This window comes from Saccostrea echinata, unplaced genomic scaffold (assembly GCF_033153115.1).
Source record: "Saccostrea echinata isolate AGI-Se365-2 ecotype Australia unplaced genomic scaffold, CSIRO_AGI_Sech_v1 ptg000020l, whole genome shotgun sequence".
Lineage (NCBI taxonomy): Eukaryota > Metazoa > Mollusca > Bivalvia > Ostreida > Ostreidae > Saccostrea > Saccostrea echinata.
The window spans coordinates 7,939,440-8,083,618 of NW_026889769.1; the positions used below are offsets into that span (position 1 = coordinate 7,939,440).

At 33.4% G+C, this 144,179-nt stretch overlaps 2 protein-coding genes and 1 long non-coding RNA gene across 3 annotated transcripts; all 3 read left to right on the top strand.

Moving 5' to 3' along the window:
- Window positions 1-22,631: 22,631 nt before the first annotated feature.
- On the top strand, window positions 22,632-25,458 carry LOC133189868 (MAM and LDL-receptor class A domain-containing protein 1-like). Its single transcript, XM_061325263.1, has 5 exons — window positions 22,632-22,701; window positions 23,487-23,723; window positions 23,834-23,935; window positions 24,857-25,032; window positions 25,435-25,458. Exons 1-5 carry the CDS (start codon window positions 22,632-22,634, stop codon window positions 25,456-25,458), a joined length of 609 nt encoding a protein of 202 aa, XP_061181247.1.
- A 19,543-nt stretch (window positions 25,459-45,001) lies between these two features.
- Window positions 45,002-119,765, top strand: LOC133189869 (MAM and LDL-receptor class A domain-containing protein 2-like). The gene is made up of 26 exons (XM_061325264.1): window positions 45,002-45,017; window positions 45,382-45,479; window positions 46,162-46,291; window positions 46,388-46,560; window positions 50,050-50,112; window positions 50,207-50,447; window positions 50,771-51,115; window positions 51,524-51,661; window positions 51,742-51,780; window positions 55,719-55,867; window positions 102,153-102,357; window positions 102,733-102,885; window positions 103,283-103,450; window positions 104,475-104,711; window positions 104,908-105,069; window positions 105,527-105,880; window positions 106,290-106,382; window positions 109,249-109,396; window positions 110,120-110,310; window positions 111,724-111,834; window positions 113,991-114,116; window positions 115,782-116,126; window positions 116,687-116,797; window positions 117,115-117,225; window positions 119,528-119,666; window positions 119,753-119,765. The coding sequence occupies exons 1-26, from the start codon at window positions 45,002-45,004 to the stop codon at window positions 119,763-119,765; spliced, it is 4,059 nt and encodes a 1,352-aa protein (XP_061181248.1).
- A 4,593-nt stretch (window positions 119,766-124,358) lies between these two features.
- On the top strand, window positions 124,359-131,401 carry LOC133190026 (uncharacterized). The gene is made up of 3 exons (XR_009721551.1): window positions 124,359-124,400; window positions 128,154-128,329; window positions 131,361-131,401. It is a non-coding gene; the product is annotated as an uncharacterized LOC133190026 (long non-coding RNA).
- The last annotated feature ends 12,778 nt before the right edge of the window (window positions 131,402-144,179 follow it).

Genomic DNA, 144,179 nt, shown 5'->3' on the forward strand with positions numbered 1-144,179 from the left:
TAGTAATTGATTAAAAGATGAAACACTAATTTAATTTTTATTTGGAGTCAGTGTCAAAGTTAAACGAAATATGAAAAAGCAAAAACAGCCTCAATGTTAATATGATGACTATTATTGGACAAATACTTACAGAACTGCGTTCAATGATCATGTTTGGAATAGTCAATGCTATGTACAACACTGTAAAATTTTGTTTTCATGTAACGAATGCGTAGTATGATGTCCGTATTACAAAGAATAAATAATATACATGGAATAACGATGTACATATTTTGCTTTACTCAGTTTAATGAAATATTCATCTAAATTACGAAAAAATATCGTCGTTTTATAAAAACCACATGTAAAAGGTTAGCACTGCATGAAAATCAGTACATCCGGTAAAACTAATTGTAAAACTTGTCAACAAACCTGAAAAATTCTGGATTCTTGAAAACTCGAACTCTTGATCTCTCGAAGTTTTTCCTCAGTCCCGCGGACTTTGAGGTATCAAGAGTTACCTGTATATATATATATATATATATATATATATATATATATATATTAAGGGTGTCAATCTTATTTGGACAGCTTAGTCAAATAGTCGGAAGCTTTATAGTCAAACAATAGTTGAATATTTGTTGAAATTTAAATTAATTTTGCATGTCATTTTCTCTATTTGTCTTTTACAGACTACTTGCACAATATTAAATCTATGCTATCACCATTACACAACAAATGATTTACCCAGTATAATAAATACATGTATATGTATTTAATGTATTTGATTTCAAATATAATATTTACTGCACATTACATCTAAATGCAGGTCATTTGTCTTTTCTTTTCATAATATTAGTACATGTACCCGTTATTGATCCATTACCTGAAATGATTTGAATGTGTCTTGTCAGTGACCCATGACTGGTTAACAGTTAAAGCATATCTCTTATAAAAACAGAGAGAGCTTGCAATAAATTTTGCATATGGGGTGTATATCTCTCAGTTGATTCGATACGCAAGAGCATGCTTTATGTATGAACAATTTCTAAAACGAGGTAAGTTATTGACAAACAAGTTGATGAAACAAGAATATCAACGGTCTCGTTTAAAGTCATCATTTCTTAAGTTCTATGGTCGATACAATAGCTTTGTCAGCAAATACAATCTATCATTAAGTCATATGCTGACTGACATTTTTCATCCTAATTGTTAGGCCATTATATACACACTGAATTGTCGATGGATATTTATGTTATTTACCAGTCATGAAAAGGAGCACATGGCGGGTGTGACAGGTCGACAGGGGATGTTCACTCCTCCATGGCAACTGATCCCACTTCTGATGTTTTTGGAGGTCCGTGTTTGCTCTGCTCCCGATTTGTATTGTTTTAATGAACTTTGAGCTGAAATATTGTTATCTCCATATTTCATATATCAAACAATCAATATAAGCATAAAATGACTACTTAAGGAATCACTGTCTAGTTAGTAGAATATGCCAGGGACATCAACAATAGTTGGAAACGTGGGATAATTTGCATAACAGGCGAAGCCTGAAATTGAAGTTCTGAAATTGAGAGTGTTACTTAATAAATACGTAAAATACTTTGAAAAGGTCACACATATTTCAGTTTGAGCCCAATTACTTGAAATTTAAACTGATAAAATGTGAATTCTATTTAAACCATAATTGGACACCAGATTGTCTATGTTTAGTAACTAATTAAAATAACTTTATTTTTATTTTAGGTATTCTGGTGGAATACCAGCTGGAACTGTAATCTACTCCACTGCTGAATCCGTTGTAATAAGCTTTTTCTCAGATAGCATTATTTCTTCTCGAGGATTTCACCTTCAGTTTGAAGCTTTGGCACGTCCAAAAATACGTAAGATACTTAAAATAATATTTCTTAAGACAATTGATGTATTGTACTGTAAGGCCAATTTTCAGCCCTTTTCATGGACAAGAGTTTTTCTTTTTCCTTAACATTTCCAATGTTTTACTGAGTATAAAAATAAGATGTTTGACTGATCATCGAGATATTGGACTCTCAGTGAGATGCTGAAAGCTCAAGTGAGCTTTTCTTGCCACATTTTATCCAGCGTCCATCTGTCTTTTCATCTGTAAACTTTTCACATTTTCGACTTCTCCTCAAGAACCAATGGTCCACTTTCAACGAAACTTGACACAAAGCATCCTTGGGAAAAAGGGATTTAAATTTGTGCAAATAAAGGGCCACATACCTACAAGGAGATAATTAAGAATTATTGAAAATTTATTGGCATCTTTTAAAAATATTCTTCTCAAGAACCACTGAGCCAGAAAAGTTTCAACGTAATATGAAAGCTTCCTTATATAGTGTAGATTCAAGTGTGTTCAAATCATAACCTCCAAGGGTATGGTAGGGCCACGATAGGCAATCAGAGTTTTACATTGGAATATATAGGAAAAAATCTTTAAAAATCTTCTTCTCAAGAACCATTAGGCAAGAAGTGAAATTTATATAAAAGTTTTATTACGTAGTGAAGATTCGAAATTATTCAGATCATGACTCCTCACGGGTAGGGTGGAGCCACAATAGGCATATCAAAGTTCTACCTAGGAATATATAAGAAAAAGTCATTTAAATCTTCCTCTCAAGAACCACTGGGCAAGAAAAGATAAAACTTATATGAAAACTTCTTTACATATTGTAGATTCAGTTTGTTTATATTATGACCCCTGGGGGTAAGTGGGGTCACAATGAGTGATCAAATTTTACATAGGATTATATAGGAAAAAATCTTTAAAAATCTTTTCAACAAGAACAGCAAAGGCATGATAATTAGTCATATTGATATGGAAGCATTCTCAGATAGTGATGATGAATGGATGAATGGGGGGGATCTTCTTTGTAAGAGCCATCTGGCCATAAGTGTTGAAGCTTAAGTGAATGCCTTATTACATAGTGTAGATTCAGAATTTGTTCAAATCACGACTCGGAGGGTAGAGTGGAGAAATCAAAATTTTACATAAGGAATATATAAGAAAAAAATCTTTAAAAATCTTCCTCTAAAGAACAGCAAAGGTATGAACAGTTATATTTATATGAAAGCATGGGAATGTAGTGTAGATTCAATTTTGTTCAAGTCATGACCCCTGGGGGATAGGGTGGGGTCACATTAGGCAAACAGATTTACATAGAATATATAGGGGGAAATCTGGTGATGAAGAACAGTAGGGTCACAGTGACTCATGTGAGCATTGTGGCCCATGGAGTTCTTTTTTTTTTAATTATGGAAATATAAGTCTAATGAACAGCAGGGTTTAAGTTACTCAGGTGAGCATTGTGGTCTATGGGCCTCTTGTTTAAAATTCATGAATTTATATGGATTTAAGAGAGAATCTAGGAGTAGGAGAACATGATTTTTTAGCATACATAGTTTGGGGAGCTTAGACTATATTTTCTGTGAGGCATTGGCACCCCTAGTTCAGGTTTTTGGAGCAGATTTACTTCCAAGTAACTTATGCCCTGATCAGAAATGCATGCATGTAGCGTGTTTAATTGTACCAGTCAGGTTTCAGATGCAGCTTTTTTATCCAAAATTTTCAAGGGAAAAAAAAAGCCAAATTATTGTTTTTGCAGCAGATTAAAGTTTTTGAGGCATGTCAAAGTTGAAGGAGAGGGCTCATTCCCTAACTAAACAAGAATGCATGTGATGCCTGCTTTATAGCATCATTAAAAATGTCAATAGATTTAAGAGTGCTCAACTATTTGCTATTATAGCTATATTTATATTATAGCTATTGTATTATTGTCCATGCATTTGCCTGGAAAGAAAACATCCACAGATAGAAAGACTTCTAGAGAATATGGCAATTATCAATCATATAAAATGTGACAAATAAAAATATGATTCTAAATATTATAAAATGATTAATGAAATTGAAATTACATGTATTAGAAATAATTATTTATCATTTTATTCATACATGTTTAATCTAAAAATCTCCCAGATTTGTGACAGGAGATTTTAGTCTATCTTTACTGTAGTTTCAAGTGCAATCCATTTTAGTTTACCTATCCCTTGGTCGCCTGCATGGTGCAGTGGTTAGAGCGTTTGCTCTAGAGTCGCGATCCTTATGTTGAGGATTCAAATCCCACTTTGGGATGTGGAGACTAATCATTTGGATGAGACCATATAAACTGAGGCCCCGTGTTGCAATAGGTGCTGGCACAAAAAAGATTCCTCACTGCTCAATGTTCACGAGTGCCATTTTCAGTCCTCCACAAACAATGTACATACTAAATAGCACAGACTTACCTTCTACTGTCAAGAATATTGCTCTATGAACTATTTTGAAAGTAGTTCAAAGGTCATGAGATAGGTAAACCTTAGTTTTTACAAACGCCATTGTCCCAAGCTATATGTGCAAAATCCATACCTCATACAATTCTCAAGATACAAGTGTGACAGACAGACAAACAAGTGCCAGACAAAGTGATCCCTAAGTGTGGTTCTGCTGTGCATGAAACAAAAACTTTAAGCCCTATAGTGACATAACTTGCATAGAAGATGCATCCAGGGATGAACACTACCAGACTTGCTTCAGATGCTAAATCTGACTTTGGGTTAAAATTTTTGGAATACATCCATTCCTATGTAACTATACACCCTACCTGGATCAAGTTTGTATGAAAAATGAATGCACACTACCAGACTTGAATCAAATACTAGTTCTTACCTTGAAGTTCATTTTCTGAATGAGTGATCAGAAAAGCCAAAATCAGGGGTCATTTACATTGTGCATATACACAGGAGATAAAAAAAAATCTTTAAAAATTATCCTATCCAGAACTACAGGCCTGTGTTAGTCATGATGGTATTGAAGCATCCACATATTGTTTTGTGAACTCAAGTTCATTCATTGGGGCTAGGATGGGGCCAAATAGTAGAGTTGGGTATTGTGGGTGAAAACCATATTGCGATATATTGCAATATTTTACTTTGAATATTGCAATACATGTATATTGCGATATATTGTAAATTAATTATCATTAATAAATTTGAGCAGAAACTTTGAAATGCTATCAAGTTGAAAGACTATTTGAATTATCTTTAACAGTGTTTAAGTCTTAAGAAGGAAAATAACACTTTACTTTTAATCAAATAACAGGTAAAATAATGAAACAAAAATGAACTCGAGTCTCTCTTGGAGTATTTTCACATTGAAATAAAAATGAAGTACATGTACATATACATGTAGGTTTTAACATTTTATCTCAGTCTTCTTTTTTTTTTATTTTTTGGGGAAGGGGGGGGGGGGGGGGGTTGTAGTTGTGAAGTAGCATAAAATGTCACTTAAAAATTAAAACAATGCATATTATATGAAATTTTTATCATGGTCACAGAATAAAATTAAAGAAAAAGGTTGTACGGTGTGACCTATTTTCGTGCGTTTTGGTATATTAGTCTAACCCGACCTCATTTCATATAAAGACTGTCCTTTATCTACTGTTTTAATATAAATGTTCCTGGTATAGCATGAAGGTGTTTAAAATGGCATGAAAGTTATTAAATAATAATTACTGCAACACTGCATCAAGTGAAAACATCGATGGCCATTTACTTGTAATATGTACACATATTGAACTTAATATTTCATCACGACGTCGATCGTGTGGAATCCACGTGAGATTTTGAGAACCACGGTAAACATGGTATATACCCAGTAAAAAATGGGTTTTTATATATTTTCCTTCTTATTAATTTTATTTTAAAGTCTTATTAATTTTATTTTAAAGTAAGATAATGAAAATTACAACAGTGAAAGAAAAGCTCTCTCTCTCTCTCCTCTCTCTCAAAGCTGACGAAGTATTAAGCCCAGTCACCACTGCATTGGTCAGTGATTTTTTTTGTTCACATTGGTTCTTTAACGAAATTGAAAATGCCTGATGAAATTACAAGTATTATTTCAGCAGTTTGTACAATGAAGGAAGTTTTTTATATATTTTTATAAACATCGTGAAATACCGGTATTTGATTTTCATATCGCGATATATTATCGTGGTGGGTAATACCGCAATATACCGATATACCGGTAATATTCTACACCCCTACCAAACAGTGGGTCAAATTTTTTTCATAGGATTTTCTGGAAATCTATTTGTTTGAATGTTAGTACACTTATCAAAATTTGTAGGGGTTATATTTAAATTTTTCAGCATGCACGTACTATCAGATTCCCTGTCCAGCTGATGGACGTTGCATCTATAGGTATCAGCTGTGTGATGGCCGATTGAATTGTCCCAGTGGATTTGACGAGCAGTACTGCTCTTCAGGTTGGTCTGAAATCTATCTTGTCATGTTTGACCATTGTATTATAACTACAAATGAGTAATAATATTTACATCCATTGAATGTTTTTTTCCTGTATTTCTTATGAAAACTGCTGTATATCTAATGGATTAAAAACAAATTACTTGTTAACTAGTTAACTGTTATACACCTGTGAAAGAAGTTTAGGGGTAATCTGGAATGGTCATGTGGGTTAATCCATGTCTGTAGGCATTTTTTGTTCAAAGATGATCTCTGAAAGACTGAAACTACTTGCTTTTATTTTTTTTAACTTTTTAGAACTAATACATACCATTTGAAATAGTACACATAGTATTTTCAGATGAATTGATTTGTCAGAAGTTAAAAAAGTTATGACTCTTGTAAGATTTCATTTTACTGTAATATGCATATGAGTCAAACCTTTGGGAATTAAATTTTCCTCCTACACTTGATGCCCAACTAATAAGCTAGTCTTGAAAATACTTTTTTATGCCCCACCGTGAATATGGCCGGGGCATATAGAATTTGTTATGTCTGTCTTCTGTCCTTCCGTCTGTCCTTCCACTGCGCTTTGCATTTAGCTCAGTTTCAAAGAAACTATTCATGATATTTTTATCAAACTTCATATGCTGATAGATATTCATGAGAGCTATTCATTTACATCAACATTTTTTGACCTTGACCTTTCCTTTGACCTCACTTTTCTTTAATTAGTGTTTATCTCAGTTTTAAAGATACCATTCAAGATAGTGTAATCAAACTTCATGTGCTGATACATACTGATGTTAGCTTTTCAACTGCATCAACATTTTATGACCTCGACCTTACCTTTGACCTTGACGTCACTTTTTTAAAATTAGTGTTTAGCTCAGTTTTAAATAAACCATTCAAGTTATTTTTATCAAACTCAATATGCTGATATATATCAGTCAGAGCTATTCTACTGCATCAAAAACTTTTGACCTTGCACTTTCCTGTGACCTTGACCTCACTTTTCTTTAATTTGCATTTTACTTAGTTTTAAAGAAATCATTTAAGATATTTTTATGTAGGCTTATGCACTTATACATGGTTTGGTGAGATTTTTATCATCTATATCCAAATTTTTAGATTTCAATTTCAATTAGAAACAAAATAAAGCAATAAACAGGCAAAGAGAGCATTTTATTATTCAATAAAAACATCCCAACCTAATTTTCTTCAAGTTAACATTTGAGAAATTTTACTTTGAATATCTTAAGTATTGCATTTTACTGTATGTGTACTTAAAAAAGCAGGTTTCATACTTAAGCGGCTTTGGCACAGACATCGATGTGCTAATTCATGAATACCGCTAAAAAAATCATTTGAATATACAATACACGGCACGGACATGTGTAGCGCTAATTCATGATTACGCCAGCAACTCGATACCTAGTGATTGTGCTTAATTTTGAGTATGCCAATTTATGTTCATGCACGTACTGTATTTTACATTCTTCTACAGTATAGAAGAAGTTACCCAAGAACTTTTCTTGCTCTATTTATGTGAAAAAAAAAAAATCTTTAATTTTCTTTAAGTTTTCACCTGTAATAATTATCTCAGTATCCAGATAGTGTTTGGTTAATAGTTCTTGTTTAAACATTGTTCTAAATGATCAAAAATTTAACCAAAACAATTTGGGATGGTGACTTTATAACAAAATGACAAAAAACCCTGAAGTCTACTTGTTTGTTTTTTGTAATGAGTACTGAACAATTTCTTTTTCAATCCTTGAATGAGTTACTCTTACTATGTAACAGGAAGTACAATGGAACCCTACAATACTACAATGTCATCACCGTGGAACATTACAACATGGCAACCATACAACAACTTAACAACAGCTAGTCCACCATACAATAACTTAACAACAACTAGTTCAGTGAACTTCACGTTCCCCACTTCTCCTCCTCGAGTTAACATCTCTGACATAGGTAAGTATGTTGTTATACTAGAGTAAGTGAATTGTATTCTAATTTCCTGTCTCTGATGTGAGTTATGTGGAGTATGAGAGGGGTCTATACATCAACCTGATTCCAAAAGCCAATGTTCAAATGACCCTTGGATTTTTTTCACTCATAATTTTCTTCATAATCTATTAATGGCTATTTACCTGACAGTGATTTCTTTGAGTGACTGACATAAACCCTCTATTCTAGACATGAACTGCATGAAAAATGACTGGTTATCTTCCAATAAGGCTGAAATAAGAGGCTACATCAAAGCCTGTGTCAGACTGGATTAAAATTCAAAAGACATTTTCAAAAATTTATGTGATTTGTATGGTAACAATTGGCAAGCCTCATGAATACATACCAGTTCATGGGATAAAGCAAATATAAAATTACATACATGTGATAAGTCAAAGACCACAAAACTGTACAGGAGCCATAAAAAAACTGGAATTTGGGTGAAAAAACTGTACACTGCGTATCAAAAAACTGTACAAAAAAAAGGTATAAAATATCGCTTAAGAGGCAGTCCACCAAAAAACCAGGCAATGGGTGGCACATCGCATGTCATGGATTTTAATTATTTTTTGCATGTAGACTTATTAAAGCAAATGTTTACACATGGCAACATCAAAATTTTTTTAGTGTTCCTCTAGTCCTATTTTTGGTAAGTGCTTAATTTTAAGTGCAAAAAGGTCAACATGTTGGTTTAAAATTTACTACGTTTTTGTTTTGTTTTATTTGAAACAGATACTCAAAAACTGGATATGTCAATTAATATTATTTATAGTATAAACCCTTATCTTTTACAATATCAATGAATAAGACACCAATTTATATTTCTTTAGAAAAAATAAGGTGGTCTAAACTTGAGTAAAGCAAGTGACTTAATGAATTCACTATCCAATTTTCATTACGTTCTAAAATCCAATACATTTAAATGTCAAAACTTTCTCCTCGTGTAATTATGAATACAAAGTACTAATTGTTGAATCAATTTAAAAAATTGGTGGGAACAGGTATATTGAGAGAAATAAGAGGCGTCAAATTATCTACTTTTTATAAATTTATCCAATTTAAACCGATCCCGACCGGAATTATATAAAGAAGAAAGCTACTGTGATTTCATCATGAAATTTGGTTGTTTTGCTTAAATATGGTTTACAAATTACTTAGTTTATTTTTAAACATGTTTTCTAGGTGGTAGTTACCATTAATTTGATTACATAATCATTTTGCATTAATTTCGATCGGGATCGGTTTTATTTCAATTGGGATTGGTTTCTATATTAAAAATTAAAAATATTTTCTAAAATCGGCTCTTCGTTGTATCTTATCACAAGAATATGTCTGTATTTTATTTCTTTTCTGTGAGTTACATGTTTTTTGATGATTTTATCCATAGATTACATATATCTTACTAACTAAATGTTTTTCAGGTCATGAAGATCTTTTTAATTACTTGTAAAACATCTGATTGATTTCTTGATACACACCTATTTAATAAGATATTTATTTCATATAACAATTAAAAGCAAACTTTAAGCTTTATAAAATATCTCATTTCCAAGAAAAATATTTGTTTAAATTATTTGAAATAAAAAGAAAATCTAAAAAAAATATATATATAGTCCTGCAGTGGCGAAATTATACATGCACGTACTTTAATCCAGCAAGTATTTTTTATGTGTACGTCCTCGGCTTCAATCCAATTTTTTTCATCCATTCATCATATTAAGGAATATTTTCCTGCTCTAAGAATTTAATTTGAAATAAATAAGAAAAAAATCCTGTACACTTACATACATATAATCATGATCATAGAGCCCAGAAATGATCGCACGAAAAAAAAAAAAACGGGGGGGGGGGGGGGGGGGGGGGGGGGAGTCGTCTGGGCGGCATCCATTTTGTAACTGGTTTGATAATAATAAGATATTTTGGAAAAATTACCAACCTACTGACTTATTTTAACTCCATATAAAGTATAAGGGTATGTGGAGCAATTGTCAAATTTTAAAAACGAAAATAAAAAAATATATGTTCCGCTGAATCATCTGCCGTTTTAGTGTCAGCTTGAAGTGGGGCATCCAGCAGTAGTATTGGCAACATTTTCCTCATTAAGGAGTAAATTTATAGATTTCTATAACTTTTTTTCTATATCAGTTTTTACATTTTTAAAAAAATTAAAGTCTAAACAGAATCTGAACCACCGACACTAACAGTAAACAACCATTGCTAATTAGTGAAGTGGGATGTGACGAGTACTTCCGTTCTTACAACTGTTAAAACTTACTCTGTCCGACAGTCGATCGTGAGCAATCGTATAATGCTGACTGCATATTTGATATTACTAATGAGTTAACATATTCAAGTATTAACAACACTTCATGAAGTGCACATCTCGACTTCGCTGAATTTAATGTTGCGTAAGTCTGGAATATTCATCATTACTGAATAATAAGAAATAATTCTTAATCTTTTCACATCCCAGTTTTATCAGAAATGTTCATAATAAATTACACTAGAAAAATTATTTTTAGGAATTTTAAAATACCAGTATATGCATGTGCTATTACCTCATTTAAAAAAAATAAAACAATTTAATCTTATTATGATTACTGTAAAGACGTTTTGTACATGTATAAAATTAAAACATCTTTAGCTGAGGCACCGCCCGTGAATAAAATATATTCTGGATCACAATATTATTTAAATTAATGCACTCGGAAAAGTAATTGGACAGAAAAGATAAATTATTTAACTTAACTTTTTAAAAATCTTTTTCTTTGCACGTTTACATAAATTTACCAACTTCCGTGGAATATTTGCAACTAATTGTGATGCAATATTAGATAGGTATTTGATGTCACTGATACATCAATGGAAACGTGGATTCAACCTGAATAATAAAGCAAATTTTAAACTAAATATTATGTTTGGAGGTGAAAATTTATTCCCTTTTTGAAAATAAACCAATTAATTTTGGTTGAATGATATTCTTCAGCGTATCAGTTCTAAATATCTCACAGGGGTTCTGATAGTAAGATGTTTAGCCGATTTCCCGATGCTACGGGAGATAACTCTTGCATCACAGAATTTCATAAAAATGACTGTCTATTTTGCAAGAAAACTACTATTGAAAATATTTTTCCCACTGATTTTATTTTTTAAATTGAAAGATGAAATATTTCTTGATTTAGTTTGGAGTGTCTTATAGATCTGTTGAAAATGTATTAGAATTTACAGTTCTTTGTTTCCGACCTACATTCAATGGATTATATAGGGGATTCAAAAACACAAAACAAAACGATATTTTAGTAAATAAGCTATTTTCAAACAAATCTTTATTTACATTATTCCATATGGACTACATTAATATCATTTTCAATAAAATATCAAATATTCGTCACATTCAATGTGCCGCCTATTAAGAGCCATTCTCTGTAACGACTTGAACTTTTATATAGGAGCTGTGGCACGCATAGTCTCAGAATTTCTCCAAACTATCTACGATAAAAGTCTTTGATACCGTAAACTCAAATCAGGCAGAAATTGGTTGCTACGTGTCATGGTTACCATGGCAACATGTCTTAAAGTTTGAAAAATGGCATTTTTCAACATGTTCAGAGTCCCCCAGTTAACGTTTGCAGCAAAGCAAACAAGTGGCAATGATTGTTTCTGAAAGTTGAAGGCCTGATGTCTTAAATGCATGATAAACATGTTTGGTAAATCAACTATTAAATACGTTACTATGGAAACAAAGTATTCAAAAGTAATAATTTTTCTCATCTAAGTTTATATAATCATACACTTAAGAATAAAAAAAAATTTAGGTTGAAATGCAAGCAAATAATAGACAAAAGATCCTTGTAACATATACCAAGGAAGAAATATGATATTTCTTATAGGTTGGCAATGGTTGCATGGTTTTAATACCAAGAGGAGATTTTACATTTACTCTCTTAGTGTATAAATCTAATCCTATCTTTTTAAAAAGCATATTTCTATATAACTAATAATCAATTTTTAAAGATGTTCATATGACCCTAATTTTCACATTTCAAAAAATTCAAATTCAATTCTTTAAATAGAGCGTTGCTATGGAAATAAGCCGAAAAAATATGCATAAAAATCTGAAAAATATTCTGTTTCCTTGGATACGTACCCTTGTATGTAGATTCCCAAAACTTTTATGACTGATAATTATGAACAACTAACCTGACTTTCAATTTTGACTACCACCCAATCTCTAACTGGATGCAAAAAGCTGGCACATAGGGTTTAATATTGGTATAAAATTAACAAAATCTAACATTATCCCTTCTTGGTTACCATAGCAACAGTGTTGTATTTTTCAACAAACTTGATCAATATATGATATTCAACTTTAGTTCTACCAGATAAGTACTATTTAAGGTGCGTCAAATAATATGTTTCTTGAATAAAAGGTAAGTAAATTTCTAAGGCAGCAAAAAAATATCACTTTAAACAACTGGTACATTGTTTCCATGGTTACACTGCAAAGTAACAATTAATCCCAATTTTTCTTATGTTGTTGGTGTTGCAAGGTCCTAAGGATGTATATGTGCCAGTCATGAAATTTATTGTTTTTCCTGACGATAGTAGCATTAACCCAATCTTAGCAACACATTTTGCATGGTAACACTGTGTTACCATGGCAACCATGAAAATTATTTTTAGAATAATATTGCCAATACCTAATTACTTAAGGTCAAATATTTATATTGTTTTTTTTTAGGTTGTTGATTGAGTTTGATCATTTAACATCTATCATTAGTGAATATTGAGCATTTTTCTGCATTTTTCAGCATCTAAAATGTATTCCAAATGTACCCATGGTTACCACTTACTTAGAGATAAATTCTAGATAGTTCCTTTATAGCATAAGTGGCAACAAGGTGTCAGGTTTTTGTGAGAATTGTTTGTTTGTTATTCTTAGTCTTTATTAAGGCTTAATAAAGATTCAAAGTAGCTGAAAATCTCAATTTTTCAAACTTTTCTGGCTGTTACCATGGCAATCAAGACACATAGCAACGAAATTTTATTTGATATATGTTTTTGGTGTCAAGTTGTAATAATGGGCAAAGTTTCATCAAAATCGGTGACCATGCGTGGCAAAGAAGTTTAAGTGGTTACAGAGAATCGCTATTAATACAATACTGCCTGGTTTTCTGGTGGACTGCCTCTTAAATTCTTCTGATAAGGCACCTTATCACTGAGACTCAGATTCTTGAGTTTCTATGTACTATTATTATACTTTCATGTTAAATACTAAAATCTGATTGGTTTAGACGCATTTAACAAGCCGTAATGTTACCCTCAGCGTTAGCAACACACTTGACAATGGGTAACATTACAAAAATATCACATGCGTTCAAATCATGTGCGTACGGTTCACCGTAGAATTCGCAAAGTGTTGGTTGTGCATTTGAAAGAAGCCGAATAAACGACGTCAATAAAAGCTTGCGTCCGATATAGCTTACTTGAAAACAACAAATGACAGATGAAACATCCTTGCGAGTGCAAACTTTAGATGATAAAGGACTTTTTGAGTAGCAAACAAACAATTAAGAGGTTGGTAAATCTTTTCCGAAGCTTTCTTATTGAGAAAAATAGAAGCGGAAAGTTTGAAAGCTTTCTAAGCGTGAACTTAACGATGATCTCCGAATTTTTTTATGACACCCGAAATCAATAAGACATTCAGTATAATAAAATAAATAGTGCACGTTTTTGAGGGTAACAGTTGAAATTGACACCCCTCGGAAAACCATTGTCAACCTCCGCTCACGCGTCGGTTGACAATGGTTTTCCTTTGGGTGTCAATTTCAACTGTTACCCTCAAAAACGTGCACTATTTATATGTGTAACAAGTCAAGTTGTTTCTGAGTTCCTATGATATAAGTGAATGTGTTGTTAATTATTCAATATCATAAAGAACATACATCGATCAACATACATAATTTTACAGCATATAACTGAAGATTCATTAAAGGAACATTTAACATTTTATCCATATTTACATATGATATTTTGTGAACAATTCTTAAACAATCTTTGTTTGACCAATTATAACTTGCTTCACTGTATCCTCAAGTTCAAAGGCATACTGAAACATTTATATTGAATGATATATTTACTTGCAGAAGTCCGCCTTGTTAATGGTGCTAACTGTTATGAGGGTAGGCTTGAGGTTAAAGTGAACGGAGTTTGGGGAACTGTGTGTTCCAATGGCTGGGGAACTTCTGATGCCAGAGTTGTGTGTAGAATGATGGTTCCAAAGTAAGAGATGAAACTAGAAAATGGGACTAAAAAATTAATAGCAGATATTAATATATAAAATGTTGATTTTAGTTTGATTAGAAATTATAGTGTTAATGTAAAGTTTCATGTAGAAATTGTTGGAATGTGGTTGCGGTTCTTTAGATTTAGATTTACAATTTCTGGACTCTTATAAATTTAAAAACAAAAAATAGACAGAGTACAAAATTCATCTAAAAGATTGAATTGACCTGCAGAAATGTGCATTCTCTCTATTTTTTGTGGAACCTAACAGTAATTCCTTGTAAAATTTAATATATTAATATCCTTTAAAAGAAACTTTCTCTTGAGAATATAATTGTATGAAAGTGGAAACTTTCTACAGAGAATTATTTTTCAGGAACAACCAGAAATATTTTTGAGTCACTCAGGTGACCTATTGCTATCTGTTTTCGTCTGTCGTCGTTCGTCGTCAATCGGTCGTATACTTTTGAACATTTTAAGCTTCTTCTGTGGAGCCACTGAACCAATTTCAACCAATTTTGGCATATAGCATCTATATAGCATCTCCTCTGCTCCTGGGTATTATGCCCATGATCTAATTACATAGTTATGATAAGCAATGGTGCTTCTTCAAGAATTGTGAATTTTATGGGCCCCTGGGTCAGGGTTTCTGGTGTTAGGGTGGGGCTCTAATGATTATATAGTGAAAATGCATTAATTCTTTGAAAATCTTCCCCTCTGCTCCTGGGTATTAAACCAGTGAGCCATGTACATAATTATGATAAGGAAGGGTGCCTCTTCCAAAATTGTGAATTTTATGGGTTTTTCTTTGAAAGTCTTCTCCTCTGCTCCTGGTTATTATGCTGTTGATCTAAGTACATACAGGTAACTCTCGATACCTCGAAGTCCGCGGGACCGAGGAAAAACTTCGAGAGATCAAGAGTTCGAGTTTTCAAGAGTCCGGAATTTTCCGGGTTTGTTGACAGGTTTTGAAATTAGTCTTACCGGATGTAATGATTTTACTAACCTTTTACATGTGGTTTTTATAACAGCGATATTTTTTCGTAATTTAGATGAATATTTCATTAAAATAAGTAAAGCAAAAAATGTATATCTTGATTTTATATATATTTATTTATTCTTTGTAATACGGACATCATACTACGCAATCGTTACATGAAAATGAGTTTAAACGACATTTTACAGCGTCGCACATATCACTGACTATTTCAAACATGATCATTGAACGCAGTTCTTTAAGTTTTTGTCAAATAAAAGTCGTCGACATTGAGGCTGTTTCTGCTTTTTCATATTTCGTTTAACTTTGACACTGACTCGAAATAAAAATTAAATTAGTATTTCGTCTTTTAACCATCTACTACTTTTCACTGACACTGCGTCTCTAAATTACCGTAAGACAGTCAATGATAATTATTTTAATAGCATATATAGGCGAAATATGATTAATTATAAATCAACTACCACCTTGCAGCAGAAGTGTCACCTGAATAAACATCACGTTCCTCGAGACCCGCGTCTTCTGCCTGGGGCTATTTAAATGTCCAGGTAAAGGTGCTAATTATATAACCTTGTATACACATAGCCATTTCAAGGTATCGAGGGTAAATTCTAATCGAATATTCATAGCGGGACCGCAATTTGACTTCGAGGGATCAAGGGTTTCGAGAGATCAAGAGTTCGAGAAATCAAGAGTAAATTTGCTAAGTTGTATAGGGGAAAAATTCGGGACCGAAGACTCACTTCGAGCGATCAAGAACTTCGAGAGATCGAAGTTCGAGCCATCAAGAGTTACCTGTAGTTACGGTGCCTGAAACGTTCTACTTTCCCATTTTTCCATTCGCTCACCGTTCGTTCAGTGTGCATTCACCGTTTGTTCACCGTGCGTTCACCGTTCGCTCTCCGTTCACAGTTTTGCGTTGACCATGCACTCGCATTCAGCGTTCACAAAGCGTTCAGCGTTTGCTCTTCATTCTTTTCACTTTGCGTTCACCTTGCGTTCAGCGATCACCTATCGTTCAGTTTTCATTGCCATTTGGAACTCCGAAGTGAAAGGACTTATCTTTTTGTAGGGAAGGAGTTTCAGGTTTTTTAATTTAATAAATAACATATCGTGTTTGAAGAATCATTATTTCATGTTGAAAAATATCTACGATATATATTTTTATTATTCTAACTTAGCTGTAAGGTTATTTATTAAATTACTCTGGAAAATAAATGTTGTTATAAGCACATTCTGTACCTAGTATGTAGAACGATGCTGAAATATTAAATTTAACTAAGGGCAATGTGCAAATACTTCATGCACTAGCTGCAACATTTTGTTGCTTTGTTAAAGACGACAAATCGTTAATGGTGATATAATTATCCAAGTCAAATAATTACGCAGCAAAATTACGAAAATATTTATTTCTAACACTTTTTTTTTTCCAGTTACTACAGAAAATATGATAGCACGAGTTCTGAGAGTTATACATAGTACTGTGGATATCCTGTTAATTTATTGTCTTTGGAGCGAATTAAATTGATAGTGTGGTTAAAGGAAATAGTTATTTGAAATGTACTGTACTATAGAATTTTCTCTACTATAATGTGTAAAGTCTAAAGTTACAGAGAAAAAAAAATTCTTTCTTCACCGTAACTTTATATGTTTGCCATTCGATATGATTAATACCCCCCCCCCCCCCCCCCCCCCCTAGATTGGTTACTTAGTCAGTACTGTATTTCCAGAATATTTTAATTAACATTTTTTATAAAAAAAGTTAAGGTCTTTTTTAGAACAAAAATTTCAGTCTCAAAACAAACATGCATCTAAAAAAGTCACTAAACAATAGTAGTTCAAAATGTACACATGTCGGCGGTGGTATTTGAAATTGGCAGAGAGTATGTTTCAAATTCAAGTGTTAATGCCCAGTGTATTTTCTTCCTTTATTATTCAAATGTTGGGATCAAATCTAGAAATGCTAAAAATAAATGTTATAACTTGTTGAAAATACTCGCACTTCGTCTTTGATGTGACGAAACTTTCACACCTGCAGTGTCGAATGATTTTGATTGACAGGACAAGCACGTGGACTTCGTGTGAACTTGAAGCAGGAAAATAAAAACGAGTATGACTGTCAAACAAATGAATATGATTTGTTGATAAAAAAAATAAAAGTTACTTTCACTGTCTGATATATTTAGAAAAAAATATCAGAGTTTTTGTTTGATATAGGTACAAACATTTAGTGAAGCCTGAAAGGAGGGGGGGGGGGGGCTAAAACGGAATATTTCTCTCTCTCTATGTCTCTCTCTCTCATTTGTCTGTTTAATAAAAACTATAACAGCATATTACTTAAAAATTAAGTTCTGAAAATTGAATTTATAACAAATAATATGAATATGTATCTTTGTATTATCTTGTCCGAGTATAACCACGGCCATCTACATATACATGTAGAAGTCTGCTCAATAAATCATGATCATGAAAAATAGAAATGACACATAATATATTATTGTATTAAAATTTAAAATACGAGCGTATAAATGCAAAACGTCCACTGACCTTTGTAATTATTTTTTTTTTCATTTCTTTACACGAAATCGTCCTGACATGGAGATATATGAATGGATGTTACAACCGCTTTAATTCATTCTATAAGTCAGAAGTTTTCTCTGATTTGTTCATACTTCAGTGGCAACAATTGAAATGTTTTAATGCGATAAAAATCGTGTGATTAAAAACTTAATGTGTATGCATCGTCTTTCTTAGGACAATTTTGGAGAATTTATTTTATTGACTTATTTATTCATTCATTTATTGGTTTACTTATTTATTATTTATTTATTTATTTTTTTGGCACCTGACATTATAATACAATAAAATAGTTTCAATGCATGGAAAAGATCAGAGCATTCCGAATATATCGTTCATCTTGCGTTCACCGTTTGTTCACCGTTCACTTTGCGTTCGTGTTTGCGCTCTGTTCACGTTCTGCGTTTGCTCACCGTTCACACATCGTTCACCAAGTTGCGTTCAGCGTTCATACACCGTTCACTCACGTTCGCTCTGCGTTTGTTCAGCATTCACACACCGTTCAAGTGGGAAAGTAGAACGTTTCAGGGACTGTATGATGAGGAAGGGTGCCTCTTCCAGAATTGTGAATTTCATGGCCCGTGGGTCAGGGGTACCATTGGGGGGGGGGGGGCTAATGATTATTTACTGAAATTGAATTAATGCTTTGAAATCTGCTCTTTGGTATTAATCAAAGATTTATGATGAGCAAGGGTACCTTTTCCAAAATTGTTAAATGTGTGTCCCCAGGGTCAGGGGTTCCTGTTGGATGGGGCACTACTGATTATATAGGGGAAATGCATTTTTTCTTTGTTTTTCTGCTCTACCTCTGGGTATTAAGTAATCAAAATAAGCATGCTAAGTGTATAGTTATGATGAGCAATGGTGCCTCTTTAAAAACTGTGAATTTCATGGCCTCTGGTTTAAAACATGAACCAAATTCAATTGTTGGACAGTTGTTGCATGATACTCAGATGAGCTATAAGGCCCGTGGCCTCTTGTTTTATAACCTTTTCATTGGTGTTAAAGTAAAGGTGGGAGGCATTTTTAATCTGAAATAATGATACTTCTTTTATTCGTGAATTTACTACAGTTTAACTTCGGTATCATGAACACCAGTATGTCCCAACCACTTACTCTTTTAGTATTTTACCCTTTGTATCTTGACTCCTTGCATATCTCTAAAGTTTTTTCTTAGTCTTATCAAGATTGAGATAATGAGGTTGGACAGTATTCTGTGTATAGGGTTATATTCCCCTTTCACACTTGAAAACAAATTTATCACGATAATATCGTGGTATTTTTACACGGAATTTTTTATTACAATTTCTAATGAATTTCTATAATTTTTCTTACAAATAGGCTGCAAACATAACTTCAATTTTCTTCATTTTAATTTATATAATATAAATCATGTTTGGATGCCGTACTTTAACTTTTTTCAACATTTTTTAGACTTCCTGTATTTTTTATTTAATAGTTCAAAGATATAAATGAATAATTTCTGGAATTTTTAATTATGTACCAAATACCGGTATTTTAGTCTCCGTATCACGATACGTATCATGCAATAAAAGATCACGATATACCGGTATACCGATAAAATCGCGCATCCCTAGTAAAAATATCCCTGAGGGTGTCTGTGAATTGAGTTTGATCCCTTTGATCGGCAATGGTTGTATTTGAGATGGTAAGGTAGTTGCCTACTCAGACTTGGATTTCTTTGGGTACTGTTTCCTCCTGCAGAGATGACCCCCTCCTGCCAATACTTCAAAATATAATGATCCAACAAAGTGACCAAGGTATCTTGTTACACCACTGGCTTGAAAAGTGGATGTATATAGTGATGGGGGCATCTATGTATCTTCAGTTCCTCCTATGCCACTGAGTAAAATTTAATGAGACTTTCACAGAATCCTTATTACATAGTGCCATTTGCAAATTCTATTTTAATTTTGATTGGAGAGATATTTGGGGTTCCCAGTTGCAAAGCATGGACATTGTTTTTCTTTCTTTAATATGGGGGCTACCCATCTCTTATCCACAATTCCTTCTATATTAATACACAAGTACTACTGAATAAAATTTAATGCAACTTTCACAGAACCTTTATCTCATAGTGCCATTATGCACTTCCTATTTTACATTTTAATCAAGCCAGCAAGTGAGATTTTTGGGTTTCCCATTGCAAAACATGTTCACTGGCATTCTTTCTTTAATACTGGGGGTAACCATCTCTTATCCATAAATGCTCCTATACCACTCACAGAATAAAATTCAGTGAGACTTCACAGAATCGTTATGCCATTGTGTACCTCCTATTTTATGTTCTAATTAGACAGATTTTTGGGAATTCCTTAAGCAATAAATTGACTTTGCCATTATACTCAAACAGGAGCAGGGGACATCATTTTGTGAGCTCATTGCTCACAATACCTCTAGTTTAATTTTTCTTGGTATCAAATTGGGATTCAAACTCAAATTTTAAAATTCAAATATCTTATGGCTTTCTAAAGACTACGTATTCCAAGATATTGAAGTTCAAATGTATTTTTGAGACTTTACGGAGAAGCAGTGCAATACATGTTCATTCCTTCATTTTGCTCAAGTTACCATATAAGAGGAATTCTTGGCCAGATGCAAATTTAGCGATATTTAATTTTAGCAAGAAGTAAATTGAGCAAAATGTGATGTATAGAAAGATAAGGATAATCTCTGATGTGGATTGAATTGTTAGCAATATTAAATTTTAGTGATCTCAACAACCTTGCTAAAAATGCCAAAATTGAATCCTCTCCAAAATTTCTGCTTATATTGTAATAATTTTGGTTTAAATTCAATTGGGTCTGCAGTTGATGGCTTTTTGTCTAAACAGTTTAGCCAGATTCCCAGTTTTACCTCTGAGGACAGCTTAATTGGCTTGGACTGTACTTTATTTAGTATATGATAACCTTATCAAAGACAATTCTTTCTAGTTTTGATTCTTAGTACTTTATGACATGTAGGTTTACATCAGCTTATGTGATGCCATCGGGATACTATGGAAATGCTGCTGATGATGTACCTATTCTATTAGATCATATGAACTGTGGAGGCAATGAGTTGTCTTTAAATGACTGCCAATTTACCTTGGGACATTCTACCTGTACGGGACACCAGCAAGATGCTGCAGTGAGGTGTACTGGGGTGGAGCCTGTTGCTATCCCTGAAGGTAGTTACAATGGAGAGAACTACAGCATTATTAACTATTACATGGAAAGCTAGAGAATTCTACTGCTTTCATAGTTTTGGTTCTTAGAACCTAGTATAAGTGTATAGAAAGTAATAGATAAGGAACTTGTAAAATGATTTAATTCCAAAAGTGTAGGTCACTAAGAGAAGCCTCATCTCTAAATCTGATCAAATTTATTTTAAGAATTTGAATATCATTGTAATTCAATGATGAAAAATTGTACGGATGTTTTAACCTTTGATTTTTTTATATCACAGATGAAAGTATCTACGATTTTTATTTGATAAGCTGTGACTTTGAATCATCATCCTGGACCAGCAATTCATATTGCGGACTCTCTCAGTCCACCAGTGATCGGTTTGATTGGACCCGTAGGACGGGGTCCACACCGAGTTCCCCTACAGGTCCATCCAGTGCTGCTGCAGGCTCGTATTATCTGTATATTGAGACATCATTACCCCGGATGAGCCAAGACAATGCTGTTTTATACTCAAAGTACATAGATACAGGTACGTATAAACTACAGGTATTAGCAAACATATTCTGTTTTCTTGTAAGTATGACCAGGGTTCAAACTGGGCCTCCTGCATCTCCAGTCAAGGGCTTTACCAACAGAGCCATCTGACCACTGGCAATAGAATCTGTCTGACTACATCCTTCAAGGTCTTTGCCCAGAAGACACCAACTCAGGCTCTTCCCTGACAGGTCTTTCACCGTCTCTTCCAGGGCATGGCAGGGCACCATATGTAACAGGAAGGGAGAAAATGTATGGCTGGACTAGACAGGGATAAAAACCCAGGCCTCCTGAATCTCCATTGAAGTGCTCTACCAACTGAGCTATCTGGCCACTGGCAGTCAAACCAGTCTGTCCACCACATAGGAAATGATTCAAGATATTGTGTAAAATGTAACTGTTGTCTGTATTTGTAGGTGATGGTGCATGTCTTTACTTTAAGTACCACATGTATGGTGCCACGATTAACACACTCAACATCAACATTTCCACTAATGGCTTTGACAATCAGAGAATTTGGTGGCGGTACGGAAACCAAGGAAATCTGTGGCACCAAGCCGCCGTGGACTTGCCCAGAAGTTCCTCCTTAAGGGTTTGTTTCGTTCTTAATTTCATTTCTTAACATTTGATAAGATACTTTGTGTTCTCTCCACTTGACTCACCGCTAGATGACACTATGAATAGCCATATAAAAAGTCTCCTTACAGAAATTTACTCATTATTTGATTTGATTTCAGATATTCATAGAAGCGATGTCAGGTACTAGTTACACAGGTGATATAGCCATCGACCAAGTGAATGTAACCAAAGGACCATGTAATGGTAATTATCAAAGTAATAAAATATAAAAGCTTAAAAGTTTTTTGACCCAAAAAATATGGATACACACTTTACACAGGACAAAAAAAAAATATTTTTAAAAAAAATTTAGATTCAAGACTGCCAGTAAATATTGAATGAGAGTCTCATTATTAAGTGTAGAATCACCATGGCTATCATGGGGTAACGTTAATGGGGTCAAAGGCTTGCATAGAATATGAAAGAAAAAAATCTTTTAAAATATTTTTCACAAGAATACTGTACTGAACTGTATTTAGTCAAAGTAAAATGCAAGCTTTCCCATGTAGTGCAGATTCAAGTCTGGGCAATTAATTCCTGTGGAGCTGATATGTGTAACAAATTTTTTTTTACAGATTGCAATTTGTAAAGTGACATCAACCCTTGATATTCTTTAAATCAAAATTGATGGAATTGTGAACTTCATGATCACAATGTGGGATTATATTTATCTATGTATATTTATTTGTCAGGAAGAAAAAGGTGTGGTGTACTAGCTCACATTATATTATGGTTTTTCTCAGAAATCTCAGATACATAGGACATTAGAATTATTACAACTTTGAATGTGCTCCTTGTAAATAAAATATGCTGGAGCAACTAAGGGGATGACTATTCTGCAACAATACTCTCAGTGTTCATTTCATATTAATATTCACAAGGTAAAATAATTTAACTGTGACTGGGTTAATTGACAAAAAACATGAAAACAAAAAGAACAACAGTTGTCAATTACATCATTTAACCTTTGAAATTTTGTTTCTGTACAGCTGTGTTAAATTCAGTAAACTGTGACTTTGAATCTTCAACCTGGACCATTGATTTAAATTGTGGACTCTCTCAGTCCACCAGTGATCGATTTGATTGGACTCGTTATTCTGGAGCAACAGGAAGTTCTAATACAGGTCCATCAAGTGCTGCTGAAGGGTCGTATTATCTATATATTGAGACATCATCCCAAACATCCAAAGCCAATGCTGTTTTAAACTCAAAGTACCTAAATACAGGTATGTTTAAAACTGAAAGGAGCACATGGCTCAGTGGTTATAGGTGCTTGGCTAGTTATCCAAAGGTTGCTGGTTCAAATGTTGGTGCTTGATGTTGTGTCCTTGGACAGGTCATTTTATCAGCATTGCATCATTCTACCAGCTGCAATGGGTACCAGCTTATGCTGGGAGCAGGGTTGGCCGGGAAATAGTAGTAGTGGGAATTACCAGTGGTAAATACCAGTATTTCCCGTCCCGGGAAATACTAAAAATTTTCTCTAAACTGGGAAATACTACATTATTAAACTTTGTATTTCTTTAATTTATTCAATTTCATACAAAATTCATGAATAAAATAAATATAGAAATGCATGATGAATAATATTGAATATATAATTTCTCAAACTGCAATTTAACATAATTATTCAGGATCCAGGTCCCCCACCCACAAGCATTCTGAAGCTGTATATTTCCTTGACTGAAGTTTTCCAATTCAAGTTTCTTTTCAGTTTTTAAAATTATTAAGTTTATTAATCAGGTTTAATTATAAATCCAAGAACAAAACACACTTGTTTTAATCCTTCTATAAACATTGTAGTTATTATAATCAATGATTATCATGTTGTTTTAACAAATTGCTCTGGACAGTTTTTGTGCTCCTGTTTTGAGATATAATTACCTTGAGAAGAATTGAATGGCCTCTGCCAAGGTTTGATATTTACACCATGCTCTACATTTAACTTATCTTAGATCCTTCTTTGGTTACATAAAAACCCAATAGGGATCTTTGGGTTCATTTCATGGAAGTTCATAGACTACATATGACTCAAACATGAAACAAATGTCGCTCATGACTGGTATATGAATGTATTTCCCGGTTTTTGCCAACCCTGGCTGGGAGTTAACCTACAGTGGACTTATATGTCCAATTCAAGGGGAGTCAAATGACTCATCTGCTTAGCTCCACAGATACCAGGTATAGACACCTATGCTATGAGCTTCATGGCTTGGAAAAGGATTTAACTTTAATATATATACAATATATATATACATTTGTAAGTGACAATCATCCAAAACTCCTCTGTTTTCTTGTAAGATGTAGACTTAATGCAAATGATTCAAGATATTGTATAAAATGTTGTCTGTATTTGTAGGTGATGGTGCATGTCTTTATTTTAAGTACCACATGTATGGTGTCACGATTAACACACTAAACATCAACGTTTCCACTAATGGCTTTAACAATCAGAGAATTTGGTGGCGGTACGGAGACCAAGGAAATCGGTGGCACCAAGCTGCCATGACATTGCCCAGAAGCTCTTCCTTAAGGGTTTGTTTTGTACTGAATACTTGGAAGTGCTTTTTCATGATATACTTTACAGCAATCTATAACAAATTTAATGTTTCTTTTGTGTCAATAATAAAAGAAATTCCAATTGTCCCTGGATGTAATTATCAAGCAGGTTCTTGTTTCAAGGAGAATTTTGATAGCAGACAAATTGCATGTCAAATTAGAGATTAATTAATGAGTTTGGTGTAAGGAGATTACTGGTAGACAATCTCTGATCAAGCAGGTATTATCTATATTTCTTTGGAATTGGGCAAAGGAATCTGGACTCTTAATTGCAACTAATATGGTATCTGTCAAATTAAAAAGTTGTAGGCTAGCTTTTACTTTCAGAATAAATTTGGTGTAAAGTATTTAAAACTAATTTGATATTGTATACTGTAGAAGCACAAATTTTCATGGGGATAAGATTTCGTTGATTTGTCCTCTAAAAAGGTTTTATGGGCATTAAATTTCGTTGTTTCGAAAGTAACTTTATTCAATGTATAATCATATAAAAATTTTATGTGGGATTTATTAATTTGGTTAAAATTGTTAACAACGAAATAAACGAAATTAAATCCCCAACGAATATTTTACAGTAATATATTTTTTTTTAAATTTTTATATCTCAACAACAAAGTGCAGAGTGTCATGTCTCACCAAGATGACAACTTTACAGTGTGTTAAAGAATAAACATTATGATTAGTGTTTTGATGTTTTATTAGGCTGTAGCATTGTTCATCATTCATAAAAAATAAAATGAACAAAGCTTCAGGTGGGCATTTGTAAAACCCTAACACAACCAGTTGAGAAATATATGATGTATTAATTGTTCATATAACTACACCACAGGAAATGCACATCAAGCAGTAGGAATGGAAAAATCATTAAAATCTTTGTATCAAGGTTGACAGGATTTTCTTCCTTGCACTTTAAACTGTTTATGATAACTGAATATTTGATGGGTGTATTATACGCTGTGGCGTTGCATTTTATTTGCTTATGCAGTATGCCTGACCTCACAGTATTTTTTATCAGCTTCCTGGGTTGATACAACTCCAGGGCTGATATGGATCTGAAGGGCTGATGCAAAGGTTTATCACACTCTTTGTAGATTTATTCTTAAAAATAGTACTGGTGATAATAAACCTACTTTTTCATTCACATTCTCTCTATAAACTTCTGTATTGAATTTTAAATTAATTTTATTTGATACAATAAGCTAGTCGGTGACTATTTACAAGTAAATGTGTGCTGTATGTTTTTTACTTAGTATGTAATAAACATAATGATACATGCCCCTTTCCATATTCCATACTGTATCAACCCTTGGGCCTTAGCCCCGTTGGCTTATATTGGTGTCTCGGGCTGATACGGAATGTGATATGGAAAAGAGTATGTATTCTATATAAAACATGCTTGTACATAAGTTATGTTTTTCATATGCCAGAAGAATTTGACCAGTGATATTTTAATGCACCAACTATAAAAAGAGCATTTTAGACCCCTGTTGTCTGCAGTCTTTGTGTCCATCTGTAAACTTTACATATTTCAACTTATTATCAAAGACCCCTTGGCCAAATTTCAAATAAACACAGCTTAGAGAATCATTGGGTAAAGAGAATTCATTGCTCAAATAAAGAGTCATGTCCCCTTTCCAAGGGGAGATAATCATAAAAAGGAAGGATAGGATAATTAAAAATGTGTAACCATAATAACACAATGAAGATTCTAAATCGTAAAAATCAGGGCCCTTGGAGATGAGATGGGCCACAGGGGTTTGTGAAGACAGGCCACAGTGTCAGAGTGGGGCTATAGTAGGTACAAAGTTTTCCACATTCATATAGGGATACACAAAAGCCTGAAACATTCTGAAAATGTATTGGAAGTTTTAAAAGAAAAAAAAAAGATGCCCAAAGGTCGCAATGCTAACCAGACCAATTCTACTTTTCCTGAAAAATGAATATTACATAAATAAAATCTTTATTGTGTCCCTTGTTTTGAACAACTTGCAGTTCCTAAAAGAAGTAGTTCAGTCCACACTTTAAATTTTTTCTTTCATTGTATAAGTAGCCACATCCAGGGGTAAACAAAATACAAGATGCAAACAGTTTTTTTTATGTCAAATTACAAAGTTACAAGTCAGGAAGCTATAAAGGCTACTGTTAGAATTCGATGTTTCTTTTTTTAGCTCACCTGAGCAAAAGGCTTAATTGAGCTTTTCTGATCGAAATTTGTCTGTTGTTTGTCATTGTCATATAAACTTTTCACATTTTCATCTTCTTCTTGAGAACCACCTGGCAAATTTCAACCAAACTTGCCACAAAACATTCTTAGGTGAAGGGGATTCAAGTTTGATCAAATGAATGGCCCCATCCTCTTTCAAGGGGAGATAATTAAGAAATAGTGAAAATTTAGTGGCGTCTTTTAAAAATCTTCTAAAAATACCACTCGGCCAAAAAATTTCAGACTTACAGAAAACCTTCTTTACATAGTATAGATTCAAGTTTGTTCAAATGATGACCCCCTGGGTGTAGGGTGGGGCCATAATGGGGGATCAAAGTTTTACATAGGAATATATAGGAAATCTTTTAAAATCGTCTTCTCAAGAACAGCAAAGCCATGTTTAGTCATATTGATATGGAAGTAACGCTTTCGTTTCCGCACGATTTGTGATTTTTCTTAGCCATTGTGCTCAGTTGAGCGATGTGGCCCAGGGGCCTTTTATTCCCCTAAGGATGGTGGACAAGCGACACAACTTTTGAAAAGTATTGATTCCACTTTAGTACCTAGTCCCTTGTTCAAATATCGTTTTATGGTGCACAAAGCATTGTAAACTGTGTTTAAAGAGAACACTCTGTAAAATATAACAAAGTAATGACTATAGAAGGTTGTCTCTAAGACCCAGGGGCTGGGGAATTTCCCCTCCTATAATGATGTTATCCCCCAGTTACTCAGGTGTACCCTTCAACCCCTTGTTAGGGGAGGAACCCCCAAACCCCCCTCTATTTTTAGCTCACCTGAGGCGAAGGCTGAAGTGAGCTTTTCTGATCACAATTTGTCCGTCGTCTGTCTGTATTTCTTTCTGTCTGTAATGCTTTCGTTTCCGCACGATATCTTGAGAACCCTTTGAGCTTTCGCAATGAAATTTTGCATAGCAACTCCCTATGACTTAAAGAAGAACTCTATTGATTTTGAGGTCCAAAGGTCAAGGTCATAAATTCTGTCTGTTTTAACACTTTCGTTTCCACACGATATCTTGAGAATCCTTTGAGCTTTTGCAATGAAATTTTACATAACAACTCCCTGTGGCCTAAGGAAGACCTCTATTGATTTTGAGGTCAAAAGGTCAGAGTTCAAGGTCGTAAATTTATACATTCCGTCTGTGTGTAACACTTTTGTTTCCGGGCGATATCTCAAGAAGCCTTTGAGCTTTTGCAATGAAATTTTATACCATAACTCCCTAGGGCCTCTCTCGCCCCTCTCAAAGTGTCCCGCCCCATTTTTTAATTATTATTTACATGTATTAAAAGTCACGTGGCACTATTTTTAGCACAGGGGCTTGTGGAGAGTTATTACATATAATACAGGTTGTCGGTGGAATTATATTCTTATTACATCTATTAGAACTGTTTAGTAAAGGCTAAAGAGCTAGGTTCACTTTATGCATAAAATGGCCCTGTAGATAAACCAATTTATCCACTAACACACTATGGCCCTTTCTCAACATCAATATAAAGTAGAGACTTGGCGCTTTCATTTGGTATATAAAAGTTTCCTCTAAAGAGTTCAGGTACTGGAAAACAGGTTGTGTGAAATTGCAATGTTCTTCAATTTTGCAGAAAACAGGTGAATTTGAGAACATTCAACAAAGAATTAAAATATGAGCACACCCCTCGATCCAAAAATTAAAATATGTTTTATAATCTTTAAAAGCAGTTCTTTCATAATATATTTGCAGATTTTGGATCGGAGGTTGTGCTGTATACGAAATATTGAAAAATAGCATCATATTTTGACCATTTTTGAAGGAATATTCGGGAAATGCGAATAATGACGCAATTCTTGACGTCATAATGCATTAACTAGCAAGAAAATTACGTCATTTTTAGTAGAAATTCAGTCACCAAGTATTCTAGTGGTATTTATTGCCTTGTCGACTAAAAGTATGCAGTTTTCATTTTTCAGAAATTTACAGGGCCAAAAAAGGCCCTAAGTGGCCCGTGCTCTTAGACACCATGTATTGATTAAAATTTTGACAATATCAAACATCAATATAAACATTATATGTGAGTTAATGTTTGAATTTAATCTGCTGTATAATCAAGTGCCTCTGTGGTCTAATGGTATGTTGCTCGCCTAGCAAACAAGAGGTCCGGGTTACTACTGTGTGATAAATTAAATATTCTGTATATTAAAAATAATCTTCTATACACATATTAAAGAATAAGCAATGAAATCTTTATATCCATATTGGCATTTTTTTTAAAATTTGCTTCAATATACATGTATACATTTAATAATTCTACAAATACAGGTGGCAGTGTAACAACCCCCCAGAACTTTGCATGCTCTTCTTTTTTCCCTAAGTGGGGGACACAAATTCTCTGAATTAGCTTGTTAATTTTAATATTCTAGACATGATTCAGCTTCAATGATTCTATGATAAAGAGATAACTTTTGAAGAAGACATGTACATAAATTGATGTATTCAAAATTTAGGACAATCACTGGGTATTGAGTGGTTGGCGTCATCATGAATTAGCACTACACACCAGGGATGGGGTAATCGTAATCGAGTAATCGTAATCGATTGTAATGATTACTTTTTTTCAAGTAATCGACAGTAATCTGTAATCGAAGAGATTTTCGATTACTTGTGATCGTAATTTAATCGATTACAGCTAAAATTTTCAATGTAATTATAATTACTTTTTCAATTACTTTCGATTATTTTATAATAAATAGATGTTATTTTGGAGAATTATTTCCAGTCACTCACACATAAATATCAAATATAAACCACCTAGTGTAATTTTTAGATTTCCTAACTTTTATTATCATAAGTTTAATAATATTCTCAATAAAATTTGCATTATAGACCTACTGGTCTAGTATTAAATAATTCAGAAGTGTATTTCAACCATTTATTAATAAAATATACAGATTTTTCGTTTGCATTTTACATTTGATCCACTGTCCTCTTGCTGCATGTCCTTTTTGAAAAACTTTGTCTTGTAATAGAAAATTATAAATTGCAAAAACAGATTTAAGTGCTGTATTAAATATAAATAATTTGGCAAATAAACTACATTGTACTCGAAAAAAGAAGAAGGTGGAAATACTTATTCATATCTGAAAATGTTTAAACAACTTCGAACTTGTGTTTTAGTAACTTTAAAATTTGCAAAATCATTCTCATGTTTTCATTCAAAATTCTAAGGTTGCTTTTAAATCAGTGAGAGGTTATATTAAGTGTCTGTAAGAGAGGGAGTGTGTCACTCTGTTTGCTTATCTTAATATTGGCTAATTAATTGACTGGGACATCCCTGATTTTCAGATAATGAGGTGTAAACTGTGAACTACCTAGTGTTCAACTTTCATTCCACTGAAGACAAACAATATTATTAAAACAATTAATAGCTCTCAAAACACTTATTTCAATACAGAATGAAATTGTGCTATTAGTTTAATTACTTAAAAACACATTTAATTTACATGTTTAATACTGAGAGTTCTAATTTACTTATTTTTTTAAAAAAGAAAAAAAAAAACCAAATACTTCTAATGAAGTAATTCACAAAAAAATATTAAATAATTTTTGCAACAAGTCAATAGATATGGAGGTTCAGACCAAGGTTGAAAGGAATAATTAATTCCTTGGCATATTTTATTGTAGGAATCGTACATGTCTCCACTTTCCATGGTAGAGTCTCCCTTATTTGGGCATTTAGTGAGAATGAATAAAATAATAAATAATATACCAAATTCAGAATAAAACCTTGAAAGAATCTGCACTGAAACTGCAGGAACACATTCAAACTTCAGTGGATAACATCAACATTTACCATTTAGATATTGCTTTGATATTTGAAGGGATAAAAACTTGGAAGTAATCGATTATTAATCGATAACATTTTCCATAGTAATCGATTACAATCAATTACAGGACCAAAATGAGTGTAATCGATTAATAATCGATTACACAAAATTCCTATAAGTAATCGATTATTAATCAATTACATTTTTCAGTAATCGTGCCCATCCCTGCTGCACACGCCAGCATGGTGTATTGTATTTATCAATGATTTATTAACGGTATTCATGAATTAGGGCATAATTTTCTGAGCAAAAGCCATTAAAATATGAAGCCTGGTTTTTTAAGTACACAAACAGTACATAATCTAAAAAACCTTTTTCCATATAAATTTAATGCCTTTTTGTTGTTGATGAAAATCAAATCAATGTTGGGAATTTTTATTAGCTCACCTGAGCCGAAGGCTCAAGTGAGCTTTTCTGATCGAAATTTGTCCATTGTCTGTCGTCATTGTTGTTAACTTTTCACATTTTCATCTTCTTCTCAAGAACCACTGGGCCAATTTCAACCAAACTTGGGTATCCTTGGGTAAAGGGGATTCAAGTCATTCAAATGAAAGGCCATGCCTTCTTTCAAGGGGAGATAATTATGAATTCGTGAAGAATTAATGGCATAATTTAAAAATCTTCTTCTCAAGAACCACTGAGCTTGAAAATATGAAACTTATATGGAAGCATCCTCAGGTAGTGTAGATTCAAGTTTGTTCAAATCATGACCCCCGGGGATAGGATGGGGCCACAATGGGCTATCAAAGTTTTACGTAGGATCTTTAAAAATCTTCTTCTCAAGAACAGTAAAGCCATGATTGGTTATATTTATATAGAAGCATCTTCAGGTAGTGTAGATTCAAGTTTGTTCAAATCATGACCCCTGGGGGTCAGGTGGGGCAGCAATGGGCGATCAAAGTTTAACATAGGAATACAGAGGAAAAATCTGTAAATATCTTCTTCTCAAGAACAGCAAAGCCATGATTAGATGTATTTATATGGAAGCATCATCAGGTAGTGTAGATTCAAGTTTGTTCTAATCATGACCCCCTTGGGTAGGGTGGGGCTACAATGGGCTATCAAAGTTTTACATAGGATTATACAAGGAAAATCTTTAAAAATCTTCTTCTCAAGAACAGTAAAGCCATGATTGGTTATATTTATGTGGAAGCATCTTCAGGTAGTGTAGATTCAAGTTTGTTAAAATCATGACCCCCCAGGAGAATAGAGGGGCCATAACAGGGGATCATAGTCAAACAAAGGAATACAAATTATATATCAATTAAAATTGTCTTCTTAAGAACAGCAAAGCCATTATTAGTCATATTAATTCAAAAGTATCCCTATGAAGTATAGATTCAAATTAGTTCAAATCAACATCCTCCACCCCCCAACCCCTTGAACCACTTTTAAGTCAAAACTTTTCAAGACTGAACTGCTTTCAGCTTTTTCCTAGCCAGAGTGCTCAGGTGAGCGATGTGGCCCCCGGGCCTCTTGTTTGTGGATGAAATTTAGAACAAAGCATCATTAGTCCTTAAACCCACTGCTAGGGTAATTCAAGACTTGACATATTTTGATATTAGATGCTGCCAAAGTCTCAAAGAGCTAATGCTATGGCCATTTGTGCATAGTACGTAAACTTTTTGGAGTATTGGCCATATCTCAAGGACTTCTTGGTCAATTTTTGTCAAATTTGTCACAGAGTATCCTTGGCTTAAGGCTTTATTTATTGTAATAATATAAAAAAAATTATATTAAAAATAGGGATGTGATCCTTAAACAAAGGGAGATAATTAGGGAAATAAAAACAAAAGTAATGGGTAAAAAAATCTTCTCAAGAGCCACTATGCAGATCATCACCAAACTTTCGCATAATTATGAGGATATGTTGTAGATTAAAAATTGTTCAAGGCATCACCCTTGGGTAAAGGGCATAGTGTAAAGGTCACTTCAAAGTTGACCTAAAATTATGTTTTGTTAAAACAGATATTTTGGCCATTTAAGGACTAGGATTATCAAAACTCAGTTGATGCATCTTAGGATCTCATCTCATGTTGACTCAAAAGAAGGTCACAGTGACATACTTTTTAGCTCACCTGAGTTGAAAGCTCAAGTGAGCTTTTCTTTTCAATCGTTGTCCGTCGTCCATCCATCTGTCCGTCTGTCTGTAGCTTTTCACATTTTAATTTCTTCTCAACAACCACTGTGCCAATTTAATCAAACTTTGCACAAAGCAACCTTTGGTTGAGGGGAAGTTTAAATTGTTAAAATGAAGGGCCAAGTTCTTTTCAAAGGGGAGATAATCAAGATACCGTATATACTCGCCTATAAGTCGGTCCGCCTATAAGTCGGTTGTGATTTTTGAGGTTATTTTGGAAGGATTTGCCATTGACCCGCCTATAAGTCGGTACAACTTTTTTCCAGAATCGGTGGACAATTTCAAATCAATGCTCTAATGTTTTAACATGTGTTTCAAATAATATTTTGAGAAATTACGCCGATATTTCATCTCTCTTTTTTTCTTCTCTTATAAATTTCATATCAATACTCTAATGTACTTACCTGTGTTCAAATAATGTGTTAGGATATGACATCGGTAATTAATATTTTTATTTTTCAACAAATTAAACCACTACCATTTTAGTTTTCTTTTTATATTGTTTTGTTTAAGCGTTAAATCCCTTGTCTTCTATATTTTATACACCGATCTTGATCATAGGCGGATCTCGGTCTCTTTGGCATGGTGATGAACTATGTAACGAGTCTATCAACATTTTGATGATATTTAATTAGGAGGTGCTTAATGTCCAAGCCATATCTATAGTCTTTAATAACGCTGTGTTTGATCTATTATTGGCAATTATTGTCTCTTAATTACCTGTATCCCTTACCTGACACTGTGTTTATTTAGTGGCACGCGCCCCGAGAATATTGTGTACCGTACCAGGGACCTATACTTAGTATATAGGTCCCTGACCGTACCACACTTGGGAAGCATTTTCATAAACAGTCGAGTTTTAATAGACTTCAGAATAATATTCTAATATTCTGAATTATTTTTTAAGAATATTATATCTATTGTCAAAAACATTGCAGACGGTACATATAATTACACATTAATGCTGAACGTATTATATCGGGTTCGCAATTCAATTTTACCGATAAACAATAGATCTACAGTAAGTCACAAGTTAATTAAAGAAATATTTTTGTTAATAATTAATCAAATAAATATTATACACTTGAGATCAAAATAAAATCATTAAAACATGTATATACTTTTATTTGATATATAATCTTAGAATACATAAATAATATAATATGTCTAGACATTTCTCAACGATAATCGTCGATGTTATGTAAAAAATACTACATTTCGTCGTCCAGAAAAATACCAAGCATTTGATGACTCGCCTATAAGTCGGACATAGAGTTTTGGACCAAATGTTAACTCCCAAAAAACCGACTTATAGGCGAGTATATACGGTAATACAAAAATTGGGTGGGGGTCATTAAAAAATCTTCTCAAGAACCACAGGGCCAGAAAGGCTGAAACTTACGTTGAATCATCCTTGGGTAGTGTAGATTCAAATTTGATCAAATCATGACCCCCGGGGGTAGGGCAGGGCCACAATAGGGAATCCAAGTTTTACATTGAAATATATAGTAAAAATCGTCTTCTCAAGAACCACTGGGCCAGAAAGGCTAAAACTTAAGTGGAAGCATTCTATGGTAGTATAGATTCTTAATTGTTCAAATCATGACCCCCGGGGGTAGGGCGGGGCCACAATAGGGAATCCAGGTTTTACATTGAAATATGTAGTAAAAATCTTTAAAAATCTTCTTCTCAAGAACCAGTGGGCCAGAAAAGCTGAAACTTACGTGGAAGCATCCTGGGGTAGTGTAGATTCTAATTATTCAAATCATAACCCTTCGGGGAACGGCGGGGCCACAATAAGTACTACAAGGGGGAGAAATCAGGTGATAAACAGCAAGGCCAAAGTTACTCAGGTGAGCATTGTGACCCATGGGCCTCTTGTTGAATTTTGCAGGTATTCATTTTCAATTTGATTCAGTTGTATATCTTGGACAATTTGAAGTCTATGACATCAAAACCTGTCTGTTTATGCATCATGGGGCCTTTAAGTGTGCCAAGCAAAAAGGTCACCTTGAGCTACTTTCCAAATTTTGTGGCTAATCATTATCAAAATATTTAAGGTCATTTTTTTGGATACTCATAAGTTTAGAATCATCAAACCTTGTAAGTTGATGCATCATAGGGCCTTGAAACATATTTTTGAAAAAGTAGGTCACAGTGACCCTTTTTTTTGGTATTGATTTTTAATTGTTTTAGGGGCATATTTTGGACACTGTGAAGCCTAGGATCATCAAAAGTTGTCAGTTGATGCATCCTAAGGCCTCGGAGTATATCAACTAAAAAGTAGGTTACAGTGACCTATTTTTGAAATTTTATGGCTATATTGAAGTATATCAGGTACTAATTGGCATAGAATCATCAAACTTGTCAGTTAATGCATCTTGGGTTCTTGGAGTGTGTCAACTAAAAAGTAGGTCACATTGACCTACTTTGTGAATTTTAAGGAAATATCTAAAAATTTCCAGTAGTAAGAGGCTTACTTTTTCAGTTGGTGCATCTTGAGATCTTGGAGCATTTTAACCAAAAAGTAGGAATTCAACAGCTATAACAAAATATTTCGGATAATAAGAGGCTTAAAATCATCAGACTTTGTTACTTGATGTATCTTGGGTCCTTGTAGTATTTTACCCAAAAAGTAGGTCACTGTGAAGTACTTTTGGAATTTCATGGCTATATTTAAATATTTCAGTTACTAATTGGCTTAGAATCATCAGACCTTGTTGGTTGATGCATCTTGGGTCCTCAGAGTTTGTTAACCAAAAAGTAGGCCACTTGACCTACTTTTGGAATTTCAAGGCTTAATTTATCAAAATATTTCAAATAATAAGATACTTAGAACAGAAGTTATAGGGTTGTACAATCCAAAAAGTGTGTTACTGTGACCTACTTTTAGATTTTCAAGGTTTTATCTAAAAAAATAAAAATAAGAGGCTCAGAGTAGAAGTGATATCAAGTGTTGTACAATTTATTAATTTGTAATAGCCTTTAAAATGCATGAATATTATTTCAGATTTTTATAGAAGCAATCAAAGGTACTAGTTACACTGGTGATATAGCCATTGACAAAGTGATTGTAAAAAATGGATCATGTACAGGTAAGCATTAAATTGTTAAAATCTGAAAGCTTAGTCACAATGAACAGTTTAGTTTCTATTCAATTGTTAATTGTCTTGTTTCTCTGAACCATGACAATCTTTTTTGCTGGTTGCCCTTTCTGACTAACATTTTTGAGTACCCATGCATTAAAAGAAATGGAGTTGCAGCATATGTTTAGCACAGGATTATCAAAATTTTTAGCTCACCTGAACCAAAGGCCCAAGTGAGCTTTTCTAATCAAAAAGTGTTCGGCATCTGTTTTTCCCATGTGTCATGTTGTGTGTAAACTTTTCACATTTTCAACTTTTTCTTAAGAACAACTGAGCCAATTTCAGCTAAACTTGTCACAAAGCATCCTTGGGTAAAAGCAATTTAATTTAGTTCATAGGAAGTTCCATACCTTCTTTCAAGGGAAAATAATTAAGAATTCATGAAAATTTGGTGACATCTTTTTAAAATCTCAAGAACCACTGGGCCAGGAAAAATGAAATGTATGTGAAAGCTTCACGACAAACTGTAGATTCAAATTTGTTCAAATAATGACCCCAAGGTGTAGGGCAGGGCTACAACAGGGGATCAAAGTTTTACATTGGAATATGTATGGAATATTCACAGGATGAGAGACCATCTTTAAGCAATTGCTTAATGGTGGCTTAATGGTGACTTATAGAAGTTAATTCCTTTAAGCCATCATTAAGCTGCAGCTTCTAGGTGCTTAATATCCAAACTTCATTAAGCTACCATTAAGCCACCTTTGAGCTGCAGCTTAATGGTGGTTTAATGTCTAAACTTAATTGAACCACCTTAACGCATCCTTTATCAAGTCTTTAAACTAACTTGCTAAGTTAAGAGTTAATTGTTTCAATATCATTTACACAAAATCTTAAGGTATGTCACTCGTCAGCCTTTTAGAAAATTTCAGTCAGAACCTCTTACTTAAAAAGTATTTATTACAATTCAATCTTTATAACATATTTAAATTAAACAATGTAAAATGTTCAACATTCAATTAAAAAACTGCTCAAAAATTCACAAAGAACCAAAAATTTAAAGGGACTATTTCTTGTGGCGGAAGGATATTTAGCAGAAAATTCTGCAAATCTACACATTTATTAAATTTAATATCTTGGAACTTAAGCCTCACATATTTTTTCTCAGAGAATATTTTCCGTTATGATATGCCTGGAATATTAAATATAGGTCTCAATTTATATTTTTATAATAAAATTTACACCTTCGCTCAACAAACATTACCAAGAAATGAAGATATATTAAGGAACTCGAGATAAAATTTACACAGTTTTTTGCCTGAAAATCGCATATTTTGACCAATATTTCAAAATTTACATCACTGACCCCAACTTTTTCTTTCATTATTTTAAACTACTCGATACTTTTGACCGATCAGCACTTAAGTCGTAAAAAGTTTGATACAAGAAAATATTCTATTGCCTATTTAGATTTTTAATACCCCAAATATGAGACTTTTTTAGTGCAAAAAGGTCACACAATAATTTACGCACATTAATTTGCATGATTTGTTCAATGATAAATATTATTCAAACTATTTTACGTAAAATAAGATTATGTTTATTGCCATGGTTACATCTTATAAAATATGATAACGGTTAAAGTGATTAACCAAAGAGTTACAATTTAGGTGCAAAAAGGTCAACTTAATTGTTCCGTAGCTCAGTTAGATGCACACTGACCCCCCATTTTCTCTCCGATTTTGAGTCATACTATATGAGTACTTATCCAAAATATACTTCTCAAAAAGTCCTTGATATAACAAATTTCACGAGTGACATACCTTAATATTCAATTCGCTATTTCTATCATCTTTGTCAATGCGTATAAACTTGGCACTGAAAACAGCTTTAGCAAATGCATTAAAATTTTCGCTACCAAAAATTAGTTTGTTTAAAACTTTTTTCAAATTATTTTTATCCATAAACACATAATATATATTAATTTTTAAAAAATCACGTTATTTTCTTTCGTGTTTGGAGAGCCAAGTTCTGCTGCCGAATTCATAGGAAATATTGTAATATAGAGTCATTTTCTTCTGGGGAAAAAAGATATATTATCTCTTAGACTAAGTCTCTTCATTTTTCTTTGGGTAGAGAAATATTTAAGATATAAAAAATTTATACAGGTATGGTTTATATTGCCAATCATGGAATTCTATCATGAATAATTTGAATTAATCTGTGGTTAAATGCCTTTTTTTTCCCTTTTAAAATGATGCAGAAGTAAGAATGTATCAAAATATAGTCGATCTTCAATGATTGTTATTTCAAAATTGATTTTCAGAAGAACAGTCAATCAGATTAAACACAACATCTGAGCAGATTTATACACATATTTGGAAGCGGGGTAAAATTAACAGTGTACAGTATATCGACTGGTTAGACAATAGACCTTAATTAGGTGTCCCCACCAGTCCCCAGTCAGCTAACAGGAAACTATAAACAACGTACAGTGACAGATTTTGATGATCAATTATTTTTACAAAACTTAAAATTAAACGCAAGCATATAACAAATTAAAAATTATGATTCTAGGCAAAAAGACAATTATTTTGATACCCATTGTGAAATAAAAAGAATTAAAACTGAAGATATGTTAAAAAAATATTTTATAAACATAAGTGTTACGCAAAGATTGTCAATTATTTAGATACAAAAACCGTAATATCTGAGGCATACTTCTATTTTAAAGAACTATAATCTTTTTTCCATCGTTCTCTTTTGAGGATATATTCCTTTTAAATAACAAAATTGTGTTATATCTGTTGAATTTCAATCTTTTCATGCTAATAAAACTGCAAATAACAGAGCGAGGAAATCATAACATCAATCAAAAAGTTGTTTTACACCGAACTCCATGGTAGGACATATGAACGTAATATAGTTTTTTTTAAAACATCTATAAAAATAATTATTTATATTATTGATTATAAAGATATAAATACATGTTCCAGTCCACACAAATTTTTTTAAAAATAGAGGATTAATATTTCCATGACGTTTCAACAACCCCGATAGCCTAGTCGATAACACGTTCGCCCCATAAACCAAAGGTCGTGGGATCAAATCCTGACCAGTCCGTTTTTTTTTTAAAATTTTTTATTATTTTAAAATTTTCTTTCTTTTACATTATTTTTGCCAAATTAACAATTGTTTAAACTCGACATTTATAATTTGTGAGAATAAATCATTATAAAAATAATAGTTTACCCATAAAAGTAGTTTTATTGACTGCGTAATGGTGACTTAATGGTGGCTTAATGGAGTTTGGAAATTAAGCACCTATAAGTTTGGCTTATTGGTGGCTTAATGGTGTCATAAAGATTGTCTAAAAGCTACCATTAAGCACCTATAAGCCACCATTAAACTACCTTTAAGTACCCATTAAGGACTTTGAAATGGCTTAATGGTAACTTAATGGTAGTGTATTTATTACTTAAAGATAGCTTAATGGTGCTTAAGGATATCCGATCCTCAGCCAGGAAGGATAACTCTTAAATTTATATTTTATTTAAAAAGTCTCAAAATGAAGCTTAAAATTGAGATCTTTTCCTGCAACAATTTTCATTTTATGCATCTCGATATGATTCAAGGTTCTCTGAAGTCTTAGAAACAGTCTTTTAAAAAGTTGACATTTGTACCATATAAAAGAAAAAAATAAATTAATTTTTAGAGAAATCAAATTTCCTTTAATCTAGCATTAGATACCAATGCTTATTAGCAAGATACGAAATTAGACATGATCTGTGATGTCTAGCAATGATAAAACAAGCTTTTTACACTATGTATTATATAACAACTGAAGTGAATGGAAGAAAAATACTGTATAAGCATAAAAAAGATGCAATTTTCTCCAGTGCCTGGATACCTTTATATTTTTATCCAAAAATATATTTGTTGATCAATTTTCAATTAGAAAATGCATAGCTGGCATTTTTATTTGCATTTCCTGAAAATATATTTGAGATTTGATTATTTTCCCTATATAATATGATTAACTTTAATTCTGAACTCTGAAGAAATACCATGGGTAAATTCATGTCACTCTGTGAAATCAGAGACATTTTTGTGAGCATTTTCAATTACTTGCAAGCTGATTTTCAGAACCTGCCGATCGGACTACCTTAATGGTGACTTAAAGACAACCATTAAGCCATCATTAAGGACCTATAAGCCACCATTAAGCCAAGTTTAAAGGTAGTGTTTCATCTTGTGATCTTTAAAAATCTTTTTCTCAAGAACAGCAAAGCCATGATTAGTTATATTAAAGGGTTTTTATCACGTATCTAAATTTCTTAAAAATGAAACACTATTATATTCTTGATACATATAATTATCGTTTAATTAATGAAATAATGTTGAAAACGGCCGTAATTAGACGATAAAATGCCCATAATATAGGGTCCTCGAAGTAAAAATCTCCACTAATTAGATAGGGGTCACGTGGTACTGAAACGTCATAGGTTTCAATGGTCAATAGAACTCGTAAGGCTTATCGTAAGAAAAAATATATTGAATAGATTTCTACGCTAAAAAAATAGAAAACACATTATGGCTGGTTGAAATTTTGACATCGACTATATTCCTTTGGTTATGGACGGTCAATCTTTTATGTGTGAACGTCTAGCAGAGAGAAATAACCAGAAAATACGCCGACAATAGGAGACGACACCAAGACGAAACCGTTGACAACTCGGGACTTCGACTAAATAGAACGAATTAATAAGTTTAAATTCTCCTTCATTATTATTTTAATTAATTATATATAAATAAATCCTGTATATCTTCTATCTGTTCTAGCAGTGAATATCATGTAATAGAAATGACACTTCTTCAATGGCGCCGTACGCCAATACGAAGTTCACAACATTCCTACTAGATTCTGTGCGACTTTTAAAAAATGCGTGTTTGTCATTTATTATTTTTTTTTAAAGGTATCTTTCTTTAAAATATTTTATAGGATAGAAAAAATTCGTGATCGATCGGGCATAAACGATTGTTCTGAATGGAGATATACACCATCGCATTTGCAGAAAAAGACCCCTCTTTCATCTCTCAACCAAGTCCAGGAAATATGGAAAAAACATCTTCCTAAAACCTTTCTTGTGCACATTTGTGCATCCTAAAGCCATAAATTATACCTTACTAGCTGTCAATTATCCAATTATCTCTTAATTATTTTCTAACAGGTTTAATAGACGCAACAAATGAGCCCTTTTGTATACACAATAAGTACTTCGCTTGACCAGGATTGACACCTATGATGTCAGAGCAATGGCGCGTAACATCGGCGATCAAAATATGCATATTGAGAAATTCAAACTTTGAATAGATGAAACATCAAAAATATTGATTTTCTAGCAAAATTTTTTAAATATATGATTTTAATAGCATGTAAACTTTGTCTTATCAAAAAATTTTGAGACGTGATAAAAACCCTTTAATATACAGTAAATTAAGCAGAATTTTTGGCAAGAATTCAATTTTGGCATTATTAATGAGGGTTTTGAGATCGCTAAAATTGAATACCGCTAAAAAATTTTGCTATATCGGTTGTTATAGATATCTTTCTTGACATTATAAAATTACTAAAATTACTTCTTACTACAAATATACACCCATTTGTGAGGATAAATCGCTAAATTTGCATCTCGCTAAAATCCACTTACATGATAGAAGCATCCCCAGGTAGTGTAGATTCAAGTTTGTTCAAATCATGACCCCCTGGAATAGGATAGGGCCATAATACAGTCCCTGAAAAGTTCTTTCCCATTTTTCCGTTCACTCACTGTTTGTTCACCGTTCGTTCAGCGTGCGTTCAAAAAACATATTAGAACTAGTTCTGAGAACCATACATAGTACTGTGGATATCCATTTAATTAAATATCTTTGGAGCTAATTGAATTGTTAGTATTGACAAAAAATATTTATTTAGATGTAATACGAGGGTTGTTCAGAAAGTTCGTGGACTTCTGTCATATCTTTTTTTATTTATTGTCTTATGTTACCCAAATTTGGTAGAAATATTTCAACAATAAATTCAAACGATTTGTATTAAAAATTATAAAAATATTAAGATTTATTTCAAACTTATCCAGAATTAAAAACTGCAAAAATCGGATCGCGGCACAGGTCAAAATTTAGTAATTTACGAACAATGCACTAAATAACGTCTGTAATCATAATCTCTGTAGAATTGAGCAAAACAGAAAAAAATTTCAGAGTTTAAATTAAGAATTGTTACATCGATTCATATTCCAAATTATGGCTTATTATTTTGCTTCGTTGAAAAGAAATCAATTTGAGAAGATAGGTAGTCCTCATTGAAATCGCCAAAAACGTTGACGTTGTAGAATGTCATGGAGCAGCAGATAACGATACAGTTTTGTGTTATACTCGGGGAAAATCCTAAATAAACTCTTAAAATGTTGGAGGAATCAGAAAATATTGTCTCAAGCTAGTCGTGCATGTGTGTGTAAATGGTACAGGGGGTATTTGAGTGACAGAGACTCTGTATCGGACGAAGACAATCTGTGAAGAAAGGGTTTAACTGTAAAAAATCTGAACAAAAACTTTAAAAAGTTGGAACGTCATGGAAAGACATGGGGGCTTCAGAGTTGCTGATCTTGTGAAAGCACAGTTTAGCGGTAAAAGAAATTAAAACATTGACAAAGGAAATGAACCAACGAGAACAACTGTTAGAAAAATAAATGTCAAGTGTCAAAAGGTTTTTAATGAGTGGGTATTGATTCTGTATGAAATGTATAGGGATAGTATTTTTAAGAACCTTTGACACTATGTTTTTGACGTTACATTGTTGTTAAGTGTGCTCCTTGGTTACAAAACATGTTGATTTTAAAACGAAGTAAATTGATTACTATTAAATCGAATGGAATGAAACTTTACACATCAACAAAACAAATATTTTTACACATAATATTGTGCTTATTTTAAATTTTTTGCAAGTAGTATTACCAAGATTGACATCATCCACGAACGTTTCGAACAACCCTCGTACACTACAATATTTTTTCTACTTTACATATACAAAGTCTATTGTTAGAGAGAAAAAATTCCTTCCTTCACAATGAATTTATATATTTGCCATTTGATTTGATTTAGACCCCCTCCCCTTTTTCCACCTAAATCGGTTACTTAGTCAGTATGTTTCAAATTCATTCCAAGTGTTTATACCCAATGTATTTTATTTATAAATTTATTTTTTGGAAAAGTTGGAATCAGATCTAGAAATGATAAAAAATGTTAAAACTTCTTAGAAATACTTCAGTGTACATGTAGCACTTCGCCTTTGGATTGACGAGACTTTCACACCTGCACAGTGTCAAATGATTTTGATTGACAGGACAAGCACGTGGACTTTGTGTGAACTTGAAGCAGGAAAATAAAAACCAATTATGACTGTCGAACAAAATGAATCTGTTGATAAAAAAAGGTTTATTTCACTGCCTGATATATTTAGATAAAAATTAAAAAGTTTTGTTTATACAGGTACGTGCATTTGTGGAAAAAGGGGGGGGGGGGGAATGAAATCTCTCTCTCTCTCTTTCAAAACTATGACAGCATATTACTTCGATATCAAGTTCTGAAATTTTAATTTATAACAAATAATATGAATGCTTCTTTGTATCATCTTGTCTTAGTACCCGGTATAATCACGGGGAATTTTCTACAGATACATGTAGAAGTCTGCTTAATAAATCATCATAAAAAAATGAAAAGACACATATTAAATATATTATTATTTTTTTAAATACGAGTGTATTTATGCAATACATCCACAGACCTTTGCAAAATATTTTTGATTTTTTTTCTCATTATTTTACAAAAATACATGCATGGTTGTTACAACCGTTTTAATTTTGATCCTCTTCGAAAATCATTATTTGTAATGGTTTTATACATAAAATAAGAATAAACATTTTTATTTTACAACTGGAATGATTTTATATTTTAAACAACAGCTTTCGATAACAATTACAATGCTTTACAGCGATAAAAATCGTGTGATTAAACAGCTGAATTTAAACATCATACACATATGCAGAAAATGTACGAAACTTAATTAATAGTTTTACTTAATGTGCATGTTTCCTCATTCTAGGACAATTTTTGAACATTTATTTATTTATTTTTGCACCTGACTTTAGAATACAATAGAATAGATACAATGCATGTAAAAGATCAGAGGCATTCTGAATAAATCGTTCATCTTGCGTTCACCGTTCACTAATTGGGCTCGTGTTCACACTTCATTCGCATTCTGCATTCGCTAACCGTTCTACTATTGTTCACCAAGTTGCGTTCAGCATTCACACATTGTTCACTCACCGTTCGCTCTGCGTTTGCTCAGCGTTCGCTCACCGTTCAAGTTGGAAAGTAGAACGTTTCAGGGACTGTATGTAATCAAAATTTTACATAAGAATATATAGGAAAAAAATGAATGTTGATGAAGAAGGGCCTCTTAAATTGATGTATTAAACTTGTTCATAATATCCAGCAAACTGTCCCTTCTGTTTGTTTTCACCAACCGTTGTAATCTTGGTAATCTAGGAATGAAAGCTACCCGACTTTTTCCAGATGAGTGACCATACAGGTTAAAGTTTATGATTTATTGAAGTAGGTTCATTCCAATGTAAAGCCCTATAAACTTGCATTGATGATGCATGTACGGATGCACACTTCCAGACTTGCTTCAGATGCTGAATCTTATGTAATTTTCTGGATGATTAAACAGAAAAAGTTTTTGGAGCAAGTCCATGCATTCCAAATTCCTACCCAGACTAAACTTGTATAATGTTTGTCCAGGGATGCACACTACCCAAACATTCATTTTGTTTGAAACTTCCATACTTATAGATAACATTTATGAGGTGAGCTAGCTAGTGTGTAATCTTTTATTACCTATGTTTGCATTTCACAGATATTTTTTCATTGAAATTTTTTTTTTTGGTCAACAGCCATACCAGAGGTTTACAGATGTGATTTTGAAGCCAGCTCATGGACATCTGATTGTTCTTTACAACAGTATGGTGGTTCAACATACTGGTATCACTCTGTAAGTATCTTTCATTCTTTTCCCCAAAAACAGCTTTCACTGTGATGAGATTTAATTTTTTTTAATTTTGGCTAAAATTGGCTAAATAATTTTATAATTTTACATTTGGCCATCAAATTTTATATAATACATCTATATAGGGAAATCGCTTACAAAATCTTCCCCAGAATAGCAAGTAACATATTGATCTTCAGAATTCCTATGTAGTGAGGATTCAAGTTTGGTTAACTCATGGCCCTTTGGGGCTAAACTGTGTGAACAGGGCATAAAAATGTGTCACCATACTTGATTATAAATATGCATATAACAGTACATTTATATGAAATGCAAAATAGCCTTAATTATTCTATATTTGATAATTTAATCCAAGTCTAACCTAAGATATTCCAAAGTTTGTAATGGTTCTCACTAAATTCAAGATACTGAAGTTAACTGTAAATGTAGAGATTTCCTTATCCCTGCATGATCATGTATCAGACAAACTTGATACATTGTCTCAAGAAATTCCGTACCAAAATTGTAAGATACATATCAGGGGGTTCCAAAATTCTGAGATGTTTTTATGTTGAGAAAGGAATGATCCCCAGGTGACTACCAAGGTCTGTGGGCCTCTTGTGACAACATTAAGGAGTTTTACTGAAGACTGAAGCATATATGCGTTTATTTTTTTTTCTGTTTTCAGACTTACACTTCTACATCAGGGACTGGTCCAGGCTATGCACATGGAGGCAGATACTTTATTTATCTAGAATCAGACTACACTATTACTGGAGGAAATGCTGTTCTTTCTGTTAACCCAAACTTAAATTTCAGTGAGTAGATCAATTTCTACTTGTTTGTTAGCCTAGCCATACTGTTTGATTTTCAGTTTACTTTTATCTATTGATAATTTACTTTAATGTTTATAGATGGTACAAGTTGTATGGTGTTCTATTACTTCATGTATGGAAGCACTATGGGAACTTTACAAGTGAACCAAACATTACAAAACGGCAGAGCAGAGATCATCTGGCAGAGACAAGGGAATCAGGGATATGAGTGGAAACAAGCCTATGTCACCCTCAAGGGACTTAATAAAAATGTAGGACTATATTACAAAAAACTTAATGGAGAATAAAGGGGGGGGGGGGGGGACTGTGTGTGTGTGCATTAATAATGAAAAGTGTTTTTTGTGTGTGTATATGTATGTGTGAAGTCATTTCATTTGAAAAGTACCTTACTCTTGAGAATTACAACTATGAAAAATATATTGCTATATTGACCTGTGACTCTTTCCTACCTGTTAATCAATTAGTCATATCAAAATACACATTCATTTTCAATTTTTGTTCTTTTTCAGTGACATAAAACTGGTTTATATTTTCATGCATTTTTTAGTTCACCTGAGCTGAAGGCTCAAGTGAGCTTTTCTGATCAAAATTTGTCTGTCATTGTCCTAAACTTTTCACATGTTCAACCTCTTCTCAAGAACCAGTGGGACAATTTCAACCAAACTTGCCACAAAGTATCCTTGGGTAAAGGGGATTCAAGTTTGTTCAAATGAAGGGCCACACCTTCTTCCAAGGGGAGATAATTATGATTTTGTGAAAAATTAATGGCATCATTTAAAAATCTATCTTCTTCTCCAGAACCACTGTGCTTGAAAACATGAAACTTATGTGGAATCATTGTGAGGTAGTGAAGATTTAAATTTGTTCAAATCATGACCTTCTGGGGTAGGATGGGGCCACAATGGGGGTTCAAAGTTTTACATAGGAATGCATAAGAAAAATCTTTAAAAATCTTCTCAAGAACATCAGAGCCATGATTGGTCATATTTTAATGGAAGCATCCTCAGGTAGTGTAGATTCAAGCCTGTTCAAATTATGGCCCCCAGGGGTAGGGTGGGGTCACAGTGGGGGGTAAAAGTTTTACATAGGAATACATAAGAAAAATCTTTAAAAATCTTCTTCTCAAGAATAGCAAAGCCACGATTGGTCATAATTATATGGAAGCATCCTCAGGTAGTGTAGATTCAAATAATTTCAAATCATGACCCCCGGGGGAAGGGCGGGGCCACAATAGGCAATCAAAGCTTTACATAGTAATACAAAGAAAAAAAATTTAAAAACCTTCTCAAGAACAGCAAAGCCATGATTGGTCATATTTATATGGAAGCATCCTCAGGTAGTGTAGATTCAAGTTTATTCAAATCCTGACCCCTGGGGGTAGGGAGGGGAGTCCACAATAGGCGATCAAAGCTTTCCATTGTAAAACGTAGGAAAAATGCTTAAAAAAAATCTTCTTAAGAACATCAGGACAATGATTGGTCATATTTATATTGAAGCATCCTCAGGTAGTGTAGAGTCAAGTTTGTTCAAATCATGACCCCCAGGGGTAGGGTTGTGCCACAATGGGCAATCAAAGTTTTACATAGGAATACATAGGCCAAATCTTTAAAAATCTTCTTCTCAAGAACAGCAAAGCTGTGATTGGTCATATTTATATGGAAGTATCCTCAGGTAGTGAAGATTCAAGCCTGTTCAAATCAGGCCCCCTGGGGGTAGGGTGGGGCCACAATGGGGGATCAAAGTCTTACATAGGAACAATAGGAAAACATCTTCTTCTCAAGAACTGCAAAGCCATGATTAGTCATTTTGATATGGAAGCATCTTCAGGTAGTGTAGATTCAAGTTTGTTCAAATGATGACCCCCAGGGATAGGGTCGGGCCACAATGGGGGATTGAAAATTTTACATAGGAACACATAGGAAAATTTCTACTCAAGAACAGAATATCCTGTTTAGTCATTTTGATATGGAAGCATCCTCAGGTAGTGTAGATTCAAGTTTGTTCAAATGATGACCCCTGGGGGTAGGATGGGGCCACAATGGGGGATTGAAAGTTTTTAGGGATGTCAACGAGTACCCGGTTAACCGGGTACTCGATCGAACGTCCGAGTATCGAATACTAAAAATGGTACTCGGTAACTCGGATGTGTATTTTTTTCTTATTTCAAAGTACATATTTTTATCAAAAACTTTTCAAAAAATAACTTAAATATGAACACGGTAATTAGTGTGTTGTCATCTACACCCGTAAAACACCCGTTATCGCCTGTGGCTGTGTATATATAGTAATTAGTGACCAATCATTTGGTACACAGCTTTTCTCACCTATTGTGATCCTTAATTTTTAGATGGCTTCAATGATTGTTTTCAGTGAACATCGTTTACGTATGGTCTATTACCTTCAAATCATTTTTAAATTATTTAATTAATATACGACAGCGAAATCGGACATTCATAACCCACTTCACAAGTGAAGAAATATTTAGAAATAATTAAAGATTTTAAAAAATGCTGAAAGTCAGTTTGCGTAGTAAGTTAATTGTATACGGAGGAAACAACCAGCAAATGAAATAATATTAGACTAGCGATCCCAACAATGTCCGTTCCTTCTCTTTCGATAGTCTAATCATCACAAACCTGCGTAACAACTTGTCCTCCTTTTGCGTTCATGAAATAGATCCTAAACAATACTGTAAACCATTTGTAATTTTTGATGTATTAATTGTATTTTGTGTTTATTTGATAAATAAATTAAGTACCAAAAAATCATTTCCCTTGGACTCGATGTTTATATACATTAACAAACGTGATAAAAACAGCTTTGGGGTTTAGCAGAGCTTAACGGGGCTCAAGAAAATTAACACACTTGTATTTACATTTTTGTTACCGAGTACCCGGGTACTCGATCGGAAAAACGTCCGAGTAACCGATTATCAAAAAGTGACCGATTTGACATCCCTAAAAGTTTTATATAGGAACATATAGGAAAAAAAATTTCTTATCAAGAACAGAAAAGCTATGTTTAGTCATATTGATATGGAAGCATCCTCAGGTAGTGTAGATTCAAGTTTGTTCAAATGATGACCATTGGGATAGGGAGGAGCCACAATGGGGGATCAAATTTTTATGAAGGAATATATAGGCAGAATTTTTAAAAATCTTTTCAAGTACAACAAAGCCATTTGTTATTATGACATGTTGACATGAAAGCATCATCAGGTAGTTTAAAATTCAAGCCCCCCTTCCCCCATTTTCAGTTTGCTATAAGTATAATTATTATATCCAGTAATTTCATTATATGTTTAAAACAACAGGGACTGAAAATGACCTCACTGTAAGTATGAATTCATTATAGGCATGTTCGCTAGCTGTAACCATATTTTACTGTACTTGACCTTTCCTTCTCAGTCTTGCTACAGAAATGTGTCCAGGGACACCTTCCTATTCATTTATTGATTGTGACTGTTTATGGTCATGATGTTCCAGAGTAAATACAGAGCCAACCCAAACTTAATTCAAACTCTTACATGGTAGACACCAAAGAAACACTGCACTGGGTTTGATTTTAGGGTGTTCTTAGGTGGCAGGGTTTGATTTTAGGGTGTGCTTTGGTGGCAGGATTTTATTTAGGGTGTTCTGTGGTGACAGGGTTTGATTTGAGGGTGTGCTACGGTGGCCGGATTTGATGTTTGGGTGTTCTGTAGTGACAGGGTTTGATTTGTGGGTGTGCTATGGTGGCAGGATTTGATGTTAGGGTGTGCTGTAGTGGCAGGGTTTGATTTGAGGGTGTGCTATGGTGGCAGGGTTTGATGTTAGGGTGTGCTGTAGTGGCAGGGGTGTGGTTATGGTTCTACTCCCTTGGAACTGTAACTTTATAATTGTCCACATTAATTTTCAGGTCACTATAGAAGCTGTGAGAGGGCCAGGCTTATATTCAGACATAGCAATTGATGATTTGTACATCTTCAATGGGACATGCAACCCTTCTCTGTGCAGTCTGTATTCAGAGCCAAGTGTAAACTGTACTTTTAATGGAGCATCCTGTAACTATAGCAGCACAGGCTCTGACTCCCAGTGGCAGATCCATGGATTGTACAGTTATGGAATAGGTCTTCCAGACGATCATACATCTGGCAATGGTGAGAGAACTATTGTTGAAGAATGAGATTTGAAGTTGAAAATTTTTTCAAAGAATTTTGTGAATAAGCACAAAGATTGAATGATATATTTTAGGATCAATAATGAATGTAGAAGTTTAAAACTTACCTTTTTTGACAGTATAAAAGTCTAACTGCCAGAAACCATGACTACAGAGTGACGATTGAAAAATGATTTAAAAAAATAAATCTGTTCTAATTGTATTGAAAAAGTTTTTGGTGATGAGCTGTCACATTGTCAATGTAAACAGATAACAGGTATGTGAGCTATATAGTTGATCATGAAATTTTCTTTTAACTAAAAGGTTCTTTCATGTACTACCAAAACTTGAATGGAAATGAAGGTGACAGCGCTACTTTAAAGTCACCCAACTTTTCATCGCCTGCAAATGCACACTTAAGATTTTACTACCACATGAATGGAGCCATGACAGGGCACTTCACAGTGTGGGCTGAAGATGGAGAGGGGCGGCGACTGGGGGACGTATTACTCCAGAAACAGGGAGAGCAAGGAAACCACTGGTACAGCTTCTGCTCAGCAATACCATCTAACACGGAAATGTCACTGATTTTCAAGGCCACTCGAGGCACACAAGGACTTAATCACATCGCCATTGATGATGTTGTGGTGGACAGTGAGAATTGTCCCTGTAAGTTAAGTACAGTCAAAACTCTGTTATCTCAGTCTTGATGGGGCCGAGAAAAAACTTAGAGATATCTGAAGGAAGATATTGAGGTTAAAATACAGGTGGTTGAAAATGCCAAAATCACTTCCAAATATCCATGGTATTCTAATACTAAGGTTCGAGATTTCAGAGTTCATATAGGGCAGGAAATTCACGTAGAATAGAGATACAATATTTTCTTTTATTTTTAAACTGAGAAATTGTTTCATGAATGATTGAAAATGGGAAGGATAAAAGGAAATGTATGAGTAAAAGTAAATGAAACATGTCATCTTTAGATCTACCGGTACTTTATTATGTTAATGGAAATTTTATAAATTGTTAATTTCATGAAAATAAACTCTTAGAAAGAAAACATTTTAATTTTTTTAGATGGCTTAAAAGATGCAGTTTGTGACTTTGGACAACCTGACATTTGTGGCTACTCGGTGAATTGCACAGAATGTAAGCAAGAGTTGCCATCCTTCAAATGGAGACGAATGTTGGGAAGAACAGCCAGCATAAACACAGGTCCAAATAAAGATTCCACACGTGAGACAGATCAAACAGGTTAGTTTAAGCTATCTTAAGAGATACATGCATAAACACAGGTCCTAATGAAGATTACACATGCAAGACAGATCAAACAGGTCAATTTAAGCTATCTCAAGAGATAATGTAGATTTTATTTCACACACAATTTAAAGCAGTAATTCAATGTTATTAGTTTTTAGCTCTTCTGAGCCAAAGGCTCAAAGAGCTAATGCTATGGCCATTTGTGCGGTGTGCGTAAACTTTTTAGAATATGGGCCATAACTCAAGAACTCCTTGGCCAATTATTGTCAAATTTGTCACAGGGTATCCTTGGCCCAAGGGCTCCCTTTTATACTAAAACTGGGATTGTTGTGACCCTTTAACAAGGGGAGATAATTAGGAAAATAGAAACAAAAGTACTGGTTGCTAAAAAATCTTCTTCTCAAGAACCACTGGGCAGATTATCACCAAACTTGCACAAAAGGATGAGGATATGTTGTAGATTAAAATTTGCACAGGGATTTACCCTGGGGCAAAGGGCGTGGTCTCAAGGTCACTTCAAAGTTGACCAAAAATTACATTTTATTAAAATGTTGATATTTTGCTTACTATAAGGACTAGGATCATCAAATCTTGTCAGTTGGTGCATCTAAGGACCTCATATCATGTTGACTCAAAAGTAGGTCACGGTGACCTACTTTTTAAATTTTGCGGCCATTCTTTTTCAAAATGATTTAGAGGTATATTTTGAACAATTTAAGGCCTATGATCATCAAACTTTGTCAGTTGATGCATCTTGGGTCCTCAAAGTACATCAACTAAAAAGTAGGTCACCTTGACCTACTTTTTGAATTTTATGGCTAATCATTTTTAGCTCACCTGAGCCGAAGGCTCAAGTGAGCTTTTCTGATCACATTTTGTCCGTCGTCCGTCCGTCCGTCTGTCCGTCTGTCTGTCTGTCCGTCCGTCTGTAAACTTTTCACATTTTTGACTTCTTCTCAAGAACCACTGGGCCAATTTTGACCAAACTTGGTACAAAGCATCCTTGGGTAAAGGGGAATTTAAATTGTTAAAATGAAGGGCCAAGTCCCCTCACAAGGGGAGATAATCAAGAGAAGACAAAAATAGGGTGGGGTCATTAAAAAATCTTCTTCTCAAGAACCACAGGGCCAGTAAAGCTGAAACTTATTTGGAAGCATCCTGGGGTAGTGTAGATTCTAAATTGTTCAAATCATGACCCCCGGGGGTAGGGCGGGGCCACAATGTGGAATCAATGTTTTACATAGAAATATATAGGAAAAATCTTTAAAAATCTTCTTCTCAAGAACCACTGGGCCAGAAAAGCTAAAACTTACGTGGAAGCATCCTGGGGTAGTGTAGATTCTAAATTGTAAAAATCATGACCCCCGGGGGTAGGGCGGGGCCACAATAGGGAATCCAAGTTTTACATTGAAATATATAGGAAAAATCTTTAAAAATCTTCTTCTCAAGGACCACTGGATCAGAAAAGCTGAAACTTATGTGGAAGCATTCTGGGATAGTGTAGATTCTAAATTGTAAAAATCATGACCCCCGGGGGTAGGGCGGGGCCACAATAGGGAATCCAAGTTTTACATTGAAATATATAGGAAAAATCTTTAAAAATCTTCTTATCAAGGACCACTGGACCAGAAAAGCTGAAACTTATGTGGAAGCATCCTGGGGTAGTGTAGATTCTAAATTATAAAAATCATGACCCCCGGGGGTAGGGCGGGGCCACAATAGGGAATCCAAGTTTTACATTGAAATATATAGGAAAAATCTTTAAAAATCTTCTCAAGGACCACTGGACCAGAAAAGCTGAAACTTATGTGGAAGCATCCTGGGGTAGTGTAGATTCTAAATTGTAAAAATCATGACCCCCGGGGGTAGGGCGGGGCCACAATAGGGAATCCAAGTTTTACATTGAAATATTTAGGAAAAATTTTTAAAAATCTTCTTCTCAAGAACCACTGGGCCAGAAAAGCTGAAACTTATGTGGAAGCATCCTGGGGTAGTGTAGATTCTAAATTGTTCAAATCATGACCCCAGGGGTAGGGCGGGGCCACAATAGGAAATACAAGTTTTACATTGAAATATTTAGGAAAAATCTTTAAAAATCTTCTTCTCAAGAACCACTGGGCCAGAAAAGCTGAAACTTATGTGGAAGCATCCTCAAGTAGTGTACACTCTAAATTGTTCAAATCATGACCCAGGGGATAGGGCGGGGCCACAATAGGGGGAATCCGAAGTTTTACATTGAAATATATAGGAAAAATCTTTAAAAATCTTCTCAAGAACCACTGGACCAGAAAAACTGAAACTTATGTGGAAGCATCCTGGGGTAGTGTAGATTCTAAATTGTTCAAATCATGGCCCCTGGGGGGAGGGTGGGGCCACAATAGGTATTACAAGGGGGGAGTCTGGTAATGAACAGCATGGCCAAAGTTACTCAGGTGAGCGATGTGGCCCATGGGCCTCTTGTTAAAACAATTAAGGTCATTAATTCAAATACGGGGAGGCTTAGAATCATTAAATCTTGTAAGATGATGCATCTTGGGGCCATAAAACATATTTATTAAAAAGTAGGGCACAGTGACCTACTTTTTGAACTTTGCAGGCATTCGATTTCAAAGCATTTTAGAGGCATAATTTGGACATTTTAAGTCCTATGATCATAAAACTTTGTCAGTTGATGCATCTTGGGTCTTCAAAAAAGGTCAACTGAAAAGTAGGTCACCGTGACCTACTTTTCAATTTATATGACTATAATTAAATATTTCAGGTACTAATTGGCTTAGAATCATCAAACTTTGTCAGTTGATGCATCTTGGGTCTTCAGAGTAGATCGACTAAAAAGTAGGTCACCGTGACCTACTTTCGGAAAATTTATGGCTTTAATAAAATATTTCGGGTACTAATTGGCTTAGAATCATAAAACTTTGTCAGTTTATGCGTCATGGGTCCTCGGAGTACAACAACTGAAAAGTAGGTCACGGTGACCTACTTTTGAAAATTTATGGCTTTAATCAAATATTTCGGGTACTAATTGGCTTAGAATCATTAAACTTTGTCAGTTGATGCGTCTTGGGTCCTCGGAGTACAACAACTGAAAAGTAGGTCACGGTGACCTACTTTTGAAGTTTTATGGCTGTATTTAATATTTTCAGGAATTATTTGGCTTAGAATCGTCAAAATTTGTCAGTTGATGCATCTTTGGTCCCCTGAGTAGGTTGACTGAAAAGTAGGTCATTGTGACCTCCTTTTGAAAATTTATGGCTGTAATTAAATATTTTGGGTACTTATTGGCTAGAATCATCAAACTTTGTCAGTCGATGTATCTTTGGTCCTCGGAGTACAACAACTGAAAAGTAGGTCACAGTGACCTACTTTTGAAAATTTATGGCTTTAATTAAATATTACAGGTACTAATTGGCTTAGAATCATCAAACTTTGTCAGTTGATGCATCTTGGGTCCTTGGAGTAAAACAATTGAAAAGTAGGTCACTTTGACTTACTTATAAAATTTTATGATTATAATTTTAAAAAATACTTTAGGTATTAATTGGCTTAGAATCATCAAACTTAGTTGATGGGTCCTCAGAGAATGACAAGTGATAAGTAGGTCACCATGACCAACTCTCAGGTACTAATTGGCTTAGAATCATCTTGGGTTCTCAGAGTGTGAATTGGAATTTCAAGGGTTCATGTAAATATACAGGATACTTCGAGGCTTCAAATAGAAGTGATAGGTTGTACAGTTTATCAGAAGAGCGATTCAAGGCCCATGGGCCTCTTGTTTAAACTTAAAAGCAGACATGGGATTTTTTTTTTACAAAATCGTTGGTCTTAATTATATATTTAAAAAAAAATTAATCCAAAAAATAACACTGTTGAAATAAAAGATATGTCTCATAAGTTTTAATTCAAGGGAAAAGAATAAGGTACCATTTATAAGAATTAGTTTTACTGAGTGCACAGTAATTTATTGTAAGATTTTATCTGAAGACGAGAGACTAATTAGTGTATCTTGTAGGATACTATCTGTATGCTGAGGCCAGTCATGGAAGCCCAGCTGATAGCACAGCTGTCACCTTCCCAGAATTCTCTGTTGACAGTGTCACAAAGATGCTCAGTTTTGACTATCATATGTTTGGAGATGATGTTGGAAGTTTAATAGTTCAGGTAACTCATCATTGTGTGCATACATATTTGTTTTCTGACATTCAAGCAATTGGTTTCATTACAAACATCCTCCTACATGTAGTATGAAAAAAATACAGGTAAACTTTCTTATCTCCAACATCGATATCTCAAATACCATAGGTATGTTAAAGGGAGTTGGAAGTCACCTTGATATCTCGAATCCTCATATAACTTCAAGACTTTCCTCGATCTCATCAAGTTTTAGATAACATACCTTTTTAAACAGAATTTATTTTTGTAAAGCTAGTATATTATCACATGACTTTAATATTAATTGAAATAACATGGTATACCCCGCTCTGTACGGAATTTGGTTTGGTCACGTTATTTGACAGTCATGTGATAAATGCATTTAATGTGTACTGTATGTAGGTCATCAACAAATTTCAATATCGCAAGGGCATACCCTAGTTAGAATTAAAAATTTCAGTAATAAATTGTATCTATATAACTTGTAGTTTATGAAAAGTGCTGCTGCTTTAAATAGAATTTGCATTTTATTAGTTTAAATTTCAAGTTATTTGGCTCTAGTCGAAATATGTGTGACCTTTACCATGTATTTTATTTATTAGGTCTTTCCACCTTTCTGTGGAAAGACCTCTTGAAATGCTTCTGTTTATTAGGTCTTTCCACCTTTCTGTGGAAAGACCTCTTGAAATGCTTATGTTTATTATTATTATTAGGTCTTTCCACCTTTCTGTGGAAAGACCTCTTGAAATGCTTATGTTTATTATTATTATTATTATTATTATTCTTTTTCTTCCAGGACTTTTGAAACCGCAAGACTTATCGAAAAACTTTATAGTTCATGATACTGGATATTAAAAGTTATTCCGAAAATCGACCCAACGTGTTTGACCTATGACCTCTTACGAAGTTATTGCCCCTTTCGCAAGAAAAGCTTGTTATCGCTACTCCTTCGAAACCTTAAATCGTAGAGATACAAAATCTTCACCAATGTCTTCGACTACTTGAGAGGACTTTTCAATCTATTCATTGCGAAATGATTTGTCGACCCCTTCCATGAGTTATCGCCCCTGAAAGTTTATGAAGTTTACGAATAATGAAAAATTTTCAAAACAATAAGTCGTAGAGACATGGAACCAACTGCATTAGATTCTTTGACCTCGGACCTTGAAATTTTTGTAAAGGTCAAATGTCAAGGTCATTCAAAATTTGATAAATTAAGCTATTTTTAAATCTCTTTTGTCTTTCATTATATACTAAATCTCTTTGCATCTTTAATATGTCCTTTTAAAACTATTTCAAAGATTTCATACTTGTCCCCTAAGATTTACCCCTTTAAAAGTTATTGCCCCTTTTACTGAAAACCTTGTTATCGCTACTCCTCTGAAACCGTAAACCGTAGAGACACAAAACCTTCACTAATGTCTTCAGGGTCTTTAGACACAACTTCAATCTATTTAGTGCGAAAGTATCCGATGACCCCTTATATGAGTTATCGCCCTTTAACGTCTTTGCTTTTACTATTAAACCTTATAACATTAAAACTAATAGTTGTAGAAGCATAGGCTCAAGTGCAATGTGACCCTTGACCTTTGACCTTGAATATTTGTTCAAGGTCAAAGGTCAAGGTCATTTCAAAATTTTTTAAAATTTTTATTTTTTCTTCATTTTTTTTTATCTTTCAAGCCATTTATGGACTCTTTTTGTATAAGAATTAACTTTAGAGAGTAAAATATGAAAAATACATGTATATGAAATTTATAGAAGGTGGAAAGACATCAAATTGTTCTTTTTCTTCCCGGACTTTTAAAACCTAAAGACCTATCAAAAAACTTAATAGTTCATGATACTGGATATTAAAAGTTATTCTGATAAACGACCCCCCGTGTTTGTCCTATGACCCATTACGCAGTAATAGCCCCTTGCATTACAAAGCTTGTTATTGCTACTCCTTCAAAATGAAACCTTCACAAATGTCTTCGAAAATTGAGGAGACTCTTCAATCTCTTCATTGTGAAAGTATTTGTTGACCCCCTTCAATGGATTATTGCCCCTGAAAGTTCTTGATATTTACAAATAATGAAAAAAATTCAAAATTATAGGTCATAGAGACATGGGACTAACTGCATTAGAGTTCTTGACCTCAGACCTTGAAATTTTTGTGAAGGTCATAGGTCAAGGTCATTCCAAATATGAGAAATTTTGCTCTTTCTATAGCTATTTTGTCTTTCAACATACATTAGATATCTTTGCATATTCAATATGTCCTCTTAAAACTATTTCACAGATTTCATTCTTGTCCCCTAAGCTTGACCCTTTAAGAAGTTATTTCCCCTTGTGCAAAAAATCTTGTTATCACTACTCTGATGAAACCGTAAACCGTAGACACACCAAAACTTCATTAATGTCTTCAGACACAAGTTTAATCTATTCAGTGCAAAAGGATCTGATGACCCCTTATATGAGTCAATGCCCTTTAACGTCTTTGTCCTTACATTTAAACCTTATAACTTCAAAACTAAAAGTCTTAAAAATATACGACTAAATGCGCTGTGACCTTCGACCTTTGATCTTAAAAAAATATTCAAGGTCAAAGGTCAAGGTCACTTCCCCCCATTTTTTTTTTTATATCTTTTCACAATTTCTTGTTTCTTTTTCATGGAATTTAATCTATTTAGTGTGAAAGGATCTGATGACCCCTTATATGGGTTATTGCCCTTTAATGACTTTGCGCATTACTGTTAAACCTTATAACTTAAAAACCTTAAGTGTTAGAAAGATCGGACCAAATGCTGTGTAACCTTGACATTTTATTATTTTTGAAAGATTTTAAAAAATATTCAAGGTCAAATGGTCAAGGTCATTTCATTTTTTTTTCCATTTTTTTTTTTTAAAATCTTTTCAACAATTTTTCGTATCTGGAATTTAATTTCACCTATTCAGTGTGAAAGGATCTGATGACCCCTTATATGGGTTATTGGCCTTTAATGTATTTTGCACATACTGTTAAACCTTAAAACTTGAAAACTTAAAGTGGTAGAAAGATCACACCAAATGCTGTGTGACTCTTGACCTTAAAAATCATTCAAGGTCAAAGGTCAAGGTCTTTTCATTAAAAAAATCAGTTTTTGAGAGCTGTTAAACAATTTTTGTTTCTTTTTCATCAAATTTAATTTCATCTATTCAGTGCAAAAGGTTCTGATGACCCCTTATATGGGTTATTGCCCTTTAACATCTTTTCTCATACTGTTTAACCTTAAAACTTAAAAAGTAAAAGTGGTAGAAAAGTCAGACCAAATGCAGTGTGACCTTTGACCTTTGACCTAAAAATTATTTAAGGTCTCAGTCAAGGTTATTACTTTCTTTTTTTAAATATTAATGTTTTTTTTTTTTTTTTTTTTTTTTTTTTTTTTACATTTTTGAACAATTTCTTAATTCCTTTTCATGGAATTTAATTTAATCTATTATGTGCAAAAGGATATGATGACCTCTTATATGGGTTATTGCCCTTTTATGTTTTCGTGCTTAATAATAAACCCTATAACTTTAAGCCATAGAAACATGGGACCAATTTCAATGACAACTTTACCTACGGTCTTCAATTTTAGATCAAGGATATACAATATATAAGAAGTTTTTTTTTTAAAAAATCCATCTTTTTTCCCTTTCAACATATTTTTAATATCATTGCACTATTAATATGTCCTTTTAAATCCAATTTCATTTTTATTCTTAAATTGTAAGTTTGGCCCCTTTTAAAGTTCCTGCCCCTTTGATGAGAAAATTTGTTATGGCTATTCCTCTGAAACTGTAAACTTTACAGGTACGAAACCTTCACCAATTTCTTCAAGATATCAAGGAGACTTTTCATTATATTCATTACCAAATATTTCATCAACTCCTTTAATGAGTTATTGCCCATGAAAGTTTATATTAAGGAATAATGAAAAATTTTCAAAACAATGTCACAGTGACATGGGATCAACTGCATTAGGTTTTTAACATAAGACCATAAAATTTAGGTCAAGATAAAATGTCAAGGTCATTCAATATAAGTGAAATTTAGATCTTTAATTTGTCCTTTTAAAACTATGTTTAAGATTTTATTCTTCTGCCCCTAAGCCTGATCTATTTTAAGGTTACCTGTATTGACCTCTTGAATATAAATTTTGTTGTTGCTTTTCCACTGAAACTATTCAACTTTAGTTTTTCAAGACAAAGATTCAAATTATTAATTGTAAAAGAATTCACCAATACCTCTAATGACTTATTGCAATGGAAAACTTTGGTGTTTACAAATTATTAAAAATGTTCAAAACAGTAAGTTGTAGCGATATGGGATCAACCTTTGATTTTAAAATTTAGATCAAGATCAAAAGTCAAGTTCATTAAAATTTTGAAGGATTTAGTTCTTTTCTATCGCTCTCAACATATTTTAAATATGATTGCACTATGAATGTGCCCCTTTGAAACTAATTTAAATTTTCCTATGTCCAAATCATTTAAGAGTTAACCAACATTTCTTTATGAATTATTGTCCCTAAATGTTTTGTTGACTATTACATTATAATAATTAGAGACACTGTAATTCTATAGACATGGTACATGTACCCATTGCATAAGATATCTTTATCCTTGAAATTCAAGGTCAAAGTCTTTCAAAAATAATAAAATGTCAACTTTTTTAATACCTCTCTTCAATTTAAGATAAGTTATATATCATAGCATCTTATCATTTGATTTTTAATAACAATTTCTTTCTTTCAATTCTTTGCCAAACCACTCTAAAAGTTATTGCCCCTTGCACGACACTCCTCTGAAACTGTTTACCATAGAGATGCAAGAACTTGCACTAATGTCTGCAATTAATTCAGAATTTTCTCATCTATTTAATTAATGACCCTATTAAAATTTGTTGCTCCTAAAGATTTATACGTTTACAATTAATAAGAATTTTGTTAAAGATATTTTTGTAGCGAAATGTTACCAACTGCATTAGAGACTTAAACTTTTGACCTTGACATTTATGTCAAGCTGAAAGGTCAAAGTCTCTTTTTATATCTCTTTTATTTCAACACATGCTATATATCAAAGCATTTTTAGTATGTAATTTCACTACCTAATCAAAGTTTCTCTCTTTTAAGTCCTATGTTTGGCCAATTGAAAGACATTGTCCCTTGCATGAGAAAAGTTGTTAAAGCTACTCCTCCAAAACCGTACAACATAGGGATACAAAACCTTCACCAATGTCATAAGTCCATTCACTGCGAAAGGATTCAGTGACTCATTCATGAGTTATTACCCTTTAAAGTTTTTGATGTAAAAGAATTTTTTAAAGATGATAATGTGTAGACACATGGTTCCGATTGCATTAGTCTTCCACCTTTGATCTTGGAATTTATGTCACTATAATGGATTCATTGACCCCTTCTATGAATTATTGTCCCTGAAACTTTTTGCTCATTTTGCATACTTGAAAAATTTGCCTTAAAATAGGGTCGAATTCAGTCTAATTATGAAAATTTTTGCTTTTATGTATTTTTCTTTTTTGTGTTACTTATATTTGAATAATGAATCTGTGTTATGCTATTTCAATACTATAATAAAATTTTCTTTTGTTACTTTCATCTCCTACCCCTGCTCAAGTTAATTCCCCTTTGCAAAGTAAACTATATTTACAATACTCTTCCAAAACTATAAACCGTTGAGATACCAAGACTTTACAGATGTGTTTACTTCTGGAAAAGACACTTAAAAATTGTTATTGCAAAAGGATTCATCAATCCTTATATTAGTGTTGTTGCCCATGAAAGTTTTTGCTTTAATGTTAACTTCAATTTTTTTCAAATGATAAACCCTAAAGACATGGAATCAACTGCAATGGAATGTTCTTGTGCTTGAAATTAGGATTTAATGAGGTTGGATCCTGATATTTAAAGTCTTAAACTTTTTTCGTTAAGTATATTTTTAGTTTCTACACACATAGCTTAATTAAAAACAAAAACAAAAAATGGGCTCATTATGCTTCTTTTGGTGCTACAGTACATTTATTTGCACTGAAATTTGTTTCTTAATCAAAAATCAAATCTTCGACGTTTTCCCTCCAATGTTTTTATCTAAATAAATCATGGGACAAAATAAACTATTAGTCTATTTGAAAAAAAGACACTTTAAAATTGTGACTAAGAAAAAGTTTCAAATTGCTTCGCATAATCAATTATATGACCTTTCTGCACACAAAAACTGTGATTTTTCTGGCATTAAAAATTTAACAAGCAAGAAAATTATTTTAAAGTCTTAAACTTTTGCTGAATTTAGGCAGATTGATCAAAGTTATCTTATATATTCAGAAAAGAAAAACAAAAGTGGATGTCTATGATGTAAATTTTTAGATATTACTAAAAAAGTGTTAATTTTATGTTAAAATTGGCTAAATTTTTTCCTGGACTTTCAGAATATATTTACTTTATTTGTCACAATAAAATAAAAGAATTTTTAAGAAATAATTTGATAGATATTTCAGAACCAGCATAAAACATTATACTGCAAAAAAAAAACAGCTCTGTGTGCAACCAGCATGGAAAAATAGGAATCTAAACTTAACAGTACTGTATATATTTCAAAAGGGAAATTTTGATCATTTTCTCCTAAAAAATCTACCGCCACAAAATATAATCCCTGGCTTAATCCTATTTGAATGGAATTTAATCGCGGTTTTTTCACTGGATAAAGTTTAATTTGCATTGTAGATTCCAGATTTAATGTTTGAACTTAAAAATGATGCAAAATTTTATAAATAAAGGTCCCGACCAAAATCTGCTCAAAAGCACAGGATCGAACCTCCTTAAGGTAAATATCATATAATGAAATTTATAAAAATTGATTACTTCTTTTATTGTCTTTCAGTTTCAACCTTTAAAATATATAATGAAATCTTTAATAATCTATATTAAACTATAAAAAAAAATCTTTCTCAACTACCAACTCGGATCACTTGTAGTGAAGTTCATGCTCATTGCACGATAAAACATTCTTATCACTTCTCTGTAACCATAAACTAAAGAAATACAAAAGCTTAAATAGGGTCTCTCTTTTAAAGAATGCTTTATTTTTTCAGTGCGAAAGGAAACTTTACCTTAAACATTTTTGAAACAATCATTTGTAAAGAATGGGACAAACTACAATGAAATTGTTATCCCTTGTCTTTCAAATTCAAAATTTACACTTTTCTGAATCTGCTAACTGCATTACCACCGAACATTCGATGCAGTTCAACTACTGTATAATTCATGTGGCACTCTATATTGCACGAAAGGGCAAAACGATTCATCAATTATTGCCTAGCAAAATGTTGTCTTTTTACATTTAATTTGAAGTGCTTAAAATGATGTGTTGTGTACAGGAAAAAGGAATTGCAAGTGGGTTGTCAACAATAATACATGAATTTAGTATAAAGAAGAAAGTCTTTCAAAATATAAGAAAATTTCTATCTCTTTTTACTTTCAATATCTATATGACATCAAATTATATTTGGTATATGTTCTTCAGAGACTGAAATTCATTGATGACTCCTTACTGTAGCCCCTTTCCAATGTTTTTTTTTTCTAATTGGCTCTTTTTCAAACACAATTTAATAAAATTAGAAACAAAATATAAATTTAACTATATACAATGACGTTATTCCAAGTTCTTGTTACAACCTTGTTATCAGTATTCCTTAGTAACCTTACACTGTAAAGGTAAACTTTTCACCAATGTTTGAGATAGTTCAATTCAAACCTTGTATAAAATTTACTGCACCACAAGCTATCTTTTAATATAAACTGCAATTCCTTCATGATAGCTGTAATAAGTGGGAACAAGTGAAACCTGACATTCGGGACAACCTTTGATGTAAACATGGTCGATCAATGTTCCATTTTCTGTTGTTGGATATTCTATGCATTGTCTAAATCCCCTCAATGTCATGAAATTTAATATTGATGTCTGATGATTCAAAAGATCTTGATTAAAATCTCCAATGACAATCAGCCTACTTGAGAGTCTTTCCAGCCGGCTTAAAAATTGATTAAAACTTTCCATAAATTTTCCAATCACATATCTTTGTGGTCTGTATATGATGGCAACTACAGTGTTAATACTTCCAATATTGAATGCAATGCACTCTAGATTTTCGACAATCTTTAGTTTCTCATGTATGACTCCTGACCTACAGAATACACTTACACCTCCATGTTGCATTCCTGCTAGTTCTTTATACAATGAGCAGCTTTCATCATAAGCTGATGATCTTATCAAATGGCTTGCATCATAATGTTCTAGCTCCATGACTTCTGATTTGGAAGTTAACCAAGTTTCTGTCAAACAGATAAAATCTGAATCTTTGAGTTCAATATTGCATAGCAAATCTTCTTTGTGCTGCTGAAGGCCTTGAATGTTGTGATACAAAATTTTGAAATGTTTGTTGAAGAGATGTTGATCGTCTTGGTCTGATAAGAATCTATTCATTGCAGAGATGCCCACAGCAATATCCGGATCGCTTCGTATTTTCTTGTCAAGAATGTTAATGTCTGTGACATTTATATGCAGTCCACTCATGGATGTTACTCTGCTCAAGGCAACGTATGCTTGACCAGGTGCAAAACATTTGTTTAAGTCAACTACGCATTCTTTTACGGTTAATCCTTGAACCTTATGAACGGTACAAGCCCATGCCAATTGCAAAGGAAATTGCTTTCTTACACCGTTTCTGAGAGGAATTTCTTCTGTTGAAGGATGCAGTCCAACACATCTTTTATTGTTAATCATCTTTTGGATTTTAGCATTTTTGCCAACATTTTCATTGTCAAATTCGATATAAATAACGTCTGGTAAATTTGAGCCTGACTGTAACCCAATGCACACAATAGTTCCCATCACGCCATTAACAAGGCCATCTTGAACATCCTCATTCTTAATCAACATGACTCTTGCTCCATCTGCTAACAATAGTGAAGGTCGAAGGCATATATCAGATTTTGTAAACTGTGTTTCTCTTCTTACAAGCTTTCCAGATGCTTTCATTTTGACGTAGTCTTCTGCCTCAATTAATTTTGGCTCAGTGCAGACTTCAAATATCATATTATTGTTGTATGCATTAATTTCGTCGTTGGTTGAGAATATGTGTAAAGCTTCCCTAGGACCCTCTCTAATGCACTCCTGCAAAGACTCTTTGTCAGACTGCAACAATGTTTCGCTCCCCTTTTTTACACGCAATCTGTTCAACAGCTCTGCGAAAGAACCATCTTCTCGCTGTCTCATAATTTCATCCAATTCAACAATTGTAAACAAGTCATTCCAAAGTTGATTGACTGGATTTGAAGGATCATTCACATACAACTTATCAGAGCGTTTCGTTTTCACTGGAGGTAACTGATAAAAATCGCCTACAGCAATTACAGACACACCTCCAAACACACAATTTTCAGGCATTTTTTTAAGCTGTCGCAGTCTTTCATGAACAAAAAATAATAACCTCTTGTTAACCATTGACACCTCATCAATGATAAGAATCTGTAAACTTTCCAATTTTGACCTCAGCTTATTCACTTTCTCTTCACTCAACAAAGCATGATCTACTGATAATGATTTGAATATGCCAAGTGCACTATGAATTGTCAACCCATTGATGTTAAAAGCTGCAGTACCGGTTGGCGCAGTCAACAAAACAGTCAAATCATCAGGATTTTCCGACACAGGTGCTAATAATCTTGTTGCTTCATAAAATATGCATTTAATCAAATGACTTTTCCCTGTGCCTGCCCCACCAGTTACAAACACATGAAATGGATCTGGATTTTGACCATTTTTTTTCCTGATACACCAATCTCTCACTTTGTTGAAGACTTTTCTCTGTTTTGAATTTAGTGATCGAAGGAGAGGAAGGACCTCATTTTTTGGAAAAGATGAGAAAAGAAGATTTGTTCCTGTACTGTTTAACTGTTCTGTTTTATTTAGATCTGGTATTGATTGCTCTGATGTATCTTCCTCCTGTACAGTTGCAATATTTCCTTCCTCTATACATTCCATTCTAATCATCTCTGTTTCAGGACAAATCTCACACCATGCATCTTCTTGCGGCCCCTGTGCTTCAAAGACTCTTTCTGCTTCTTCTAATGTTTGTCCTTCTTTTACAAAGTTTGACATGTTGCTGTCTACAATTTCTTTCACTGATGATAAAGTGTCCTCACCTGGATATTTCACATATCCTGTTTCGTAGAAATTCTCGTAAGTTTCAAATTGTTTGGGTTTCAGTTGTGTCTTCTCTCTGTATGGTAGAAATAGTTGTAAAATACTTTGATAGTATTTTTCCTTTGCAGTTTCTATTGAAAACCTTGGGTACCTGATAACTGCTGGTTGCGTCTTCGTCCTTTTTCTTATGTATCCTAAGTTGTTGTTAAGTTTAAAAGTTGTACTGTCATTTATCTTCTTTGGTAATCTTGATTCGTAAACAACAGAAAATTCTGAACAGAATGTTGCGAGACACATTTTCTGAAAAACATCGATTTCAGGTCGTCCTTCATATCTGTCTATAGCATTTGTCAGCCATATATCATCATTTTCTTGGGTGCCTTTTTCTTCACAATACTGAGTTTGTTCTTTCATTTTTGACATGTTTTGCTTCTTTTTCACCTCTTTCAGTGGAATGCTCATTCTACATGGGTTTTCGCCAACTGGAACAAATTCAACCTTTCTCGAGCATTCTTTCAATCTTAATCCTATCACCCTGTAAACAGCTTCTTGTGCACTGATTTCCCTGTGGTGTAGATAAGCAGTACCAACTTTTCTCATAGCATCTTGAGCATTCAAATTTCCCTCAACAGCTTCATTTTTTGTTTGTTGCAGCAATAGTCCAAGCTCACGTTCAGCTTTGCTAATGTAGCTGATGATGTATACTACACATGAATATGCGTCTAAAACATACTGAATGTCCATATTTGCATTCCAAGCTTTTAAAAGATGCTTGTTGTATTGGTTTGTGAATAGTTCATTTGGTTGTCTTTGCAGAACAACTGTGTTTCTTTTTGTTATGAAACTGAAACATTTCTCAAACTCCTTTTGAGTCAATCCTGCTTTCTGTAATAAATCTGAACTTGAAACGCTTTCATCTTCATTGGATTTTACTGCATCCCAAAGAAGTGACAATCTTTCTTTCGCTAGCTTTTCGTCATTTTCTTCAACCCTTTCTTGTGGTTTTGAAATAAATGTTCTTTCAGATGGTGGTCTAGGAAAGTTGAATCTACAAACTGTTCCTTTCTTTTTACAAGACTTTGAGTGATTTTTACTATGCTGCTGCACTGCCATAACAATATCGTGCATTTCTTGATCTTCGTGTGCATCTGGTATGTGACATGTAACATATCGATCAATAAATTCGACAACGTCAGTTTCAGAGTCTTCCTCAAATTTTGGAGCGCCTTCAATCCAAAATAAGCAATGAGTATGTGGAGAACCCCTTTGCTGAAATTCAACTCTGTAGAAATAGTCAACTACTTTTCCTATTGGTTCAGCATCTGACAAGATAACATCTTTCAAAAAAGTGTGAAATCTTTGATCAAACATTCGAGCTGCAGTCACTGGGTTACTGCGGAGAATTTTACATTTATCATTCCATGAAAGTTCTTCCAATTTTCGTAAATCACCCTGCTGTCTAAGTATCGTTTCAACAATTTCTGACCATCTAAAATCTGCAGATGAAAATGAGCAAAAGAACTGAGGTATTCCCAACTGACGTATCATAGCGAAAATATCTTTCTGCGCAGCTTGCCAGTATGGCGGAGTTCCTCTTACGGGTTTTAAAAATTTGACTGCCTCGTCTTTTTTAAAGAGTTCTTTCAAAGTATTCTTGTCACATAGCATTTGAGCTGTAATTTTTTTGCCCTCATTGGAATACGCAGATTCTTTTCTTAAAGAAATCTGGACATTTGAAATCACTCTGTTCAATTCAGATAGGTACTGACTGAAGAAAATGTAGGATGAGTCTCTAGCAAATCTATTTTCAACACTTGTCAGTCGAAGATTGAAATATCTTCCTAGAGTTAATTTTTCAGATCTTTCTTCTGAGTAAGTGTTTTTTCCAGTTGGAAAATGAACAGGAAAGGTTTTGGCTTCAATACCAACCTCCTGAAGAACTGAAATTGGATTGTTTCCTTCTGCTGGTGAAATTTCAAATACTTTGTCAAAGCATAAATCTAACACTTCTTGTCCAATGTCAGCAGGCTGTAAGCAAGTATCTAACTGAACACCTTGCAGTTTTTCGTCAAGAAATGAATCAGACTCATTTTCCTTGCTCTCAATTCTATATTCTACATTGTTATCTATAATATCTGAATTTGAGTGTGTAGTAATATCAGCAATTTCAGACCTAACATCAGAATTCATGTATTCATCTGATTCATTTTCCTCTGGAATAGGATTGAGCCATTTTTCATTTACCGATATGTCAGAGTACCATGCATTGTTTCCCTTTAAAAACTGCAATGCTTCTTCCAAGTGTTTTGTATTCACAAATTGGTACTCTTCGTATCCTTTGTAATTCAATTTTCTCTTTAATTTCACTTTGAGTAGGAGATTTTCGTCTTCTGATCTTGGCAAAGTTGATGTTACTTTTCGTAAATCAGATGGCACACAAACAACAGGACCGTGTACGCCTTTTTGTCCTCCTTTTGGCAAACCAAGTATTTTCATGAAAGGAATATTCAATGCTATCAATTGTTGTTCTAATGTATTCAGACAACCAAGCTCCTTTGGAACTTCTTCTAACTCAAGATTATTCGAAAAGGAATCTCCCGGCACATCACCATTTAATAGTTTTCTGTGACAAGTATGGCAAATCCACAAGTCTTTCCTACTTTTCCCTTGATAAGAACATCCTGATTTACAGTCATCCTCACACTTGTGCAGATATTTCTCGGTTATGCAAACTTCAAATAATAATTTGTCATATTTTTCTTTAGAACAGGAGAGAACTTGCTTCTCAAAACACAGTCGAAGGCAACAAGCACAAACATATTCAGGTCCATTTTTAACGTCATTTTTGAATTTTATAATCACATTTTCAATGTGTTGACATTCCTCTTTCTGAATACGCCTGCGTACAGATACCTGCTCTCTTATTTTCTTTCTGTGCGTTTCGTCTTTTTCATATTTCTCTTTGCTAGATTGTTTGACATTTTTCCTGAAGGTGCTATCATTTTCATATTTATAGATGCTGAATTTCTTGACAGACTCTCTAAATTCATCATCATTTTCATATTTTCTTTTGCTTGCAACCTTTATCCTTTCTCGAAAATTCTCTTCATTTTCATACTTTTGTTTGCTTGCATACTTGACTTTTTCTCTGAAATCTACTTCCTTTTTATATTTTTCCTTGCTTGCATTCTTCACTCTTTCTCTGAATTCTTCCAATTTTTCATATTTCTCTTTACTTGCACTTTTAAGTCTTTCTCTGAAGTCGTTCTCTTTTTCATATTTTTCCTTGCTAGCTTTCTTAACCCTTTCTCTGAAGTCGCTCTCTTTTTTATATTTCTCCTTGCTTGCTTTCTTCTTTTTTTCTCTATATTCATCATCATTTTTGTAATAGCTTGCTGAACGTTTCCTTACTATTTCTCCATGTTGTTGGTCTCTTAAATATTTCTCTTTCAAAAGCTCTATCTTTTTCTCTCTTAATTTCTGACAAGCCTTGTACCTTTCCTTTTGTTTTTCTGCTTTAGACTTTTCTTCACTATCTGACTCACTGTCCAAACTGTCCACTTTACTCATTTTTTTTACCGTAATATTTACTGATTTTCTACGATTAAAATTTCGCTTCCTTTTTCTTGGTCTTGAACTTCTGACATTCAAATCATTTTCTGTTACATTTACAGACGTGACACATTCATAATGATTGATGTTGCTGATATGATTTAAGTAAATTGCTTCCATGTTCACTTCATTGCTACTGCATATTTGAGTAGATGAGTATTTCACCCAAGACCCATTCAGATAGGTAAAGATGTTTGTTTTTAGTAGATCTGCTGCTGCTAAAATTTCAAGTTCAGTGCCCCAAGTGGTATCGTTTTCCATTCTAGAGATTCTGATATAATCCTGCATAGATTCAAACTGTGGCCTTAAAAAGGATTTTAATTCATCGGCAGAATTTTTCATGTGATTGACAATAGAATTTCTGATATTTTGATAATATTGTTGTCTATTCGATATAGCATATGAAATTGCCCTAAAAAGACAGTTTCCATCCTTTCCTATTTCTTTGGTTCCTTTTGGGGGTCCCAATTTGCTTGCAACTTCAGACTGTCCTTTACATTGATTAGAAGGGATTTTCATTACATGGCACAACTTCTTTTTTGTTCTAATTGTTAGAGGTGTAAAGTCATGACTCAGACAAGTTTCATTTTCAAACAGAATTTCTTCTGATGATGAATGGTTTCTAACACAGTCATTAGAGTGATTGTAAACGTCATCTCCATGTTCTGATAAAATCTCCACATCTGTTAAATTTATCAATGACTGATCATTGCATTTTTCAATTTCATCCCTTTTTTCCGATAAAATAGCAAAATCTGAAGATTGGTGTCTTGAGGAATCATTTTCCAACTCTTCTATATGGTTTTCTTTTGGTGTGAACGCATCTGGAAAGTTTTGTTCAACTTTATTCCGGTTGATTAAGAAAGATTCAGATAAAGAATCTTGAATTGATACACTAACGCCTGTGACTTCAAACCATTGGTTTAATTGACTTACTTCTTGCACCAAATTACAGCAGTAATGATACAGATGATCCAAGTTCTCTAACTGCATCAGTAAACTTTTCCCATTTCCATCTACCAAACCAAATCTATTTCTTGAGTGCGAATCAAACAGATAGATATCATGGTTATACTTCATTACCATAAATGTTTTATCAATGGCACATATGAAACAACCATCAGAGTCTAAAAGTGCTTCTTGTATTGCAAGATCTAGTGGCAGGCAATTATCAAAAGCACTGAAATCAATGGTACCCGTTGTGTCAATTGTTGCTGTGATTGAGTCTTTTTTTCTAATATGCATCATTTTCCCTGAGATTTCAATCATTTCTGGTAGATCTGACATTAACAACAAGTCATTTGTTCCATGAATCCAAGTATAAATTTCATTTCCTTCAATTAAAACATTATCCAGATATGCCTGATCCCACTTACTTAAATCTTTCAATTTGCTGTGAGCTATTGCTGATAAACTGTTAGCAACACATTGCTTCCCACTATTTCCTCCAAATCTTAAATCTCCTTGGTGAAAACTACCTTGAACTACCACTCTATTTTGTTTATTGACAGAGTATACTCTGTTTTCATTTCCATCTTTTTTATGAAGCATCAATGATGGTGTACTTGCATTTTTGTTTGGATTTTCTTTTTCTTGTCTGTTTCTCTTGATTGTATTTGTTTCATATGCATTTTTTTCATTCTCTGTTTGATTTGGACAGTTTATAGAGGTGTCGCTCTTTTCATTCTCTGTTTGATTTGGACAGTTTATAGAGGTGTTGCTCTTTTCTGAACATTTTATAGAGGTGTTGCTCTCTTTTGGACATTTTATAGAGATGTTGCTCTCTTCTGAACAGTTTAAAGAGATGTTGCTCTCTGCTGGACAGTTTAAAGAGATGTTGCTCTCTGCTGAACAGTTTAAAGAGATGATGCTCTCTGCTGAACAGTTTAAAGAGATGATGCTCTCTGCTGAACAGTTTAAAGAGATGATGCTCTGTTCCGTGGCCTGACTCCTCCTCTGCTGCATTCTAAGTCGCTGCTCAGATGCCTTTCTTGCAGATGATTTCTTTGCTTTACGTGGCATGTTCTGAAAAATATCAAAATAAAAAAATAATTTAATTTCAAAAATCAAAATTTGAACTTCTAAAATAAAATATGATTTTTGTGGCTCTTTTTCTTTGTACTAGAAATACATACCGATATTAATTAATTCACACACTTGGCATGAAGCTCTATATATAGCAAATTTATATATGATTCCATAAGTTAGGTTGAAAGAATTTAATGAAGATTTATGAGTGCATTCTGTGTTGCACAAATCCTTTCTTTATAGAATTCAGCGAGAAAATTTTAGGACAAATGAAAAAAAAATAAGTTCAATGTCAAACGGAGAATAAGTTAATTATGACACAAGAAAGGAGAACTAGGTATGGTAACGGCTGAATTTAGGTCCTCATTTGATGTAAAAACTAGAAATATGTTCATAGGACATGAATGCCCCGCCGAGGGTATATTACTAATGCAACATTTTAACACAAATTGAGAAAAATGAGGTCATGGTCAAAGGAAAGGTCAAGGTGAAAAAATATTGATGCAGTTGAATAGCTTACATCAGTATGTATCAGCTTATGAAGTTTGACACTAATTTAAGAAAATGAGGTCAAGGTCAAAGGAAAGGCCAAGGTCAAAAAAAGTTGATGCAGTTGAAAAGGTTACATCATTATGTATTAGCATATGAAGTTTGATAAAAATATTATGAATGGTTTCGTTAAAACTGAGCTAAACACTAATTTAAGAAAAGTGAGGTCAAGGTCAAAGGAAAGGTCAAGGTAAAATAATATTGATGCAGTTGAATAGCTTACATCAGTATGTATCAGCATATAAAGTTTGACACTGATTTAAGAAAAAGTGAGGTCAAGGTCAAAGGAAAGGTCAAAGTCAAAAAATGTTGATGCAGTTGAATAGCTCTCATTAGTATGTATCAGCATATGAAGTTTGATAACACTGTCTTGAATGGTATCTTTAAAACTAAGCTAAAACTTATTTAAGAAAAGTGAGGTCAAGGTCAAAGTAAAGGTCAAGGTAAAAAATATTGATGCAGTTGAATAGCTCTCATCAGTATGTATCAGCATATGAAGTTTGTTAAAAATATCTTGAATGGTTTCATTAAAACTGAGCTAAACACTAATTCAAGAAAAGTGAGGTCAAGCTCAAAAGAAAGGTCAAGGTCAAAAAATGTTGATGCAGTTGAATAGCTTATATTAGTATGCATCAACATATGAAGTTTGATAACACTTTCTTGAATGGTATCTTTAAAACTGAGCTAAAACTTATTAAAGAAAAGTGAGGTCAAGGTCAAAGAAAAGGTCAAGGTAAAAAATGTTGATGCAGTTGAATAGCTTACATCAGTATGTATCAACATATGAAGTTTGATTACACTATCTTGAATGGTATCTTTAAAACTAAGCTAAACACTTATTCAAGAAAAGTGAGGTCAAGGTCAAAGGAAAGGTCAAGGTCAAATAACGTTGATGCAGTTGAATAGCTTACATCAGTATGCATCAACATATGAAGTTTTATTACACTATCTTGAACGGTATCTTTAAAACTGAGCTAAACACTAATTTAACAAAAGTTAGGTCAAGGTCAAAGGAAAGGTCAAGGTCAAAAAATGTTGATGCAGTTGCATAGCTCTCATCAATATCTATCAGCATATGAAGTTTGATAAAAATATCTTGGATAGTTTCTTTGAAACTGAGCTTTGAACAGAGCTAAACGCAAAGTGTGACGGAAGGACAGACGGAAGGATGGAAGGACGGAAGATGGACATGACAAACACTATATGCCCCGGCCATATTCATGGCGGGGCATAAAAAATCAAAACACTGTAAAATTTGTGATAATTTGCAGTTGAGAACTTAAATATTACTTCAAGAAACAGAGAGTACAAGCTTGCATTTTTGAGATTTTTTAATACAAGGAGTGTCTGATACTATTGCATGAAATATACAAGAGGCCCAAGGGCCTTGAATTGGTCTTCTGAAAAACTTGAAGCCTCTAAGTATCCTGTATATTTAGATAAAGCCTTGAAATTCCAATTCACACTCTGAGAACCCAAGATGATTCTAAGCCAATTAGTACATGAGAGTTGGTCATGGGGACCTACTTATCACTTGTCATTCTCTGAGGACCAATCAACTAAGTTTGATGATTCTAAGCCAATTAATACCTAAAATATTTTTTTAAAATTATAACCATAAAATTTTGTAAGTAGGTCAAAGTGACCTACTTTTCAGTAGGACCCAAGATGCATAAACTGACAAAGTCTGATGATTCTAAGCCAATAAGTATCTGAAATATTTAATTAAAGCCATAAATTTTCAAAAGTAGGTCACGGTGACCTACTTTTCAGTTGTTGTACTCCGAGGACCCAAGATGCATCAAGTGACAAAGTTTGATGATTCTAAGCCAACTAGTACCTGAAATATTTAATTAAAGCCATACATTTTCAAAAGTAGGTCAGGGTGACCTACTTCTTAGTCGACCTACTCTGAAGACCCAAGATGCATCAACTGACAAAGTTTGATGATTCTAAGCCAATTAGTACCCAAAATATTTAATTAAAGCCATAAATTTTCAAAAATGGGTTACCGTGACCTACTTTTCAGTTGTTGTACTCCGAGGACCCAAGATGCATCAACTGATAAAGTTTGATGATCATAGGCCCTAAAATGTTCAAATTATGCCTCTAAAACGCTTTGAAATTGAATGCCTGCAAAGTTCAAAAAGTAGGTCACTGTGGCCTACTTTTTAATAAATATGTTTTGTGGCCCCAAGATGCATCATCTTACATGATTTAATTATTCTAAACCTCTCTGTATTCTAATTAATGACCTTAATTGTTGAAAAAGATTAGCCATAAAGTTCAAAAAGTAGGTCAAGGTGACCTACTTTTTAGTTGACGTACTTCAAGGACCCAAGATACATCAACTGACAAAGTTTGATGATCATAGGCCTTAAATTGTTCAAAATATGCCTCTTATTCATTTTGGAAAAGAATGGTTGCAAAATTTAAAAAGTAGGTCATCGTGACCTACTTTTGAGTCAACATGATATGAGGTCCTTAGATGCATCAACTGACAAGATTTAATGATCCTAGTCCTTAAAGTAAGCAAAATATCAACATTTTAATAAAATGTAATTTTTGGTGAACTTTGAAGTGACCTTGAGACCACGCCCTTTGCCCCAGGGAAAATCCCCATGCAATTTTTTATCTACAACATATCCTCATCCTTTCGTGTAAGTTTGGTGATAATCTGCCCAGTGGTTCTTGAGAAGAAAATTTTTTTAGCAATCAGTAGTTTTGTTTCTATTTTCCTAATTATCTGCCCTTGTGTAAGGGTCACAACCCTAGTTTTAGTATAAAAGGGAGTCCTTGGGCCAAGGATACCCTGTGACAAATTTGACAATAATTGGCCAAGGGGTTCTTGAGTTATGGCCCATATTCTAAAAAGTTTACGCACACCACACAAATGGCCATAGCATTAGCTCTTTGAGCCTTTGGCTTAGAAGAGCTAATAAATTTGGTGGATATACGAGCTTGTGCTATGTGTTTTCCGAAACTTAGTCAACTTCCTTTGACCTTTGTGTACCCCTTAACTTAAAATCAATACTGATGAATTTCAATTATTGCATCACCATTAGAGACACCAAAAATCAGGGACCAACAATAGGTTTCAACCTAATCTTGTCATTGCAATTTGTGTTAGTGTTCAAGTTCCCTAAATATTTTCTTGGAAAGTATACAGTTAATGTAAAATGGAAAAGTAAGGTCAAAGGTCAATATCATTAAAAATATTAAGTTACAACACACACACTCATATATATATATATATATATATATATATATATATATATATATATATATATATATATGTATATATATATATATATAAAGCTCCCCCTTCCCATTTGGATAACTTTAAATTCAGAATGTACTGAAAGAGAAAATAATCATCTCTCAGCTGTCAACATTATCATGGGTAGTTTTCTTCTAAAAGAGTACCAGTGTACCCCAATTTTACATCAGTCAAGTAAATAGTTCTCAAAATACTGAGTAGAGAATATAATACAGTGTTAACTTTTCAAATTATTTTGACTCTTGATGATCCGACTGAAAAATCAATGGGGGTCATCTACTCCCCAAAGGTACCAGTGTACCAAGTTGATATCTTTCACAAAAAAAGTTCTTAAGATAGTGCATAGTTAATAATTTCTATGTCTTATTTTACACTGGACCTTGTGACCTCAAACTGAACTAGTTATAATTGCAACGGGGGCTGTTACAGATGTTCTCCCAACTCCCTTTTGGTGTCTTATTTCCTGTAAGCTTCAATAAATAAGGCAATGATGTATATTGGTTGTTTTTCGCATTTCACATGCACGCACGTGCATGCATGTGCAGGATGACCATGTTATCCAATCTATACTATTAATGCATCTTTTGTTCAAAACATTTCCTCAAGAAAATATAAAAGTTACAGATATATTAAGTATATTGGTCATTTTAGCATTGCACGCACATGTGAATGCATGTTCATAATGGCCTGTCATCTTGCCTACACTATTAATATATTTTATATACTGAGTACCAAAGCATTTCATCAATAAGTATGAAAGTTACGGCTATAATAAGTATATTGTTCATTTAACACATTGCACACACACGCGCATGTGCATGATAACCATATCACCTTGTCTACACTTTTAATATGTCTGTTTATTCTTAGTATAAAAGCTTTTCATCAAAAAGATATAAAAGTTACGGATATATTAAGTATATTGGTTATTTTACACATTGCACGCGTGTGCACATGCATGCATATGCATGATTACCATATAATCTTGTCTACACTTTCAATACATCTATATATTCTTAATGTCAAAGTTTTTCATTAAAAAAAAATATAAAAATTATGGCTATATTTAGTATATTGGTCATTTTACACATTGCACACACGCGTTCGTGCATGCATGATAAAGTGTTGCATGCATGTGCACGCAAAATGACCTTCGTTCCACAAATCTACAAAACATGCTTATTGACCCTAAAAAGGTTTTACCCTAATCGGATGAGTAATTTACAAGATCACTCACAGACAAAAAGAACCCAGGAAGAAGAAAATTACTAGAGTGTTCCAAGGAACGCATGTGTCGCCTGCTTTGCAGCTTCATTAAAGGTGTAAATAAATCTAAGAGTGGTCAATTTTTTTTATTTACTATTAGCATGATAGACTGTTCATGCATTTGCCTGTAAAGAAAAAATGGCACCCGTGGATAGTATAAGACTGCAATAGAATCTGACAATCAAAGAAAATATGGTTTCATAACACTCAAATGAATAATTAAATTGAAATTATAAGAAATAACTAATTTGTCATTTTATCAATACGTATTTCTAACAATCCTCCAAAAGATATTACAGTCTATCTTTACAGCAATTGTCAGTCTAAACGATCCATTGTCGAATACCGACCCCAATGTATTTTCATGGTATTTAAATAGAAGTTTGTGTGGTAACTGAATGTCATACACTTTAAAAGTACTTTTTCATGAGCTTAATGTGTTTCCAATAATCATTCAAGAGATTTCAGTTTGTCTTTACTGCAATTTTCAGTCTACATGATCCATTGTAGAATACCGATTCAGATGTATTTTCATAGTATGTGTGGGAACTGAATATCATATACAGTTCCAAAGCACAGTATCATGAGCTTATAAACATATATAAATGCAAAGTATCAACACCCCGCCTCTCAACTTTCGAAATTTATAAGTTTAATTAAACTGCAAGAGATATTTTTTGCAAAGTAGGCCAAAGGTCAAGGTCAAGTGAATTGTAATGCTGGTATTTTTCATGATGTTTTATCACAATCAGTGCACATGCTAAATAGCATAGACTTACATCTTAAAATGTCAAAAATATGCTCTATATTGGCACTATTCTTTTTTTTGTAAAGTAGGTCAAAGGTCAAGGTCAAGGGTCGTGAGGTCAGTAAACATGGCAATTCACAGAAGCCATTGTGCAAGCAATATATGTGCAAAATATCAAGTCTTGATCTGTTTCAGTTCTTGAGATACAAGGTGTGACAGACGGACAGACAGAAGCATGAAATTAAGAAACCATTGAATTGTTCATACTAATATATACCTCTATAAAGTTTAATTTTTTTTTTTGAAAGTAAATTTCAAAGTCAAAAAAGTTTTGCATAAAGAAAGTGGACAGAAAAATTCCTATCCATAAATGCATCTTTATATGAAGTTTATTAAAAAGAATCTAATTCAAAAGTGAAGTATAAATTCACAGGAAATTTCAACACAAAAATTTTATGATAAAGCTCCATTGCTCCCACACATTGTTATTATAAGTTAAGTTTATAAAAGAAAAGTTTGATAAAAATATTATCTGCACAACTTTCTTTTAAACAAGATAAACAAAAAATAAGAATAGTGATGTCAAAGTCCTAGTGTGGGTCAAATTCTCAAAAATACAAAACGTTTTTAACTGTATTTGGTATGTAGTTTGATAAAATATCTTTAAAATTAAGCTAAATGCCAATGTGACATATGAAGACACAGAAATGTGGAAAAGATGAAGATGATAATCACTAAATGGTTGGGCACAAAAATATCCCAGTTACTATATATTTTTTCTTTAATTTGTGTAATAGTAAAAGCAATAAAGTTTACTTTAATAGATACTCTATGGCATCAAACAAAATTGTTGACAGACAACAGTGATTTTATTGATATACAAAGATTATCTTAAAAATAAGCAATACTTTATTTCTTGAACAAATTTATAAACACACCACTTTTTGTCAGGCCTTTAGTCAAACACAGTAATTTAATATGTCTCCTTCAAGCTTGAACACTCAAAATCCAACCAGATAACCTGGAAAAAAAGAAAATATCATGACTAATACATAATGCTTTGAGAATATAATCACTATCAGGCAGAGTTTAAAATGAAGTATAAAAAAGCTATATATCTTGACAATCTCTTATCCAGGAAAAGGTCTACTGAGAACTTAGCTACAATAGATTTCAGAGTATTTCGCATTCAAATTCATTTTCCTATTACCCATACATACTTGGTAAAAGTTTTTTTTATCCCTTTTTAATGTGTTTTAAATAAAGAGGGGATTTTACAAGTTTTATTTACATAATTCCTTTAAGAACACATAATCACTTCAAAGCAAATAAATTTTCTTCTTAAAATATTGGTACATTTTAACATCATTTACACATCATTGCTATAGCCAAGATTTACTGTCTTGTTTATCTGGGCTTTATCATGTTTATGTTACATACTTTTTAACTTTTGACAACTGTTGTCTATACAAGAGTTAAATTTTTTGCAGCTAAGGTCATTCTAGGGTCATCTGGCATAAGCTAGTTTCCCATTAAAATGGGGGCAATTTTAAGAGGCAATATTTTATAGTGTATCTTTGTTACCCTGTGTTTTGCCAATATAGGAAATTGTTGATAGATGATTTAAGATTCAAATTTTTACAGGTAAGTTACAATCGATATAGTGAGAAACTAGAAATATGTCCATAGGACATGAATGCCCGCCATATGTATCTTAGTAACAGGGATGGGGTAATTGAAACAAGAGGCCCACAGGCCTTATAGGTCACCTGTATCATGCAACAACTTTGCCACAATTAAATTGGATTCACATTTTAAACCAGAAACCATAAAATTCACAATTTCAAAAGAGGCACGCTTGCTCATCATAACTTTACATTAAGTAAGCTTACTTAATACCCAGAAAGAGAGCAGAGGATTATCAAAGAATTAATGCATTTTCACTTTTTAATCATTAGAGCCCTGCCCTAACACCAGAACCCTGACCCAGGGGCCATAAAATTCATAATTTTGGAAGAGGCACCCTTACATATCATAACTATACTCTTAGTTCAACGGCTTAATAACCAGGAGAAAAGGAGAAGATTTTCAAAAAAATTAATGCTTTTTTACTTTGTAATCATTAAATCCCTGCCTAAAACCAGAACCCCTGACCAGGGGCCATGAAATTCACAATATAGGAAGAAGAGGCACCCTTACTCATCATAGCTATGCTTTCAGTTTGTTTGCCCTGGATCAGAAAAGATTTTTAAATAAATAAATGCATTATCACCGTGGTATAGAGGTTAGCGAGGAGCTCTTTAAAGGGACGTTTATTGAGGAAAGTGTTCGAGTCATGATTTATTAGGTTTGGCAGGATTCTTGAGATTCTCAGAAATAGTCAACATCCGTTTTTCAGATATCTGTATACAGACTGTAGAAATTAACATCATTAAAAGTAAAACAGATGTTTATAAAACTGGTCATAAAGTTTGTATTGCTAGAACATTTTGTGATACATGTCCTGTAAATATGTTGGAAAAGTTCTTAAAATTGTCAAAAGCTGACATGCATTCTTCTCAATACTTGTTTAGATCTCTGTCGTTTTGTAAAAAATCCAATACTTATAAACTTAGATCGGATAATCGTCCGATTTCTTATACAAGGGCAAGGGAAATCATATTGGACGCACTTGAAAAGATTGGTTTAGACAAGCGTAAATTTGGTGTACACAGTTTTAGATGGCCCCACCTCAGCCGCCTCAGGTGTTTGTGATAGACTGTTTAAGAAGCATGGGCGGTGGAGGTCAGATAATGCTAAAGATGGATATGTTAAAGAAAACCAAACCGAAAAACTTTCAGTCACAAAAAATTTGGGTATTTAGTATATTCGTATTCCTTTCTTCTTTGTCTTCGAAATAATTAAACTGCACTTTCAGAGCGCTTCACATCCTACCTCATGAGTTTGTGTTTCTTTCATAAATGTTTTATGTTCATTTGAGTGAAATGAATAAGAAAATAAACATATTTATTAATGCTACTTAAACACGTGTTTGTGTTTGTTTATTCTTGTCATCTATTGGCTGTTAATATTGTCACCTAGTCAGGTGACATAAATATTCATAGCACGGGTTATTAGTGACCATGGAAGAAATTTTGTATAGAGAAAGCCATTCGAAGGCTCTGTTTCATGCAGTCTTATAAGCCCCACCCAAACGCGCATTGCTACATTTTGAATATTGTAGATTTATACTTTGTAGTAAATTTTTTATTCTCTATTTTGTAGAATTTGGAGATGCATGCATGCAGACATAGTATAGAAAAAGAAAAATTGAATGTTATGTGTATTGATAATTAAACTGCACTTTCAGAGCGCTTCACATCCAACAATGAATTATTTATATAGTTCTCTTAAGTTATTCATTCTTGATTGATGTATTTTATAACAGCTTTTTTCCCTGAAATTTGCATAAAAAGATAAAACCTTTGCACAGTGACAATATTCAACTTTGAACTCTTTTGAAAAAAATGCTTGTAAAAATCACTCATCAAACTGTGTTTCCTTGAAAGACTTTAGTTTGACTAATTGATTTTATGTTGTTTTATAACTTATTTGAAAATTTTTCATAGCCATATATTAGTGAAGGGCTTCAATTTAAGACCTTTACTGAGCATTCAGGGTCATCGAGCAGTGAGGGATCTTCATTGTGCCAACAACTCCTTTGACACCGGGTCTCGATTTCAAGATCTCATCCGCAAGACCCTAACTTTCACTTCAAAGTGCCAAGTGCTTGGAGGGAACAGTTGCTACTTGTTTTTTATCAACTTAGTTCAGTTGCAATGGGGTTCCAACCCATGACAGGGTTAGAAACTCCCTAAAATTACAACTCGCAAATAATTGCGAGTACCAAGAAAGTGAACTCGCAATTTTATAAGACTACTCACAATTTTCATATAAAAGCCTTTTTACAATTAAAATTAAATACATGTAACTTAAGGAAAAAGTAACTACTGTACAATACACAAAATACAACTACAGTGTGAGTTTTATTTAAATTACTGATTTAAATCTAAAGCATTGCGTTCTGTCTTATTATATAATTTTGCTAAAGTTTCAATGCATTTTTTTTTCTCTCTTTATCTTGATAATTTAACTGCAATATAAGGAATTAAACATAAGGTACTGTATTTATACAAAGTTCTTACAAATTTTATAATAGAGTTTCAAAAATAAGTCATGCACAACTTTTTTTCCGAGGGTTATATTTAACCCTTTTCCACTTATTTAACCCTTAACCCTATTATTTTTTAAGATTTTAAATAAAACACATGATCATCATTGTTGGTGCTGTTCATTTGTTTTCAGCATCCTCTTCCAACTGTTGTTTAAAAATAAAAACTAGCCATGCTGATATTTAAAGTTGCATAATGAGTCAAATCAATGTGTTTCTTTTAAGAAAATTGTATCACAAAACAAATGATTTCTGTGAAATATGGATATAGCGAAGTTTTGACAACTCAACTGCACTGTAAAGCAAGAAAAAAACTGCAAAATATAAGTGCCGGAAAAACGAATGTTGTATCTATCGCTTTGTTTTTATCGTCAATGTCAACAATGTCAAGGTCACACGTCCTTTATTTTTAGCGTGAAACTTGTAAACAGCGTTGAATTTGGGGCAAGCAGAAGTAAGGAATATGTTAGGATCATCTTTTTTGAAGTCATACGACATTTATATCTATGGAATTGAAACCATGGTAAATGCTTCAACTTTTCAGCGCATGCGTGCAATAAAGAGGAAGAAGTAAAGCAATATTTTTGTGATGGGTTATACAAAGATTTTTTTTACTTTTATTTTTCTCCATTAAATTAGATTTTTTAGGTTCTGAAACCTGTAATTTTCTGAAACCTAATATCTTCAAGAACTAAACAAAATTTGCAAGTGTCATGCAAAAATTCTACTGTTGTCAATTTTCCTGTTTGTCCGTCACAGTGTCACTTTAAAGAAGGGGGATATAAAATACATAACCAAAATGAAAACTATAACCAAAAAGGGACTGATTTTTTCCCAAGGAAAAAAATCAACTTGCAAGTTTTTGCAAGTTACCTAATTTTTAACTTGCAATTCGGGAATTCTAACTCGCATTTTGCGATTTGTGTATAGTGAATTTCGAACCCTGCATGACCATCAAATCACAGATTGAGCGCTCTAGTGACTGAGCTACCATGACAGTGAAAGACTTTGAATTCAAACTTCTAAAAGTTTAGGGGCTATATGAATCAACTAATTTGTGACCAGACAATTACTTCTTAAATGAAAATATAAAAGTTATTAATTTTGACAAGAAGATAATTAATTGGTAATAATTCAGAATAATGTGAAACAATCACAGCTATCCACACCTCAACACACACAGAATGGTGTACAGTAATCCAAAAGAATATATAGAATCTTTTACAGAATATAGAATCTTTTACATAAAAGTATTCAAACCGTTCACAGTAGCGCAGTTGGTACAGTGCTTGCTCCATGATCGGGAGGTCATGAGTTTGAATCTCGGCCGTGACTGACTTAAGTCCATAAAAAATGGGTAGCAACTGTTCCTTCGCCATGCGCTCGGCACTTTGAAGTGAAAGTTGCGGGTCCTTCGGATGAGACCTTAAAAACCGAGGCCCTGTGTCACAGCAAGCATTGGCACGATAAAGATCCCTCAATGCTCAATGGCCCCAAGTGCTGAGTAAAGTTCAAAATTTGAAGCCCTTCAGCGGTATATGGTGATGTCTCTATATGAGTGAAAAATTCTCGAATGGGACGTAAAACAACATACAATCAATCAATCATAAAAGTATTCAAAAGCTGCAATGTTAAAACCATGTTTGATTTTGGTTATTTTATGATGCTCCCATACTTGCAATTTTTGTCTATTTCTTAAATAAATATTTTTTTTTTTGTTAAAAACTTCATATAAAAAGCTATATCAAGCTATTTTTGAATTCTACTTATAGCTATTTCAAGATATAGGGTATTCTGAATAACCTTTTACATTCTGACTGCAAACAATTTTATTAAATTTTATCAAAAAGTTTATAAATAGTAATTAATGATTTACCAAAATTCTTGATGATTGTTATTATTTATATAAAGTAATTCAACACCCCTCCCCTGTAGTTGCACTAAAATACAAAGTTCTTAGAACATGTAGAAGCGGACCATGCAGAAAAGCAATTACCAACAAAATAATGATTGCAGAAATTATCTGACTGTAAATTGTTGTCCTGTATATATAATAAATGTCATTTTTTATTTATCTCTGTAATTTTTTTTTCAATTCAAAACAATTATCATAAAAAATGCAATACTTCATCATAATTCTATGAATAATCTACCAAAAAAGATAATGGTCATAAAAAAATGTATGAAAAGAAAGTAAACCAACTCATGTTTACATATCATGATTATCCAGTCACTGCACAATATCCAAATACAGGTAAACTTCGTTATCTCGACATCCACGGGACCATCGGAAAATGTTGAGATATCTGAGGTGTTGAGATATCAGAGTTGAGACTTGACGTCCAAGATTTCATTGCATAGCAAAACAGACAAGCTTATTATATGTACATGACTTTAATATAGACTGTAGCTCAACATATTTCAGAATTCCCTCTATTTTTATTAAAAATCTAAGAAGTTGTTTTAAAAATCTTGTTTATAAAACGTGTTCTTTATCGAAATCTTTCTAAATTCACAAAGTTTCAGCACAAAGTTACAGCATTGAGCTGCATTCGCGTGTAACTTGCCTTTCGTCAGAACAGGATACGAAATGTGCTCTATAAAATACGGACCATATAAAGTCGACATCCGATATACGGTAAAATTTTTTTTAATGCGGATTATTTTTTTCTTATTTCATTCAGGAAGAATGTACATTAAATTTAATTTTTTTTAAGAGATTTGAGTATCTAAACTAACGTAGTGATGTTACAGATGCACGAATTACGTCTGATTCAGTCAATCGTGTCGTTAATTGGATTGTTTCCTGTTGAATATATTTTAACTAAAAAATATCATTTAAATGTTTTTTTTTAATTCCTTAGTTTGAATTTTTCAGTGTGTGTGTGTTTCATTGTAATTTAGTTATCTTTTTCAAATTTAAAAGTTATGTTATGTTTCGATATAAATAACATTCTGTACATTTACGCAGAATCGTATAGATTTAGCAATGATATTACCCAAGCTCAATTAACTTCTCAAAGACGCTGAAGGGGCTTGGGATTCACCTACAAACACAGTCTATAAAATTAATCAAGCAGCATGCAGTCAAAATGTGGGTGTTAAAGGTGTGAAACTTTGACGACGTCGAGATACCCGGAGTCGTCCGTGTGTGACGAGCGACCCTATCTGACAAAGAGTTAGGTTCAGTAGAGCAGAAAATTAAATTTTGCTCTTGGGACTGTGAATATACTTCGAGATAACCCGTGTTGTCGACATTACCGAGGTCGACATATCAGAGTTTTTGTAAATCATTTATATAGTAAATACTGCCGGGACAACGGAAGGATGTCGACATATCCCAGGTTGTCGACATATCCGATGTCGAGATACCAAAGTTTACCTGTATGTATACTTGTACATATATGTAAAACATGCACGTATGTCCATATCTTTATGATAAAAGGATTTACACTTATAGTGTATACCTAGGTGTCTCATTAGCTCTTGGTTTGTAAAATCATTACTTTCATATCCATTCCATTTAAGAGAACAAATGTTATAAAAAAAAAACATCAGCCATAGAAGTACGCAGCACAGTTAAGGCTACAAAAAGGAGGTGTGCGCCTAATGTCTACAGGAAATATTAACTATGACATCATACAAATCTACAAATTCTTTAAAACACCACAAGTTGAAATGTTTTGCTAGATGTATTTTTAACCATGTGAGAGAATTAAACTACATTAAAACTTACTATAACATGCTATTTTGTCATTACTTAAATCCCACATAACATGGTCTAAACAAGTTACTGATTACTATGAACCTGTTAATGTGAAGTCATTTCATAAAGCTAACGTAATTTGTATGCATTGAATCATGATTGAGAAGTAGTTCAAGGAATATTTTCACAATAAAAAATGTTATAATTGTATAAAATATTATATGCAGATATTTAAGATGCCAATTAATAACTTAGATGCAATGTCTTTTTTATGATTTTACTCAAATATTTTTCATGCATTTCCTAAGGACATTCAAAGCTTTTTTCTATGTTTAGCATACGCAGATGGATTAGTTTTGTGGTTATGAAATTAAAAACAAACACAAATTAAAATCCCCAAATCGAAACTTTGAAATGCAATTTACTCTTTTCGCATCAGGATCTTTCTTTGAGTGGTGTACAAATGCCTTTTCTTTGGGTTTCAATGAACTAGACTAGTACTTTAACTTAGCTACAATGTAAAGAGAATTCTCAAATGATGCTGAGAGAAATTCTAGAATTGTGCTTAAACTGTTGGTTTTTTTCCCATTTGGTTTGTGGGTTTAGAAAGATAGGTTTTTCAAATTTTATGGGTTGACACTAAACAAAGAAAAAACTTGGGATAGCCAAGTTAACGGATACTGTTGTGTATTATTTGAGGGCAATGTAGGGTCTTGAATGATAGGTTCTAGTGCAGGGGCATACACTCAAAGGATCAAAGTAAACTTTTACACATAAACACTACAATTATTAAGCTATATGAAGTTTCTATTATACAGTAATGTTTTATTACTGAAAAGAGGAACAATTCACTTTTAGCTTAAGAATTACTAAAGAAGGGAAGTGTGCCAGCAGCCAAAGCTGTTCAGACCAGTAGAATAAAAACACATTTTTTCTATTGCACGTCATACTTACTCAACAGGGACAAACACAGCAAAGACTGGTGATGATTAGATTATGGAAATTACGCAGAGTTGAGTATTACACAGATAGACACCCGAAAACGTCAGGACAAAGACTTGTCGAGTCGTTCTTCACCGTTCATGGTCACCTTCGGTTTACTAACCGGAAAACAATCACGGTATATAAACTACAGTCTAAGGACGAATGGCATTCCGGAAATAAACGTTCAGGACTTCCAATTTATTGCTCACCCTAGATGACTTTTTTGGTTAAAAAAAAAAAAAAAAAAAAAAAAAAAAATTATATATATATATATATATATATATATATATATATATATATATATATATATATATATATATATATATATATATATATATATATATATATATATATATTTTATGCAGTATAAAAGTTACATAAAAATGCATAATTCAGTATTATTTATCTATTTTACTTTGACTTTGACCTGTATTTTCAAGCAACTATAAAAGAATGCTTCGATTCAGTATAATTTACAGATACAGATACTGAAAGAAGATGAACAACAACAACAACAACAACAATAATAATAATAATAATAATAATAGCAACAATGGAAAATTTAAAGGAAGGGATGGCCTCTCGCCATGCATGCACATGATGCATGCCAAGAAATACTGACCATTTCCCACAGCGATGGAGTCAATAAAATTGTTATTGATGCAAATCACCCATATTGACCTAACGCTGGCAAGACAAATAACGGCAGCACATTTGAGGGGATGGATCTTAAGTTTTCGGTTTTCTTACTTTAAGAAAAATGGAACTTCTACCCCCCCCGCCCAGGAAGTAATCCCCTATGCTAAGAAAAAAGTACCTGTTAAAACATTTATCTACTTACAAAGTACATAAACCATAGGCGTCGGAAGCATATTGAAGGGGGGCTAAACAACAACAACAAAAAAACGTAAACATTTTAAATTCCTATATTATGTATATCTGCAAAAAAGGGAGGTTAAGCACCCAGCCCCCCACCCCCACCCCACCCCCCACCCCCACCCCGGGTTCCGACGCCTATGCAAATGTACGTCGTGTAGTAGGAGCAGGTATCAAAATTGTAAAAATAGACTAGAAATTTTTTTTTAAAGTCCTCAAAAAAAAAATTGTGTATGAAACTATAATTGTGGAACTACAATTGACCAAGTTCATTTTCATTGGTCAATTACTGATGAGATACCTTAATATATACGGTGCATTACCTCCACAACAAAAATGTTCATCGTGCCCAATGTTAATTTATACTAGGAAAAAAGTATTTTGAAATTGAAATACTTAAATATTGAAAGGTTTCTAAATTTTTCATGAATAATTAAATTACTATAATTTATGTAATTTCCTTTTTCTTTTAATTTACTTTAAACCGCATATGATATGCATGGGCCACTCCCCCAACCCTATACCCCACCCTCAAAAAGGTTGAAAAAGTGCTAAGGTTTCTAAATTATAAAAATTCTAGCTTTAATTTAAAACCAGTAAAACTTATATACCTCCCTTAAAATTGCAGACATCAATTGTCTTGCGCACTTCTCTCTGGAGAAAAATCACCGATAAACGCTTTTATCGAGTTCGCTCTAAAATTAGAATGCACACCTTTTCTTGGCATGGGACCATTTGAAAACAAGATTAAAGAATATATAGTTATGTTTGAAGAGCAATTCGTTAAGGAATAGTACATTATTGAACAAGAAAAAAAATATAATAAAAGATATTTCCACGTACTGTAAATAAACTTAAGAAAATATCATTCCAAGAACTGTAACTCTTTTTATAGAACAAAGTACGACAACCCTGTTCCCAATACGTAGATCCCTAGCTAGTATCGTTCAACCAGACGTTCGACTGTCTTTTATGCCGCTATGGTTTCTAAATTACAAAAATTATAAAAGGCGTCGATATATCGATAAGTGTCTCTACATAGTCACGAATGATACATTGATAAAATCTTTTCTTTAAATTTTCACATTTGGGTAAACGCTTGTTGCAGTGAAAATACCATTGTATACTCGTATTTTTATAACTGATGATGATTCTTAATCAGATGTATGTTTAATAACCTTTTTTTTCTACTTATGTACATACAACTTTTCAATTAATTAAAAAAAAAAAAAAAAAAAAAAAAAAAAAAAAAAAAAAAAGCTCCGCCTGGGTTCGAGCAAGGTCGTCAAGAATACTCAACGCGGAGAGACAAATGCTTATCCATCTGAGCTATCCTGAACTGTATAGGACATTAAATATCTAGCCATTTGTGTCCCAGATAATGATAAAAATAAATTTATGGTTTTTCTTCTCCCCCTTCTTTAAATATTCCTAAAATTTTAAAATTTCTTCTTTGATTTTTTAAACTGCTTTTTTCAAATCTTTGAAAAGAACGGACTTATATATAAATTGATACAAAAAAAAAGTTTGGATCCGCTCCTTGATACATGTTGAATGGGCTTTTTGTGATTTTGCGACGTAAGCATTTCTTCGATTCAAAGATTTCTCGTGCGTGGCGCCAATTTTTTTTTCCCCTTTTGTTTCCCTGCATGTAAAATACCAGTCTAGATCTGACTGTCAGGGGAGAAGATGGTAGAAGCTGTTAGAAAGGTATGGTCATTATTTGTTACTCATACATACATGTATATATAAAATAAATCTATTCATCGGTATTATGTTAAAATATGAAGAATTTTATATAATTTAATTTTTTTTTAATTATCTCTGTATTACCATATGAAAAAAATTAATTTTGCTAGAACTTTTTTTTTTACAATAAAATTGTTTATGCATGTAACATACTTTAATGTTCATCCATGTTTATTCCTTTAAAAATGTATTAAAAATAAAACACGCGCTAGCCAGATTGTGTGTATATTAAGATAAAAAAAAAATGGCCACGAAATAAAATTATTTTAAACATGAATGAAATCATGAAGATATCCGCTTGCCACTTAGCATTATTTTAGAGTTGGGGTACAAAACAATTTAAACATTTTTTAACTAGATATTTTAAAAAGACAACCCCCCCAAATATTAACTCGAAAATCCTATTTCAGGTGAAAGGGGGTGGGGGGGGGGGTCGTAAGCTATTGAATATATAAATGAGGGACTTATCCATACTTTGGGGAAAAAAATAAGGGGGTAAATACCCTTTCACAACATGAAGTGATTTGGAAGTTGGTTTTGTTATTGCATCGCACGGAAACTCCAATTTTTTGAAATATTAAGAAAAAATCCACTCAATTACGAAGATACCTTTATCCTTTTTATATTAATGTCTTTGCAATTTCTCAAGGCACTATCTACGTAAATGTTCATAAAATGAACAAGGATTTTTTTTTTAACATTAAGATTTCTCCCACACACATTCTTCTCTTTAATCATATATTGTACACATTATTGTATAAGCATCTTCGATATAATTTCGACATTTTGGCAGAAAATATAAATACAAAAGAAAGACACAAGATATCTATTTTAGAGTTACTTCCCTTGGTTTCTATCAAAAAAATAATAAAACAGAGAAAAACTATTTAATTTAAATTATTATATTATAAGCCCCTTTCCGGTGAAACCGGAGGGGACTGTAGGTTTATTCCTCGTCTGTCTGACTCTCTGTCTGTCTGTCCCTCTCTCTGTCTATCATTGTTTGGTAAATGCTTGCAGATATGCGTGTATCTTGATGAGTTTGCATTTTCTTCCGCTTCAGTGATTTTTGACGGAACTACGACCTTTTTAATTTTTAAGTATTTTCGAATTTTTTAAACGCCCGCAGATATTGAGCTAATTTTAAGTATATGAGTTTACCTTAATGTGTTAAAGATAAAGTTTGGATTTTTGTTCCGCTTAAATATTTTTTGATGGAATTATGTCATTTTCAAATTTCAATCGGAACCAGATTACACTTGTCAGTGGGGAACTCGTGTTGCTAATTAAATTCTGTTTACCTTTGCCAAATGAACATTATCATTACTCATTACAGCATAGATTTGGTCATTTATGAAAATAGATAATAAATTTCAGCATAGAAAAAACAATCTTAAATTTTAGGACATCTGGTGCAAGTTATATACTACAATATATTATAACTAACTGCATAATTATAAATTTACACAATTTTCAATTTCGTGAAAAATAAATTTGTGATAAAACTATGTCAAGGATTATTCTTTTTTAAATATATTTTTTTCAATTTTTATCATTATTATTATTAGTAGTAGTAGAAGTAGTAATAGTAAGGTCTTGTCTTTTTAGGGTTAGGGTCACTGTACTGTTTTTCATCATTGTTTTTTCTACAAACATTTGTGCAGCCGATTTCTCCAAAAATAATCATTGGTTTTCAGTGAAACTTTCTGGGATAATTAACATTTGTACGGTCTTTATTAATCACAAACAAAATTTGAAAAATTCAGTTACAGTTCAATGATATGGACAATTTTCTGATTTTAAAATAAAATATTCTCTGCACGTTTTCTAAAAAAAAAAAATCAACCTTTACCTTTTTCAATATTTTTCTTTGAAATTAATAAAAGCTCTTTTCAAAATAGTAAATATATTATTTGTCATAAAATTTATAAATAATAACTCTAGTTACATGTATTTACAATTTTTCACAAACTATGGACCGCGAGTTGATTGTCGCGGTCGTCTGAGAAAATCTTGGATTGAAATAAACATGTACTTAGTACATAGGTCCCACCGCGCGTTAATTGTCGCGGACGTCTGAGAAAAATCTTGGATTGAAATATACTTAGTACATAGGTCCCTGATTATACCCGCGAATTTCTTTATATTTTCCTTAATATGCATCTCTTTAAAGGTCGGAAGACCTCTCGTATCTCGCAATGAGATCACGTATAGTTATTATAATTATTAATACAATGAGTAGTAGTAGTATTAAGAGTAGTAGTAGTATAATTGCTGGTGCGTGCACCTTTCGTTTACCTTAACATACACTTTATAGGTTTTCAGCGCATAGAGAATTCATCACAGGAGATCACTCTTAATTTCTTAAATAATCTAAATAGGGACAGGTTACTTTATTTGCCTTTTTTTTCGCAGGATAACTTTGCTTTGCTAATATCTTTCAAACACTATATTTAGAAAAAGTACACCCCCCTCTTAATACTGTATTGGGAAATTAAATGCAAAAACAATGTAAAATGTGGTAAGTTAGAATGAGTTGCAGGATTGTAAAATAATTTTGAGTCTTTAAAAAAAAAAAAAAAAAAAAAAACTAAAATGTGTTAGTGAAACACTGATGCCCCCGTATGACAACTTATAGTGAAGGTTAAACTTTCTCAAATGCAAATCAATTTAATCAAATATGTTGGTACCCAAATTAAGGTCTTGTCTTGAGGAATATACCTGTGAAATATGAAAGCCTTAGCAGCAACCATTGAATAGATAAGGAAAAAGTTAGTTTTTCAAAAGAAAGTAAAACATCAAGGTCAAGGTCAAAAGGTATAAATTAATGGTGCCCAAGAAAAGGACTTCTCACAAGCAATACATATGTAAAATATGAAAGCCCTTGCACTAATTGTTCAAAAGTAGGTCAAAATCCAAGGTCAAGGTCAATGGGCTATAATTGTTGGTATCTAAAGGAAGGTCTTGTCACTAGGATTACTCATGTGATGTATGAAAGCCCTTGCACTAATTGTTCAAAAGTTATGGCCAAGGTAAAACTTTCCAAATGTAGGTCAAACTCCAAGGTCAAGGTCAAAGGATCAAAATTGTTGATTTTGTCACAAGAAATACACATGTGAAGTATGAAAGCCCTTGCTCCAACCATTCAAAAGTTATGGCCAAGGCTAAAGTTGGTTTAAGTTCACAAAACTGGTTCAAAGGTCAAATATGATGATCTTGTCACAAGGAATACACAAGTGAAATATGAATGTCATAGTTTCATCCAATCAAAAGTTATGGGCAATGTTAAAGTTTTTGCGGACAAACAGATAAACAGACAAACAGACAGACAGACAGGGAAAAAACTTTGTACCCCCAAATCTTAGATTACGAAGGCATTGGAAAAAAAAACAAACAAAAAAAGAGGAGGATTATTGACCAAAATGCTTTCCGAATCTGCCAAATAAATACAGCTAAATTAAAATTGTATATCCAGAAATTAACTACAGCATCAATACTTCAGTACTTTTTTTATTACGCAGCAAAATTGTAACTTGCTTTTTTGCTCATTATTTCTTTTGTTTTTAAAGAATGTTTGTGAATGTACCTATATGTAAAGAATTTTAAGACAATATTACGTCTATAATATCTTTTTTCCAGAATTTAAAAGCCTATATATTAGAGGCACCAGAGCCCAGAGTTATAAACTCTAAATTTTCTGGCTCGGGGAAAACAATGAAGTATTTTAGCCAAGCCATTATTGACGGGGAGGTCAAAACTGTTTCTACATTTAAAAAGGAACAGAGCTTGAAGTTGAAGGAAAGGACCTGTATCAAGATGTTAAAAGCAACAGTCCATCCTATGTATGGCGTTGAACTGAAAAGTGATACCATAGTACGCAATTTTTTTTTTCATATTAGGTCACTACTCTATTTTCATACAAAAAGTACATTCACAAAATTTCTCTATTTAAAAGATGACTGATTCACCACTCTCAATCCAAACATACACACCAATGTTGTTTTGCTTCCAAAAAAGTAATGACTTACAAATAATGTCTCCAACTAATTGGGATTTTAATTATTTTTTTATAGAAGAATCTCTTATATTTTCTATTAGCTGAATTCTAAATCTTATCTATCTATCTATCTATCTATCTAATCAAAGTCAAAGGTCAAGGCCATATATATATATATATATATATATATATATATATATATATATATATATATATATATAAAACCAAACTAGTCATTCAAACCAAAAACCAAGTTGTTTTTGAAACAAATTTAGTCGCCCGCGTGGCGCAGTGGTTAGAACGTCTGCTCTAGAGTCGCAGAGTAAGGAGTTGATCCTTACGTCGTGGGTTAGATTCCCACTGTGGGACGTGGAGACCGGTCCTTTGGATGAGACCGTATAAACCGAGGTCCTGTGTCGCAGTAGGTGCTGGCACGAAAAAGATCCCTCACTGCTCAATGGCTGTAAGTGCCGAGTATAGGACAAAAATTTGCAGCTCTCCACCGGCAAGTGGTGGCTTCTCCATATGAGTGAAAAATTCTCAAGAGGGATGTTAAACAACATACAAACAAACAAACAATAAAACAAATTTAAGGCCATTCCAATTTTTTTCTATGTTTAGCGTCCACCCTTCTTTCAAAAACCTACCTACCTATTCGCAAAAAACACACAAACCAAAAAATAAAACACAAGACTTTATAGTTACAAAAATGACGTCATTCAAAGGATTTGATTTTGCTAATATGGTTAATCTATCTTTACTCATAGAAATATCTATTCTTCAGCAAAATCAAGGTATTAAATGCTTACAATATTCCTAATATGGCATACTGTAGACAAATATTTAGAGAAATTGACAGAATTCATGGATTTCGACCAGAATAATCAATTTCAGAACTCCTAATTTTGTTTATTTTTTCTGATATGGGGTGTCAAAAACCAAGGCGCACGCGGACGCTAAACATAGAAAAAAACTTGGAATGGCATAATAATAATAAAAATGTTGTTGCTGATAATGAATTTAAATATATCAAGCTAAAATAGACAATTTTTTTTTTTGCATGTACATATGTATACGTACTATGTATTTGTGTGTGTAAGGGTGTGTGTTTGAGCGTGTGTGCTTTCTCAGATATGAAAAATATTTTTCAGATCATGGAGACAAGCTTTAAACTTTCTTCCTCGGAAGAGGTCATCAGAGATAATTTTTTTGACCCACCTATTTTGAACATGGCAGAAGCAGCAGCAGCTGATTTACATACAAGGATTTCGATTGGGCCAGTAGAAATTATCCATGTATGTATTGATTTTGCTCAAAAGAAATATTAGAGTCAGATAATTTGCAAATAAACAAAGAGTATTTTATGAAAAAAAATTTAATAAATTGTCTTAATTTCCTTAATTGTTATTCTGAACTTTATACATGTATGATGAAAAAGATTATTACACAATCTCAAAGTAGTGAAGTCTGTTAAAATATAATGCAAAATACATGATATTTCAACATAACTACACTTTTTTTGTAGATTGGGGACTTGTCATCAACAACAGTTACCAGGAGGGAGGTCCAGCTTGGAATGGATGGCAGATCTGCCCTTCTGACCCTTTGGGGAAGAAAGGCAGAAGAGCCATCCATTTCCGCTGGATGCGTTTATGAAGTGCACGCAGTAAAGGCGGCCAATGAGTTTAGGGGCCAAAGAGCCTATAATTCCACTCAGAACACATTTTTTAAGGTAGTTAACTAATATCGATGTCATAGTCAGAAAAACATTGCATATGTCTGAAGTGCTCAAATTACTTTGCATCTGTACAATTTCATAAACTACAAATTATAAAGGTTTGCTTGGTATTTCATAGACATTGTGTCTATCAATTGATTTTAATTTCTCTGCTAGGTTAAAGAATGCATCATCAATCAATCTTTGAAATATTTCACATTTATAACTTTGATTTTCTCAGTAACTGCTCGAGCAATCATTTTGGAACTTTAAAGGAGGTTTAACAATATGATAAATAAGACACTTAAATGGTCATAACTTTTTTAGTTTTCAACAAATCAGGGCAAAATTTTGAATATTAATTAGGATTGTGTTGCCATTTTACTGTGCACTCAAAATTGAATACAAGTACATAATGCATGTCTGCTTGATTCTGATTGGCTAATACTTATGTGGCTGTATCTCTCATCCATATTCCTTCCAATTTCACTCATAAGTATTTACTACGAAGATATGTGAAATATCTAGAAAACACGGACATAAATGTTTTTTTGATAAATTGAAGAGAATGAAAATGAAGAATAGATTTTTAAAACAAAAGAACTGTCTAATTTAATGAAGTTAAGCCTTATAGGGAATGGGGCCCATAGTGGAGTTGGGAAGCGTTTGAGGAACATCTAATGTCTCCCATACAATCAATAGTAGTTTCTTTAACTTCCATTAAAAAACAAGAGGCCCATGGGCCACAATGCTCACCTGAGTAACTTTGGCCTTGCTGTTTTTCACCCGATTTCCCCCTTGTAATACCTATTGTGGCCCCGCCCTACCCCAGGGGTCATGATTTGAACAATTTAGAATCTACACTACCCCAGGATGCTTCCACATAAGTTTCAGCTTTTCTGGCCCAGTGGTTCTTGAGAAGAAGATTTTTCAAGATATTTTCTACATATTTCAATGTAAAACTTGGATTCCCTATTGTGGCCCCGCCCTACCCCTGGGGGTCATGGTTTTTACAATTTAGAATCTACACTACCCCAGGATGCTTCCACATAAGTTTCAGCTTTTCTGGCCCAGTGGTTCTTGAGAACAAGATTTTTAAAGATTTTTTCTACATATTTCAATGTAAAACTTGGATTCCCTATTGTGGCCCCGCCCTACCCCAGGGGTCATGATTTGAACAATTTAGAATCTACACTACCCAAGGATGCTTCCACATAAGTTTCAGCTTTTCTGGCCCAGTGGTTCTTGAGAAGAAGATTTTTAAAGATATTTTCTACATATTTCAATGTAAAACTTGGATTCCCTATTGTGGCCCCACCCTACCCCTGGGGGTCATGATTTTTACAATTTAGAATCTACACTACCCCAGGATGCTTCCACATAAGTTTCAGCTTTTCTGGCCCAGTGGTTCTTGAGAAGAAGATTTTTTAATGACCCCACCCTATTTTTGTCTTTTCTTGATTATCTCCCCTTGGAAGGGGGCTTGGCCCTTTATTTTAACAATTTAAACTCCCCTTCACCCAAGGATGCTTTGTACCAAGTTTGGTTAAAATTGGCCCAGTGGTTCTTGAGAAGAAGTTGAAAATGTGAAAAGTTTACAGACGGACGGACGGACAGACAGACGGACGGACGGACGGACGACGGACAACTGGTGATCAGAAAAGCTCACTTGAGCTTTCAGCTCAGGTGAGCTAAAAACATCAAACATAAATGATATCTGAAATAAATGTAAATCAGTATCTGTCTATCTGACATTGAAGTATTAATTTGAAAAATTGCAGGAAATACAGGACTTGGAAGCAGTTGATGAAGAATTTAATGGAACGGTTGACTCCGTGTCTTTTGAAAGGTATATATATATTAGTAATAGGGAAATAAACTATAGAAGCTATATTGTTTTATTGATTGATTAATAAATAAATAAAACTAAGTATCTTTTTTTAAATTTTTTAATTAGAATTTACTTAATTATCATTTTCAATTTATAAATTATTTTATAATTTACATAAATATTGAGGGTATTTTTTTCTTATTTCTTTTATTTATTAAAGAGGCTTTTGTTCAAGTAAATTTAATAGAGATATATAGAGTTTGATTAATTTTATTATCTTTTTTTTTGTTTGTTTGTTTGTTATCTCTACCGGTACATTTCATTAAAATTATTTTAAATACGTTTTTATAGCAATCTTCTTGAGGTTGGTGATGATGTCGTCTCTGTGACGAATTCACAGATGGCGTACATTTTTCCAGATAAACTTTTCAAAGAGGGGGTAAAGGTTCGTGGACTTAAAAGAAAATCGGAAGTAATGGAAATGTAAGCAATTTTGAATCAGTAATATATTAAGTTAATCATTTAATTGATTAAAAAATGCAAATTTTTAAGTTATAGTTTCTTGAATTTTTATCTAACTTAAAGGTTACTTTGTATAAATAAATAGTTTTATTTATTACTTTAATTTCATTTCATTCAATTAGACTTTTTTTTTCTTTTTCAGAAAACTTGAAGAAAACAAAAAATGCAAATAAAATGATCAAAAAAAGTGTGCTTGTTTGGTTTTTCATATATTGTTTTGTAGTTTGGAGTAATATTTTATTTTCAACAACTTTAATTGATTTTTGCATGGCCTTAATAACCGGGAAGGGGAAAGACACAACAGTTTTACTAATATATACAATAGAAAAAAGGCTACTTTATGCTTCTACCCCCTCAATAATAACATATGATGACTATTTTTATTGCTTCACACAATATTTTGCTAGTTAGAGCCCCCCTAGTTAGAATAATCTAACTGTGTCTCGGGACAAGCCCTCACCACAGTTAGAATACGTCCCATATACTTGCAATGTAGCAAATCGGAGTGGATTCACTCCGAAATGATTTTGAAGGATACAAGAGAAGTTGCACTGAAAATAACTACCAAATTAATCATAACAAACCTTTTTGAGATGGTACATGTCTTTTAACCTAAAAAATAATCCATATAAATACGAAAATTCAACTCATTTTCTCAACGTTTTTTCCTCACTTCAAATTTAATGCCATGTTGACATTCGGAACTCTCTTGATTGTTCATAGAAAATACTCAGAGTACGAGTTATCGCCCGTGTTTATTTCGCAACATTGCCAATACACGGAACGAATTCTATCGTTAAACCGGGTCCGTAGGACAATATCATTTTAACGATAGAACGTTCTATCTAGTGCCCCCCCCCCCTCCCTTTCTCTCCAAACTTCACATGTGCCTGAAATAAATTGAACTAGCTTGAAAAGTCTTAATATTGACATTAAACATTATACCTTCTTTTCACTAAATCATAAATCCATTTCATAGGCTACTTGTGGAAAGGACTTTTCTTCTAACATCTTACCCTTTTTTGTAATGAATTCTTATTTTTTTTAATTACTCCTAAATTTATGTTTTAGTTCAAAAATCATATATTTTGAAAGAGAGAAGGGCGTTACGAATTTTATTAGAATTTGCATCTCCCTCGATCATAATTTTCATGTGACTTATCAGGAACATGCGGATGTAGTGGCAAGAGAAAATAAATAAGAAAAATTATATAAAGAAAAAAATATCATAAAAAATCATTATGGAGTTCCGTTGTAGAAGTAGGGCCCTGGAGCCCGTTTTACAAAAGAACTTACGACTAAGACCAAAAACTTAAGTTGATTTTAAAATTTTGCAAAATTAATGATTTTTTTTAAATTGCTAGCGTTAAAGTATCTTTCTACATACTTTTTAGAAAAAAGATTAAAACAATTTTCTATTTAAAATATATAAAGTAAAATTAAGTTATAAGCAGAATTAAATTTTGCTCTTGCTCTAGTCGTAAGTTCTTTTGTAAAACGGGCCACTGTCCTCAAGCACCCGTGATCCGTTTAGATCTGAGAGTTATGCGTTACGATTAAATAAAGTAAACACATGGAATTTTATCACCTAAGCCCAACTGAAAACATGGTAAACACTCACCAGTAAAATGTATAGGAACTTACGAAAGATGGAAATTATGCCATCTTCGATGTCTGCTCCCTAATCGATTAACATATTGCGCACACCGAGTCCGATCCTAAAAAACAGTATTGCATGATCCTCTTAATTTTAATTTAGCCCTATCATTCTTTGATATAATAAGCGACATGTCAGTAATAAGTGCATGATTATTATTTATTAGTATTTTTCTCAAGCTCATGGATGCTGTATTTTATTGCTAAGTATGTAATAAACATAGTAAAATCTATCTATCTATCTATCTAATCTATCTTATCTATCTATCTATCTATCTAATCAAAGTCAAAGGTCAAGGACATTACATTAAAAAAAATATCAATATCAATCTTTCAAGCAATTTGCGAAGGTCAAGGCCATTACATTTAAAAAATATCCACCTTTCAAGCAATTTGTGGTTTCTTTTCCATCGAATTTAATTGTAAACATTAAAAATTTTAAACAATATATTGAAATTCAAAGAAGGTGGAAAGACCTCTAATTGTTCTGTGAACAATTAGTCTACTAGTTATTATTATTATTCTTTTTCTTCCCGGACTTTTGAAACCACAAGACTTATCGAAAAACTTTATTGTTCATGATACTGGATATTAAAAGTTATTCCGAAAAACGACCCAACATGTTTGACCTATGACCTCTTACAAAGTTATTGCCCCTTTCGCAAGAATAGCTTGTTATCGCTACTCCTTCGAAACCGTAAATCGTAGAGATACAGAACCTTCACCAATGTCTTTGACTACTTGAGAGGACTTTTCAATCTATTCATTGCGAAATGATTTGTCGACCCCTTCAATGAGTTATTGCCCCTGAAAGTTTTTGAAGTTTACAAATAATGAAAATTTTTCAAAACGATAAGTCGTAGAGACATGGAACCAACTGCATTAGATTCTTTGACCTCAGACCTTGAAATTTTTGTAAAGGTCAAAGGTCAAGGTCATTCAAAATTTGAGAAATTAAGCTCTTTTTATATCTCTTTTGTCTTTCATTATATACTAAATCTCTTTGCATCTTTAATATGTACTCTTCAAACTATTTCAAAGATTTCATACTTGTCCCCTAAGATTTACCCTTTTAAAAGTTATTGCCCCTTTCATTGAAAACCTTGTTATCGCTACTACTCCGAAACCGTAAACCGCAGAGACACGAAACCTTCACTAATGTCTTTAGGGCCTTTAGACACAACTTCAATCTATTCAGTGCGAAAGGATCCGATGACCCCTTATATGAGTTATTGCCCTTTAACATCTTTGCTCTTACTATTCAACCTTATAACTTTGAAACTAAAAGTCGTAGAAGCATGGGGTCAAGTGCAATGTGACCCTTGACTTATGAACTTAAATAATTGTTCAAGGTCAAAGGTCAAGGTCATTTAATTTTTTTTTTTTAATTTCATTTTTTCCATCTCTCAAGCCATTTCTTGTTTCTTTTGTATAAAAATAAACAATAGAGAGTTAAATATGAAAAATATATGAAATTTAAAGAAGGTGGAAAGACCTCTAATTGTTCGAGAACAATTAGTCTACTAGTTATTATTATTATTATTATTATTATTTTTCCGCTACGGCCTTTTGAACCGAAAGACTTATCGAAAAACTTTATAGTTCATGATACTTGACATCAAAAGTTATTTCGAAAAACTACCCAACGAGTATGACCTATGACCCCTTTCGGAGTTCTTGCCCCTTGTACGAAAAACCTTGTTATCGCTACTCCTTCGAAACCGTAAACCGTAGAGGTACGAAACCTTTACCAATGTCTTGGACTACTTGAGAGGACTCTTCAATCTTTTCATTGCGAAAGTATTCGTCGACCCCTTTTATGAGTTATTGCCCCTGAAAGTCTTTGATGTTTACGAATAATTAAAAATTTTCAAAATGATAAGTCGTAGAGACATGGGACCAACTGTATATGATTCATTGACCTTTGACCTTAAAATATAAGCAAAGGTCAAAGGTCAAGGTCATTCAAAAATTGAGAAATTAAGCTCTTTTTACAGCTCTTTTGTCTTTCAACATATACAGTATATCTTTGCATCTTTTATATGTACTTTTAAAACTATTTCAAAGATTTCAATCTTGTCCCCTAAGCTTAACCCTTTTAAAAGTTATTGCCCCTTGTGCGAAAAACCTTGTTATCGCTACTCCTCCGAAACCGTAAACCGCAGAGACACGAAACCTTCACTAATGTACTCAGGGACTTTAGACACAACTTCAATCTATTCAGTGCAAAAGTATCCGGTGACCCCTTATATGAGTTATCGCCCTTTAACGTCTTTGCGCTTATTAGTAAACCTTATAACTTTAAAACTAAAAGTCGTAGAAGCATGGGGTTAATTGCAATGTGACCCTTGACCTTTGACCTTGAATATGTGTTCAAGGTCAAAGGTCAAGGTCATTTCAAAATTTTTAAAATTTTCATTTTTTCCATCTCTCAAGCCATTTCTGGTTTCTTTCCTATAAAAATAAACAGTAGAGAGTTAAATGTGAAGAATATAGGAAATTTAAAGAAGGTGGAAAGACCTCTAATTGTTCGAGAACAATTAGTCTACTAGTTTATTCAGTAATGCTCTCGATTTCAGGAAAGCAGCAGCACTTTTCAAGTTAAGGAATGTTTCCGTTATGCATATTTAAAAAATGGTCAAGATCTATTAAGTGTATGCCCTTGCGAAAAGGCAAATTATTGAGGCACCTCGGCGTGAAACATGCACACCCAGTACACAAAAACACGGTAGAATTAATTCAATACATTCTCTCGATAGTTTTTAAATAATGGCACTAAACAAAGGTTTCAGATTTGTATTAATGGTCTACCTAAGATTTGCAAATAATATTCTGCTTAATAATAAAATGCGTTTTCCACTGTGGTTAAATTAATTGGTCCGCCTCTCACTGCACATGAAATGCGTCAAATTTTACTATGATGACGTCATGTCGACAAGTGGATTGTGATCAGTGACTTGTTTATATCTTGCTGTGTGGGATTTAACTAGCGACAAAAATGAATGCAGTGGTAAGTTTTGATGTAGTTTATCACTCTCATGCAGCTTAAAACCTCAAATTATTTCATTTTCTGTTGTTGTGAGGAATTGCTATATTTGTGTGATGTCACAGTAGACATTTCCCGTATAAATTAAGCCCCGCCCCCTTTATGCAGCCTTAACAGAGCTGCGCAATAAAATTGCATTAGGACTAGAAAATGTAATAAGGCACAAGACAAACCTTTTGTTTTGCTTAAATTCTTCAATTGTAAAAGGTAGATTATATATCTTACCTAACAACACTTGATATGGACTATGCCTCACATGTACATGTATCCATTACTGTCTAATTTTACAGATATATGAGACAGGTTCCCACACAAAGACAGCTGTCTGGACTAAATCTGGTAGTCAGTGGAATACCTGGATTCAGTCCTGTGTGGATTTGTCAGACTATGTGGATAAATCAGTCCAGATTTCCTTTATAGCTGTCAGGGGTTCAGGACCACTGGGAGATATTGCTATAGATAATGTGGAGATGTTAGAACAATGTGCAACTACATGTAATATGTGTGATAGTGCTTTTTTAATATAATGATATCGTTATTGGCAAAAGTCAAACTGAAAATATTACTTGTAATAGAATGTGTTACATGATTCTAAACTGCACCTATTCCTTTAGATTTTTTTTTTTGGATTTGAATATGTGGTTAAAATATAGTCTGCATTAATTAAGATATATTATTTAATTTTATATAATTTAATTTTATATATTATTCAATTTAAGTTCCATCAAATGATATTTCTGATGTACTAGAAGTAGAAAATCTAAAATTTCAAAGGGTTTTTAAGAGAAAGCATATTAAGTGTAAAATTTCAGTCTTGATTTTGCACATTCTTTCCCAACATTAATTTTGACTCTTAATGTTAAGTTTCAGATTCAATCAGTTGTGATTTTGAGAGTCAGTGTGATTACAAACCTGTTATTTCCCTCGTCGAATGCAATCCCTCCTCCTTAATTTGGAGAAGATCTCAGCCAGCATTGGATGGTAGTTTCCCATGGGCAGACCACACCTTGCAGTCTGCATATGGTAAAAATTAATATAGGTTGTGAACTTGAGCTCAGATGCAGCAGGGTTTAATTATAATAACTGATTTATTAAAATGTCAGAAAATGTCCATAAAAAAAGGTATTTGGAGTGTTGATTGCAATCACTTTAACCATTCATTGTACAGTGTATATTGATTTCAATAAGATTTTGATTCATTTAAATGAATATAAATGACTACAATATCAAATAATTTTATTTATATGTGAGAATACCATCTGTTGAGTGTTTAATCAATTGCTGTTTTGGACCTTGTGGTAATAAGTAAAACTTAACTGATATATGATTTTGCATTTCAAAAAAAAAAACAAAAAAAAACAACATATGATTGTATGTAACAGCTTCATCTTGAATGGACCTTTTTACATGTATTTTGTAGGACACTACTGGGCTGTTGGACATTATTCATCTCGGATGTCTGTCCAGGAAGGTGATATGACCATGTTGGTCTCCCCTGTGTTTTCGCTTAGAGAGACAGACATCATTAATTTCCATTTTGCAAAAGGAGATGAGTCAAAACTTAAAGTTGGCTATATTTCAGCTTCAGGTATGACTATAGAAGGAATAAGGTTTAATAGTATACCAGGTGACTCTCTGAATATCTCAAAATTTGCTGGACCATGGTAAAACTTTAAGACATCAAGAGATTGATTTTCCAGAGTCCAGTAATCTACTAGTTTTTGAAATTTATCTAATCCAAAATTGTTGATTCTCATTCATAACATTGCTTATAAATTGCACTCATGTTCTCTAACAATGATCTCTCTTGAAATATCAGATCTAGAGATCATATGACAATTTTATTCATAGGAAAACAACAAAAGTGGCAGTTTTATACACTGCATGTATAAAAGCTAGCACCAGAAAAGAAAATATGTCATAATTATTTTCCAAATATTTAGCAACAGAATTCATGTATTTTCATCACATCCTCATGATGTTAGCCAAACTTAAGATGATCAGAGGTATAGATATGAAAACTACATTATTATTAGTTTGTTTTTGTTTTTTTTTTTTTGTTTTGTTTTTTTTAAATTTGCCCAAATTTTATTTTCTTGCACTTTTATTGTCATTTAGCAAATTCTAAATGTGGCACAGTCAACATACATACTTTATATGTCTCTGAAAATACAATGATGTATTGGAATGGGGAATTCAGTCATTTGCTATTATAATTGAGTGAAATTTATGCAAGGCAAAAATAACCCTGGATGAATTACACATGAAAAATTGTTAAAGAGCTACAATTTTTACAAAGATTGGTTATTGCTACATGTATCTTCCATGTATGTTATTTTTACCCATGAAATCACCCATTAGGTTTATTTGGCATATGGGTGTTGCCATTATGACCACTGTGACTCCGACCTTTGAATTCAGAAGAGATGTAACTTTTTAAAAACATTTCTACAATTATACTTGAACTTCTTTGGCCCAGACATGATATCTCAAAGTTAAATTTGGTTGTGTTCCAGATGACAAGATTTGACCATATAGCAGTTTTTAAATTAGCAGTTATTTTTGCTATGCTTCATTTTTGTAAATTTGAGAGTGTTTTTAAAATTTTTCAGAACTGTCTCCAAATTCACGATTTCCCAATGTAACAGAGTTTTCAGATTCTTACACTGGAGTCAAAACATTATGGTCATCTGTAAACACCATTCCAATATGGACTCCAGTGTGTTTAATGCCAGGACAGAACCTCAGTGACATCGTGTTGGTGTTTGTTTTTGAATGTGGTTCCTTCAGATCTGGCTGTTTTGCTGCTGTTGATGATGTTAGTGTGAACACAACTAATAAATGCACAGGTATAAAAACAGGAACTTGATAACATTGGTTTTAAAATTTCAGTGTTTCAAGCTTTCATTTAATAATCGGATGTTAATAATAGTTTTCAAAACTGCAAACAAAATCTTGTGTGAATGTAAACTTGCTTTTGTTAGGCAGCATGCTTCCAAAGAACATTCAGATATATAAGGGGTTCTTACATTTTTTTGCCCTTAGCTGGATTCACAGAGAGTGGTTGTTCCTTTGACGTGCCCGGTCATTGCCAAGAAACCTTCAGTTCTGTGGGCTCCTCTAACTTGTTTGGCCCAGAATTTATGTGGTATCACCGAAGGATAATAGGAACTCCTTATTCCTCACCCTCTTCAGCATCAGTTCCAGGTATTTTAATATCATTATATCAATTAAACTTTGGGCAAGGTAATCATTTTTCATCTTGTTGACACAATGTTGAGTGTGTAAATTTTTATGCTAAGTAAGTCTATGAGTAATTTTTTTTTATACATGTAAATTGGAAAAAGTGGCACTAGCAAATAGCATATCTAGGGGAAATTTTTATGATGATGAGTTGGTGAAAGTAAGATAATTACAAGGGTATTTGTATATGGCTTGGTTCACATTTTATTATTTTGAATGATGCCTTGAATGATTATATATAAATGAACATAAAGTTTTCAGCAACTTGATAGGGTCTGCATTTTAGGTCAGAGTGAATAGGAAAGATTCTCCAATGGGTTTAGAGTCCTAGTTGAGGCTAAGTTGTTCATACTGTATGTTGAGAAATATCTGAAGAAACTTTAATTTAATGTGAACCTGCATCTTTCTGTCTTTTTCATAGGCATGCCCAGTACATACCCATTTGGAGGTTTCATGTACACTAGTTCAGGGCATGGAAAATATAGAGACACAGCTACAATGAGTCTTCCATCATTCATGGCTGCCAAGGATTCCTCGATAAGTTTTAAGATGTACATGTATGGCCATGCCAATTTACATGTCACAGCTGATATAAGTTCTGGAGCCCAGGTGAACTTTGTTACCTACCGTAGTGCTGTATCCGGATGGTTTGATGTGTGTCTTGATCTTTACGAGGGAGAAGTGAGTCAAGTGTCGTTCACTACAGCCAGAAGCTCAGATCCATTCAGTCTCGTTGCTGTTGATGAAATCACTTACAATGATACATCATGCCCTAGTTAGTATTAGCAGTAATATCAGGGTTTATTGTCAGTGCAACATATTTCAAACATATACTGTATAAGCAAAAATTTTAGTGAAGATTTAGTTTTTGCATTTTTAGCAAGGGTGTTGAGATCGCTAAAATTAAATACGCTAACAATTCATTCCAATTTTGAGATTATTTTTCTTTACACCATAAAATCACTAAAATAACTTCTTGCTGAGATTAAATGCTGATTTTTAAGGACAAATCGCTAAACTTGTAGTGTATATTACATTGTTTAAATATACATATTTGCTTATACATGCTTAATAGTGAAAAAAAATCAGATATCTTTGTCTTAGTTCTTTCCCATTTTAATTGCATTTCATTCATTTAAAATTGATTTCATGTATGCAAGATAATCTTTTTTCTATCACAATAGAGGCATCAGTCAACTGCACATTTGATGAGGATTTTTGTGGATACATAAAAAATTCAGACTGGACTCTGCAAAAACGGTCCAATTCCTCTAATGGTAAGATACTTGTAAAATAGCAAGAATGTGTTGTCTATTCATTTGATTTAATTCTTTTTTAGGTCACATGAATTACTAATGTGACCTATTGCTGTCTCTTTTTTTCCCTTGATATGCGTATTGCATTAGTAGGATTGGTACAGACCATGAAAAGTGCTTGAATTTTGACCCAGTATATGAAAATGTTTAGATAGTGCATCATAACCCCCAAGGGTAGGTGGTTCCACAAGGGGCAATTAAAGTTTATACTTAATAGATAAACGTAAGAAACTAGAAATATGTCCATAGGACATGAATGCCCCGCCAAGGGTATATTAGTAATGCAACATTTTAACACAAATTGAGAAAAGTGAGGTCAAGGTCAAAGGAAAGGTCAAGGTCAAAAAATATTGCTGCAGTTGAATAGCTTACATCAGTATGTATCAGCATATGACGTTTGATTCAGAAACTAATTTAAGAAAAGTGAGGTCAAGATCAAAGGAAAGGTCAAGATCAAAAAATGTTGATGTAGTTGAAAAGGTTACATCAGTATGTATTAGCATATGAAGTTTGATGAAAATATTATGAATGGTTTCTTTAAAACTGAGCTAAACACTAATTTAAGAAAAGTGAGGTCAAGGTCAAAGGAAAGGTCAAGGTCAAAAAATATTGATGCAGTTGAATAGCTCTCATCAGTATGTATCAGCATATGAAGTTTGACACTAATTTAAGAAAAGTGAGGTCAAGGTCAAAGGAAAGGTCAAGGTCAAAAAATGTTGATGCAGTTGAAAAGGTTACATCAGTATGTATTAGCATATGAAGTTTGATGAAAATATTATGAATGGTTTCTTTAAAACTGAGCTAAACACTAATTTAAGAAAAGTGAGGTCAAGGTCAAAGGAAAAGTCAAGGTCAAAAAATATTGATGCAGTTGAATAGCTCTCATCAGTATGTATCAGCATATGAAGTTTGACACTAATTTAAGAAAAGTGAGGTCAAGGTCAAAGGAAAGGTCAAGGTCAAAAAATGTTGATGCAGTTGAATAGCTCTCATCAGTATGTATCAGCATATGAAGTTTGATAACACTATCTTGAATGGTATCTTTAAAACTGAGCTAAAAACTTATTTAAGAAAAGTGAGGTCAAGGTCAAAGGAAAGGTCAAGGTAAAAAATATTGATGCAGTTGAATAGCTCTCATCAGTATGTATCAGCATATGAAGTTTGTTAAAAATATCTTGAATGGTTTCATTAAAACAGAGCTAAACATTAATTTAAGAGGTCAAGGTCAAAATAAAGGTCAAGGTAAAAAAAATGTTGATGCAATTGAATAGCTTACATCAGTATGTATCAACATATGAAGTTTGATTACACTATCTTGAATGGTATCTTTAAAACTGAGCTAAACACTAATTTAAGAAAAGTGAGGTCAAGGTCAAAGGAAAGGTCAAGGTCAAAAAATGTTGATGCAGTTGCATAGCCCTCATCAATATCTATCAGCATATGAAGTTTGATAAAAATATCTTGGATAGTTTCTTTGAAACTGAGCTTTGAACAGAGCTAAACGCAAAGTGTGACGGAAGGACGGAAGACGGACATGACAAACACTATATGCCCCGGCCATATTCATGGCGGGGCATAAAAATCTTTTTTCCCAAGAAAAGCAAAGCATAAACCATCAAATTTATAGGGAAGAGTCCACAGGTATTGTATATTCAAATTTATTCAATTCATAACCCTCCTGGCATAGGGTGGGGCCACAATGGGCGATCAAAGTTTTAAATAGGAATATAGAGGACTTTTTTTGATGAGTGGTCATATCTATAGGGAAGCATCATCAGGTAGTATAGATTCAAGTGTATTCAAATCTTGACTCCAAGGGGTAGGTTAGGCGTACAGTTGGGCAATCTGTTTTACATAGGAATATATAAGAAAAAGAATCCACTGATGAAGAACAAGAATGGCCATAGTTACTCAGGTGAGCTTTGTGGCCCATGGGCCTCTAATGAAATTCTGTTTCCCAGCTGGGTGAGGGAAGTTGATCATATCTTGTAAATGGCCAAATGCTTTTTTATGACTTAAAATTGTAGAACCAGACCCACTTACCACAACATACGAAATGGGCAGGCACAACAATAGGACTCTTGAGCTTATCTTTTTTAATTTTTTTCAAATTTGAAGTTGATAAGCAGCTCTTTTTGTGATTGTTTTCTTAATGTTTACACATAGTTATATATATTTATATTTATATTATATATTTTATACCCCTGCTTTGAAGGAGCTCCAAAGGAGAGGGGTATACTGTTTTACCCCTGTGTGTCTGTGTGTCCATAACAAATTTTTCATTACAGTTTTTTCTCAGCAACTACTCATCACAGATGCTTGAAATTTTAGCACACACTTTTTTGAGGCATGCCCTATGGTGGAATTCTTTTTTGTGTGAATCCAATGTCAACTTACTGTTTATCTGTGTGTCTGTCTGTACCATACATAAGAAATTTTCGTCACATTTTTCTCAGCAACTACTCATTGCAGATGCTTGAAATTTTAGAAAATTATGTAGGGGTATGCCATATGTTGGGATTCATTTTTATATATTAATCTGATGTCACCTTCCTGTTTATCTGTGTGTCTGTCTGTACCATACATAACAAATTTTTGTCGCATTTTTCTCAGTTATTATTCATTGCAGATGTTTGAAATTTTAGCACACTTTTTGTTGAGATATGCAATAAATTGGGATTCACTTTTGTATGAATCTGATGTCAACTTCCTGTTCATCCCTGTGTCCATAACCGAACTTGTGTACATTCAAATTAGATTGTATATTCACTTCAAAGCGGGGGTATTCCTAGTGAGCATTGGCTCACAGACTTCTTGTTTTATCTAGGTGGGTTCCATGCTGAGGCTAAGAGATTGGGATACTCTGGATATTTTACATCACTTGTGTCTCCTCTTGTCACTGGAGTGTCCGACCGTTCATGTGTCCAGCTGGAATATATGTTGGGCAATGAATTTTCAAATAATCTCACTGTGACGTAAGGCAACAGTTATTTACATGTATATGCAAAATGAAATGTGGATATAAGATGTGTTAGCCATTTCTACTGTTAATGAATAGAAAATAAATGTGTGTGTTAAAGGTAAGGGAGGGGTGTATTTTGCCTTCGTACCAGTGTAAAACATTATTACCCATTGAGATAATTATTAAAGTTAAACTGATTGGTCAAGAGCAAATCTTACAGAGAGAGACAATATTTGATATACTCACAGGCTAACAATTGTTTCTCTTTAGAAAACAAGAAAATGATGCAAGAAAAATACTAAAATCTAATAGTGATGTTAATGTTGCTAATTAATATATTTTCAATGGCATCAAAGCCAAATTCAGTTAATATGTTTGATTTAATTTAAATTCTTCAGGACAATAAATTTTAATGGACTTTTTATGGGATACATCAAAAATTACTTTACTTACTCATGTAACATCTAGAACAGCAAAACTATAAGTTTATGTGTTTAGAAGTATGTAAAGTTCAATAAAAATAACTAGTCAAATATTAATCATTTATTAATGGCATACTAAAGTCTTATTTTAATATACATGTACTGTGTAAATGATTTGTAAAATAGATAATACACTTTCCAGAATGATTCATACCATGTGAGTTTGTTGCTAAGTTGCTGATGTCCATTACATATGGTAATATGACAGCTAGCTGTCATATAAATATACATTGTATGTTATACAAATGTTGTAGATTTATGGATGCAGAAATGGGGAGAAATGAATCGTGGAATGCAGATATTTCCAACAGTGGACAGTGGAAGTGGCTGAATTTGTACTCAAATTTTAAGTCGTACTATATTGTTGTGATGGCAAGAATTGGATACTACAGCATAATCAGGATAGACAACTTAAAAGTTACCCCTGGAGATTGCCCTCAGATAGGTATATAGTAGCAATTCTAAGAAAGGGGGGGGGGGTTAAAGAGTTATTCATATCGGTACAAAATTTTTGAAATTTCTGACATTTTGTAGTTTTCATTTCCAACATTTTACTGCCATGTACATTAGTTGCAGCTTGATTTCTGCGATGCAATAGGTTCATCAGTCTCGAGATCTGAGCGAAAGAAATATTCTTTGCCATTTTTAGCTCACCTGAGCCGAAGGCTCAAGTGAGCTTTTCTGATCACATTTTGTCCGTCGTCCGTCCGTCCGTCTGTCTGTCTGTCTGTCCGTCCGTCTGTAAACTTTTCACATTTTTGACTTCTTCTCAAGAACCACTGGGCCAATTTTGACCAAACTTGGTACAAAGCATCCTTGGGTGAAGGGGAATTTAAATTGTTAAAATGAAGGGCCAAGTCCCCTCACAAGGGGAGATAATCAAGAGAAGACAAAAATAGGGTGGGGTCATTAAAAAATCTTCTTCTCAAGAACCACTGGGCCAGAAAAGCTGAAACTTATATGAAAGCATCCTGGGGTAGTGTAGATTATAAATTGTTCAAATCATGACCCCCGGGGGTAGGGCGGGGCCATAATAGGGAATCCAAGTTTTACATTGAAATACATAAGAAAAATCTTTACAAATCTTCTTCTCAAGAACCACTGGGCCAGAAAAACTGAAACTTATATGGAAGCATCCTGGGGTAGTGTAGATTATAAATTGTTCAAATTATGACCCCCGGGGTAGGGCGGGGCCATAATAGGGAATCCAAGTTTTACATTGAAATACATAAGAAAAATCTTTACAAATCTTCTTCTCAAGAACCACTGGGCCAGAAAAGCTGAAACTTATATGGAAGCATCCTGGAGTAGTGTAGATTATAAATTATTCAAATCATGACCCCCAGGGGTAGGGCGGGGCCACATTAGGGAATCCAAGTTTTACATTGAAATATATAAGAAAAATCTTAAAAAATCTTCTTTTCAAGAACCACTGGACCAATAAAGCTGAAACTTATTTGGAAGCATCCTGAGGTAGTGTAGATTCCAAATTGTTCAAATCATGACCCCTGGGGGTAGGGCGGGGCCACAATAGGTATATTAAAAGGGTGGAAATCTGGTAAAGAACAGCATGGCCAAAGTTACTCAGGTGAGCGATGTGGCCCATGGGCCTCTTGTTAAGTGCCTGTTTTTCAGATTATGAGGTCGAATTTTCTCTAGCCAAGCACAACGTAGTAACCCTTGGACTTCCGGTCCAAGGAATTCCTGAATTGTAAAAATGTGAATGTTGGAAATGAAAACAAAAAATATCGGAAATGCAATTCCAAATTTTGGAAATGAAATGCAGCTTACAAAGATTTGTTCAGAACTATGTTCTGTTCATAACGGATGCCTGTCAGGTTCCTGACATGTTTTACAGAGTGTTCCAGTGATCAGTTGGTGTGTGGCAGTGGAGACCAGTGTTACTTAGCTAGTGGGATTTGTGATGGACGCCCTGATTGCTGGGATCAAACTGATGAGATAGGATGTGGTAAGAGAGAAGCTGTTGTGTAATGTAATGGAAGAAATATTCAGTTATGTATGTATTTAAAGCTAAAAATGATTCATAAAAGGAATCTGTCTGCCATATTTCTCAACTTATCACATTACCCAGAACCCCAATACTGTAAAATCACATATTTTTGTGGGGTCAAATTTTCGAGGAAAAAATATATTGGTTTGTGGAGATTTGATTTTGTGGTTGGAAAATGTTTAGTAGGAATGAAATATATGGAGATAACAAACAGTATTCAAGCTCAAAAGTCCATTAAACAATACAAAATAGGAGCAGAGCAAACACGGACCTCTAAACATCAGAGGTGGGATCAGGTGCCATGGAGGAGTGAGCATCCCCTGCCGACTGGTCACACCCGCCGTGTGCTCCTTGTCATGATCGGTAAATAACGGAAAAATCCATCGACAATTCAGTGTGTAAATAATGGCCTAACAATTAGTATGAAAAATGTCAGTCAGCATTTCACTCAATGTTAAATTGTATTTGCTAACAAGGTCATTGTATCAACCATAGGACTTACGAAATGATGACTTTAAACGAGACAGCTGATATTCTTGTTTCATCAACTTATTTGTCAATAATTTACCTCATTTTAGAAATTGTACATATGTAGAGCATGCTCTTGTGTATCGAATCAACTGAGAGATATATACCCCCTATGCAGGTGATGAAGGTATATTGCTGCATAAGTAAGGAAAGTTGACGATTGAAAAGTTAAAGTCATCACGTTTATCATAAAGCTTGGTTATTAGATTACCATTAACGTCTTTTTCAAGTAAAATATCCAAATATGAAACAGATGTGTCAGACTCTGTGGTATCTTTTATCTCAAGCTCACCAGGATATATCGTATCGACATAAGAATGGAAACAGCCATTGTTAATTGACAATACATCGTCGATATATCTAATTGTCGAGTTAAAGGCCACAGCAAGCGTTTTCTTCTTTTCACGTACAAGATTTTGGACAAATTCTGCTTCATATGAATACAAAAAAAGGTCTGCTAATAAAGGGGTGCAATTGGTACCCATGGGAATTCCAATAGATTGTTGGAAGACCTGGTCTCCAAAAACCACATAAATGTTGTCAATCAGAAACTCAAGCATCTTTTTAATGTCAACTTCAGAGTACTTGTGTGTACAATCAGAATGTGTTTTAACAAAATAATTTTGCAAATGACCAATGACAAGGTAAGTATATTTACGAGTTCCATTTTTATTGAAAAAGTAGCTGTCAGTTATATCAAAAAGCCTGGAACTTTAATTTATCGTGGGGAATGGTTGTGTATAAAGTAGAAAAATCGTAAGTTTTGAAGCTATTGATTTTGGTAAAATCTTGTGATTTTTTATTTTCCAAAAGTTCCTGGAATTTTTAAGTATCCACATCTGATTTGTAACAAGTAATCTTTTTCCTAAGTGTGACTTCATGATGCCATTCCAATACAAAATTTATTCAAAATTTTACATTCCTGAACTCTCTGGCCTTGTTTTAATGACCTTTGTTAAGGTTCATGACATATCAACTCTCATGCCAAGTGTTATTTTCTAATGTAACAATGTTAAAGAGAATCACCAAACCATGACCAAGTGAATGGATGAATCAGATCCAACCATCTGATTAGTAGTAATGCATATGAAATTTTACATTTTGTGGTGGTTATAACTTCGTAGGTCTCTCCATACCTCAAAAACAACGAAAATTATACCCCCGCGAAAATTACTGATTTCACAGTATAAGCCATTCACTTGGTCATGGTTCAGTGATTCTCTTTAACATTGTTACATTAGAAAATAACACTTGGCATGAAAGTTGATATGTCATGAACCTTAACAAAGGTCATTAAAACAAGGCCAGAGAGTTCAGAAATGTAAAATTTTGAATAAATTTTGTATTGGAATGGCATCATGAAGTCACACTTAGGAAAAAAGATTACTTGTGACCAAGAGTTCTGTTTTGATAGTTTGTATAAGGTCATGGTGATGACTCAGAAGTTAATTATTCTTTGGACCTTATATTGTTATTTGTAGAACTGTTTATGGTCATACTTTCATACTTAACACAAAAATTGTTTATGAAGAAAGATGTTAGAACCGTGAACAAATTGAGTCATGTATGTTTTAAATTCTCAACAGGAAGCAACAGTGTAGACTGTGACTTTAACAAAGTATACCTCTGTGGATACCATGGTCAGAACATCAGACAAGATTATAAAGTGGATCACACTAGAGAACTGAATCCAACAAACAATGCCACGGGAGGTCAGTAGATTAAATGTATCGTTATATTTAGCTCGCCTGAGCCAGTCTCTGACTTTAAAAAGAAGTCTGATCTACATTTATCTTGGGTGTGTATGTATAAGGTTTAGATGGAAGGGAAATAATGAAGTAAAACAAATAGGGAGAAGTCATTCCAAATTCCTTTTTTCAAAAATTGCTAAGTCACAAAAGAAACTTGCATGTGTGGGGAAAACTTCTTAATTAGTATAGAATAAAATGTGTTCAAATCATGGCACTGGGGGATTGGGTTGGGCTACAAAAGGGATCAGTTTCTATGAAAATCTATAGGAAAAAACTATAATTATCTTCTCAAGAAACAACTGTCCGTAGTTACATAAAGATACAAGCATCTCCATGTAGTGTTAATATACAAATGCCTTAAAACACTGTAGATTCAAGTTTCTTCAAATCAGGGCCCCAAGCTAAAGGATAAGGCCTTAAAAAGGAACAAAGTTATAATAATAAGTTGAAGAAAATATTTTAAATTTCTGATGAACAGCAGAAGGATGAGAAGTAGCAATAACAAAATGCAAGAACACTCATTTGGATTCAAGTACAGTAAAACCTGTCTAAGTCGGACACCAATGGTTCCAAAGAAATTGGCTGGATTAGACAACATTCCGGATTAGACAACATTTTAAACAAATGAATTTACTGAAAAGGACTTAAAGTTTACATCATATTAGGCAAGATTTTAGATCAGACAACATCCGGATTAGACAAGTTTCATTGTATTTAAATTATCATTTGCTTTGGATGCTGCATTTTCTAAATAAGTGAATAGTTTGTAATAAGTTTTTGGAGCAGTTTCATTCTCAAGTAACTGTAAGCCCTACCATGACCAGCTTTTAAGGGTGATCCATTAAGTGATGCACACAAGAGTTGCTTTGGATGAATTGAAGCAGGTTTATTCACAAGCAACTTCAGTGTATATAAGTCCTATGGTGACCAACCTTGCATTGAAGATGCATCTAAGGACAAATGCTACAGACTTGCTTCGGATGCTGGATCTGTCCTACATTTTTCAGGAGATTGAACAGGTGAAAGTTTAAGGGCTGGTCCATTCCCAAGTTAATATAACCACATGATGACTTGATAATGCCTGTTACTTGAGATGCATACTAAGATACATGATTCTTTTTATCACTTTTGATTTCGATGAATGGTGTTGCCATGGTTACTAAAAATAGAAATTTCTGTAAAATACTTTCAAAATGCTACTCCTCCTATAGTTTTGGTCTGATTTCAATATAACTTGGCACACAAGTAGACTACACTAAGATACAAAATTCTATTGGTTTTTGATTTCAATGAACCAACACAAAACAAAAAACAATAATATACTTTTCACAGAAATCTATCTAAAATAAAAGGATTTCGTGTCAATTACACCTTCTTAATTTGTTAAATGTGTTGAAATTGTGGGGTTGGATATATGTTTGAAAATGAATATACAACTGCACTCAGATTTTTTTGTTCATTGGTATGAAACCTGAGATAAGAGGCCACCTGTCTTAAGTGGCAGGTTTGTCATTCTCCCACAAGTGGCCTCTTAAAACTGGTGCAACTGCACTTCATTGTACTACGGTGTCAATTTTTACCCAAATCATTAATAAATTTATGAACTTATTTTTTGGTAATTTTCAGCGGCTGTCTCTATTGTTTACTACTCGTTTATGATTGGATTGTTGAAGGCACCAGTTATCAATGTAACGACAGACTCCTGTCTGACCTTCTACACAAGAGCCACTAACTACAGATCATACGTGTCTCTTCTGCGAGTTATTAGGAACGACACTGACACTCTGACATCACTGGCTGAATTCGACACATCCGTCCGAAATAAGTGGCTCAGTAGAAGCGTAAACATCTTTAGCGGAGAGCTAACACTCATGTTTGAGTTCTCTCCCCTTCACATTACTCAAACAAGTGCCTCAGATGGAATGTATATTGATGATGTTCAACTCACAGAAGGATATTGTGAAAAACAAGGTACAGAATGATGACTGTTAACAGAAAAAATTGAAAGATTCTTGTTAAATGTGTTTATTGAATTTCAAAAAATATATATATATATATATTTGAAAGAATCTCTCCAGTGTCATAAAGTCAAACTTTATTAAATTATGTAATTAGGGAAAAAAAAACTAGTACAAATAGTTGCAGTATTTACTGTTTAAATAGACATTTAATTTCAATTTTATTTTGGAAATCCACGACTGTCAGGGATAGCCTTTGAGGTTATTGTGTCAAAAAGTTTGGTCTTCTATTCTAATAAATTTATTACTTATAATTGATATTTCATTTAAAAATAATTCTGCAGAATTGTTTAGCCTGATGTGTTTATATAAGCATGAAAATTTAATAAAATTGATGTAACTGACATTAGAACAAGTTTCAACCCTGCACAAAATCTAGGATAACTTAAAAAAAAGAGGCAGGATTTTGATACAGTTTAGGACAACTGTTGATTTTATGTGTGTATATAAACTGACAAAAGTCTACTGTGGAGTAGAGGATACATTACTTGTATATATATTTTTAAATTTTAGTATGTAAATCCACGGAGATCTACTGCAGTGTTGAGGATGTGTGTTTATCCTCCATTGTTAGATGTAATGAACAGAATGACTGCATAAATGGGGAGGACGAACGTGGCTGTGGTACTTTTATTTATTCCATTTTATTTTTTTAGTATTGTATATACTGTACAAGTTTTACTGATATTGTATGATATTGCATACAAGGATTTTTTTCTGTTATCATATTTTCAATTTAACATTTGATTAATAGATTTGTTACAATGGTGAATTCCAAATTTCCAATAAATAATAAATTTCTCAATGCACCAAATGGCAAAAAAAGTCTAGAAATCTTTCATTTGAAGATCGAATTAAATGAAATGTAGTAATATAGAAATGTAGGTGTAGTTTTTATGTATATAAGAGTTTGCAGCTGTGATATTTTTTTTTTATTTCAGTATTTAGCATTACATGTGACTTTAATGATGAAGATTTGTGTGGATATTATGGTAACTGGACCAGAACCAATAGACTAGAGGGCCTTAATTCCACCAACAATACTGAAACAGGTAAATAATTAGCAAATATAATTTATACATGTTATGATTTTTTTTAAAGCCTTACTTAAAAAGAAAAATATGGATTGCAGGTTAATTGTAAAGCAAAATCAGGTTTAAAGATTCACAATACCTGTCATTTTACCTGTCATTTAGTCCATTTGTATATCAATCTGCCATCTCAATATCCCAAACTGCCTTAGCTGTTGTAAGCAATGTATAATCTTCACACAAGGGTTAATGAGGATGATACAACCAATGGGGTTGACCTTGGACTTGAACTTTGACAAAAATAAATAAATGAATAGTTTTTCCCGGTATATCTCTCAAGGATGGCCAATTCTGGTTGTCTTTTTTTCATCACACATAGGCTTATTTTTTTTAATACCACAATTATGTAGATTCTTGATCTTTGAATTGAAGTACATGTAGTACATCTGTTTAAGATGAACCAGTTCATTCAAATATATATGCCTACTGAAATTTTTACCATCAGAAATTTTCACCAGAGTTGACCTTAACTTTATTTGACTTGATCCTCCTTGAGAGTGGTAAAATAAAACATGCTTTCGTCTTTTGCCAATGACTTGCTAATGTTTGATTATCTCAATTCCACTGGTAGGTAGAATGGGATGAGAGGATTTGGATTACCCTTGACCTTTAACCTTGTAATTGGTATATTTCTCAAATTTATCTGTGTTATTTGTACCATTGTCTCCTAACTTCACACTGAGCTGTACAGAGATAAAGTGACAGAGTAAATATACATAGCTAACAAAATTGACCTTAACCTTTGACTTTGAGCTTGACTTAGCATGACATCTTTGACTTCATATAGGTAAAATAACTTAGGAGATCAGGCTGCATGTAGCAATAGCAGGGTTCAACTTTGCCCTGACATTTATTATACCCTCCACTTGAAAAACATGAGTGTACAGTGATGGGGGTGTCCATCCTTCCATACTTTCTTTTGTATGTCCACTTGGGGGTACCAATCTCTAATCTGCAACTTCTTCCATACCAATAGAATTTAACGTTACATAATGAGTCAAAATCATGTGTTTCTTTTAAGGTAATTGTATCATAAAAAAAAAGATTTATGTGAAATATGTCTAAAGCGAATTTTGACAACTGAACTGCACTTTACAGCAAGAAAAGAACTGCAAAATGTAAGTGACGGAAAAACAAAGGTTGTATCTACCGCTTTGTTGTTTTCGTCAATGTCAACAATGTCAAGGTCACACGACTTTTATTTTTAGCGTGAAACTTGTAAACAACATTGAATTGGAGCAAACAAAAGTAAGGAATAAGTTCTGATCATCTTTATTGAAGATTGTATCAAAATCCTTGGTCATCCGACATTTATATCTATGGAATTGACACCATGGTAAATTCTTCAACTTTTCTGCGCATGCGTACAATAAAGAGAAGAAGTGAAGCAATATTTTTGTGATGGGGCAAACTAAAATTTTTTTTACTTTTATTTTTCTCCAAAAAAGTAGATTTTTTAGGTTCTGAAACCTGTAATTTTCTGAAACCAAGTATCTTCAAGAATTGAACAAAATTTGCATGTGTCATCCAAAAATTCTACTTTTGTCAGTTTTCCCCTTTTTCCGTCACAGTGTCACTTCAAAGAGACTTCCACAGTTTATTACATAGTGCCATTGTGACCTTTCGATTGGATAAATATTTGTGGTTTACCATAGCAAAACATGGGACACTGCCATTCTTTCTATAATATTGGGGATACCCATCTCTCATCATTCACAACTCATATCACTGAATAAAATTTAATGAGACTTTCACAGAATCTTTATTACATAGTGCCATTGTGCACCATTTTGATCAGACAGGTATTTAGGGTTTCCAACAGCAAAACATGGACTGTGCCATTATACTTATATGGAGGCAGAGGTATCATTTTGTGAGCTCAGTTCTCACAGTACCTCTGGTTAAGCATGCAATTTATAATTGATCAAGCTATTAAATATGATGCAATCTTGCCCTTTCATAAAGAGCAGTAGCTTGATTTAATAGAAATTGAATAATTGTTTAAAAAAAAAGATTTTTGACTTTAAAAATTGAAACTTGATTGGTTTTGAATCAAATTATTCCAATTAAAGTATAACATGTCTGTTGATTCCTCCTCTCCCTTTGCCCCCTTTCCATTACCCCATTACACCCCCAACCATCCCCCATCTGCTTAGTCCAATCCAAATTCAGTAATTTTTTGCACAGACATCTCATTTGATAATGCCATTACCATAGAGTGATAATATCAAATTAAATGTTTGAATATATTGTATTTTTGTAGATCAGTTCCTTGTTGCTGGAAGTGATCATTATTTATACAACAGAACCTTGAGGTCACCAAGACATTTGTTCTATGGAACATCATGTTTGTCATTGGACGTGGCAAAAGTACATCTCCATCCGTACTCGGCATCATTCCTGTTAATCAGCTCAAGCTACTCATCGGAAACTCTTCTGGAAATCGATGACTTCAATTTGTTAAACAGCTCATGGCAACGTTATGAAGTGACGGTGTATAATTATTATTCTGGAGCTTACTTAAATTTCTCTGCAACGACATTCCAAGCTTATATTGCTATAGATAATGTAAAATTAACGACTGGAATGTGTTCATCTGGTACGTATTTTATCACAGAAGTAACACAGTTTATAATAGTTACTATATTTACATGTACTATACACATCAGAACTTTTTCTTTGATAATGTAAAAGTTTTGTAATGTTAATATATCCTGTAAATCTATTTGTGAACAAAAAAGGTGCAAAATGAGTTGTTTAGCTTTCCTCCATCATACATGAGCTGAAGAGTAAGTTGCGAAAGAACATTTCAAATGGTTGCACTTCTCATAACAATAACAAATTAATTAGCTTATAACTGCTAATTTTTGTAAGTATTGCTTTTTTATGTTGATGTTATTTATTTGACATCATGTTTTCTTCAGATCAAACAACAACAAGCTACCCTTTTACGGGATTTCCCCAGACCACATCGCCTTGGTACTGGACACCATCACCTACAACCCAGATTCCTACTGTAACAGATTCCCAAAGTTGTTACATACAAAGATACTATTACGTAGAACCAACATCACCTCCCACGTATTCTTTTATTCGTAATTCAAATGTAGAGTGTGAGGAATATTGCTTGAATGTAACTGGTTGTTATATTGCAGTGTTCTACTCGTATAATAGTACATGTATGATTTACCACTACTTCCCTGCTTTCCAAATATCATCACTGAATGTAACAGTTGGCCTTAAAAACTGCTCAAGTAAGTGTGGTGTTAAATGATTCTGTTCAATCAAAAAATGTATTATATTTCATATTTTCAATTTTTGATCTTATGTATGAAATAATTTTTTTTTTAAGTGAATGGAATTTTATCCACAACAACATCTAGATATTGGACATCAACAATGCAGCCTCCTCGACTAAATATGAGCTGCTTTATGTCAAAGTATTACAGTTTTGAACTGGCAGCCACCCCAAATAATACATATGAAAATTCTTCCGAAGACGATTGTGAGAAAATCTGTAGGAATGAGAACTGGTCCTGTGTTATTGCGGTGCACTTCTATCAAAATGATACGTGTATGCTGTACAAATACTTGCCAGAATTTGAAGCGTTAGTGCCCTCATCATCAAATGCAACAGTAATGTACTTCAGTTGCTCATGTACGTATATCTGAATCTGTCTTCTTCGCATAAAAAACATTGCTGCTACTTTGCATGTTCATCAGATTCTTTACTTGAAAATCATTTAAAATCTTGCAGTCAATGAGACAACAAAACATCAAACAACTTCATACCCATGGGGAACTCCAACCCCTGCACCTAATCAAACAACTATATACCCATGGTGGACACAAAGCCCAGCACCTAATCAAACAACTTCATACCCATGGTGGACAACACCTGCACTTAATCAAACATACCCATGGAGACCAACACCTTCACCTAATGGAACAACTGTTTACCCATGGTGGACACAAAGCCCAGCACCTAATCAAACAACTTCATACCCATGGTGGACAACACCTGCACTTAATCAAACAACCACATACCCATGGAGACCAACACCTTCACCTAATGGAACAACTGTTTACCCATGGTGGACACAAAGCCCAGCACCTAATCAAACAACTTCATACCCATGGTGGACACCAACACCTTCACCTAATCAAACGATAAACTACCAAACAACTATATATCCAACAATAGGTAATGTTAAAAATGTTGGAAGTGGTGCAAGGTATCACAGCTTACTTGATGTGATGATCTATAGTGTCTACAGTTGAACTTTCATATCTCAGTCATATCTCAGATATCATGGATATGTCAAAGTTAGTTGGAAGTCCAAACTACTATTTCTTTATATATTTTAACTTCATTATCTCAAATTTTGGGATGTCTCCAATTTTTAGCTCACCTGAGCTGAAAGCTCAAGTGAGCTTTTCTGATCACATTTTGTCTGTAGTCCATCTAGCTGTCCGTCTGTCTGTCTGTAAACTTTTCACATTTTCGACTTCTTCTCCAGACCCACCGGGCCAATTTCAACCAAACTTGCCACAATGCATCCTTGGGTGAAGGGGATTCAAGTTTATTCAAATGAAGGGCCACACCCTCTTCCAAGGGGAGATAATTAAGAATTGGCGAAAATTTGATGTCATCTTTTAAAAATCTTCTCAAAAACTATTGGGCCAGAAAAGTTGAAACTTATGTGAAACCTTCATTGCATAGTGTAGATTCAAATTCAAAAGATCAACAAAGCCAAGATTAGTCATATTGATATGGAATCAACCTCAGGTACATGTAGTGTAGATTCAAGTTTGTTCAAATCATGACCCCCGGGAGTAGGGTGGGGCCACAATGGGGGATCAAAGTTTTTCATAGAAATATTAAAAAAAATCTTTAAAAATCTTCTTCTCAAGAACAACAAAGCCACAATTAGTCATACTGATATGGAATCAACCTTAGGTAGTGTAGATTCAAGTTTTTTCAAATCATGAGGGTAGGGTAGGCCACAATGGGGGATCAAAGTTTTACATAGGAATGTATAGGAAAAATTTCTAAAAATCTTTTCAAGAACAGGAAAGCCATGATTAATTATATTGATATGGAAACATCCCCAGGTATTGTAGATTCAAGTTTGTTCAAGGCATCCTCCAGTAGTAGGGTTGGGCTATAATGGGGGATGAAAGTTATACAAAAGAACATTTATAGGAAACATCTTTAAAAATCTTCTTCTCAAGAACAACAAAGCCATGATTAGTCACATTGATATGGAAGCATCCTCAGGAAGTGTAGATTCAAGTTTGTTCAAATCATGACACCCCCCCCCCCCCCGGGTAGGGTGGCAGACATTTTTAAAATTCCTTTTTCAAGAACAGCAAACCCATGATTACCGGTAGTTATATGAATATAGATGCATCCTCAAAAAGTTAAGATTCAATTTTATTCAAAACATGGCACCTGGGGGTAGGGTATGCCTAGAACAGGCGATCAAAGATTTACATATGAATACATATATATAGGAGAAGAAATCTGCTGACGAAGAACAGCAGGGCCATATTGACGCAGGTGAGCATTGTGGCCCATGGGCCTCTTGTTTTTTCTTTCCATCAAATTTGAGATAAATGTAGGTTTGACAGTATATTAAAGAATAAATGTTACTTTCTTGCTCCAAAGTTCATTTATTTTAACAAGATGTTAAAAAATCCAAATTTCTTGATTGGCTGATAAATCGCTAACTTGCAAAGTCTGCCATAAAGACATACCCTTGCAATGTAAATATCAAATGTTTCTTTGAAAGGGGATGGGGGTGGGATTTGAACCTAGGTGCTAAAAGACTTGTTCTATTGATAGCTTTTTAAGCAATTGACTAAATTGAGCTATCTATTCCCTTACAGTAAACAGTGCTAAACCTTGTATAAGATGAACAAGAAGACAATTATTTTGTTGGGATTATTTATATATTAGCTCATCTGATTCACATTTGGCTCACATGATTCACATTTGGCATAGAAGTTCAAATGAAGAGTTACACCTCTTGAAAGGGGAGCTAATCAAGTAAAGGCAAAAATAGAATGGGTGTCTTAAAATTTTCTGAAGAACAACTGAATCAGAAAAGATGAAAGTTATGTGAATGCCTCCTGGCATAGTGTAGATTAAAATTTGCTCAAATCATGGTCCTGAGGGTTGGGTCACAATAGGAGATAAGTTTTGAATGTATAAAGGTAAAAATCTTTAAAAATGCTCTCAGAAACAGAAGGGGTACATACGTTTTATATGCAAGCATCCTCAGGTAGTGTAGATTCAGATTTGCTCAAATCATTGTCTCCGGGGGTTAGGGTAGGACAACAATGGGGGATAAATTCATACATATAGGAGACAGTTTTTAAAAATCCTCTTCTCAAGAAAAGCATTGTCATGATTTGTTTTTATAAACATGTAATATAGATTCAAGGTATTTAAATCATAACCCTGGAAAGGGTCACAAGAGGAGATCTTTAAAAATCTACCTCTGAAGAAATACTTGGTCAGAAAGGAAACATGTGAAAGATTTCTATGTAGTATACATTTTAAATTATTCGAATGACACCCCCTCCACCCCCTCCCCCAATGTTCATATTTGACACAAAGATTATAGCCTGTGAATGCATCGTGATCTTGACCCAATGTCATTTGGGCAAGTTCAAGGTCACTGGCCAAAAATATGAAATTTATTTCTGGTCCATAATAAGTAAGTTACTAGATTTAACAAAGAAAAATTTGTCAAAATGCGTAGAGAGTGGGGGGGAGAGAGATTGAATGAAAATAAATTTAGCATTGTAAAGTAGTTTACATGTAATGTTGTCAATTCCATGTTTGAGAATTATGAAGATCGTTTATTCTTTGAATAATTTTTTAACAGATGAATCTAATTTAATATATTGTGATTTTGAATCATCATCCTGGACCTACGATTCACGCTGCGGCCTCTCTCAGTCCACCAGTGATCGGTTTGATTGGACCCGTAGGATGGGATCCACATCAAGTACTTCTACAGGTCCATCAAGTGCTGCTGAAGGGTCCTATTATCTTTATATTGAGACATCATCACCCAGGATAAACCAAGACAATGCTGTTTTATACTCAAAGTATATAGATACAGGTATGTATAAAACTACTGGTCAGGCAAACATCCAAAACTCTGATGTTTTCCTGTAAGATTTAAAAACCATATAAACTCACCTATAAGTCAGATTTTTAGGAGTTAAATTTTTGGTCCAAAACTCTATGTCAGACTTATAAGGGAGTACTCGAAAATTGGGTATTTTTCTGAAAGAGGAAATATGATTTTGTGTCAACTCAAAGGATAATCATTTATGAAGGTCAGAACTTAATCTAATGCAAGAATATTAGATCTAAGGTTGCCATACATGTATGCATAAAACACTTTACAGATTCTAACAATCTTATATAATCTTGTATACCGTATGATGGGAATTTTCTGCGATTTTCAAACTTTTAATGAAAGGACAAATCTGCAAAAATTACAATCGCAAAATACTTCAATATTAATTGAGATTTTTAAATAATTTAATTCTGATTGTAATGCGCCATTTGATTGGATAAAAAATTTACCTTATATCGTATAAATTGGGTTGCCTTCGTCACAATGACTTGCGTCAAAAACGTATCGATCCGCCTGACGTTACATTTAAATTTTGTACAATTTAAAGTCATTTTCTTAAGGGCAACCATCTCTCTTATTACACTAAATGAATGAAAATTAAATTATAAGGAATGAAATTAATGGCTACCTAATTTATACAGTATAAAGTGGGTTGGAACAGTTTACGCTTTTTTATAAACCGCTTCTTGGTTTATAAAGCGTAAACTGCCCCAACCCACTTTATACTGTATAAATTGGGTAGCTATTAAATTCATTCCTTAAATGCAAGTCTGATAAATGGTACATATGTTAGTCCACCTGGTTTAATATTATTTCATAACTTCTTACTGCATATTTTAAAATGAAAGAATTATGCTTACAGATGTATGTCATAAAAAGGATTTGAAAATAATATATGAAGACAAACTACAAGATAGTAGTGCTTAGTATCAGTTCTCTTGCACCTTTGATCAATATATCTTGAAATGAATTTATAAAACGTAAACATGGCAGTGTTCTGCCAAATCCTTAGAATTTGGTGATCATATCTGGTAAATAAATTTTTGCAGTATAATGCAACCGCAGAAATTGAAAACACAGAAATTAATTTGCTACCTTTCAAGGGTCAAATTACAAAAATTTCCAACCGCAGAATATACCTATTATAGGTATTGGTTCAAAATGTTAATAAAAATCATATATCTATGTCATACCCCAAAACATACTTTGAATCACAGGTAACAAGCTAATTCACAGAATTTGTATCCCCTGCTTAGGGAAAAAAGAAGACCATGTGCATTGGGGAGGGGGTCGGACCCTTCTGGCTGGATTTGCAGAATTATTAAATGTATACATGTATATTGAAGCAGATAAAAAATGTCAATATGGATATAAAGATTTGATTGTTATTCTTTGATATGTGTGTCACTGTATAGAAGATTCTTTTTATATACTAGAATATTTATCACACTGTAATAATGATTTTATGAGAAGTTTATACACGCCAGACATCATAACTTTTTCATTTCATACGTTGAATACTATTATTTAGTAAATCAAAAAAAAAAAACATCGTGACCGTCCGGGATTTAAACCAGGACCTCTCACTTGCTAAGTTAGAATTATACCCCTAGAACAATGAGGCACTTGATTGTACATCAAATTAAATGCAAACATTAGGTCACATATAATGTTTATATTCACGTTCCATATTGTCAAAATTTTACACAATACATGGTGCCTAATTTAGCCTTTACTAAATTAATATAAAGTCCGCCGACAACCTGTATTATATGCAATAACTCTCCATATGCCCCTGTGCTAAAAGTGCCAAGCAACTTTTAAAAAAAATAACGGGGCGGGACACTTTGAGAGGGGAGAGAGAGGCCACAGGGAGTTATGGTATGAATTATTGCAAAAGCACAAAAGCTTCTTGAGATATTGCCCGGAAACTAAAGTGTTACACACAGACAGACAACCTTGAACTTTGACCTTTTGACCTCAAAATCAATAGGGGTCTTCTTAACCCACAAGGAGTTGTTATTTAAAATTTCATTGCAAAGGCTCAAAGGCTTCTCAAGATATCGTGCAGAAACGAAAGTGTTAAGCAGACATAATTTATGAATTTATGGCCTTGACCTTTGACCTTTTGACCTCAAAATCAATAGGGTTCTTTTTTAGGCCATAGGGAGTTGCTTTGTAAAATTTCATTGCCAAAGCTCAAAGGGTTCTCGAGATATTGCGCGGAAACGAAAGTGTTACAGACAGAAATACAGATGGACAGATGGATGGATGAACAGACAGACTGAAATTAATATTGAATAATAATAGTAAAGCAATATGAGCTGCATTTTTGAGAATTTTATTTTGCTGTTAAAATGTATTTATTATGATAAATTTGTATGTAATTTAAAACTTTTTTGATCAATTGGACAGAAATAAAGTATCAAATTGTTTCAGAATAAAGGATTCTGTACAATCAATTATATAGTATTATATAAGAAATCAATATTGTACAGGACGACAATAATGTAATTTTGCTTCAATCAAAGCTATCACCAATATGAACAACAGAAGTCTATATACGTTCTTTTTTTTTTGTCATTGAAACAGTTAATTACAATTTTGCAACAAAAATTTCTGACATCAAAGTTGCAGCTCATATTGCTTTAATACTAAAATTAATATCCCCCACTTTCAGTGAAAGGGGGGAGGGGGGTACAATAAAATATTAATCTAAAAAAAACTTAAGACTTACATATTGGTCGAGTCAATGGCTGAGTCAATGGCAAATAATGTGAAAAAATATACTGAAACGCAAAAGAAACGCAACAAGCAGTAATCTACAAATATTTGAATTTTTTATTTAATGATTTTCAAAAATGAATACAGTAAGGTTAAACTCGATTTAAAAACATTGGAGATTTGATAAAAGTGTTAAATGATTATCTTTTAACTTTAGAAAATAACTCTTGACTGTTAAAACAACTCCCATCCAGGCCATTCAATAACAGCGTGCAAGACTGCCATGCACAACAATTGCAGCTTGATTTCTACGATGCAATAGGTTCATCAATCTCGAAATCTGAGCGAAAGAAATATTCTTTGTCATTTTTAAATGCCTGTTTTTAAGATGACGAGGTCGAATTTCCTCTAGCCTAGCACAGTGTAGTACCCTTGGACTTCCGGTCCAAGGACTGTCATTCATGCTAATGATATGTAAGAGCCTCTTGAGGCGTGATGTATTGCATATTTGCATCTGCAACTCTCCATCACCTTTCTTTTGAGATTTTCCAGCTAGAGCATTGGAAATGCGTACTTAAGTCATTTTCAGGAAGCCTTGGCATAGCTTACGGAAAAGAAAGGATAATTTATTTTTCGGAATATTGCTGCATTACTAATGATGAACAGATGCAAACCATTAAACCCCCATATTATTGCCAAATGTTTTGTTAAACATGCAATTTTTGATTTCTATTAAGCTGACTCAAACTTAACTTCCGGTAATGGTATGAAAATCATTCAACCGTTAAATTACCGATATTTACAAAGTTGAAGATATCCTTACTTTTTAGATACAAAATTATATCCTATATATAATATTTCCCCCTAAAATAGGTTGTTGCGTTTCTTTTGCGTTTCAGTATATAACTGACTAGTAAGCAAGCAGACTTATAGGCAAGTATATACTGTAATGCAAATTAATAAAGCAAGTAAATTAAAGAAAAAGTACCTTTTTTTCATTTCTAGGTGATGGAGCATGTCTTTACTTTCAATATCACATGTATGGTGCTACAATAAACACACTAAACATCAACGTTTCCACTAATGGCTTTGACAATCAGGGAATTTGGTGGCGGTATGGCAACCAAGGAAATATGTGGCACCAAGCTGCCGTGAACTTGCCCAGAAGCTCTTCATTAAAGGTTTGTTGTATACTGAATTCTCAGAGAAGCTCAAGAGTATTCTGAGAAACTTAAGCTGGAAATATTTCAATTGCTTGTAAGTTGCACAAAAACCAATTGCAACAAAGTCAGATATTAAGGCTGATACAGAAGTGTCATAATTTCGTGTAAAAAATTTTGTTAGTTTTTTTTTTTTACTCACCTGAGCTGAAAGCTCAAGTGAGATTTTCTGATCACCTGTTGTCCATAGTCCATCCGTCTTTTTGTCCATCCATCCGTTTGTAAGCTTTTCACATTTTCAACTTCTTCTCTAGAACCACTGGGCCAATTTTAACCAAAGTTAGTACAAAGCATCTTTGGGCAAAGGGGAGTTAAAATTATTAAAATGAAGGGCCAAGCCCCCATAAAAGGGGAGAAAATCAAGTAAAGACAAAATTAGGGTGGGGTCATAAAAAAATCTTCTTCTCAAGAACCACTGGGCCAGAATAGCTGAAACTTATGTGAAAGCATTCTGGGGTAGTGTAGATTCTAAATTGTTCAAATCATGACCTCAGGGGGTTGGATGGGGCCACAATATGGAATAAAAGTTTTACATTGAAATATATAGGAAAATTCTTTAAAAATCTTCTTCTCAAGAACCACTTTGCCAGAAAAGCTGAAACTTATGTTGAAGCATCCTGGGATAGTGTAGATTCTAAATTGTTCCTTGGGTAGTGTAGATTCTAAATTGTTCAAATCCTGACCCCAGGGTAGGGTAGAGCCACAATAGGGAATCCCAAGTTTTATATTGAAATTCAATGGAAAAATATTTAAAAATATCTTCTTCTCAAGAACCCCTGAGCCAGAAAAGCTGAAACTTATTTGGAAGCTTCCTGAGGTAGTATAGATTCTATATTGTTCAAATCATGACCCCAGGGGATAGGGTGGGGCCACAGTAAATATTACAAGAGGGAAAATCTGGTGAAGAACAGCAGGACCAAAGTTACTCAGGTGAGCATTGTGGCCCATGGGCCTTTTGTTTTCCAACTCATGTAGTTGGCATCATTCCAAAACAGAGTGGGGGATACATATGTAAGTTAAGGCTAGGTATAGGCGTTTCTATGCAAATGAGCTGATAAAAAAGCGTAAGAGGTATATTTATTATTCAGAGAAAGTGTTGATTTATTTTCTTATGCATACTTAGTACCAATGATATGTTATAGCCAGTACACACTATGACGTAATATTATGATGTCACTGGTCTTACCTACTGGAGGTAATAAAACACATCAACAAAACAGTTTCGGCGCAAGGGATTACCCTATTTCTACATTAAAAATGTATAATGCTAAGAAGAATATTCTATAGATTAATAAAACTGCTGCACAAATCCTAGGCATTTTCTCATTTGATCAGAATTTGAGGAAACTTATACCGGACTGTACATTTTTACCCTTTTTCAACTTAAAACTTTACAAATAGAAATTATACAGCTGAGCTGTTGATATTTGTGCAGCAATACCAGCAAACTTTGGAATATTTTGCTTCTAAATATACCTTGTTTCAGTTAAATAAAATAGAGCATGCCCTTGCGCCGAAGCTTTGTTGTTGAGATCCATTATAATCTTGTGTAGTAAAGAACAATGACGTCATAATATGACGTCATAATTTGTACTGGCTATCTCACATCATGGGTATCAAGTATGTATTAGACAATAAGATTTAATTTTCTCTGTATAATAGATATAGTCCTTAGGCATTTTAATTAGATTATTTGCATAGAAATGGCTATACCTAGCCTTAACTCACCTGCGTAGCTGAAGTTAGTTTATGTGCAACTTGCAGTAAAGCTGAAAGATAAGTAACCTAAGGATAGTTGAATCATTTCCAGCTATTCCCCCCCCCCCCCCCCCCCCACAAAATTTTGGGAAAATTTCCTATCGGGGCATAAAATGACACTTCTATTAATCCATTAGTAAATCCTCTCTTTTTAACTCACCTGAAACAAATGGTGAGTTATATTATATGCAAGCATCCTCAGGTATTGCAGATTCAAATATGTTCAGATCTTGGCCCCCACAGGTATAAAGGGTAGGGCCAAAATGGGGGAACAAAGTTTTACCTGGGAATAAAGGAAACATCTTTGAAAAAAAAATTCCGTAACAACTAGGCTATGATAAGTCTTTAGAATATGGAAGCATCCTCAGGTAATGCAGATTCAAATTTGTTTATATCATGGCCGCGTGGGGATAGGATGGGGTCCCAATAGGAGATCAAAAATATATAGGGGTAAAAATCTTTGAAAATCTTCCTTCAAGGAAAGCAGGACCCTTAATAGTGAAATTGATATGCAAGCATCCTTAGTTAGTGAAGATTTAAGTTTGTTCAAATCAGGGCCTTAGGAGACATAGGATAGGACCATAATAAGGAATTAAATATATGGGAACAATCTTCAAAAATCTTCCTTTGAAGAACAGCAGTTCCAAAATTTAGTCATTTACACTGTAAATATGCAAGCAACCTCAGATAGTGCAGATATTTTGGTCAATCCAGTTGTATCCCTCTTGCAAAGTCTTTACATATTATTTTGCATTATGCAACAAAGTTTCAGATTACCTGTTGTTTTTCCCCCATACCATGTGTTTGTCTTGGTCTTGTAGATGCAACACCTGTTTTTCAGGCATTTATGAATCCAAATGACAGAGATTAATTGTGTTCAATTCCAGATAAAATTTGAAAAAAATCAAGTAAATAAAAACATCACAAATTTCACTTAATTTTCTTGGGGGAAAAACAACTCAAATTGGGAAAAATCAGGAATTTTTGCTGGGGGAAAGGCCTATGTTTGAACCTTAATTGGGTGTAGAAAAATCATTGCAGGTGAGCATTATGTCCAGTGGGCCTTTAGTTATCCTTAAAGATTTGGTGAAAGTGAGAAACACAGTTAAAGCAAATTTGGATATTTCTCAAAAAATAAAATTTACACTTAAAAAAAATATTAATAAAACCAGTTTGTGTGTGTAGCAGCACCTCCTCTGGTAGTTTGCTTACTACAGGTTTGACTGTATTTCAGATTTTCATAGAAGCAATGTCGGGTTCCAGCTTCACAGGTGATATAGCCATTGATAAAGTGATTGTAAGAAATGGATCGTGTGAAGGTGAGCTTGAAATAATATATTAAAGGGGATACAGGACACGTGACACAATTGATTAAGCCATAAACCCTATTAATAAACATGCTAAAAACATTATTTAACTCACCAGTAGTATTTTTGTACAAATTGTTGTGCTTCATCATCATAAATGAAAATATTTCAAAGTTAACATTCATATCAATATTTACAAATTGTGAAAAAGATTGATACAATCCCTTGTTTCCGGTACACTGCACATCTAACAAGTCAATGATGACATAAATAATCTGTTAGTGAAGCAAGATCAAGTACATGTTGATTACATGGTCAACTTAATTATATGAAACAGGTGGTTTTCAGCCCATTTTGAGATATTAAAAGAAAGAGGAAATACAATCAAAATTTTTGCTTGGATGATTTTGTATTTAAGTCAAGTTGCTTGCAAAGGCTTTCATATGACATCAGTTGTTCTTCCCACACTCAGAAAATGTAAACATACAGCGTTTCACGATTGTGTTAAACAATGTCATGTGCAATATTGGGGTAAGCTTCACCTTTCGATATTTCTACAGTTAATTATTATACCCCCCAAACAAAGTTTGGGGGGTATATTGGAATCAGCATGTCCATCTGTCTGTAGACAGGACTATTGCTTGGATTTGTCTGAAATCTTGTACACTCCTTATTCACCATATAAAGATGTGCACCTGGTATTTTCATTGCGATTGAATAATTTTTCTGCATTTTACAGGTTTTTTTTTCTATTTATTGGCTTAGTCATTTTGGGTTCATATAGGTTTGAGACATTGAATCCAGAACTGCCAGTTGGTACATCTGTACAAAATGTGAATTGCATTTTATAACCAGTCATTAAATTAAAAAAAAAAATCCCTGGTCTCCTTCTTCTTGTGGACTTTGAAAAGGCATTTGATTCCGTTTCTTGGTCTTTTATTAAAAAATCACTCAGTTTCTTTAATTTTGGAAAGTCTATAAGGAAACAGGTTTGTTTGTTTTATTCAAATATTACATCAGCAGTAAATCAGGGAGGAAATTTATCAGAAACATTCTCTTTTGGCCGGTTGCGTATCTCGGATTTAAACCTCCGATCAATGATTCCAGGTTTAAATCCAAGTTTACACATTGCACACAGGTAAGGCTTGGCTGAGTACAGCTCAGAATTACGGTAAATTCTGAACCTGGTATAGGGGTGGTTTAAACCCAGCTTGATATCGTTTCCATGGATTTTTGGTAGAATATTTTGATATTTTGAACTGTTTTGATGTTCCAGAAATGTTTTATGGTGACGATGATTGTATTGAAAGATTTTGCCATATTAAAAAGGCTATTCTACAAGAAATTTTTTATGGTCATATTGAAGATTTTTTTTGGGCACATTTCTTCAATGTGCTGTTTTATTTAACACTGATGCAGCTGAAGTCTGAAGTTACTAGAAATTTTTAAATGGGAATTTATTCAGGTACACAAATGTAAAATAAACTAGAAACTCATTGCGAGCAATGAGAGGTCTTCCGTCCGATTCTCAAAATAAAAACGAAAATTCAAGCTGAAAAAGTAATAACAGAAATTCAGACACTCTGGAGATTTAACCCTAATCGTCAGCGTGAAAATCCAATGTGCTAACCATTAACTATTCACTTTTTTACATCACTTCCTTTCACGACCGGAAGTAACGGCGATGCAAGATTTTTTCACGATTCAAATAAACTGATGACTGAATATCAGTCCTGAAAGTTTTAGTCCTCAGTCGTTTACTGTTGCCGAACAATATTGTGGGACTAAATTCTAATTTTGAGAACAGGTAAACACACAACCGGAAGTGAATTTTATAAAAATCTCTGACTTTTCTCTAGACATTTGCAGTATCTACAACATGCATAAAATCATTTCAGGTACTTTATCGATAAGCGATATTTATGAGAAAGTTAAATATAAGAATAACGTAGTTTATCTCCTAAAACCGAAAGTTGACGTTTTTGTTTCCGATGGAATCTTACATACATGTATTTCAAAACAGCAAAAGAGATGCAGTAAAGTCATGTAAGTTTTAATTTCAAAAAGAAAAGTTAAATTTTTTTATTTCTTTGATCACTTCCTGTGAGAAGCGGAAGTGACGACTGACGCGATTAACCCAAATGGTTTCTCCTACCCCTCAACGTCCATTACTCTTAAAATTTTGGTGTTTTAATCTTTTACCTGTTTTTGAGATCTCTCTCAGACAACTTCTCATTTTGAGGACAGGAAAACACGCGACCGGAAGTGAAATTTTGAAAAAATATTTAAGGTTACTCTAGACATTTGCACTCTGAATAGTACATTTAAAATTCATTTCAAATACTTTATCTATAAAGAATATTTACGAGAAATTAAAAAACTCAAATTCTTTAGTTTTTCTCTTCTAACCGGAAGTTGTCGAATTTGTTTCCGGTGGGACGAACATCTTTCGAATCTGCGAAAAAGATGCAATAAAGTGATGCAATTTTTAATTAAAAAAAGAAAAGTTGAAATTTCTGTTTTCTTTGATCACTTCCTGTGACGACCGGAAGTGACGACTGACGCTCTTAACCCAAATGGTTTTGCCTACATCCTAAGGTCTGTTGCTCATAAAAGTTTGGTGTCAAAATCTCTTACCGTTTCCGAGATCTTGCTCACACAACTTCTCATTTTGAGAACAGGAAAACACGCGACCGGAAGTGAATTTTACAAAGATATTTGACGTTACTCTAGACATTTTTAGTCTGAATGACATATCTAAAATTCATTTCAAATACTTTATCTACAAAAGATATTAATGGGAAAGAAAAATACTCAAAACATGTAGTTTTTCTCTTATAACCGGAAGTTGACGTTTTTGTTTCCGGTAGGACCAACATATTTCGAAACTACAAAAGAGATCCAATAATGTGATGTAAGTATTGATTTAAAAAAGGAAAGTTGAAATTTTACGATTTCTTTGATCACTTCTGTAAGCGACCGGAAGTGCCGACGACGAACGAAAAGTAGCGACCTGGCTAGTACCTATCACGAACTATAATCCCTGAAAGTTTGACATTGATATCTCTTGTCGTTCTTGAGATTATCCGCGGACAAAATGTCATTTTGAAATCAGAAAATGGTCTGTAACTTGGCACCGGAAGGAAATTTCCAAAAAATCTCTCAGATAGATCAAGTTCATGTTACAACAAACTTTTCCTGAAAATTTCATGTAAATCCATCCAATAGTCTTCGAGAAATCGCGTGCACAAAATTAGAAAGTCAAAAAAATAAGAATAAGAATAATAATAATAACTAGAAACTCATTGCGAGCAATGAGAGGTCTTCCGTTCGAATCTGAAAATAAAAACGAAAATTCAAGCTGAAAAAGTGATAAAAGAAATTCAGACACTCTGGAGATTTAACTCTAATTGTCAGCGTGAAAATCCAACATGCTAACCATTAACTATTCACTTTTTTACATCACTTCCTTTCACGACCGGAAGTAACGGCGATGCAAGATTTTCTCACGATTCAAATAAACTGATGACTGAATATCAGTCCTGAAAGTTTTAGTCTTCAGTCGTTTGCTGTTGCCGAACAATATTGTGGAACTAAATTCTAATTTTGAGAACAGGTAAACACACAACCGGAAATGATTTTTATAAAAATCTCTGACTGTTCTCTAGACATCTGCAGTATCTACAACATACATAAAATCATTTCAGGTACTTCATCGATAAGTGATATTTATGAGAAAGTTAAATATAAGAATAATGTAGTTTATCTCCTAAAACCGGAAGTTGACGTTTTTGTTTCCGGTGGAATCTAATATATTTCAAAACAGCAAAAGAGATGCAATAAAGTCATGTAAGTTTTAATTTAAAAAAGAAAAGTTAAAATTTTTGATTTCTTTGATCACTTCCTGTGACAAGCAGAAGTGACGACTGACACGTTGAACCCAAATGGTTTCACCTACCCCTCAACGTCCATTACTCTTAAAATTTTGGTGTTTTAATCTTTAACCTGTTTTTGAGATCTAGCTCAGACAACTTCTCATTTTGAGGACAGGAAAACACGCGACCGGAAGTGAATTTTTGAAAAAAAATATTTAAGGTTACTCTAGACATTTGCACTCTGAATAGCACATTTAAAATTCATTTCAAATATAGTCCAGTCAATTTAGTCCTAAAACACCCTAACCTTAAACAAATTGCAACAGAAATTATTCCAGTAGAATTTTGTTATTTATAATGTGCCTTTTGATATATCAAAACTCTAGAAAAATATATTTGTCCAAACATCACTTTTTTCAGTTTTCAAAAAACCCGATTTTTGTTCAAAAATGCCGATAAATCACTGTTTAAAAAGACACTCTATATATGCATAAAAATAGTTTTGCCATCTATATGATCTTGAATTTTCTTGATAGGTCATGCAGAAATGAATCCTGCACACTGAAACTGGTAATTATTTCATTAATTGTTATGAATTCCTATTTCCATGGCAACGGACATAATTGAAAAATAAAACTATTCCAATTCCTCAGTATGGCTTTGTGTAGGGATAAAGAATATGTAGCCATAGTAGGAATGACAAGTTTTATTGTTAAAATAATTTTTTTTTAAATTATATATAGGGGACAATTAAGCACTCATCCCAGGAATTTTTATCAGGGGTGGGGGGTGGAGGGGGAGGGTTCATATTAAATATCACAGATGTCAAGTCTCGGAAGTTTTCTGACAAGCAAATATAAATAAATAAATAAACAAATAAGTAAAAGGAAATGAAAATAAATAAAATTAATTGCCTCAAACTTAAAAACCTTTTCAGAGGAGAAGGGAGGGAGGGGGGTCTCTTTTCATAATGCACACGACTTCTTGCCTTTTAAATAAGTGTCCCGGGGAATGGGTTCATAATGCACATGACTTGTTGCCATTTTAATAAGTGTCCTGGGGAAATGGGTTCATAGACATGTTTTTGTTACTTTTACATATAACCTTTTAACTCTTGAAAATCTCAGGGGGAGGGGGTCAGTCCCCCCCTTCCCGACAAATCTCCCTTTAAAGCAATGCATGCTTAGGACATTCATCTGAAATACGTCATATCTATGGATACGTATCACTTGAACGAAATCTTAAAAGTCAGTTTTCCCCATTGCTTTTATCTGAAAGGTTAATTAAAAGATATAATAAAAAGTAATATCGTAAAAATCCATTGAAGGTGCCACAGAATATCTAAAAAATAAATGAATGATAATCTTGAAACTGGAACTGGTTCTTCACCTAAATGTCAACCTCAATAGTATATATTCAAATTGCTTCTTTTTGTATTCAATATAATGTTCATTGATAGTTTTTATATCTCCTTTGGATTTATTTTGTAATTTGTGTGTGTGTTTCAGGGGGGGGGGGGGGGGGGGGGTATCACATCATTTAAGCTCTCGGCACTTTGAAGTAAATGTTGCAGGTCTTTAGGATGAGACTTTAAAAACCCCATTAAAGGCCCCATATCATGGTACATGTAGGCGTTGGCATGATAAAGAACCCTCACTGCTCAATAGCCCTAAGCGCCGTGTAAAGGTCTAAATTTCAAGCACTTTGCCGATATAATTATGGTGACGTTTCTATATAAGTGAAAAGTTCTTGAACCGGGCGTAAAACAACATACAATCAACCAATCTTCACAAGCGCTGCTTATAGAGGCTTAGATCTAGAGTCATTTTTATGACAATTAAATTACCTATCTGATCATTTTCTATGCTCTTTTAAGTGATAAATTTCATTTTTCGTGATAGGAAAATAGTATTTTTACAAAACTTTTCTTATATATGCAGGTGTATTTGGGATGCTACTTGGAAAATAAGTCGATAATGTTGTGTAGTTTTTAAAAAGCTGAAATGCACAAATCTATTACATAATAGGATGTGTTTAAAAAAATACAAATAATCCACAACGCCGCTTATTTCAAAGACTTCCTGTAAATTTAGATCCCGGCCCTCGTGTGACCCTACTTGGCTCCGGGGTTATGTTAAATAGAAACTAGAAGCGAAATCTGAATCAAAGTGACACAAATATAATATTTAAGAAATATGTTTACAAATTACAATAAAATATACTATACATAATAAGCATAATTATAGTGATTATGCACACACCCCCCCCCCCCCCCCCAAAAATATGAATAAGGCCATCATTAAAGTATTGTTTGTTTGCCCTCTCCTGATTCAGGGTAAAATTATTAAATCGGCAGGTAGGTAAGAAAATCTTTTTTTTCTAGACAATTTCAACATATTTGCTGACAGGATAAGAGGAATAAAAAGAAAAAAAATATGATGTCCTGGAATGTAAAAACAAAAAAAAGTTTTGAGTCGGGCCATTTTTAGTCAGTCAGTCGGGAGAGGGCAACCAAAAAATTTTTCCAAGATGGCCTAATCTATTTTTTTTGGAAATAGCAAAGTAGATCTCACTAATATAATCAATATTCTAAAGAAAAGAAAATCTTTAAACAAGGTCATACACCAAAATATAACTTTTACAACTGTAGGTAATAAAATATTTTTATGTTGCAAAAATACCACTAACAACTTTCCATAGAATATTTCCCCTAACGTTTCCAATATCTAATAAAAGAGAAGTAAACACTAATTTATACATGTTATATATGTGCACGAGTTATTATTAATTGGAAGATTGAATTTTTACAGAAATACATGATTAATATATAATTTCTTGTGATTCATAGACCTAATATTTGAAAGAAAGGTTCCTACATGCTTAAAAATTGTGATGCAGATAATGTAGTATATACTAAGGTTTCAAGAATATATCGTTAAGTTTAGACATATATAAGATTCTCAGATCTTATATCTCCAGTGCATTGGTGAAATTTAAACCAAAGCATGTATACAAAATGAATTATAAATTTTATTATGCTTCTTTAAGAAGAAAAGTGATTTGTTTACAGTGGTTAAAATTGTCTCCCTTGGTGCATATGGTAGCACATTTCTGCAATACATATTTTATCAGACCAGTAAATATTTATTTCTGAAAAACACATCTTTCGCCTTTATATATTTTTCTAGAGTTTTTATATGTTGATTATAATACAATTTACTAATTATAAATAAAGAAAAAAATTCTGTTGCAATTTGTTTAAGGTTTATGACAATTTGACTGGACTAATACTTTATCTGTAAAGAATATTTAAGAGGAACTAAAAAACTCAAATTATTTAGTTTTTCTCTTCTAACCGGAAGTTGTCGTATTTGTTTCCGGTGGGAGGAACGTCTTTCGAATCTGCGGAAAAGATGAGATGCAGTAAAGTGATGCAATTTTTAATTAAAAAAAGAAAAGTTGAATTTTTCGTTTTCTTTGATCACTTCCTGTGACGACCGGAAGTGACGACTGACGCTCTTAACCCAAATGGTTTTGCCTACATCTTATGGTCTGTTGCTCATAAAAGTTTGGTGTCATAATCTCTTACCGTTTCCTAGATCTTGCTCACACAACTTCTCATTTTGAGGACAGAAAAACACGCGACCGGAAGTGAATTTTACAAAGATATTTGACGTTACTCTACACATTTTAAGTCTGAATAACATATTTAAAATTCATTTCAAATACTTTATCTACAAAAGATATTAATGGGAAAGAAAAATATTCAAATTATGTAGTTTTTCTCTTACAATCGGAAGTTGACGTTTTTGTTTCCGGTGGGACCAACATATTTCGAAACTACAAAAGAAATGCAATAATGTGATGTAAGAATTGATTTATATAAGGAAAGTTGAAATTTAACGATTTCTTTGATCACTTCCGTAAGCGACCGGAAGTGCCGAAGACGAACGAAAAGTAGCGACCCGGCTAGTATCTTTGACGAACTATAGTCCCTAAAAGTTTGACATTGATATCTTTTGTCGTTCCTGAGATTATCCGCGGACAAAATGTCATTTTGAAATCAGAAAATGGTCTGTAACTTGGCACCAGAAGGGAATTTTCAAAAAATCTCTCAGATAGATCAAGTTCATGTTACAACACACTTTTCCTGAAAATTTCATGTAAATCCATCCAATAGTCTTTGAGAAATCGCGTGCACAAAATTAGAAAGTCAAAAAAATAAGAATAAGAATAATAATAATAAGAAACAGTAGAATCACTATAGGTCTTCCGTTGAAAACGGAAGACCTAATAAGAAGAAGAAGAAACAGTAGAATCACTATAGGTCTTCCGTTGAAAACGGAAGACCTAATTATATAAACTTTCTCATATACCAAATTTAAATCAAATTACGAATTTCACACTTTCAAACAATGCAAACAGCTGGTGATACACATTCCAATAGTTTCTAATAAATCACCACATTCCAATAGTTTCTAATAATGCCGAACCGAATTTCTTAGAAATTAAAAGTTTATCTTTTATCATTGTGTAGGCTATCCAAATGGCCGTAGGACTGGGGGGGGGGGGGGGGGACTGCCCAGCCTTAATATTTTGCTGATATATAGAATACTCTAGAAAATATAGCTAATGTATGATTGTGCCTTCTCAATAATAACGTATGATGACGTTTTGTTTTTTTAAATTTGCCTGTCAAGGCTGTGCCGCCGCCCCCCCCCCCCCCCAACTGAAAATGCTTACTGCCTGATCCTTGAGAACATGACAACAAACTCACATTTATCAATACTTGTACCGAATTGAATGTTTCACTGGATTGCTGGCTATATGAATAATTCCCAAATAATCTCTTTGTTACATTAGTTGTATATCAAACTAAACATTCTAAACAACTAAGTACTAATGGCTTGATATCTACAGAAAAGGTATCATTTGATATTAAATTGAAAATTTAAGTATATACATTGTTCCTACCTCTGTTTTAAATTTTGGTATTGTTTCTATTGTTACTTATTCCCAAGATCCCCCTCCCAGTTTTTCCTCTCTTCAGTCTTTTGGAAAAGCTGTATTATGTTTGCCATTTCATATTTTCTTATGGTTTGAGTTTTGATGACAGATCCTGTGGTTTGAATTAAATTGTATTGCATTTTTTTCTGCATCTTAATTAACAATTTACCATCAGTATATATCTTTGTTTTTAAATATATCCTTTCGAGATTCAACCAGATATATCAAAACATGTTTGAAGAGCTGTAAAATTAGGAAACTTACTAGCCTTCAACATTTTAATTTGAGTAAGTCAAGATTAGGTAAGCCTTACTCAATTTTATAGCGTGCAACAGAAGTACGTCTCAAGTAAACCCGACTCAACTGGGGTTTAAACCCGGCTTACGTGATCCGCGGATCAGCAGCTGAGCTGTACTTATCTGAGCCATAGGTACGCAACCGGCCATTTGTATCGTGTATGTCACCAGGGAGACCCACTATCACCATACTTATTCTTGATATGTGCTGAAATCCTTGCTATTAAGATAAGAAATAATAAGAATATCAAAGGTATTCATTTCATTGATGGGGAAAAGAAAATCTCTATGCTTGCTGATGACACTTCTCTTATATTGGATGGCAGTGAAAAATCTTTAGTCAAGTTTAGGTACCCTTAGAGAATTGCAAAAATGTCAGGCTTATATATAAATTATAATAAAACACAAGTGATATGGATAGGAAGAAAGAAATGTAGTGATGAAGTGTTATGTAGAAATCAATTTCTTGAGTGGGGAAAGAAAAACTTTAAATTACTGGGCATTGAATTTGATACAGATTTGCAGAAGATACTTGCAAGGAATCTCAGTTCATAGTTAGAAAATATAAAGAAAACAATAAGAAATTGGAATCGTAGGAATCTCACACCACTAGAACGTTTAACAGTTTTGAAAACTCTTTTATTGCCAACATTAAACCATATTTTTTCCTCTCTTCCAAATCCCTCTGATTCACGTACTTCTAAAAGATTCAGAAAACACCCTTTATTCTTTTGTAAGGGGAAGTAATACCTTTAGACTGAAAAAAGGTGTTTGTATTAAGGATTTCAAAAATTGCGGTTTCAAGATGATTAGTATTAAAGAGTTTATTATGTCTCTTAAACTTGTATGGATGAAAACTGTTATATTACAAAGTAAAAATTCATATTTAGCTCTTGAGTTAGATATAAAGAAAATAGTTTTATGTGGAGAAGAATATATCCTCAAAAAAATAAAAGACACAAAAAATATGTTTTGGAAAAATGTTTTAGAGGCCTGGCTATATTTTTCAAAAAAATTTGCCAGAACCAGAATCAAGTGCCTCTATGGAACCACTGTTTTTTAGCTCACCTGAGCCGAAGGCTCAAGTGAGCTTTTCTGATCACATTTTGTCCGTCGTCCGTCTGTCCGTCTGTCTGTCTGTCCGTCCATCTGTAAACTTTTCACATTTTTGACTTCTTCTCAAGAACCACTGGGCCAATTTTGACCAAACTTAGTACAAAGCATCCTTGGGTGAAGGGGAATTTAAATTGTAAAAATGAAGGGCCAAGTCCCCTCACAAGGGGAGATAATCAAGAGAAGACAAAAATGGGGTGAGGTCATTAAAAAATCTTCTTCTCAAGAACCACAGGGCCAGAAAAGCTGAAACTTATGTGGAAGCATCCTTGGGTAGTGTAGATTCTAAATTGTTCAAATCATGGCCCCCGGGGGTAGGGCGTGGCCACAATAGGGAATCAAAGTTTTACATTGAAATATATAGGCAAAATCTTTGAAAATCTTCTTCTCAAGAACCACTGGGCCAGAAAAGCTGAAACTTATGTGGAAGCATCCTTGGGTAGTGTAGATTCTAAATTGTTCAAATCATGGCCCCTGGGGGTAGGGCGGGGTCACAATAGGGAATCAAAGTTTTACATTGAAATATATAGGCAAAATCTTTGAAAATCTTCTTCTCAAGAACCACTGGGCCAGAAAAGTTGAAACTTATGTGGAAGCATCCTTGGGTAGTGTAGATTCTAAATTGTTCAAATCATAGCCCCTGGGGGTAGGGCGGGGCCACAATAGGGAATCAAAGTTTTACATTGAAATATATAGGCAAAATCTTTGAAAATCTTCTTCTCAAGAACCACTGGGCCAGAAAAGTTGAAACTTATGTGGAAGCATCCTTGGGTAGTGTAGATTCTAAATTGTTCAAATCATAGCCCCTGGGGGTAGGGCGTGGCCACAATAGGGAATCAAAGTTTTACATTGAATATAGAGGCAAAATCTTTGAAAATCTTCTTCTCAAGAACCACTGGGCCAGAAAAGCTGAAACTTTTGTGGAAGCATCCTTGGGTAGTGTAGATTCTAAATTGTTCAAATCTTAGCCCCCAGGGGTAGGGCGGGGCCACAATAGGGAATCAAAGTTTTACATTGAAATATATAGGAAAAATCTTTGAAAATCTTCTTCTCAAGAACCAATGGGCCAGAAAAGTTGAAACTTATGTGGAAGCATCCTTGGGTAGTGTAGATTCTAAATTGTTCAAAGCATGGCCCCTGGGGGTAGGGCGGGGCCACAATAGGGAATCAAAGTTTTACATTGAAATACATAGGCAAAATCTTTGAAAATCTTCTTCTCAAGAACCACTGGGCCAGAAAAGCTGAAACTTATGTGGAAGCATCCTTGGGTAGTGTAGATTCTAAATTTTTCAATTCATGGCCCCCGGGGGTAGGGCGTGGCCACAATAAATATTACAAAGGGGAGGTCTTGTGAAGAACAGCAGGGCCAAAGTAGCTCAGGTGAGCATTGTGGCCCATGGGCCTCTTGTTTTTTTTAAATTTCCTGATTGGTAAAAAAAACAACAACAATTTTTTATAAGAAATGGTTTGAAAATAATAAAGTTTTTGTAAATGATCTATTGAGAGAAGATGGTTCTTTTATGGATGTAAATATGTTTTATTTGAAATATGGAATCAATGCAAACTTTCTTGAGTACAATGGACTTATAGCTGCTATTAGAGAATGGATGAAAAGTGAAAATATTATTTCTATGCCAACAGCTTATATGCCATATATAATACAAAAACTAGCTTCTCTATTAAATGCTAAGAAATCTAGAAATCTTTATGAAATTTTGAAAAGCAATGACATCAACCTTTAGGTCAAACTAGCAAACTAGAATTTTTAACTTATTAAATGATACTGAATGGGAGAAAATCTTTTCTTTCCCTTATATAAGCTTACCAAGATACAAAACTTCAGTGGTTTCAGTTCCGAATTAACCATAAAATATTAGCAACAAATTCCTTTTTACATGAAATTAAAAAAGTAGGTTCATATGGGTGTTCTTTTTGTGAAACTGAGACTGAAACTATTATGCACATTTTTTTGGGAATGTGAATTAATACAAGATTTATTGAACAGTTTTGATAGGTATTAGAAAGATTCATTTGAATATTGTATATTGAAAGAAGGAATTCATACTAGGTTCATTTGAAAAATTAGACAAAATTAAATATCTCATTGCTCTTCAAATTAAATATTTTATCTATAGAGTGAGATGTAGTGGTAAAAAACTCTCCTTGAATGGACTGATATCCTCCATCAAAGATATGTATGAAACAAATAAGTATATTGCCTTTAAGAATAATAATCAGGTAACTTTTGTCGAAGCCTCGGAGCCCTGGAAGAATCTGCTTATATATAGGTGTAATGGTGAAGGGCCATTTGAGTAAAATGCATTGAAGACTTCAAATAATGGAATGACCTGACAACCCTTGGAATGAGCTAGCCAAAGTGTATATAAGGCAAAGCTTTGGAAAAGTCAGACATTCAGAAACTAGCTGAAGAAGTTGGATGTTGAATCAGCAATAA

Excerpts from the sequence above, each read along its gene's own strand:
- LOC133189869 (XM_061325264.1), top strand. Across the intron at positions 102,358-102,732 it reads AGAACAATGTGCAACTACAT|ATTCAATCAGTTGTGATTTT; the intron begins GTAATATGTGTG and ends GTTAAGTTTCAG. Across the intron at positions 105,070-105,526 it reads CTCTTCAGCATCAGTTCCAG|GCATGCCCAGTACATACCCA; the intron begins GTATTTTAATAT and ends TCTTTTTCATAG.
- LOC133189868 (XM_061325263.1), top strand. The coding sequence starts at position 22,632 with ATGTCAGGTACTAGTTACACAGGTGATATAGCCATCGACCAAGTGAAT. Across the intron at positions 23,936-24,856 it reads AGTAGTGGGAATTACCAGTG|GTGATGGTGCATGTCTTTAT; the intron begins GTAAATACCAGT and ends CTGTATTTGTAG. Across the intron at positions 25,033-25,434 it reads CCAGAAGCTCTTCCTTAAGG|AAGCACAAATTTTCATGGGG; the intron begins GTTTGTTTTGTA and ends TGTATACTGTAG.